The sequence below is a fragment of the Rhea pennata genome, chromosome 2 (assembly GCF_028389875.1).
Source record: "Rhea pennata isolate bPtePen1 chromosome 2, bPtePen1.pri, whole genome shotgun sequence".
NCBI lineage: Eukaryota > Metazoa > Chordata > Aves > Rheiformes > Rheidae > Rhea > Rhea pennata.
In genome coordinates, this window is record NC_084664.1 from 48,673,956 (window position 1) to 48,795,851 (window position 121,896).

A 121,896-nucleotide genomic window follows, 5' to 3' on the forward strand; every position below is an offset into this window, starting at 1 on the left:
TTTACTCTTCAGACTCACCTTAAATTGCAACAGAAAAAAAAAGTCGCAGCAACAGGGTGAGTTTAATGACAAATGAGCTAGTTTTGCGGGAAAAAAAAAAAAAAAAAAAAAAGGCAAAGTGTAAGGTGGTTTGCTTTCCACTGAAGCTGCATACAGAAAACAAACAGGGCCACGCTTCAGGTTACGCCGGGGAGGGACGCAGGACTCACCCGAGACCGTGGCTGCAGGGAAGTCAGTCGGGCTGTCAGTCCCGCAGCCGCACCGCTGCGCAGGGTGCTGTTCTTTGCACCGCTGGTTAAGGTTTGGGCTTTTTGTAGGCTGAGGTGGGTGTGGGCTCCAGGACCCTAGCCTAACTAAACCTGTGACAGCCTGTTTTCTCTGTGGTTTGCATGGTTTAGGTGTCTCAAACACAGATGGCAATCTTCTTTTTTTTTTCTTTCTTTTTCTTTTATTTTTCCTGGTAAGCTATTTCAAGAACAAAGGGAAGACCTCCTCTATTCGAATTTTTCTGCTCACGTGCATGGGCTGGCACAGGGCAAATCAGAAGCTGCAGGCATAGCTCTGCGGCTGCTGAACGCGATGATTTAATGCAGCTCGGCGGCAGTGCTCGCCCCACCAACGCCACGGCTCCAGCGGATGCGCCTGGAGCTACGGAGGCGGCTCTGCGTGTGCAGGATCTGGTGCAGGATGCGCGCCCTCCCTCCGCCACCAGTTGTGGCCACGAGCGCTTGCAGGTCAGCAGAGCTGCTCAGGTCTAGAGGCTGCTGTGGGCTTCAGCCCAGCACCGGCTGGGAGCCCTGGGCCGCCCTGAAGGCCCGTAACAAGGGCAGGAAATGCATGAGCAAACCTTGCTTACTTACTGGAGACTTACGGCACTGCAGCCTCCCTCCAGAAGCAGGCCTTGGCATTACCGTGCGGCTGTGTGATGCCCCAAAACACTAGGTGCCCTGCAAGCAGGAGCAAAGCAGAGTGCTGTTACTGATGCTGCTGTTGTGCTCCTAACGGTGGTTCTGCTGAGGATGTACAACCGCCAAAAAAAACCCAGTGGGTCCTTCCCCCCACAGCCAGCTCCAACTCTTGGTTCCAGTAGCATTTTGGTTCTGAAGGCTTAAATCTGACTGACCAGAGCCAGGTTACACCTTCTCTGTAGTTTAAGCAAAATCAAAGTTTGGCACTTGCAAGATAAAGCGCCAGAATACTGCTACAGAAATGGAGGAGAGAAAGGGCAGAACTGAAGCTAGTAACAGTAAGTGTTTGCTAGTGGTGCATCTCGTGACAACCAACTGGAAGAGTGTAGTAGGAAAAATCTTGAAGAGGAAAGCAATGAGAATTTATAATAAATATAGTAACTTGCACATTGTATGTCCTCTTCCTGGCAGGCTGACATGCAAATTGCAATGACTTAAATTCCCTTCTCTACAGGAAGTCAAAACACCATGTTTTTTTGTGTGAGTGCTGGATGCCATTCAGCTGTGACTGATGCTGGTTTGACTCAAATTTCAACAGAATTTCAAAATCACAGTTCAGGTCCAGTTCTGATTATCAAGAAAATAATGGTTCAGATTGGGTTTTGTGTTGGATTCGGCTATCATTTGGCAGGACACTTCAACACTGGTAGCACGAGACCATGGTTTCAGGGCTCAACGTAGCTGAGGGAAAGGAGGCAGAGTTGTCTCATACATCTTGCACATTCAACTGCAAAATCTGCTCTAAGATTTCTGCATACCTTTAATAATTACTTATCATTCTGAAACCCTTTCTGAAATGCATGCAGATTTGTATGAGGTATCTTTGCCTTGCAAAAGGTCTCTTAGGAGATGGACTATCCTTTTCTATCTTATCTCCAGAACTGCCTCCAGAGCATTTACACCTGATACGATACTACTGTCTGGTTCTTTTGTCACACGCTCGTTTCCTAGAAGAAAAGCACCAAGTGTAGGAAAGATGTTATTACTTTCTACTGTACCTCAGTTTCTTTCGGTAATATTGCGGGAATTTGCCAGCCTTCTGCAAAGCAGAGCTGGCGGTGGAGAGGGGATATGTACTTCTAGAAAAGGCTGAGGCTCTTTGAATGAGCATCTCCGTTGCTCATTCACTCCTGCTCCCCACAGCTAGCACAGGTTGGAGGTAGTGTGCAGGCCCCAGAGTGAGAGCTGGGCATGACTATCTGTGCAGGCAGATCTTTTCACTACAGCAAATATTCCCCAACTACTAGGGGAACCCCAAATATCCTCCACCTCTGACAGGTACCATCAATCCCCAAACTTTTTTTCACTGATTTATTCTCCATGTATTTTGTTGGAATGCAGCTGGCCCTGACATCTCCAGTCTGCTTTTGATGCTCTCTGGAAAAATAATGTATTTCTCCCTTGGGCGCTGTTCCAGAATAAAGAAACATCCCCAAGTAGGGGTGGGTGACACGCTCTCCAAGGCACCTCATCACGACTCATCCAGCCCTCCCGCCTGCTCCCCTGCAGCACAGAAGCCCTTCACAGAGGCTTGTCTGGCCACGGGCATCAGATGGCAACACAGAGCTTCCCAGGGAAGCGAGGAGCCTGGCCCTGAACAAATCTCCCTCCTGCTCCTCACTGAAGCACGCACTCTCAGCTCTGCAGGTTTTTCTCTGTGGCTCCATGAGCACCTCAATGCAGTCACCTAACAACGGCAGGAGAGAGGAAAAGCTGGCCAGGAAACCCTCCCTCTCACCACAGTGCTTTCACCCACATAATTTAGCCTCACATCTCTCACTCCCATGAATATGTTAAATCACATATGAAAAGTAGCAACACTTTTACAATAGGTTCCTCCCTGAACATGGTCGCACCAACCTCTGGCCATGCTCCAAAATGCTAAGAGCATGTTCTTTGGTGAGGAGCAGGAGAGAGATGTGCTCGGGACTGAGCTCCACGCTTCCCCAGAGAGCTAGCCTGCCAGAAAACTCCAGGTATTCCTAAATCTATCTTGCATTGTTATTTTCCATTTTTAAATGTTTTAGCCACTTTCTGTGCTCATTCCGTTTCCGAGTGAGGCAGTGATTTCCAAAAAAGGTTCTTCTACCAGTGTTACAATTGCAATTGATTTCAAAGCAAAGGGAAAAGATTACACTACTCTTTGCTGCAGCTCCTACAGATGCCAAGGGAAAATTCCATTTTGCTTTGGTTTAGAGAGTCAGAAGCCTCCTTATTAACTGCTCAGGGGCACAACCCCAGCTTCCTCAGGTCTGTGGAAACCCACTGTAATAAGGCAGGAGAGCGTGTTGAAGGAGCCAACTCTGGCTGGGCAAAGCAATTTCTGCTTTTACACTCTCTGCAGAGTAACCCTGGCCACTTCAACCATATCCAGACTCAGCTCTGGGATTAACTAGTTCCTCCAGGCTTTTGACAAAGCCTGACTACAAAAAATTAGCCATCTGCACAGAACGAGTAAAGCAAAGGGCAATGCTTTCTTGGTTATACTCGGCTGAGTTTGTAAGCCGGCACAGAGCTGGCCTTTCCAGGAAGAACGTCACCCACAGGAATCCCTCCATTTTCTCCTCCTTCTGAGATGGAGACCTTGTTCTTGGGTGCACAGGCCAGGGCAGGTACAGCAAACACTGGACTGGCTCCTTCTTCCCCTTTTGGAGGCACCAAGTGAACTCAGTGGAGCTAATAGCACATTCAGCACTTTTTTAGGATTTTTTTTTTTTTTTTTTTGAGCAAAAGCCTGGTGTACGGTCAGATCATGTGCCACCTGCTTCAGAGAGGAACCTTTCAACCTCCTTGCTCCAAGTACAAATATAATCTATAAAAATGAAGAACTTTCCCTGCAGGAGAAATAGGAGGTTGCTTACTTTACCTGATTCATCTCCCCAGAAAGCATCAGGGGCCGGTTGGAAAATTATTTTGAAACAACAGAAGATGTGAATTTGCAGGGGGGTTGTGTTTTTCTTCTGCCTGGCCTCCAGTTACTCTTCTTGAACTTCACCACTTTTTGAACCGTCAAAAGATGAATCTGTTTGGTGATACTTACACTCTCTGTGCTCTCAGGGTTTCAGTTCTCCCTGTCCTGCTGTGCACCAGGGTGAGCAACCCCTCATGGAGGGACGTCCCCCCGGGCTTGGACTCGCAGTGGAGAGAGGGTTCAGAAAGTGTCTCTGGTAGGAAGAGAACTAGGAAGGGGATTTCCATAAGTCAGGATTTGCCTTCATGCAAGACAAACTCTGCTTGAATGGTTCGTAGCGATCTCCCGCCAAGTATGTCCGAGTCCAGCAGTGGGAAGATCAAGCCCAGCAAAGAGGCCGGAGGGCTGTGCGTTTCCTGAGGACAGCTAATACCTAGGGCTCCTGTTAAGGGAAGTGTAGCTGTAAAAGCACACTTGCAGCACATGTCACTGTGGGCTAGCAAATCATTGCCCGCCAGCTGATCCGTGGTAATGATTCCTAATTCAGGTTTGCTTGGCGCTCAGTGTAAGGCACAGTAATTCAGAGTTAGGAGATCTAAAGTAACTGTGGCAGTGTAAGGGCATGTCCATGGACAAATCCTCTGATATAAATTATCGTGACATCCTGTGATACGCTATTTATTAGATGAGTGTCATTGATAACAATGGCATTTTTGCCCATATCAGTGGAAACAGAAACAAGATTACAGTGGGAACATTATAAATCTTCTTGACAAATTACTGCCTGCTAAATTGTTCCCTGTTTGCATCCATGCTTAATGCTGTCCACGGTTAATTAATTTCGAACCAAAACTAAGACTACAGTATGGTCAGCTCTTGGGATTCTAGCATGCATCATGCAATAACTTATGATTTCCCTCCAGTTCACGTAATTATGAAATTGAGTCTCTCCTTTCCTTACGAATATACTTCTTTCATGCTCACTAGGAGAACTTGAAAGTGTAAAACGTAGGTTTAACACAAGTGGGAAGAAAGAAATTAAAAGAAATTAAAAGAAATTACCATTTCTTATGCTTTTTTTAACATCAGGGTGTTTAATCTAACACACAATTTGCAGATGTTTTTTTGAACTCCTCATTTAGTCCATGTACTAACAGCAGAGATATACTCGTTTTGATGCACTAATCAGGTGCTGGAAATATTTTGCCAAAATAGAACAAAATCTAGGGTTACACCCTCTTCTGCGGCTGACCTAGAAGTTTCATTTTTTACAGTGAAAACTGCACTGTGCCTGCACTAAATCTGACCTAAAATATACTCCCTCTGGAATAAAAATACTTGTTTTCCCCTCCACAAGTAAAAGACAACATTAATCTGCTTCTCTCTGAGCAGGCTGTTTTTGCAGGTTTAACAATGCCTTATTTGGTCTGCTTTGGAGAGGATGCGACGGCGATTGGTTTGCCATCCTCTGTGAGGGAGATATTTGCAATCTGTGAGATCAATGTCCCATTGTATGTGACAAAATTATGTCATCTAGGAACAGTAAACATCTGCTCTATGGATTAAAGTACATGAGGCAAGTCATAGAAGTGTAGGACTGGAAAGAGGCAGAAAAAAACTCATCTCGGCTATTCTCTTATTCCCCCAAAGTGAGACAAGCCTACTCCTGGTGAGTGTTCTTCTATCTTGTTCTCCATTGACTAGAGCCTTATATATGAAAGCAGAGAAAAGATACTATGTAATACCGTTCCCATCCTGCATATTCCCAAACACTTGGGAGTTCCCAAAACCATGATTCTGTGGTGCTTTTCAGCGTTTCTCATTCCCCCAATAATGCAGCTTCAGTCAGATCACTTGCTTATGTTTACTATGCACTAAGGAACTGGCCTAGACCACAGAATCTAATCCTGGGATTTACTTTGCTCACCAAAATCCATAATTAATCCAAAGAATTAATTATGTCAAGAGAGAGCAAGAGTGAAAGAGATCTAATGAATAATGATTTGTATTAGGAATCTGGAGACCTGGATGCTATGCTGTCCGTTGCCCCTTTTATTTTCTGTTTGGTTTTAGGAAAGTCTCTTCTTTTTCATGTGCCTCAGCTGCCCCTGTAACGCAGGTAGTATACCTCTGCATCTGAGCACTGTGCTTCGCCCACAGCGCACATGCTCCAGTCCCAGAGCTGAAAACAGCAGTGACTTTGCAAGTGTTTCCTGGGATGTCCATACCAAGCAATAAAAAGGGCAGTGTTATTCCCGTCCTTCAGCTGGTGCTCAAAGTACTGAAAATGATCAAAAATGTTTGTGAGTTCAGGCACAATTTTTGAGATGTTTAAGACTTGCTTAGTTCTTTTTTAAGGGCACATTGTGTTTTTGCAAGCCTTGCTCCTCCAGCTCAATTGCAGGGGGAAGTGCATGCAGCATGTCTGTAAATCTGATTCCAGATACCACATGTTGGGTCTCTAGAAAACAAGGCATATGCAACCAGAAATCACCCGCAAACGCACTGGTTTGACATCCTCCCTAATGGTCACATGAGGTTGCTATGATAGACACCAGGGTAGACTCTCCTGATGACCGCTGAGGTACCCTGCTAACAAGATGTTGTTTCTCTCTCTGCAAGCCAGCATTCATTTCAAATTTTTACCCGAAATAAGGTAGGTACCTCCCCATCAGGGCTAGCTCAAGGCTTCACAATCGGCTGGGTGCTGCTGAGTGTTTTCTAACCAGGACGGAGGAGGAAACAACAGTAGCAGCAGGCTATCTTAGCACCACAATACCTTCCACTCCTTACCGGCACTGAGAAAATGTGCTAAGTCAAGGCTGCTCTGTGAAATGGAGGAAGAGAAAAGCACGTCCTCTTTCTGCTTGCTCTCTCAGGACGCTCTCTGCCTTGTCTGACACAACAACCTTGATGCAACCTGACACAAGTCAACCTTGGCACCTTCACCTGCCAGCTTCACATATTGCCCAACTCAGTCCCTCCTATGCACTGCATGAGGCAGAGTCCTGAGGGAGGAATAAATAGAGTACTTCATCCAACTTTGTTCTGAACTCAATCAGTACCTTTTTAAATAGAGTAAGTTGAAGATATGGAAAGCCATTTCAAAGCGTTACTCACAAAATGTCCAAACAAAACCCCATGGATAGTTCAGAATTGTATTTTCACACACACCAAAAAAAAAAAAAAATCGACAGTTAAGAAATGCACCCTGACTGACTCTTTCCCAGGGGAAGGTTTTGGTTTAATGTGAGCTTTACTCTGAGCACTGTCATAACATGCAAATATGCAAGAGTAGGTTTGTCTTTCCTCTACTGTGTATCAGATCTGGCCAGTGTCACTGTGTCACTGGAACCTAGTTTGTATGGTTGTTTTGTAGATAATGATGCAGATCTGGTCATATTTTTCAAAGCAAGGCTGTAGAGAGGCACTAATTTTGCAGACAGCTGTGCCATCTCCAGTTGTTGCTCACTGGCCCTCTCGCCTTGCCATGGTTTCACTTCTGGAAGAGCAGTCACTAATCCATTTCAGGCCAAGACAGTCAGTTTAGATTAAGCGGCCATTGCAGGTAATGTAAGCTATCTGACTTTTCCTGAAGCTAAAGATCACTTTTCCCCTTCTTTATCAATCACTCTTGCCATCCTTACACCATTATGGTTGCATGGAAATAATACCTGGGCTGGGGCTGTCAACAGACAGGTCTGCTATCATCCCCAACCTTCAATACTGTCACCAGAACACAATGTTTGCCTATTACTTTAAAGTTTCTAACGTCTTTATATTTGCTTTTTAACATAAAAACGTGGGACTCCTTGGCTGAGAACTAAGTTCAAGAAGCCACTTGATGACTCAATTCAGTTGTCAGCACTTTTCCTGACACTTAGTCAGAGCTGTATTCCTCTGCCCTTTTGACCCTTGAAGAAGTGTTCCTAGGAGTTCAGACCTCTATTATGTCAACAATATTTTTCAGACAAAGTCTGTCTGAAAAAGTAAGTCAGATCTCAGAGAAGTCCAATGTGCAGAGACATAGAAGAACACACATGGTCAGAGACAGCTTTGGAGGTGCCAAATGACACTACGGGACCAGCAAGAGGGATAAATATGGGTGAAATCTCAGTGATCTAACATATAAGTAAAGGCTACCTGTAACTTACTATACGCTCTAATACAAATTGATATTTGGTGTGTCAGAAAGTTGCTAGAGCTCTGTTTCGAGGAAAAATATTTTGGGGGGTGAGGCCCTAAAAAGGGGTGTAGGGTTAAAGCAGGAGAAGCATCTTCCCTCTGTCACCCTGGCCCTGGTATGTTACCATCAGCATAAGGAGCTTGTTATTCTGGGAAAGAGTCAAAAGAAACCTCTTTTTAGCAAAATAGCCACTCCACCACAGTGCTAGTGTTATCCTGGGTGAAGAGATAGGTGCAGTCCTCTTTAGGAGTTAAAAAGCATCACAAAACCACTCCTCTTAGCGGTACCTGGAAAACCTCGTGGAAGATGTGGTGGCAAACAAAACAGTCTGACTGGAAGCTTGTGATAGGATTTCCAAGGAAAGACCCAGCCCTGACTCACTGATCTTCATTTCACAGAAGTTTTATAAATGGGCTTTCAATCAGTACAAGACTGAGGTGGACGGAGAATGCCCCAGGCAACATTTAAGCTGGGAGGTATTTCCAGGAGAGAAAGCGTTTGGCCTATAAGAGAGAGCATCTAGCAGCAAAACAGGCACTGCAGTCGACAATATGCCAGGATGCTGTGGCTCACAGTATGTCTGTGCCTTCCCGCAGTCAAGAGTATGAATAACCAGAGTTACGCAGTGGTTTCTTGTTCACACTCCCAGCCATTTAAGATCATGAGGGAGGGAGGGACATCAAAATTCAGACTTGGGAGTTTTTTTCTGTCCTATACCTTAGAGCGGTTACTTTCACTGGACAGAGTACAGGCCTTTGGTTTTCCTTGGTGATAAGCCATTTAGCTTTCAAGCAAGGCTTTGGGAAGGGGCAGCAGGCAGAGTCTACCTGAAGGGGGCTTCATCCAAAATTTAATGTCCTTGTCAAACTGTAAATGATGAGCTACTCATTTTCTGAAGGGCCTCCTCTTAACACACTAGTGATTGAGTTTGGCAAGGAGCTCATAAAATCCTCTGGGAAAAGTTATCCTCTAGATTAGAAAATACGTAGAAATACAGACTGAAACCCGGGCTGTAGTTACCTGGTCAGGTAAGCCCATGCTTCCACACCCTTGCTGCTTGCTCCCACATCCATGCCACAGTTGCCTTCTTGTTCCTTTTTCAGAGAAGCTGACACTATAATCCAGATCATCAAAATAACCCATTATTTTTCTTTTTGTAATGTTACTTTTATGAAAGGTCATCACCTTTCCTTCTACCCACAGAAAGAAGTAATTGAAGCGCTTGGGAACTCCCAGATAAAAGGACTGAGCAGTATCGAGAGCAAAGTTTGATCCGTGGCTGCAAATGGCTGTAAGGGCCAACTCATTTTGCAATTCATCACAGGTTCTTCTATATCCTCCATCCGCTACAATAAGCCACACTGTGGTTACAAGATACAAAACTTGTGAAACTCTCTCTGTTAGGGGAGAGAGAGGAAGGAGGTGGGAGGAAGAACCCCATTAACAGACGAAGTGCTGCTTGCTCTGTTCACACCATCCCACAGAGTGCCAGTGTATAAAAATGACATTTTGCTTCATAACACAGAAATTTTCCTGAAAGTTTCTCTCCCAGAAGCACATTGAAAGGTGTGATCAGGGCCCAAAGAAATAGGCTTTGCTTTTTATGGTCCCCATAAATTTTGGAGGCAAGCAGTATGGCTTCCCAAGTACATCTATGTGTGTATCTACTTGTGTCCATAAACATTCTTTGGTGGGCAAAAATTAGCTTGCAAATTATAGAGGCAAACCAGAAAGCCAGGTGAGACTGGACTGAGAAGTGAACTCTCCTTAGGCTGTATACGTAGGCTTGTTGCCATTCTTTTTTAACATATTTAAGTCAGGCTAAAACGATATAGTAGGATTGCTTCCATCTAGGAGTAGAATCAAATTTGGCATCCTATGTCATCCCACCAAACTCACTATCGTGTCATGGGAGCAATCTGGCCCTGTATACCACAGATAATTGGGAAGAAGCTTCCAGCAGAAAGCCAGTGAGAAAATGAGCAATATTTTCACAGTACTAGAAATAAGTGGTACCATCTTTAGCAAGCAATACTTTCACAAAAGGCAAAGCTGTACTGAGCTCTGAAATAGAAAGAGAAATCTACCAAAGAAAACCTGCTGCTTCTCATCCAGATTGTTTCCCCCCCCCCCCAATAAGGAATTATGTGACTATAGAACTATATAGAAAGATTTAAGCCTGAATATGACTTGCAGTGGTGTCAGGCTAAATGCAATACTGCTGGTTAAGGCTGGAAAAAGGTTAGCAGATTGCCTCCACTTGGTTTACAAGAATAAATCATGTCTTCTGGGAGCTTTTCATCATTTGCATTGGCTGTGCCTGAGGCTGAATCAAATATGGAAACAAATACTTTTGAAAGAATGTACTGTGGGTATTTTTAGGCAAGTGATTAATTGGGGTGGGGGTTGCAGGTTTGGGTTTTCTTTTTTTTTTTTTTTTTCCAGGTTGTACTGCTCCACCAAATCTATTTACTGTCTTTTAAAAAGGAAGCTTAAGGTGGTGATGGGTTTTACAGGTCACATGACATTAGTGTGGCGTGTGGACCACACAGAGTGATCTATGCTGAGCAACTAGCTACCTCAGAGGCCTCTTGTCATGTCCTATTCCAGCCGATCCTAGTCCAGGAGGCCTCTGTGCACACTGACATTGGACAGAGCCAACCTCTGGCACGTGGACAGTGTTTCTGCCACCTGCATGCGAAATTAAGGGTGTCAGGAATGGCTCAGTTCAGGCTACATCTCCTAGCAATAGCTGACTGATACAGACACAACCTGTTGAAGATGCTGTGGGTGGGGGTAACGTAGATTTGATCTGAGTGGACTGTGTACTTTCAGCACAGAGACAGACAGGCACTATCCTGCTCCAGCCACTTTTTTACCAGACCCTCTGTCAGCTGGCTTTCTAGTGTTTGTAGCAGAAGAGCTGGTGCAACCCTTTCCCATATCCTCCCATCCCCAGGCTAAAGAAGGAATCTATCTATCCTACTACTGCCTGGTAAAACACAACTCCTGGGAGATTCTTAAGACTATGCCCTCCAGCTAAGTATTTTTACAGTATCAACAGAATACTGTAATTGTAAATAATATTCCCAGAGTTCACAGAAACATTCAGCCCTGCTCTGAATGTTTCTAAACTTCTCATCTCAGTAGCATTTTATAGCAAAGGGATCAGTGGGCAATTTTACATAGGAAAACCTTTTCCATTTATCAGCTTTAGATTTGCTGCCTCTGATTACATATAGTATCCCCATAGTTCTGTACTGTGAGTGCTTGGTTAATTTTTGTCTACCTTTTGTTATTTAATGTGCCCCTAATATGTTTCATTTATTATTCACTTATGTCTTTATCAAGTACTCTTGTTAAATCTCTCTTCATATGGAAGCACTATGAGTTATAATCACTTTTATTGCCCATGTTTGGATTTCTAATGAAATTTATTTGAGGTGGGCTGACCAAATCTGGATTAGATAGCCTACGCAATGATACACTCATGGTCTGTGTAGCAAAATAAAGGTATTCTCCCTGATGTTCTTTATTTCCTTTTAAATAGTATATGTGGTATTTCTTAGCAACTGTTCTACTTTGAGAAGATTATCTCAAGAATTTATACGAAAGTCAACAGCTTTTTCTGGAATAATTAAAGTTGATGTAGAATTATGTTGTTTACATTCTTTCTTCTGCTCCAGGTTATCCAGCAATCCTTTCTGAATTCTATCTCACATTATGTTGTCCAGCCACCAAGTTCTGCTTGTTTTTTTTTCTAAAATTACTCACATTCCTTTATGACAATGAGTAATGGAAGCAATTTCATGTTATGTGGAAGGCTTGCCCCTTTACTTTACACTCATTCTTCCTGGCCACTAATTAAAGTATTGATGTGTCAGAAATCTCCACTACCTTCTATACTGCAGTTGAAAACTTGAAACTTATACAAAAGTAGTTCAAGACTAATATTAGAAGAATTATCCTAAAAGCAAACAGAATACCACAGGCACCAAAGTGAGGAACAGACTTAGAATGATGAATTGGTATATATTATTGGTTATATGGGTCAGGCTTGTCCATCCCACGAACAGCACTAGTGAAAATGCACATAGCCTCATGCAAACCATCCACATCCTCACTATATACAAAATAGGTTGCCCCTTGGCAACACGTCTATCCCACACATCCTAAAGGCATGGCTGCAAGGTCCTCTGTCTTAACTCAACCCTTATGTAGCAGATGCATGCTGTGATTCTGCTACACAGTCCTGTAACAGCATGGCCATGTCCCGGCAGGGGCATTACCCACCTCCAAGGTTCAGGCTGCCTGCCTGCCAGCTGGCTAGCTCTTCTCCTTCCATGTCAGGCTGTGGGCACAAGATGCATCACCTTGCCTTCTGCTCTCCTTTCATTAGGTCATTATCATCTGACCAAGGGCCTGGACACATCTTCCTAGAGCCTGCAGGCTTGGTGCAGAATAGAGAAATGGATCATGAGAGTAAGAGAATGATTTAACTATGATGTGGATTTTTGTAGCCAACTGCAAGCCAACTTAAAAGTTGGAAAGTAAAAAGTGGAAAATAAAAATAAAGAAAATGTACAGAAGCTGAGAAAGGGAGTTTTAAACTGTGTTTATCTAAGAGCTCATCAGTACAAAAGCTTCTTTATCAGTGCACCTATTCTTTCTGTCCTTCTGAGACACTGGGCTCAGGCAGTTGCTTTTGCTGCACTCTCTGGGGGCACCTATTGCTGAAATAAACTTGCTGTTTCAGCCCAGAACTACAGAGATAACTATAGGAATTCCTTTGCAGCACAGAAAGGAAGCCAAACGTCCTGATTATATCAAAATTGTAATATACAAAGGTAGAAATCTCCATAGTAGCACTTTACTACTGATAAGCCATAAAATGCTTTGCATATACAAAGTGCTTTTGACCCAAGAATCTCAAAGCATTTTTATGAATTCAGTAAGCTTCCAAACAACACCTCTGTTGAGAATCTGAACATAATCATGCCTATTTTACAGAGAAAAAAACTAAGTTAATTTGTTCAAGCTGACACAGCAGACGATTAACAGATATATGAGTAAAGATTCCTCACTTTTGAATAGGTGTGTCAATAGCACATGGGAACAGAAACTCTGGTACTTTATGTAGTCTTGGGCAGGTTTTTATTCTGTCAGTATCTTAACTGCTTGATCATAAAACATTAAAAGTACAGTCACATCAGCGGACTAGTGAATTCATGATTATATGTATTTTAAAGATAAAACTACTGCAATAATCTCAAAGGGCACTCTGATGAATCTAGTAAATTTTACATGCAACTAACAAGAGTCAGTAAGAGGCATACTATAAGCAAATAGGTAGAGTATATAATATCTAATTTCTACTGTGTTTACAAAAAAAATATAAAACTTGTATGTTCTACTGCTTTGGTGAAAACACATTGTAAAAGGTATTGTCTAACATTATCACCTGTAAATAAAGCCCACTGAAGTGATTTTTAAAGCCTAAGTAAGAATCTGATCCTACTTCTTTTACATTTTTAAAAATGTTTTGAATAGTATTAACTTTTCACACTTCTGTCCACCTGCACATGTGCACATGTTGTTGCTGGAAAAATACTGTGTTTGCTTTATTATTGTATTTTACATCTGGTTTTAAAGATAAGTATCACTGTGATTTCTGTTTGCTGCTTTGGTTTTGTGTGTTTGCTTTATGGAACGCAATCTAAACTAACCTTAAGGAGTGTCCAGGTTTCAGTTTTATTAAGCACTAACCAAAATGCATGCATCTGTCCAGCAGTATAAACACTGTACAACTACAAAGTACTATGTGCAAAGATCTTTAACAGTTTCAGGTTCTTTCAAATACGTGCTATTAATCCACGGCTGTCTGAGCCAAGAATTCAATGTGGTATCTATCACAAGGTACTCCAGCGGGATCTCGTTCTTCATGCTGTTACAGAACAGTGAGTGAAATCGGAATACTATGCTACAGAATCAGAGATAATAGGTTTCAACAGGCTAACTTCAGTAATGTGAACCATATCAGATCGAGTGTAACCTGTTGTGCAATAATCTCAGTGCAGAATAGGGCTCTTAAACCAATCATCAAGGTCACAAAAACTCACCTGCTTACCTTTCTTAATACAATTTTAAGAGCCCCTCATTCATTTCACTCACTTCCATCCAGCTGCCAGCACTTCTCTCCCCAGTATGCCCTGCATGCTTGCACAGCTGATCTGGCGTTTGGCACAGCGGTTTTTGATACTAGTTAAGAGATGAAACAGAGAAGATAGAGGACAGATAGAGGTAGTGGCAAAGCAGTACGTGGCCAAAGGGACCAGCCACAGACAGGAGAGAAACTTGGTGACAGCTCAACCTTCTTGCTAACAACAGCCTCCTGTAGCCAGTGCCCAGTGAATGCTCTGCCCTCCTGGGCTGTGTGCTTTAACTGGGATGAAAATGCCGCTCCAGGAAGACCGAAATGATAACCATTTCTGCAAACCTCAGCACTGATTGTGCGTACAGGGCAAGACAAACTGCTCTGCCTCAGACCCACGTGTGACCCACACGTGCCAGGGACCAGGCTGCTGTTTTCCTCCATCCAGCGGCAATATGCCTAGGCCATGGGGTACCGGGACGCTGCTCTGCAGCAGAGAGCCCACAGGGTCTGCAGGGTCCATGAAGTCTTTCCACTGGGCCAGCCCCCTGGCCCACGTGTGCTGTGAGATAAATGGAGTAACCTTCACATAGTGCTCGCTGCGACAGTAGCCTTTAGGCAACTGGCAGCTTAAAGAAAGAAAAAAAGAAAAAAGAAAAAAAAGGGAAAAAACAAGAAAAAATGACACTGCAAAAAGGGGGGGGGGAGACCCCACTAACACCAGCACTCGCACAGCCTCCCACCCGTTCGCTCCGGCCACTGCCTGCCCCCATTTCCAACGAGGTGCACGAGCACCAGACCGAAACCAGACCGGACTCTGGCCAGAGCACGTTAAAGCCCCACAGGGGACGCCCGGCCCCGCGCCCAGGCGAGCGGCACGGCGGCGAGGTGCGCATGCGCGGCCGGGGAAGCCGTTGAAGGGGGCGAGTCCGTGCCGAGCGCCAGCTCGCGAGGGGAGGAGGAAGGGGGCAACGGCGGTTGCCCGGGGAAACGGCCGCTGCCGCTGGCCGAGGCGGAGGGGCGCACGGGGACGCGGCTGCGCAACGCCGAGGGGGAGACCGGCGCGAGGCACGTGAGCGCGCCCCCGCCAATAGGCGCGCGGCGAGGACGCTCGCGAGGCTTCGTTCTCTATGGCAACCGTCACCCCGTAATCGACCGTTAGCTCCTGCCGCCCCAGCTGTCCCCTCAGCACCGGCGAGGGGCCGCCATGGTGAGCAGTGGAGCTGCCCCCGGACCGGCAGTTCCTCCGGGCGGAGGGTGGCGTCTCTCCCTTCGCAGCCCTTGCTCCACACAGCGGGCCTCTTCAGCCAGGGGCGCAGGGTATCGGCTCTGGCGGCCGCCGTCTCGGGTGGAAACGGGCTCCTCACGCCGGCGGGGGACGGAGCCGCGCTGAGCAGCGCCCCAGTCCTGAGGAGGCCGTCTCTGTCTGTCGCCCCAGGGGCTGGGGCAGGGAGGGCAGCTCGACTAAGCCCTGTGAGGGAGCTGCGGCCCTTTGTCGTGCAGAGGCCGCTCGGAGTAGTTGTTGCTGCTCGCGGTTCTGGGCAGCTCGCTCACCCCTTTTGGGCTCTGCAGAGACTGGTGCTGTTTGGTGTTTTTGCAGGATGCGATGCCGCAGTTGCTTGATTGGAGATCAGCATAGCTGACCTAGAGATCACGAATGGGTTGGCTTGACTTTATTTATTTATTTGATTTAATTTGCCTTTGTAGCCATTTTCTGGCTTCTGAGGTTTCAGCACTGGTGTTAACGTATTTTTTTCTGACTGTAATGAATAGAAATTTTTCATCTAAAGAAAACCAAGCAACAACAGAACATAAATTGGGTTTCTCAGGTGATGTCATTTGCAAGTACTGGGACTTTGAGGGAGGTACCAGATTTGCGGGTGCATCATGAGAGTTAGTTTTATTAACGGCTGTTGCTCTTTCCTAGACTGCCTTTAATTTCCAAGCAGTCTGGATTTGTGCTCACATTGTCAGTACTATTCATCGAGGTAGTGCAGTATTGCATTTGTACTAGAGCTACACTAAGCAGTTGTATTGATAAGGATTAAGCAATCAGATTACTTGTTTTGACTGAGTTACTGTCTTGCTGCCTTCAGCATCGTCAGTGCTAGCTCAGTACATTGGAGTCAATAAAATAGACTTCACCTTTGGTTGCACCAGCTTTGTGCCCATTCCTGCATTGTGAAGATCCTACCTCTTTGTGACTGGTGCTATCTGCACTAGCAAGATTTAATCTAACATAATCTACCATGCAATACTCCTTCATCTGAAATGGAGACATACATGGAAGTGCTAATTAGCTAGATCTGAAAACAATTCTTTCTTAAATTGCCATAAAAATCTTTGTTTCTGGGCAATAGGCTGCTAAGAAATGAATTTGGATTATCAGGTAAGATTACCTGGGAAGTAAGTCTCAAGATTTTACATATAGGCTAAGAGAGAAACATAACTTATTTGCCTGTATATTTCTTTTAGTGCATCTTTAAAAGATAAATACATAGTTCAGCGGAGTTATACACATGTACATATAATACAAAGAAAACTTTATCCAAGAGCTTCCCCTCCCATACAGTCATTCTGATTCTGATTCTTTATAGCTTTTTCTCTTACCCCTGATTGTGTCTGCTCCTGATTTTTGTCTGACCTTTCTGAGGGTGTTGGTTATCTGAGGTTTTATTTTGAAGTCCTGGTACTTTTAAAGGGGTTATACTTAGGTGAGGTATGCAGGGGTTACACATGTGAAAATATGTTTGTTTTCTAACATACTAGTAAACTCAATAACCCGTTATAAAAGCAAGCATGAAAATAGTTGGAGGGGAAGTCTTTGCAATACTAATATTCCTTTTCACTTATTTCAGTGAATCTTTATGCTTATCTCCTTGTCCACAGGCAGAGCTAGGCCTTAATGAGCATCACCAGAATGAAGTGATCAACTATATGCGCTTTGCTCGTTCCAAGCGTGGCCTACGTCTAAAAACCGTGGATTCTTGCTTCCAGGACCTTAAGGACAGCAGGTGCCATGAAGAGGGTAGCATATTAAGCTAAAAATTGTAGGGAGGAAGAACTGAGCAAATTATGTTAGTGACAGTTGTAGGTTTAGTGCTTGATGGGGTGACTTTCTTCAGACAGTTTATGTATTCTTACTGAGGAAGAAAGACACAGTAATTTTTCTAGATGTTACTTGTCAAGCGCTTTAAAAACTAAGTTGTTTAAATCATTAGGAATTAGCATAGAAATAGACAGCATGACATTGATTTACGTCTTACTTATTATGTCTAAATTTGATACAAGACTCTAAATGGAAATTATATTTCTGTTTGTATTGTTTCCAAGATAAAATGTAAATGGATTAACAAAATTACTTGTGGCTTTGTCACCTAATAACTACTGATAGCAAACGGTTTTAGGAGGACATTGTTATTTGTAAGTGATACTTGGTGTAGTGAGGTCTCTTAAAACAATGCAGAATTGTTATCTTTATCATATATGACTCATGTTGACTTTTCTGTTTAGACTTGTTGAGGAGACCTTCACAGTTGACGAGGTGACAGACATGCTGGATGGACTGCAGACTGTTGTACACAGTGAGGTGGAATCAGAACTCATAAATACAGCTTACACCAATGTTTTACTTCTACGCCAGCTCTTTTCACAGGCTGAAAAATGGTACCTTAAGTTACAGACAGACATCTCTGAGTTGGAGAATCGGTAACATATATTGGACTATAGAGAACCTTTTTCAATAATAAGAAAGCTTCAGAATGTTGATTACTTATATTCTTAACCTTCTAAAGTTATTCTTTTCCTATTGTGTTGATAAATTAGTTTCAAATCTTCTGTCTATAAAGTAGTGAGATACTTTCAAATTTGTCGTGGAAAAATGTTTTATTTTTTAGTAGTATTTATAACTTGAATTAATCAGTTCAGAGCAAGGGATAGGATTTGATTAATAACCTTTTATTATATAAGTAGCGTATATTTAAATCAAAGACTCTAAATCTTACAATTTCAATATATATACCATACTACTGCATGACGTTGTCCATTGTATTTGCATGGAGTTTCATTTTATATGCAATAAGGAGCATAGCATGAGCCTGGTAGATGTGTTTCATGACACAGCTCGTTCAGTAAATGAATGTCTCCCTTTATTTTTCTCTTCAAGAGAATTGTTGGAACAGGTTGCTGAGTTTGAGAAGTCAGAATTTACATCTTCAAACAAGAAGGTAGAGTTTTATATTTAAAATATCATAATTAAATACCATATGGAGTCAGGAGTGATATTTAAAATAATTATGTAGTACTGTCTCTTTGTGTTTTAAGAGGAAAAAAGTATTTGTTCAGGGTAACTTTTAAAGATCTTCAAAAAGTAGAAGTTTACAGTTCAGCACCAAGGCCCACACTGAACTGCCATGGCTGTTTCTAGACTGGGGATTCTGCACACTCTAGACATACCTTTTAAGCCTGATCCCAAAGTCAGCCAGATCAGGGATGTATTGGAGCATCTGCTTCTGGGTTCCTTTACCTTTGAAACTGTGGTAAAACAGGCACAGACACATAGCCAGGCTTTGTCCCAGCATGAAGCTGAGAAGATCCCACAATACAGATATAGCTCTAGCTTATCCTGTATGATTAACATTTATGTTACAAAACAAATAAGATTCCATGTATATTTAATTAATATAGATAATATATGAGTACGTAAAAATTAAATTATCTTGAACTATGTACTTTTTTTTTTTTTTTTTTTACTTACAATCACTTAATTTTTCTTTCCTCTGACTCTTTTATCTTCTGGTAGTTGCAGCATCAGTGGTCTTTTATTACTTTGGTTTTTTTTTTATTTGTATGCAGTACTTCCATTTAATCTTTAGCTGAAAGTGATGTATGTAATGAAGCTGTATATAATTTAAAGGCCAAGCTACCACTAAAATTGAAATCAGAATAAAAGATCATTCATTTGCTTTCCAAAAAAAAGCAGAATTGACTGCCAATCGTTATTTTACAGCATAAAAGAATACATTTCTTTTTCTGAGCAATTTGTATCATTCTTTTTTTTTTTTTTTTCTTTTAACCTTTCATCACTTTAGCCCAGTGCAGATCTCATTAAGCCGAAACTGGCTCCACTAAATGAAGGTGGGTCAGAGCTGCTAAACAAGGTAAGAATTTGTTTTTTGATGCAGCTGTAGTTGATGACTATTTTCCATATTCAGCTGAACTGGAAAACTGTACAGTAATACTTGTATCTTTCTCTATTCAGCAGTCAGTGTAATATACAACATAATATAAAGTAAAATGCTACTAAATTAATAAATGTTCTAAAGTATCTTTTATTTATTGCTTGATTATGGCTTGATTATGGCTTCTAGCAGTTATTACAATATTAAACTTCCTTTTGCAAAGATATTTTGACTTCTGTAATTTTTTACTTTTCCATTTAATGATTAAAGTTAGTGAAAACTAGTATTTAGCTATGTTCTGTGAGATTGGACTTCCTACAGGGAAATAAATTAAAATATGTAACTGACTGAAATGATTAGAGTATCAGTGATTTTTCTGTTTTACTGGAAGTCAGTCTTATTAAATTCCATCTTTTGGGGGGGTTTGTAGCTTAAATTTCTCCTAAAGAAACAAAAACTTAAGAATGAACTTGAATTTTGGTAATTTTGGAAGTGCCTGATTTCCTACTTGTTAAAGATGTTCACAGCTGTAAAACATGCTCTAATACTTAATGTTAGCAATAATTTTTATTATGGATTGAACTTATTTGGCTATTTTAAAATGTTACACATCTTACAATGCGTTCATAAAGCATGAGGAATCAAGAAGTTATTCAACTAAGAATTAAATTTTTGGTCTTCCAGGCTGTATTGCCCAAGTGGCATGTTAAGAGCAGTGTCTCAGTCATAACTGTTGTTACCTTTTAAGATAACTAAAACATTTATATTCTATTTTGCTTACAGCTCAGTATATTTATTTCTTAAAAGTAAATTCAAAATCTGTTTCACAACAGTTTTAGTTAAATATGTGCATCTGATATTTGTTGGTCTCAAAAATAATTCAAAATCTAAATGGTAAATTTACTATGACTGATAAAACACGGTTATTTTCTGTGACATAGAACATTGTAAGTGGTGGCCTGATATTTCTTTTTTAAGTAGGGACTGTGAATAAATTATTATCCAGCTGTTGATTGAAAATAGAAGTGATAAACAGCAATGAGATTTGTATCTCTAACATGCAATTTTGTTATCATGAACCGTTATACTGCAAGATGATAACTTACTGACCTTGATTCAGTAAAATAAGTGTTAAATTTAAGTGAGAGGTCTTATAGATTACAGTATAACTGCTTATATGTATTTAAGGAGACTTAAATTCCTTGCTCTTTGAGGCAGAAGATGCAATAATTTTGATGCTAGATTTGTGAAGAAATCAGTATTTCTTATCAGCACAGCCATCTCTACAAGCATTTACAAGGATTCCTGCTTTCTTGAACTATTAGGCTTACTTTCTTACTTGAAATATTTGGAAAACTGAAAATAGAACAAGAGTATTTATGGGAAAACTATTTCTTGTTTATTTACCCAAAGGAAATTGCTAGACTTCAAGAAGAAAATGAAAAACTGAAGACCAGACTCAAGACAATAGAAACACAGGTAAATTCACTGTGAGCTTGGCTACTTAGTTATTTAAATATTAAAACTATTCAGATAAGAATACCATTGTTATTATAGCCATGTTTTCAATGAAAATACGCTCATGAGTTGTTTTTTTTCTTTTTTTTTCAGGCTACAACTGCACTAGATGAAAAGGTCAAACTAGAGAAGTCACTGAAAGATTTACAGATGATCCAGGGAGATCAAAAGGTAAATGTAATTGTCAGGGGTTTTCCCCCAGTAATTATCACTTCTGTGCCATAGTCTGTATAGTATGTTTCTTTCCTGGCAGATGTAAAGGTTCAGCTTAGTATGTCATGTTCCTGCCGACATTGTCGTGTTCCTGCTGGTCCGTTAGTCAGCAGATAGTATGTTAGTTTATTTTATGACTTACTTTGTGTCTTATAGACCGTGATAAGATACTATCAGAATGTATTATTCCAGAGTTCATGTTTTCAAGGGCAATATTTATTTTATATTAACAAACGTAAGTTTATGTTTCTTTCTTCCTCTTTGCTAATCAAACAGTATCTAATCTGTTTTTTATTGCAATAATAAAATGCTTATTTTTTTCCAGCATTTATCACATTTGCTTGATAAAGTCTTGCACAAGTCAGACTTGCTTCCTCTTGATTCAAATTTTAAAAACCTAAATGCATACACATATGTCCCGATCATATATTCCCAAACATCAGTTGTTTGCCACAAACATTAACAAGCATGAGTCAGATGACAAATGTTTAATTTTAAATAATTCTACACATATCAGTGTACTTTCAAAAATGGTTCACCAGGTTATTTTTACTACATAAAGTCCTTAATCTTTTCTGTAAATGTTGGATTCAGACACAATTACTTGTTGCTACAGAAAAAAAGCATTAAAAGCTAGTGCTGTGGTAGAGTGACATAGGCAAATCTGTTCACGTCACTTTGGTATTGTTTTTTTAGCCTGTACCTTCATTTTGTTAAATTTTCTCAAGTTTGTCCATATATGATGTTTTTTGTTTTAAATTTAAAATATTTTTGTTCAAATTTTTAGCAAAATTTGAACACTTAAATCCCATTGTTTTAAGAAATGGACTACTTTAATTCCAGCAGTATTCACAAATTTGAAGCAAGCGTTAAGATTCACTATTTCCACTTTGATTTTCATGTTTTAATCACAATTTCTTTTTATTTTGCTTTCTGACTGGGGGTTGATGGTATGTACTTAGCTTTCTTTTCTGATTTTGTCTAGTAACTTTCAAAATCTGTATTAAATACAGTATTATTTAGAAAGGAATTTATCGGTTATGGCAAATACCTTCTTTAATAATTTAAGGTTTAACAAAATAGATAAAGGTTTAATATTCATCGAATCATAGAATCAGTAAGGTTGGAAGGGACCTCTGGAGATCATCTAGTCCAACCTCCCTGCTCAGCAGGGTCACCTACAGCATGTTAGACAGGGTTGCATCCAGGTGGGCCTTGAAGATCTCCAGAGAAGGAGACTCCACAACCTCTCTGGGCAACCTGTGCCAGTGCTCCGTCACTCTCACAGTGAAGACATTCCTCCTCATATTCAGGTGGAACTTCCTGTGGTTCAGTTTTTGCCCATTGCTTCTTGTCCTTTCACATGAGACAACTGAAAAGAGTTTAGCCCCATCCCTTTGACACCCTCCCTTCAGGTACTTGTACACATTGATAAGATCTCCCCTCAGTCTTCTCTTCCCCAGGCTGAAGAGGCCCAGCTCTCGCAGCCGTTCCTCACACGGCAGATGCTCCAGCCCTCTGATCATCTTTGTAGCCCTACGCTGGGCTCTCTCCAGTAGCTCCATGTCTCTCTTGTGCTGTGGAGACCAGAACTGAACACAGTCCTTGAGATGAGGCCTCCCCAGGGCTGAGTAGAGGGGCAGGATCACCTCTCTCCACCTGCTGGCAACAGTCTTCCCATTTAAAGAGTTTTATTAAATCCTGGATTGTAGTGTTAGTAGTTTGAAAAAAATGGAACCAAATCTTGTCCTTCTTTTATGGTTAAACATGAATTGGCCTGATTAGCAGGGCTGCTGACTATTTGCAGCTTTCATGTTCTAATTTATTCTCTGTAATCTATCACCTTCCTCACCTACTCTTACTTTATGTATGGGCATATATACGTATTCAAAACCAGCTAGTAGATATTGTATTGAAATATACCACTTAATCACTAAGTATATTAATTGCTTGGATAACATTCTACATTTCTTTTAGATTTACTCCACATTTTTGTAAGATAGATGTTGATAAAAATCATATGAACCCAGCTGCACATTAAGCAGTAGTTTTCAAACTTCTGAGGCAAACAAATGGCTGCTAAACCACAACAATTTTTAAAGGAACAACTCTTATCTCAGCAATTTCTAGTTATTTTTCTTCATAGCATAAACATGGTTCCACAGAACAAATGTGGACCACAATTTGTGGGGAACTGCTCTGATAGATCACTTTAACTTGGAGATTTAGAATTATAATGTAGTTAACTTTTACAATGTCACAGTTCAGAATAGACAGTGATTTTTTTTCTGATCTAAAACAAGTAATACTCTGTCGTGATTTTCAGCAGCGCAGCTTTGGACTAGTTATCAAAATTCAAAATTAAGCTTTTCTTCTATGCAGGTACTATTATCAATTGTATTACTACACTCATCACCTCCCACACAAAAAATAAAGCAAAGTTTCCTTAGTTTTAGGCGTTTGTTCTTTTTAAGGTGCTGGTAGTTCAGCCTTATCCTGGGTCATTATACTTTTGAGAGTTGGATTTTTTTTTTTTTTTTTTTTTTTTTTGCGGAAAACCATAAGAGAGTTACATGAATATAATTCTATGCAGCCCAGGCCTGATGGCAAGAAGAGTTCAGGTTGTTTCCTCTCATAGTTATGGAAGTTGCCTCACAAGCAACTGTGTAGATGGTTTTTTGTCTCATCAGAAAACAGTACAACATCAGAGCATGACTGATAATATCAACTTAACGCTGTCATCCTTTCCCACAATATATTACACTAATGACTTTTAAAATAGTTGTGATAATGGCTTTAAAAGTGTAACATAGATATTATGATCTTAAACTGTAATTTACTATTTACATATGCTGAATAACTTATTGTGTTATGCTTCATTATGTTTCACCTAATTACTATAAAGAAGTGAAGAACAAGAACCTGGTATCTCAACTTGCCAGAAAAAATGCTCCAGACATTTTTGAAATGCATTTTAAAACAGTTTTTAAAGCTAGAAGTGTATTTTTTTCCAATATTCTGTAGTGTGTGGAATTTCCTAATTTAGTTAATTAAAGCACTTATCGATTGGGCTTTACAGGAATAGTGCAGGCATAACTCATAAAAATTAATGTGTACCCATTTTGTATGGACTTTTGCATTTGATATTTTAAATATTTCTTCTTTTGGAGGCTAATGTAAACCAGGATATAACTGAACTGGAAAATAAAGTGGCAGCTTTGAAATGTCAGTTTGAGAAGACCCTGAATGACTCTACTGCAAATCAAAAATCTTTGGAAGAGAACTTGGTGACAACAAAACATGACTTGCTTAAGGTTCAAGATCAACTATCCACAGCTGAAAAGGTCAGCTTTTTGTAATGTAGAGATGGGCTCCTTGCTCACTTTATAACTGATTAAGAATTTAACAAGCATGCACTGGAGTGCAAGGACCACAAGTTTACTAGGGTCACATTGGTGCCAGAATATTTTTATGTCAGTGGAAAAACATGGTTATATGTAAAATAGCAAATACACAGCTCACTGCATGAATATAACCATATGAATGCTTAAATATTGCCCATTCATATGTATATGTATACATATGTATAATTACAAGAATGCAAACTGTATTCCCAGTCTTCAGAAGATTTTTAGCCTGACTTCTTCAAAAAATAAAGCGTGTCTTTCTGTCTTTCTCTCCTGGTAATAACATTTTAATCTATTAGCTGACTTCAGCTAAATTTGAATAGGGAATAGTTAGAGACACCAGTGTTCTAAGGAGGAAAAAAGTCATTTTTAAAAAGCATATTACCCAGGTTTTAATACATAAGTAAATAATATTTTGATATTATTGCTGTGTAGGAATTAGAGAAGAAATTTCAGCAAACAGCTGCCTATCGCAACATGAAAGAGATCCTTATGAAGAAGAATGAGCAGATAAAGGATCTACGTAAAAAGCTTTCTAAGTAAGTGATGTTGTTCTGCTCCATCAGCTGTTCTGACTGTCCAAATAAGATGCACGATTTACTCCTGTTTTGTTTGTATGTGAAAGTATCTAAAACAGATTATAAATTTTCCTTAGAAAAAACGTCACTAAGATGTTTTGTGACTTTTGATAGGCCAGTCCTTTTAATGGATGCTAGGTGAGTAAGGCTGTGTGCAACAGCAGCTATTGCCTAGCAGATAATGAGAGTATGTAGTATCCTGAAAGGAAACACCGTATCCATGGTGTGGTAGTTAAGACTTCAAAAGAGTAAGAAGTACCCAGTAGGTAAACCTAAGCAGGGTTAGGCCTGTACTGAGTAATAAAGATACACCCTGGCCGTTGCATTAGGTGGAAGATTGTCGTTCTGTAAACGGCGAGTGATCTCTGGCAACGCTGATTCCTTAGACCTATGCCATCGAAGGGTGGAGGTGGAAATGCAAACTGCTCTTTAAACTTTTCTGACAGTATTTTGGGATCTGTGGGGGGGGCTCCTGTTCATTTGTTCATTCTACTGTTTTGTAAACTGGCCAGTTGTAAAAGGAGAAAATAATCTAAAAAATATACATATTTGTCTGTGCCCTAAGCCATATAGTGAATGTTGACACGAACATACCACAAACGGCAGTAATTCATTACTTGGGTTTTATATTTTCTTTAGAAACAAGCTGTCTTTTAGGTATTTTCTACTGTGTTTTGATTATCTCTTTTTATCCTCAGATATGAGCCAGAGGACTAAAATACAAAGAATGTCCGATTTGTCAGAAGCTGCCATAGAGAGAAAATGTAGACTTGGTGTTATTTTTCTAATATTTTTGTTTTGACTGGTTTACTTCCTGCTTTTAGTGCTTAAAATAACTTTTTATTAATACTGATAAGATGTTGAAACTTCTACCTTACTTTCTTCTAAACTTGTCATGAATATTAGTTTCTGTAGTAATGTCTTTAATTGTTAACTTTGCACATTCCCTGAGAAATAGCAAATAACAATTTATTGAAGAACTGATACAACTCTTTACAGAGAATGTCTATTTTTACTAAGAAAAGAGAAAAAGATAAAATAAGCATTAGTTTTTTCTTAGATGTCTCTGAGGTGAAAACTCCAGTTATTTCATTCACATAGCCATGACGTGTTGTTATCGCTGAGAATTACATCAGTGGAAGAAAAGAGCAGAAGGAAAAACACACTAATTCTGTAGTATTATTATTCACTTAAGTTGTCCGACCTCTCAGCAAAATTTGATCAGTAACATTTTGCTAGAGGCTGTTCTTGAGATAAGGAGGTAAAGATACTGTACAAGGGAAGTATCTGGCCCTCTTAAATAAATACATTAATTGCAGTTATGCTATTGCTCTGGAATTTATTTGAAACAAATTTGAACACTGGAATTCTGATTCTTCCCAATATTTTTAACGTTAAGATGACAATCTGAGAAAGCCTAAGTAAGTTGCTAATGAAGCAGCTTTCTCAGGAGATAAGTTATTTTAGATGTTTTCACCACCATTCTTATTGCAGCCTCACTGAAAAGAGGTTTTTTTCCTCACATCTTGTGCTTGAAATCCTCTGCCGTGGATTCATCTGGCAGCCTATTTATAGTGCTTTTTACTTGTTCATTTTTCCCCTGTTGATATGTATGTTGCATATTACTTCAAATAAAACCATTATGTTTTAAAAAATTTCATCTTTAAAGAGATGTTTCTTTATAGGTGCATTTTATATAGCTGTTTTTCTTATTCCTGTAGGAAATAGTGGCAGATCAATAAAGGATATTGCTAGAAATACAAACATGTGAATTATAAACTCATGCCAATGACCACACCATATCAACCAGCTGTAAACAAGCAGCCCAGTGATTGGGCTGGGAAAAGACTTGTGTATGTGCTGATGACTATGGAAACTGGCATCTACAACAGAAGGTGGTCTGTGGTGGTGTTGCTGCTTGGGAACGCTTTTGCTCACTTGCTCTCAAAAGGGCATAGCCATTAAAATTGTCATATTTTCTAAAGTCTTTGGTTGTGCTTTTCCCCCCATTAATTAAACAGGATTGGGTTGGATAAAGCCCTATGTCTGTAGTAATTTATTGCTGTCGCATGATAGAAGGGCTTTGTGGGATTATGTGCCCCACATGTGGCATTAAGTTAAATTTGTGAAAAAGAGTTGTTTTTGTTTTTTGTCTCTTTTGCAGTCAGTAAAATGTTAAGTTCTGAACACATGTACCAAAAAGGTTTCTGGCCTGTGTTTTGTCAGAGTCATTATGTTGATGTTATCGGGACTGCTTGTCTAGGTGAATGTTGCAAGTGTTTTTTGTTGTAATGAAACTCACTTTAAGAAGACCAGTTACAATAGTTAAAACATCAGGTGAACAGTTTTAAAAGAAGTAGAGAATCTCGTGATTTCTGCTATTTTTCTCTTTTATGACAAATCCTTGGCTGCTGACTTAGCTAGAATATTGAATCCCTGATAGGGGATCATCATCTGCTTAGACAGCATTTCCACAAGGAAGTGCACTTTGAACTTCAGTATATGCGTAGGTCTCAATAAAATAAGTTGGTCATAGAAAGTGTGGTTACAGACTTTATTATCTCATCAGATGTGTAAGGTAAGTCTTATAGAGAGCTCTAAAGTGTAAAACTGAAACACTGACTGCCTATTTTGCAGGTAGCTAGTGTGGAGAATAAGAGGCTAGTGTGATGCTCTCATTGGTTTGTATTGCTGAATGGGTACAGTAAATGTGTTTTGATGGAGCTTTTGATAGAAATACACCATCTCTTTGCCTCTCAAAAGAGACCTGTGGTGTTATACGAGAGCAATTCTCCTTTTATTGAAATAGGTACGATGTTTTGGAGATGGAGATTCTCCTGATGATGTGTGATGTTTTTAAAACTGCACTTCTCTCTCTGAATTCTAATACAGTATCTACTAGCCTTTGATCACTGGAAGTTTGTTACACTGCTCAAATAAGCACCATCCATTTCTCCACTTCACTATGAGGGTGACAGAGCACTGGCGCAGGTTGCCCAGAGAGGTTGTGGAGTCTCCTTCTCTGGAGACATTCAAGGCCCGCCTGGATGCAACCCTGTCTAACATGCTCTAGGTGACCCTGCTTGAGCAGGGAGGTTGGACTAGATGATCTCCAGAGGTCCCTTCCAACCTTACTGATTCTATGATTCGATGATTTCTTCCACTTGAGCTGTTAACTCCCTCGTTATGCTTGAAGGGAACAGAATTTCTCTATAACTGGCTGATCTGCAGGAATCAAATCTCTTTCAAGCTGTGTTTTCTTTTTACTTGCAAAGTGAAGCATATTTTCCTGCAGGAATGAAATCTAGGCAGCTCAGCTTCACTAGTATTGATTGTGACAGCCAAAAAAGCACCCCTTCGCTATAACAATTGGGTTCGGCAGTTCGTCGTTAATAGATAAGCCAGCAGTACTGCTACCTTCTTTATGAGACAATACATTCTCTAATGCTCTTTGACTGTTCAGTCTCTTTTTCTCTTATGAATAATAGCCTTTTTCTTTAAATGTCATAAAATGAATACCCAGTCTGTAACACTTAGACTGCAAGTGATCCTCTCTGATTTGGTAGACCTGTGTAAAGACAGCTGGAATTTGGGCATCTCCTATATACCTTGCCTTCTGGGGATATGCAGTCATACATCACGCACTTACATTCTGATCCAACCAAAAAGTTGTTGAGATTCCTCAGTTCATCTCTTTGCAGCTTCATTGAGGACAACTGTTGGTTTGTGTGAGACCAAATGCTGTCAAACACAGACAAAGTATTCTTACTGCCCCAGGAAACCACGTGAATCATCCTGTGGTGCCAGGTGGCTGAACTGATAAAGCTCAAAGTTCAGGCTGCTCTAGGAAGACAGGCCATTTAAAACTTACTAAGAACAAATTTAATATGATTTGAAGGTAAGTTTGCGTGCGAGCAGGTAAGAATTACTGCTATGAATATTTTTAACTGGCTTTGAGTAGAGAATGTGCCCACAAGGATCAACCTATGATTGTTAATTTTAACAATAGCGCAGTGAAAGCACTGGCCTGCAATTCCTGCCCTGTTCTGGGCACCTACACAATTCTCCCTAAAGGCCCTCTGATCTGCTCTCCTCCTCAAATATTCCAGGAAAAAAATCTACTTATCAAGTCTTATTATGTCCACACAGATGTATCTTGAAACATTCGGCAGCATTTTGGATAATATCTGAGATCCACTGTCCTGCGAATGAAGGTGGGTAGATGTCTGTCTTAGCAGTCTTAGTATCTTAATAGATTGATATCTATTGGTATCAAGATGATATCCCTTTTTTTGTAGGAACCAGTTAATAGTATCTCAACATATTTGTTACATGTAGACAATGGTTGGTGTTGAGTAGGCTGGTGCAATCTTTAACCAGGTGGAGACAGCTGCTAGGTGGATGAGAAAGAAGGCAGAGTAGCCTTGAGACTGCTTCTTTAGCTCATAAACAGGAGGTTATGGCAGGCAGCACGTGCAGGGCGTTAGTTCTCTGTTTAGCCCCATTTCAATCTACCACTAGCCCTGAAAGGAGAGCTCAGGGCTGACAGCTGCTGGTGAGCAAGAGAGCTGCCCAGGGACCTCCCCAAACTGCTGAGAGAGAAAGCCCGAACTGGCATCCATCAGCCAGCAGAGGAACCGACCGAACCGGCCGAGTAGCCTTTCACTTTTAGTTAAGTGCCACGTTGAGGTTCTTGCGTTTTACACAGGCTGGTTCTGTGGTCTGGGTGAAATGGGTGTGATTCTCTGAGCTGTATTGGTGCACCTCTGTGGAAGCAGTACCCTAAAAACCACTGCAGCCCAAAGATGGCTAGAGCTCTAATGCTTAAGAAAGGCAAGGCAAATGAAAAGAGAGAAAAAGGCTCTTTCCAGGCATGTTTTCTTAGGGATAAGGCCTCCCTAAGGATGCCTTATATTATTACTTAATAACTGGAGATTGAGGTAGTGCAGAACAGTTTAAGGGTCGTTAAGGGGCTGAATATAAGAGTTCAGAGTACAGCCCTCAAGGGCATCATCGACAGTTTGGAACTGAGCAGCACGTGGCAGCAATGAGCTAGAAGGAATAAATGTGTTCCTGTAATAACGGCTAATATCTGCTTAAAGGAGAAACTGTGATTTCCAACTACACATGGAGCAATCACCCTACAGCTGCCATGGCTCATGGGTTGTCTAAGGTCTGGAAATCTATCTGGATTCTCTCTGTCTCCTAAAGTAAGGAAATATGGAGCTTAAAGCAGTGACTGTGAACAGTAAATCCAGACAGAAAAACGCCACAGCACCTACTATCATATCAGGGGAGCTGCTACCTTGGGTGTATATCTGCTTTCCTTGACAGCTCCACTAAACATTTGTAGGGACTTTAAAGACACTTCCATCACTTCCCTTTGGCAATTCAACATGCCAACATTTCTGTCGGGAAGGCAGTGCCTCCAGGAATGGCAGTTGCTGAACACTAGAGCTGGCTCCTGCCAACACTTTGTCTCTCCCGCGTGCCAGGCTCATCAAGGAGAGCACACCACAAGAGCTCTTTCTAGAAGTAGGGAGCATAGCCCTAAATATTGGTAGCTTAATAAAGTCCAGGGTACCTAGCAGAATAATCTAGGAGTTGTCTAGACCAGTCATCCTCCACTGCTGCCTACTGCTTCTTACTCTCTTTTTTCCATCTCTTCCAGGGACCAAGCTCTTAAGCTTCTCTCCCACACTCCGGATGTAGCCGCCAACTTGTTGCTAGGACCTCAGACTCTCTGATGTGTTTTAAGTAGCTGGGAGATGTGCTGGCATCTTACTGTCCAGGTGTCAGGAGACGAGCAGAATTTTCAGTTGGTACCGTCACCCAAGTACTTCCAGTTTTACTTCAGTGAGAAATGGGATTCCCTGCTTCCCCTAGCCTAGCAAACCTGGCTAGGTTTGCGTAGAGCAGTCCTCGTCCTGTCCTGTCGTTCCCTGGCCTGCCATGGAAAAGATGAACCTCTAGTCTTTCCCACTGCTAGAGTTTGGTAGGTAAAGAGGGGGAGATTTTCTTCTTAATCCCCCTTTAAAATGACCAGCATAATGATGAAAGTCCTTGTGCCTGGAGACTTATCTTTGTCCCTTCACGTGAAGCCCAAGTCTTTACCCGATCTGAAAGAAGTAAAACTCTTAAAGAAGATGATACAAATCTTCAATTGCATCAGGAGCAGCACAGCTGAAGTGTGCAGGGGGTGAGGGGAGGGGGAAGTCTTCCAGCAGGGATCACTGAGTGTTAGATGTTTAAATACCCTTAAGTGAATTTAGAGCCCATCTCTGAAGGTGGATGACACCCAGATGACAGACGCTGTGCTAAGCACCTGTGTGCATGACTGCCTTTAAAAATGGACAGCAATTTATGATCCAGGTTGTTTGTAAGGCTGACATATATACAAGAGAGAGAGATTCTTTCCACTGTGTCTGAACTTCCTGCTCTAGCCTGACCTGCTCCAAGCTCACCACACCTCCTTGCCTACACAGTCTCCCCCAGTTCATTAGTAAACTAGTTTGAAATGTAGTGGGAAGGAGGTATAGAGGCAAAGAAATGTTTAACTTGATTACGTTCATCAGTAGGAGTAATCTATTCACACAGAAGCATGACCATTATCCCAACGGCTAGCTATTTTTAAGGCTCTCCTGTCTGTGACTTTTTAAATGCTATAAGCTACTTACTTATAACCATCATTTTTAATAAATCCCACAGGCAGTGATGGATATTTAACTTAATAATTTGCAAAAGTTTTCACGATGTGGGACAGCTAACAATATTGGTAGCTTCTCGATATGTATGTCCTTCAGGTTAATAGCATATGGCCTTAAACTTGGCATTGGATTTTTCCTTCCAGCAGAATTCAGGGTTCTCCAAGTGATGTATTTTCAAGGGTAGCCGGCATGTTGCAGTTCTGCTGGCAAAATGGGAATGGATGTGAGCTCCCTCAAAGCTGTACTATAGGGAGGTCTTGCTACCTGTGACGTTATTGAATGCGTATCTCCATTTCCAGCAGCACCAAAATGCTGCCTTGGAGACTGATTTCACATATACAAGATGCATAAAGCTCTAGCGTCACCTTTTCCAGCATGCAAAGCAGGGGCTACCTCTGTCCCGCTTTGTGACCTTGCTGCTATGCACGGCTGGTCAGCAAGTCACAGGTGCAGGCAGCTGTCTACACCCGCATGGTGGGATGGGCCGTTGCGTGGAGACGTGGGCCGTTGCGTGGAGAGCTTCTCAAGGAAGTTTAACCAGGAGTTGTTCTGCTGGTCTCAGCAGCGCTGCCCAACATATTCAGCAGTTCGGGCTTGTTTCTAAAGACCCTCTGGTGGTGGTGGGATCTCGCTCACGCATGCAGCTGGACATTTATCCCAGCCCTTCCCCGTGTCTGATGGGATGTTGGATGCTGGAGCAGCACACACAGTGCTGGCAGGGAGCAAATTGCTGGTGCTGGAGGTGTGAGACTGACAGCAACTGAGCAAGTCTCTCTCCCAGAAAGGATGTGAAAGGTGCCCACTCCTGCTCTAAGAGGAGCCATAGTTAGACAGAGGAAGGAAGCTGAGTCCTTGGACTCATTAAGTCCCTTTCTGTTGCTACAGACGCTGCTGGTGGCCTCCTTCCCTGAGAGACCTGTCTGAAGTGGTTGATGTCAAAATGTGCCTTGGCAAGGGCCCAAGCACACCGGGTTTGCATCCAGCTTTGACATCTCAGTGTGCCTTCAGACAGCCCAAAGGCCCTCTAGGCCCTTCTGCCTCCACACTGGGCTGCAGACAGCTTCCTGGTGGTCTTGGAATAGATTTGGTCTCTGAAACTTAAAAATACTTCAAAACAGCAACCCCTCAGACAGCTCGTCTGCAGAGCTAGGGGCTGAGCACGAAGGTAAGTAAGTGGACATGACTATTTGCAGCAAGGTGGGTCAGCCCTTGCTGAGCTCTGCGTGCATCTCGCACACGTACGCACTGCGTGGAGGGCTAAGGCTTCGGTCTCACATGCCTGGTGTTCCCAAAGGCTCAAACCCATGTGTTGGACTCAAGGCTGAAGCAGGCTGGGGATGTATATGGGTGACAGGGGCTGTTTTAAGGCCATTTGTGGAACGGGGGAGCATGGCTGTCACACAGAGTGTGTGTCAGGATGCCGGAGGACCGGCTTAGGGCAAGGGATGTTCAAAATACGTGTCAGCTCTGACAACCACTAACCCATTCCTAATGGTGGGGAAACCTCTTCTTTCTGTTACCAAGGCCGAGCTGATGCCTCATTCACAGAAATGCAAGTCCTAGAGGAGAGTGCCCTGTGGCGAAGGAATTTCTAATTTCCAAAACCTGTCGCCCTGGTGCTATCATCTCCTTCCAGCGTCAAGTCAGCGTGTGAGCAGAGGAAAAGCCCCAGTTCACATCCTTCCCAGAAATGCCAGTCAAAACCCAAGCAGCTACTCACCCACAGCACCAACTTTTACAGTCCTGTGCGTGCTCTCCTATAATCTATTTACCAGCATTCCTACTTCAGTATGTGCCTGTTAATAAGATTAGTAATTAAAAAGCTTGATAGGAATTGGCAAGCACACCTCCTCCTTTCCCTGCCCCGCGGGCCGGGTCGCTGCGGCGTCCGAGGCCGGGCTGGCAGCGGGGCCGGGCTGGCAGAGCACCTGCACGAGGGGAGGCAGGGAGGCTCTGCTGAAGTCCCGGCGCCCCAGCGCGACATGGAGAAACCCCGGCCGCTCTGGGACAATCCCTTGCAGTTCGTTTTCGCTTGCATTTCTTACGCCGTGGGGCTGGGAAACGTATGGAGGTTTCCGTACTTATGTCAGATGTACGGCGGAGGTAAGCGAGGTTTCTCGCGTCTCTCCAGGGAGGAGCGGTGCAAGCTTTCAACCCCGAAGCGCGTTGTCCGTGATAGCGCCGGGATCCGGGGCAGAGCGGGAGCTCGGACGCGGGTCTGCTTGTGGCGGGAGGAAAAAAATCCTTTATACTGTGCCGGCAAGAGGCATAAAATACACCCAGCTCTAGCTATACATCTCTCGTCCCTTATGCCGCTGTTTTATTCTGCGGACTTGAGTACATATTCAGAAGGGGAGATGTTTACGCTGATTTAATGGAAAGATCAGCCGTGGCCGTGCGAGCTGCTGCCGTGAATTTATGTATGATGTATGTCTTTTTTTTTTACACAAAACCTCCTCTTGGGAGGTGGCACCACGGCTGCAGCTCTGCCTTGGAGCTGGCTGAAACTCCTTAATCAGCTGGAGGGCCACAGCTAAAGCTCACAGGGAGCTTTGGATTGGGGATTAAATTGGTTTGGGCTCCAAATGTGCTCGTTGAAAGTCTACTTCTCGCCCAAACTAGGGAAAGGTGTATGGTTTCCACCACACAGCTGCCATGGCTGGTCTTCCTTAGACAGCAACAGTCGGTTAATTAGAAGGAAAAAAAAAAATCCCTTCTAGCACCCAGCTAACGAGCATCTTTTAAAGCACCCTTGCAAAGCGCTCCTCCGAGCCCGCTCCGCTTCGCCCTGCTGCTTACGCCGCCTCCGCGGGCCCGAGGCTGGACCAAGCGCGGCCGTCAGCCGCTGCCTCGGTTCCCTCCGGCCGGCTCGCGCCTTCGCCGCTTTCCGGGGGCAGGTGCACCCCGGGGTGGGGGGCGAGCACGGCTCGCTTGGCCCCTGCCAAGGACGCCGGCTGCTAGTTTGGTTTCAGACCGAGCCGGGAGCGGGGAGGGGAAACCCAGGGAATACAGCGGCTGCTGCCCCCCCCGCCCCGAGCGTCCGGCGGCTCCCGCGCCGCGCGGGAAGTTACCTAACGCGCTAGCAAAGGTGGCAGGTTAACGTGGGAGCAGGGAAACTAATTCCCCGACTAAACCGGATTATTTCTCGGCGCGGGTTTGCAGCCCTCAGGCTCGGTTCCCGCACGGGGCACATGCCCCCCCCCCCCCCCCAAAAAAAGAAAACCAGTGCGCCGAGCCCGCTGCGAGGAATGTTAATGCCGCTGCTTAAATCCTTTAAAAAAAAAAAAAAAAAAAAAGACTTACTTATTTACATAAACGTTGCTGGCTGGCAGTAAAGAGGGACCCATGCGAGCCCGTGCAAAACGCCGGCCGCCACGCGGTCCCCAGGCCATCCCCCCCTCCCTGCCTCGGCCTCTTTCTCCCATTTAAAGGTTTCGTCATTAAAATGTTTTGGCAAGCGGCTGGTTACCCTTTAACAGCTCTGGCGCCACCGAGTGTGACCAGGAACCAACCACCCCCTCTGGCTCCATCCCCATCCCCGTCCCCATCCCACTGGGGCCGGGAGACCGAGAGGGGCCGGCACCCCCCCCCCCAACCGGTGCTGGTGCCGGGCAGTGCTGCAGGCTCGTCCTCCCGGCTCTCGCTCGCAGGAGGCTTCCTCATCCCCTACTTCATCATGCTGGTGGTGGAGGGGATGCCGCTGCTCTACCTGGAGCTGGCCGTGGGGCAGCGCATGCGGCGGGGCAGCATCGGCGCCTGGAAGACGATTAGTCCCTACCTCTGCGGGGTCGGTACGTCCGAAGCGCCGGCGGCGGGAGGACTGGGAGGGTGGGTTTGCGCCCTGCTGTGCCCCATCATCTGAGCTATGGGACTATGAATTGCCCTCCCCAACCATCTCCAATTTGCTTGCACCCTTGATTATTTTATTATTTATTTATTATTAACTGAATATTCAACATTAGGGGCAGGATCATGGCATGCTTGGGGCGGGGGGGGGGGGGGGGTGGCCGGGGCTGTCCTAGCCGCCCCATCAGGATGAGCCACAGCCTCTCTCCTTGCCCACAGGCATTGCCAGCGTCGTGGTGTCCTTCTTCCTCTCCATGTACTACAACGTCATCAACGCCTGGGCCTTCTGGTACCTCTTCCACTCCTTCCAGGTGGGTGGGTGGTCGGCAGTCCTGGGGAGAGGGTTGACCCTGGGGGAGAGGGTCGACTGTCCCAGCAGGGAGGGTTCATCCCGGGGAAGAAGGTTGTCCCAGGGGAAGAGGGTCGGCCCCAGGGGAGAGGGTCGGCCCGGGGCCAGGCGCCGTGCCACGTGGCTAAGGAAGCTGCCTTGGCCTTGGTTCCCCACACCGGGCTGCGCCAGGACCCCCTGCCGTGGGCCAGCTGCCCGCTGAACGGCAACCGCACGGGCTACGAGGCCGAGTGCACGCGGACGACGCCCACGCAGTACTTCTGGTACCGGACGACCCTCAACATCGCGCCGTCGCTGGAGGTCAGCGGCGGGCTGCAGTGGGAGCAGGCGCTGTGCCTGATACTGGCCTGGCTCCTGGTCTACCTCTGCATCCTGCGCGGCACCCAGGCCACCGGCAAGGTGAGCCGGCCGGCGGGGGCGGGCAGCGGGGAGGCGCCGGGGGGCTCGCGAAAGCCGCCGCGGGCGCTCGCGCGGCCGCTCTGCGTCTCCGGCACCCGCGCGCCTTCCTGCAGGTCGTCTACGTGACCGCGTCCCTGCCCTACTGCGTCATGCTCATCTACCTAATAAGAGGATTAACGCTCCACGGGGCCGTGAACGGGCTCGTGTACATGTTTACGCCAAAGGTATGGGAAAAAACGCGGCCAAAGCACGGCGGGTCCCCGGGGCAAACGGCAGCGACGCTTTCGGGCTCAGCTTCGGCGGCCGGCGTGGCCTCACGGGGCGGCTTTCGCAGCTCGAGCAGCTGGCGAACCCCAAAGCGTGGATCAGCGCCGCGACGCAGATCTTCTTCTCGCTGGGCCTGGGCTTCGGCAGCCTCATCGCCTTCGCCAGCTACAACGACCCGAGCAACAACTGCGAGCGGCACGCCGTCGTCGTCTCGCTCATCAACAGCACCACGTCCGTCTTCGCCAGCATCGTGACCTTCTCCATCTACGGCTTCAAGGCGACGTTTAACTACGAAAGCTGCATAAACAAGTGAGAGATGGGATGTAACTCGCGGGCTTTGGGGTGTTTTTCGGCGGCGGGGTTTTTTCCTTTTCTTTTTTTGCATGCTGACCCCCCCGCCCTCGCCTTTCGCCAGGGTGATCCTGCTGCTGACGAACGCGTTCGACCTGGAGGAAGGCTCCCTGACGGCGGAGAACCTCGGCGCGGCGCAGGGCCACCTGGCTGCCGCCTGGCCGGCCGAGTACGCGGCGCTGCTGCCGCGGCTGCGCAACTGCAGCCTGGAAGAGGAGCTGGACACGGTGAGCGGCCGCCCGCCCGCCGGCTCGCGCGGTGGCCCTCGCCGCGCGAGCCGTAACGCTCTCCCCCTCGCCTCCGCCCTCCCCGCTGGCAGGCCGTCCAGGGCACGGGACTAGCGTTTATCGTCTACTCCGAAGCCATCAAGAACATGGAGGTGCCGCAGCTGTACTCGGTGCTCTACTTCGCCATGCTGCTCATGCTGGGCATCGGGAGCATGCTGGGCAACACGGCCGCCATCCTCACGCCGCTGACCGACAGCCGCTTCATCGCCGCCCGCTTGCCCAAGGAGGCCATCTCGGGTGAGCACGCGCCGCCGGGCGGAGAAAAGCGTGCAAAAAAAAAAAAAAAAAACAAAAAAAAAAAAAAAACCCAAAAAAAGAGCACGTCGAGCCTCTGGGCTCAGCAGCCGGAGAACGGGGCTCGCCGCGGACGGGCAGGCGCGCGGCGCCAGCACGGAGCCAGCGGGAGTCTCACTATCGGTTCAGTCTTTATTTTAGGCTGAATTGAGAATTCAGTCTCCGTACGGCGAGGTTTTACACGCGCTGCTCTATCCACGCAGGCATCGTGTGCTTGATTAACTGCATCATCGGCCTGACCTTCACCTTGGAGGCTGGAAATTACTGGTTTGACATTTTCAACGACTACGCAGCCACCCTCTCGCTGCTGCTCATCGTGCTGGTCGAAACCGTTGCCGTGTGTTACGTTTACGGGATACGGAGGTAAAAGCGTGGAAGCGCCTTGCTTCACAGCGCCCCTGTAAGCAGGGTAGAGGGGATGCGGGCGCAGGCCAAGGCGGACAGCGCCGGGAGTAACACCACCACCGCGGAGGAAAGTTTTCTCCTGTGCTATCGCTGTCCTGTCATAAGCCCCGCGATCTTCTCACTCGATCTCAGCTCGTGGCGAGCCGGTTTTTCAGACGATACCTCTTTCTGCTCACTTCTCTCCTGGTCAAAGATGCTCTCTGCCTGCATTATTTAACTCTATCGGTGGTTGTAAAGTAACTCAGAGCAAGGTACTGATTGAACACACAGGGCTGTTCTCAAAAATACATTTTTTTTTAACAGATTTGAGAAAGATCTTCACAAAATGATTGGACACAAGCCAAGCTGGTATTGGAAAATTATGTGGGCTTTTGCTAGTCCTTTGCTAATTATCAGCCTATTTATATTTTACGTCACCGACTATATCCTCACAGGAACACTGCAGTACCAAGCATGGGATGCCACACAGGTAAAACAGCATTTCCCCCCCCCCTTAAAACTTTCACAAAACCCTGCAAGGACACAGATGGTTCCTTCCTAACTCCATCGTTCTAGTAAACTGTCTTTTCAAAGTTTGCAGCTGGAACAAGTGTCATTTCTTAATTCTGTGGCACTGTAGAACAGGGAAAACCTGACCTTGTTGCAACGGCACAATAGTTCAATAAAATGGACTAAAGTTCTTATAAATTGATGTCTTCAAGTATCTTCAAACAAAAAAAAAAAGTTATTAGTGTTGATTGAAAATTAAGATACCGTCTTAAAAATACCCTTTAACCAAAAGCGTTTACTTTCAAACACTAGTATTTTGAATAAAGTCAGAGATGTTTTAACACACTGGAACTGCTGCTGGAATACAGTGAGCTGTTTTCATGAACCACTTGTTTTCAAAACTTCCAGCTACATTTTTCTTCATGGCCAAAATAATTTTGTTAAAGTGCTGACCTGCTTATTTTTTTGCAGAGGAATTACTACCGGATAAATAATCACTAGTTTCATAACCCTTAGTGGAAATACTTCTTGCATGTAGAAAAAAAAAAAGAATAAGTGCACTGTTTGCCTGTCATCACTAATCTGGGTGCCTGTAAAGGGCCTGGCTTGTTGACTGGGTAACAGCAGGAGCCCACCGGTTCCAGGAAAGGAATGGAAAGACCTTACAGGGAGGTCAGTGCTGAGCCATCTCATTAAGGAAAGACAGGCAAGCCAAAAACCTGTCCCCTTGAAAGAGGCCAGAACTTCAGGGGAAAAAAAATCCCCCCATTTGCATCGTGTGAAGTTACCTATAGCGAGGTACTCTGTCAGCAAGAACAGAGCTGCTGTAGCAAAACTCACGCCAGCGAGGTTGGACTGAGGGAATCCTTTAAGAACAGTTGTGAGCTGCTCCAGCCCACGAAGCACAACTGCTTCTCACCTGCTTTTTAAACGTGCACATGGAGCTTTGCTAGAGCCCGGCCTGACTGCAAAACCCGAAGCTCCGGCGCTTCAGGCCAGCCAGGTTCAGCAGGCTCACGCGAACTCGCCCACGCTAACGGCCTCCTCTCTCGCTTGCAGGGGCAGCTGGTGACCAAGGATTACCCGAGCCATGCCCTGGCCGTGATCGGGCTGCTTGTGGCGGCATCCACCATGTGCATCCCCCTGGGGGCTCTGCTAACTTTTATCAGGAGGAAGCTGAAGAGGAAAAACCTTTCAACAGTCGCGTGAAGGCAGATCGCTGGACTCGAAGACCTGTCCCGCAGGACCAGTGACTGGCCGCTTCTGGAAGACCACAGCAACCTGTATTTGTAGCAGCTGTTCACACAGATTGGAGAACCTCGGGTGCTATATTTACCAAAGTGCTCTTAGGAGGTCCCACAACAGTTCAGAAAAAAAAGAAATAGAAAAATAAGCTCTTCTGTAGGAGATGAAGGTTTAAGATGGCCTCTGTAAGAGGAAAAAAAAAAAAAAAAAAACTAGAACAGCCGCTCACAAAATGCTGCTTAGCACAGATTAACCAGCATATTGGCTAACTGCGTAACATTTAGTTTTTCTTTGCCAGTCTGTAGCACTGCCTATGCGGAAATACAAGCAACAACCCAAGCGTGTTCTGTCACTGAAGCATGGATATCCTCACCATCCAAAAAAGCCAAATTTGACAAGCATGCTATTTGAAATGACAGTTGTATTTAATCTGCTGAAGTTTTATATTGCATAGTAGTAACTCCTTTTCTACAAAAGGAAAATCAGTGGGAAGGTATCTAAAAGAGATAATACAGCCACTATGGCTCCTTTTGTTATTTGTGCCCAGCAAAACAGTTTTATATAAGCTGCAGAAATTATTTGCAAAAGAAGTAAACATCCAATTGTGCTGTACTCTGCTGTTCTTCATTTTTTTCTAGGGATGCACTTTACACTCGAAAATACCTGTGATATAGCTTCTTTACAAGCCATGCCCAAACAAGTCATACATGCCATATAACCAGCTTTAGCAAAGTTTCCCTCCAAGGATGTTTTTATTTTTAACAGATGCAACAGTTCAGCAGTTCTATAGGACTGATTAATTTCCCTGTGTGAATGTTTTATAAAGAAAATAACATGGTAAGATTTTGAGCATCATGTAATAGAAAACAATAAAATTCTATCTAAGAACTTTAAAGAGGTCACTCTGAAAAACAACATTGAAGACACATTCACAGGATACTAGTTCTTAATACAGTGTCCTAATTATGTAATTAGGAAATGGCAGTAGCCTTATAAAATAGGAATTAATTTCAAACAAACATTACAGCACACCAACGCAAGTATCCCAGCTTGGGGCAAAGAGCAACAGAGTTTTACAGCGCATGGGGGTGGGTAGGATCTTGACAGGAGTATTCAACACCAATAAGACAGGCTTAGCCTGCAACAGCCTCTAGGAATAAAACATGCCTTCCCCTCCAGCTTAACTAACAAAAGAAAGACAACTTTTTCACATTTCAGTTTATTAAAAATGGACACTGTAAACAAGACCTGTACAAAAACTATTCAAAATTGCCCAGAATTTGGTAACAGTTGTGGTGAGAAGTTATCGTCTTGGACCTCCTCTTCCTCTTCCACGACCTCTGCCTCTCCCACGGCCTCGGCCACGGCCTCTTCCAGCAACTGCACAAATAAAACAGAGAGGATGAATCAAGTAAGACATAGAAGCATCTAAATTTTGACTAAAGCATTCTGTATCAAGCATAAACAACTTCACGTCTCATCACATGCAAGCACTAAGTCAGATATAAAATATGGTAATTCTCAGTATACTTCAGACAGTATTTTCATATTTTGTATTAGATTTTTCAGCATACAAATTCCACGGACTAGTTTACATTTGGCTTCATTCCAGATGACAAGTGGATATAATGGCACAGGTGACTGTTTCCAAGCAGTATGATAGTTTGACAGGGCACTGATTCCCCTTTTCTTTCTTTTGATAAAACCGAGTTTTTCAGAAAAATAGAAACAGAATATGCAAGGCATTCCCACAGCATTTGATTTACTGTTTATCACAAGATAACAGATTTATTACCACAGCTCATATTCTGGATTTTTTTTAGCACACTGGAAAAGGGAGATGCCCATTTTAATATGCTAAGATGTTCAAGTGCACTATCTTTTATTTACCCATGTGAAATGGCTGCGTTTCTAAAGGATCCCAGCACCAAACAACTCGTCCTGTTTTCAACAATGCCTCTGCCAATTTTCTAAGTGATTATCAGGCCAACATCTGGGCTCTGTGCTCCTTGTTTTTAAATACTACTATTTCACAGCACAGTGAAAGACAGATAGAAGCACAGAATAACTTAGGTTGCAAGGGACTGCTGGAGCTCATATGCTCCGTATGATGATAAAGTTTCATTTTACCCCATTTTTCTAAGGAAGTAAGTCATGATCATTCAGGTTGCCAGGTCCTTCTAGAAACTTTGGAAATTATCGTCTGATTTCAAACAAGTTTGTCAGTGTAGGGCTCACAAAGTTATAAGACGCTTAGGATTCTGTGGAAGTGGGTGCCTGGATAAGAGACACAAGCTAGCGCCCTAAGAAAAGGGCCATGACAATTACTCTGTTCCATTTGACAGCGTTCAGGTTAGAAACACAGTAAAGACAGGAAGGAGCAGAGAGACAGGAGGACAAAAGTCTGTAAGAATCAAGACTTCATTTGTTTTGCCAACTACAGACTGACGCTTTGTAAAACAGACTGAAGTATCAAAGCCTGACTAAATGATTACAGCATCCACGTGCACCATTAGAAAAACGTGTTCACCGAGAAGCCCCAGCACACTCGGCCCCAGTGCGCAATGCCACACACCTCTCAGCCAGCATTCCTGCCTCCCTTCAACACTTTCATTTGCCGAGAACAGATCATACACCAAAACTTTTGATGCCCAAAGCATTTACAGATTAAGGTAAAGTGCAATGCAATACAGCTGGAGTCTGAGAACGCTTCAGCACAGTCAAGGTGCAAGAAGCACGGTTCAGAAGAAAGCAATCCAACCACGTTCCGATTTCGCCATGTGGTCGGTTTATTTTCAATGGGTGTGAGAGGAGCAAAACCCTTCTAGGAGCTTCATGCTCGCTCTCCATAAAGACTGTAGCCACAAGAATTTGCACTTTGGAAAGTATAGACTTGAGGGTGCTGCATACCATTTCAACACTACGTCTGACCAAATTATAACATATACATGGGTCAAAGACTGCAGATCTAAATCCAAATACTCAAACACCAATTACAGAACAAATGAGAAGACATTATTTTAGAGCATAATTAGTTTTCACTTAACAACATTATTTTAAAAATACCAAAATTTGTGTGCTAAAACACACCCCTACAGATTTTCTGGGATTTATTTAAGTTCTAATACTGTGGACTAAAACTGAAGTATTCTCTGCATTATTATGCTTGTAAGGAAAGGTTTTTTGCTCAACAGCCTTGTGAGAAAAATTAAATACAATTCCCAGGAAGACTACCACATACAGTGGAACACTGGAAAACTACTCATAGGAATACAGTGTAGACTTGCTGCAATTCTAAATTCCATCAAATTCAGGTCTCCTGCAGTTTATTTTATCCACTACCAAGCAATATTTTAGCTAAATATCCCGTACTGTTCAAGAGGCCATTTTGTACTTTCTTATTAATCTATAAGAAGTTCCCCATAAGAAGTAGAGAAATATAGCACACATTTTGAGAAGAGGAAATGCAAGTCTTTTCAGTGTCACCTCTGAAAATGTGATAGGTTAAGACTTCTTCAAGCTTAGAAACATTTGCATTTTTTACACAGACATATGATGAGCTATATACATCATTTCACACAAAAGGAAATTCTACAGATTCTAAGAAGGCAGGCAAGGCAGACTTCGCAATATCAGTATCAAACAAATACAAAAGAATTAGCTGCCAAATGTAGAAATTAAGATATTCTAATCAGACATTTTACAGGATGACTGCAAAGTCAAAGTACTAAAATGCACATGCTGACCCCAAACCAACCAAAATCACTGTTGTGCAGCACAAAACAAAGAAAGTGGACTGGGAAGTCAAAAACTAACCTGCTTCTCTTTTCTTGGATTTGACTTTTGGTTCAACATCCACTAGCAAGGTATCCAGAGGCAAACTGTCTGGCAGAATGAAGTAGCGAATGTTATTCCCTCGAATACTCAGGGTCTCCAGCTGCACAGGCTCTCTGTTCTTCAGCGTCATTTTCACTGCTTTGAGATGCGTGTTCATACTGACATCGACTCCTGAAACAATAAAAGTCAGGGATTTCAGGGATGAAGGCATATGGGATGGGATTTTTAGTGTATTCAAAGCGTGTCTACAAACAACTCTGAGGTAAAAGCAAGTACTGTCTGATTTCACAAATGTGGAAAGACAAACAGAAAGACAACTGTTTCACCAAGGCAATAACATAAATAGTAGACCAGAATGAGAAACACTGTGCTGTGCTTATGCCTTTAAATGGTGTTTCATACTTTCATGAATTCAGTCTACTCACCAAAGGAGCTTAGCAGAGCTCTGAAGTTCACAGCAAATGCATCTGTGACATCCAAGTATTTCTTCTATTCCCCTCCACCCAATTCTAGATTTTACTTAAAGAAAACAGTTCTCTGACATCTGTAATCCACCTGATCCATCCCCTTATTTGCATAAGGTATGTGTAACACAAATCTTGCCCCTTTCAGTGTGCCTGCTCTGGCCAGCTGATACACCAGGAGGACCAGGAGATTTTGCAGATGTTACAGCAAATAACAACATGGCTCATGCACCAGTGTAAAAGGAAGAGCATCACTTTAGAAATACGGGTTTCATTCCAAGTTTTTACAAATTCTTAGCAGGACACAAGGCTTTGCTCAGTAACTTGGCCTGCAAGACCACCAAAGTCAGCAGGAGACATTGTTTGCTTCCCAGTTAGTTGTGTTCAGTAGAGCATGCTGCAATCAGATACCAGGGTGGTGCACTCAGGTGCTAACCAAAGCTGATGGATCTGGCTGCAGAATAATGCCACGTTCAACAGTTTTTAACCCAGCCAAATCTCAGCAAGTTGCTACTGGCCAAAAATGAACCCCAGCAATTGCCAGGAATACAGCTCTGCCAAGTTTGAATTTTGCTACAAACAATGTCAGGGCAGAACAGCTTCTAAAAGCAGTCTGGGGTAGAGGGAGGAAAGGAGACCAAGTTCATCAACTTATCCACAAGGACTTGCTTTATTAACAGCAGTATACCTCATATATATATTGATTGTCCCTGAAGTAATCCTAACATGAATACGCTTTCCATAATGTCAGAGACTGGTATTGCTCAGAGAAAACAAAATAGTCCACATATTTTTAATTATATGAGAAGCTGATATTGATAATGAACCATGAAGGCTTACTCCATAACTTTCAGTGATATAAAGGAGCATGCCCATTTTATGAATTATGCGCCTCCGTAGATGTTAACGCTCAGAAATGTAGATCCTTACATGATAAACCTCTGACAACAGCTGCAAACCAGATTCTTGACACCAGGATTCCTTTTTGCCCTGTATCCCTCATCAAGCTATATGCTTTCAAATCAGTTTCATGAAATTAAAGCTTATGTAAGGACACATTCCTATATAAAGTCACCTTAAACAAAGATACACTCAAATGAAATATCTCTCTTTTAGAATAAAATCATCTAGAGCCTACTTGAACTGATTTAAGACTATGTGAACATTTAGCATTTGCCATTTATCTGTCTCCCACAGACACAAGAAAATCCTCTGCAGGTGGCTCTACTATAGTTCTTACGTGACTAAGGCTTACAACAATTTTAGAAATCAAAATCAGATGTACTGAAACATCTTACAGAGATTTAATTACATACCACTGCCATCTTGATATAGTGGTCAGAATAGCATACCAACACTATCATGTTGCTAAAATTCTAAGAGTAGATCACGCTTTCTTCAGATACGCTAACAAAAGAGTTTGCAAAAGTTTACTTCATTTTTTCCTAAGCTTGTTTGTAAACAAAGCCCAAGAGACCACCAGACTCAGAGGCTCCCACTAAGTACTACAACCAATCCACTGTCTCCCAGCAGTGTCTTATGAACAGAAAGTGTATTACAAAATGCATCAACAGCGTAAGTTTGATCACGGGTGAAGTGGCCTCACTGCTAGACCAAAGATGACGGATGCCTGCAAACAGCTGGCTGGTCAAAGCTCTTCACTGTATTTTTAGTAGCTCCTGCAAATGTCCAGGCTCTTCTGCAAAAAAACACACCTGATGCTTACAAGAGGATACAAGCTAGAAGGACCATTATCTGCTTCTATCAGAGAAAGTCCCCACAACAGAAAGTACAAAATAGAAAAGCTCAAACCAAACCACAAATGCCTATTATCAGCAGAAAAGGAACAGCCCGTAGGTTGCCACCAATCGTCTTTACCACCGCGCCATACCTGTGATAGTTCCGTGCACCTGTGTCCCGTTCTTCAGTTCAATGGTCACAGTCTCATGACTGAGTTTCATTAGAAACCTAGAAATTAAAAAGGCGTGTTTTGTTGTTGCTGCTGTTCCCACAGAAAGCCTGAGCACGTGCTATCAAAGAACACCCTCCATTAGAGGGAACCGACGCACCTAATGCCCGCGCCTCTGGCGCTCACAAAGAAACCGCCTCGAGATCTCGCGTTTAATTAACGCCTTGCCCGGGAGCAAGGTCGCACACACCCACGCACACTCACACGCATTCACGCACGCACACACCCGGGCCCGGATCCCACCGGATCGCCGGCAGCGGCGGGGGCGGCCGTAACGCCCCAGCCCGCACCCCCCTCTCCTCGCGCCGCAGCAGGAAGCGGTTCCCGGCCCCGCAGAGCGGAAGCGCGGGCCGGGCCCGCCGGCCGCCCCCGCCCCGCACGGGCCTTCCTCAGCGCGCCCCGCTCTCGGCGCGGCCCAACGGCCGGCGGGGGGAGGGGCGCCGCCAGGCGGCCGTTAGCGCGGGGGCGGCGCGAGCGCGGCTTCCTCCCCGCCGCCGCCGCCAGGCCCGGCCGCCTCCATCCGCCTCCATCCGCTCACCTGACGAGCTTCATGGCGGCGGGAGGCAGGGGCGGCGGCGGGAGGCCGGGAGCGGCGGCGGCCCCGGGGCAGAGGCGGGCGCGGCGGAGGCCTCCTGCGAGCAGCCCGCGCCGCCGCTGGCGCCAGGAAGCGGCAGCCGCCGAGTGGAATGAATGGGCGGAAGCGGCCGCGCAGGCGCCGGAAGGGGCGGCCCCGCCCCCCGGCGGGGCGGCGCGTGCGCAGTGCGGGGCAGGGCGCGGCGCGGCCGCGCTTGAAAATCGTGTGTGTGGGGGGGGAAGGGTAAGTGCCCCCCCCCTCCCCCCACACACACACCCCGGCCTCCCCCTTCCAGTTTCTTTAAAAATACCACCGCCACCCCCCCAGGTTTAATGAGAGGGAGAGGAAAAGAAACAATACACAGGAGAGTACTGTTAATTTGGAAAAAAAGCAAATTAAAAAAAAAAAAAAAACTTCAAGTAGCAGTAGATTCACAAACACACACCACTGAATTTAATTTCCTTCTACCACGTCCAATCCAACGTGTAATGGAGCTGTAGAACTCCCTACACTTGCCTTATGTTTCAGGCAACTACTTCAAATATTTTTCCCCCAAGATGGTCCCCAGTAAAGCTGCTCTAAACATTGTCTTTTTGCAGAGAAGGAGACTAAGTTTAAAAAGGAGAGGAAAAAAAAAAAAAAACAAAACCCACAAGTTTTTTAAACTAATGGCTTCTGGTACTGTTGTACCAGTATAAAAATTTTATTAGCAATCATTGTGTATGAATGCGCACACCCAGTCATCTAAATTTTAAATAGGATCAAGCTCCACTAAGTATTAGACTACACTATTTCTTCAGTAATTCAGAAAGAGCCTGCTCAAAACCTCTCCAAGGAGAGAAGTGCAGGTCTCAAGAATTTTACAGTTTCTGACAAGCCCCACGGGGCTCGTCTAACACTGCAACACATGAACAACCCCCGCCCCCAAAGAAAAAAAAAGAAAGAAAAAAAACACAGAAAACCTACCCCACACATCCAAAATTAGTCTTATAAGGGAAGAGAAAGCCTTGAAAAGTGAGAAGTGAGGCTTGCAATTAATCCTAGGAAAGAAATCCACCCACAACAGTTCTCAGGGACTTAAGATACAGAATTGGCAAGGAAGAACAGAAGATGATGCTAACAAAAACGCTTGGTGTTCGATGCAAGATCATCAATATTTAAGCACTGAAACAGCAGGATCTTTACGTTTTGTTGCAGTTCATAGCATGTAAGCACCTTTTGGGTGAGAAATGGTTCTGTTTTTAGGAACAACTTGGAAAAAGTCCACTCCAAAGCACTAAATGCAACTGACAGTATATAGAAAAGTTGGATATTTTATTGTCATTTATGAGTACACTGTTTGTGATTTTAGAAATACAGACTCTTTGCAAAGCACTGAAATACAGACGCCCTCCACCTTTGCAAACCTACATCATTCTATGTCTTACAACATATTTATACCAGCAATTCAAGTTTGGTCTTTGTTGTAACAAGTTCTTCACCGAAGATGCGAGTATCTAGCTATGGGCTACAAGACAGTTGAACCAAGTTTCAAATGCCACCTGCCAGTGAGCCATAAACACCCAGTGCTTTTAGATATTTAGTCTTGATGTTCTTATACTTTATATCCACTATGGTGTTCATGTCTGAAAATTTTAAGTTAGAGGATTTTCCAGTTAACTGTTTCAACTGGTCTTTCCATTGCAGCATCTAAAAGCAAACAGATACTTCGCAATTACTAGTGCTTATGAACAGATTACATTTAAACAAAACCGAGAGAGGCCTCCAGAAACATTCAAGGTTAAAACGAACAGTTAACAATTGCAAAAATCTGTACATATTTTCAGTCATAACACAATGAAACACTGCAGTAGTGTTTTGTGTTTTAGCTTCAATAGTGACAACTGTGCTAGCCCTAGTATTCTACATGTTCCTCCCCTCTCCCCATTTAAATTTTATGATTGCAATCTGAATATACAGCTGTACTTACAGGAAATATTAAACAATGCACAGCGCCTTAAGCAAATTTCATGTCTGGTTTTGAACAAACCATATAAAATAAGTGACAAAATAGTTTAAAATTGGTCCTTGATTAGGATTACTTATTTTTATACAGCTTGGAAGCACTAAGTTTAAAGACACACATTTACTGTTAACCAGCACAAATTATTCTGTAGCGTAGTTTTGTTTTGTTTTTTTTTTTTAAACGAGTGTGCTACAACATCATGCATGAAAGGCAAGCTGTTGCTCCCAAGTGCAAACATGAATTTAGTCTAACACTTTCTACTCAGGTTATTACTCCTTCTTCCATAAATTATTCCAACATAACCCCCCAAAAAATATATATATAAGCAGCTGACTAGAAAAACAATGAAGTTCATCTTTTTATCTTGTGACAGTTTTTAAAACAGTGGTATACTTTGGACCGTTAGCATAGGGAAGGTTCAAAAAACACTGCAAAGGAGTTCACATTCTTTGATTTCATTTACATCTTTAGAAAGAAGATTCTATATTTTAACTCGCTACCTAATGACTCATCATCTAAAGACCGCAGTATTGAAACAGTGCAAGACATTTGTAACTTCAGAAGCATCCAAATACACTGTCCTTTCACCCCAAAAATTAGTAGAATATTGCACCAGTCCTAGATAAGACAGGATGCAAAACTCATTTTAGAAGAGAAGCATTAGGATTCAACAATCCTTTATATTTAGTGAAGAAAACAAATATGCACAAAGGACTCCTTAACATGGATTTAATTACAACAAATGTAATCCTGCTGTAAATCTAAGAACAAGTTATTGGTATGAAGCCATATTTGCTTAAGAACATGATTAGACCCCTCCTTTATTAACACTTCAACATCTGGGTACGTTGACACTTGAGCAGAATCAGAGCTCTCTCCTGTCAAGCCAGGGATCAAAAGTTTAGCTGAATATACCCAGGTGGACTGTGAACTTTTCCAGCCCATTTATAACATTCTAGATATCACAAAGCTGACTTATCTTTGAATTATCTTGGTAAGGGTGGAGCCTCCGCCGCTAATGCAATATTCCAAAGACCATTGCAACCAAGACTAGAATCAGATCCCAGCTGAAAGCTACCAAAGATGATGATTTACTTTCTCCCCGTGCTGCCAAGGATGAACATTAAAAAGACCACTATTAGGTGTGGAAAGCAGGTCAGTAGAGACTCCAGGTGTGACTTGAGGAATCCTCTGTACCAAGCCGCTTTCCACACACACAAATTCAGTCCATCTTCTCTTTCTGGACCAATTTGGGTGCATCTACAAAATCCTTGCCATTGTAGAGGATGATAGCAAAAGTTCCAAAGCTTGCACTTCCCCAGAATAGCACACAGGCCAGTGTCTCAGTCCAGGTATCACCTGTTAAGAGTTTTTATAAACACTTCAGTTCATTATGTCTCACTATCAATGACAGTATTTTAGAACAGCAGAGTAGTCCAAGCCCTCCCACAGAAATCTGTGGAAGCTGAAAGCATTTCCACAGATACTAGGGGTTTTCGTATACTATTTTATAACTCCTTTCATAGAAGTTGACAAGCCGCAGCTATTTGTTCTTAAGGTAGCATTCTGCTGTTTGCCACAGACCCCCAGAAAAAATTTAAACACACAGCTACAGAGGTCACAGAGTCAAGTACTCCATTGGCACTCATGTTATAAAACTCAAGGAAAAGGCAAAAGGCAAGAACTTCAAGATTTGCAACTCTACTTTAGATTAAGGGGGACATCTCTCAGACCAAGGCTATGCCTACACCTGACTATCTGTATTGCCTTTCTGCCCAGAATTAGGGAGGCATTTGTAAAGGGATTCATCCAGCCTACAGTAAATCCAGATGTCCAACTCAGGTGCAACTGACTCAGTGTTTGGGCAATTAAATCACACCTAAGTGCCTTCTACTAAAGTTTTTGCTCTATTTTTTATAGTGCCTCTTTTTTCCACATTAATGATTTGGTATTGGCCCTCAGTCTCCAAAGCGATGCTCAGAAACATTTGCCTGTTTCTCAGTCACACTAAAATATATACTACATTGTTTTAGTAAATCACTGTTAGAAACTAACAAAAAGCCCAACATACAAGTAGGCTAATTTTGTGAAGTTACACTGAATAGTGACTTACCAGCCATTAGCAAACAAATAATGCACATAGAGAAAGCAACCACCATAATAATAGGCAACTGAGGAAAGAAAAAAAAAAGAATTACACGCTATAATAGAACACACATTACTTAATATCCTTTCAGATTGGTGATACTGCAAAGCTATTTACTTTTCTTGCAATAAGATTGCTTCAATTATTGATGAAGCACAAGTGTAAAATTTTTGAATAGCTCTAAAATTTGTAAAGATGCATTCAGTAATAAGTTCTGAATTAAAATATTATTTTCTACTGTATTAGAAGATGGACAAACTTTTTATATGAATACTTGAACCAACAATTAAATCTAAAATCTCCGCCCCATTTTACCATGCATGATATACATGGGGGAGGATGGCAAAAAAAAATTAAAATTTCTTTATGTTACAGTCTACGCTTCTGTATGAAGTCTGAGATGAGATCTTCACAAGCTTCTTCTACTAGTCACCATCAATGACTGTTTCCTTCTGCAGAATTCCTCCCTTTCCGCTTGATGAAGCAGATTTAAAAAAAAGCAAGCAGTTTTTCAATACCTCAGGACACTCCATTTTCTGTCAAGGGAACAGTCTGGGTTTAGTCCTATAAGCAGGTATCATAGAAACATAACCAGATTATAGGGACACTTCATTACTAAACAGACAATTTCTACTTAGTCTTACTGAAATGAGTGACTAAAAGGTTACATCTGTGTCTCCAAGTATAAATCAAAGCTCCATACTTACAGCTAAAAACTTCCAATCTTTCTTGACATGTAGAGGACTAGCAGGTTCTACTTCATCCACTGAATAATTACCAAGAAAGAGATCAATAGCATCCTGGGAAAAAAAAAAAAAAAAAAAAAAAAAAAGCAAGAACTACAATGCACAGTGTTTATTAAATATATTTCCCTATAATTAAAAGCCCAACTTACTTGTCTAAATCCATCAGAAAAGTTATTTTTGTAGTAACGTATTAATGAGTTCCAGCCATCCATAATTAAGCCCCACTGAGTTCTCTTCCCAGTTCTGTAAGAAATTGAGAAATATTTAATATAATTACAAATTCAAGAAGGGAATTTCAGATTTACAAAACTTTCATTGTTTAAAAGGATACTAAGTTTAATGCATACCTGCATGAAAATACAATTATTCAGTGCTGCCATACAGACTTATCACAAGTTATCTGAAGTTAAAATTACACTTCTCTTTCCCACAACACAAATGTATCTTGAATAGGCCACACCTTCCTGATTTTTTTTAAAAGTGAATAATAATGCTCTTCTGCAGATTTTAATCTCACATTTTACCAGCTGAACTGTTGCAAAACTAACATTCTGAACCCCAAATAGATCTGTTCAGATATGAAGACTTAAAGAAATCCCCAAACATGTACAAAAACCCAGAAAGCCTTTACAGGAAGGGTCTGACTTGCCTTGTGTAATCTGTCTTTAAGGCACCAGTTCCAGCATATTGTTTGGCACAAGCATTAGCATTATCAGCCCATGCTGTGAACAGGAAAGTGTTAAGAAAAGATTAAGAGAGTTATGTACTCCATTTCAAAAAACAAAAGAAAAAAAAATACCCACACTGTTTATAGAGTTCAAACAGCCTACCATTTTTGTAGATTTTCTCAAAGTCTGCTTGCTCTTCAATTCTCTGTCCAACATGGAGAACACCTAGTCTCTAAAACAGAGAGCATATTGCAGCTCATTAGAAAGTCATTAGAAAAATTAATATTTGCTTTCAAGAAAAGTTACATTCATTGAACTAGAATCCGGCCAAAGGATTTCAAGACTGTGTACTACAGGAACTCAAGTATGCAAGCTCTTATTGAGGTGTTAAATTATATTTCAATTTAAAATAGAAAGCCTCCATCCTCTTACATGTTCCTAACCAAACAGGAACCAATACTGACCTGAAGCTGGGCTTGAAGAGATCGGCGTGCTAACAAGCTCTGAATCACGTTAGTTCGATCAAGGCAGTCCATACAATTGCTACGGAATATTCCTTCCTGCTGAGTCACAATTTTACCATCGGAATCAACTAGAAAATAACTAACACATACAATCCATTTAAGTGTTTATAGATAACAATCCATCTAAAGTGCACATTTGCTCACGTACATTCTCTAGCAGCCAGAAGATGCAATTCTCTTGAGTGCATGATGAGTTATTTGCCACGTCCTTGAACTGTGATGCCTCCCTAAATTCTCTCTATATCACTCTTTTCCTCAAAGGCACTGAAAAGCAGCATCAGGATTGAATGTTTAGTTATCTCTATCTTTAGCTATTTAGATAGTTCAGTTTGACTAGCTGGCTACGTGTCACTACGAAGAAAGGCAGCTTCTCCTGCAACTCCAACGACATTTATATTTTTCAGCTCCACAGTTAAGATCAGAGTGTAACAGCAGAGGTAACTAGATATATATACCTGGTCACCAGCTTCGGTCCAGTCACCTCTCTATATAGTCACAGAAGTTGTTAGTCATGTTTCCTTCAGAAAGGCATTCAAATCTTGTTATATGAACATCTGGAGGAAACAGATATTCCCTCAACCCTTGCAACTGCACATGCTCATCACCTCCATCTTTTTAAATCAGCTAAACCAGATATTTCTGCAGCAATACTAAAAACAGCTCACATTTTAAATACTGAGTTGCATGCAAATATTCCAACATCTGAGCTAGTAAAACCAATAGGGAGATCACATTATTAGCTGATTACACAAATGGGACAGAACTGTACTGTCCTTCTACCACAGCATCAAACTTAAGAGTTCCAATGGCCTAAAGACTTAGAGATCATACTCTTTCTAGAATAAATTATTCTGTTATATAGTTGCAAAGTGAATTTGATCTAGCACATTATCCACTGTCATTGGATAGCTTTTTAAGATAAAAACATCAGGCTAAGTCATATCATACTAGATCAAGAACTCAAGGGCCTTACAGTATATGCACTTTGATAAAACTTAACAGGACCTAGTCTCATTCTTGAGAAATGAGTTTTGTTAAACCATGTTTTGTGGTTAAATGATGAAAGGAGACAATAACAGCAACAGAATCTCGATTCTCTCCTCTCAAATTTTGCCTAGAGCTGATTAGGACAACACGTAGCTGACAAATGGAAATTTCTGCTTAATAACTTAGCTTATGTGACCAATCTCCTATAATTCCTCTAACATAAATAAATTTAAATTAAAAAAAAAAAAAAAAAAAAAAAAGAAAGAAAACCAGCAAGCCAGCTATCCTTTCTGCCAGATCTTTTATATCTGGATTCAATCTTTAGCAAATAAAGCTATTTAACTGCCTCAGGGCTGAAGAGCCATTTTCAGACTTTCCTGCTCTTATTTAAATAATGGCCACACTAGACAAAATAAGGGAAGGCATAGCCAACTTAATCTTGAAAAGGAACCTTTGTTTTTGTATCTTGTTTTGAGAAATCTAATTTTCATGTCAAGAAAACTTGGTTCTGTTGTAAGCTTACAATGACAGTAAACAAATGAGATTGAATGAATGCCGAGATCTAAGAATAAAGGATCCTTGCCATACAGGAAACCTAACTACTTAGGCCTCCTTCTTTGAAGTTCTCAAAAATCATTTCATTTTTTCTGTTTTTGGGGCTCCTTTTGGTGGTCAGGGAGACTGCATTCACTATTCACAAGTAGCAAAGACCAAGAAGTGCTCAAAACAACTCACTCACAGGACTACGCAAAAAACTTAAGTTGATACAGACATTTAGTCTACTTTTAATATGACTAAAAATAAACATGAGAATTATGTTCTCTGTGGATTATTTATGTCAGCAAGGACTAGCAACTACCGCTAGTGCTAAGGTTTGGCACCACAAATGAGCATTAGAGACCTAAGAGTGTTTGGCACCACTTTGCAGAACAGTTTACTGCTATGAACATATGGAATTAACTCTTGGATGAAGAACAATCACCTAAAGAGACATGCAATTTTTATAACCCGTTATATGCACGCTTACTCCTTCATCTAATTTTTTTTACCAAAAGATACAAAGTCCGTTCTTGAGTCGCAACACGGAGTTGCTATGATTCTTGGAGCCATTTTGTTATGGCATGAAAAGGGCTCTACATTGCAAGGTTAGAGATCTGGTGACCAATATTAACAAGAGTTCATAAATATGCAAGTGCTAAGGTATATGAGTATTTATTTTGTGAAAACTGAGGGTCTGTTTCAGTGCGTTTTAACTCAAAACAAGAGAAGTTATAAGAAAGCAGTCTCATTTTAATAGTACAGAACTACCTGAGAGCTACTGAGCATCGACCATCTTACCTAAATTCATCTTGCTGCTCTGCCAATTGATCCATCAAAATTTGAAGTCGATCCCACCTCATTCGACTGCACTCTTTATGGAAGTCAAATGCTATATATCTATTCAGAGAGAAGCATCTTTTAAAATTATAGACATATTGCAGTGAAGATCAAAACAAAAAACAAACAAAAAGACGGACCCCAGGGAAGATCAGGCAGTGACGGAATTTTCTTCAGAGAAGGCTTCCAGCAGGTATCAGTGGGTTTTCTCAGTGCTTTGTAATTTTCCTGAGATTGTGCACTTAGTGTGCCTGGTGACAGCTTTCACATTTCTTTACAAGATGCCACTAGTCTTGGGAAACAGCCATTCAGTTCTAAGTTATTCATTCTAAGTTCTGACTAATACTGTTTTCCACCAGAAAAGCAGGGGCAGGGACCCACATCCAGTTTCATTGCTGCTTTTTCACCAGTATTCTTCCACCCTCCCCTTCTCTGAGTTTGTATCTTGGACGTGTCAGTTCTCTTTCAAGGAGACTCAGTTGTTAAAATGCAACACTTTTCTGGCATGCAGCGTAACTCCATTCAATGGCTCTCCAGAAAACTGAGATAAGTTCTATTTGAACAGCTAAACTACTGCGCCATAAGACAATCCAACAGCTACTGACAGGGAACAAGATTTTAGCAGCCAATTCACTTCTGGTAAAAGCAGCTTTAGATGAATGGTGTCTGATTCAGCTTTTGTAAATATACATGCTCTGCAATTCACAGCAAATAAAGTTCCTGCCCTGGAGTATTTATAACCCAAAACTTATTTGCCAAGCTCTGAAAACTATTTGTTTGAGGAAAGGTAGCATATTTACACTGAAGACCCAAGTAAGTTATTTAGCCTGGCAGATAAACATCAAAATTAACACACTCCACCCCACAAAAACAACAAAAAAGGATTTTGGCAGCACTAGCAGAAGCATCAGTCTCATTTTAGCACATACAGAGCAGTAAGGGTAGGACTGTTGACCTCATATGTCTGAGGACAAAATACCACCATACAGCGGACTCAAGGAAAAGACAAAGAGAGAAGAATCTGTGGAAGCTGAACCCTCCCTATGGAAATCAGGCAAAGCATGCACAGGCTGGTTTTAAATTGTGTACTACACCCAAGATTCCCATGAAGAGATAGAGCGGGGAATGCACTTGAGAGAAATTCTCTCCTTGCTTAGTTACTCTGAAGTCCACTCCTCTGAAGTCCCCTGAATTTAAATTACATGCTTCCCTCCATCTCCAATAGAGTTGCACACACTTAGCACTCCCTTACTGAGTCAACAATGAAATCAGCCTCTTCTACCAGAAGGTAGTTCTATGAGGCCCAATTTCTTTCCAAAATAGAGGGCTACCATGGTTTTCACAGCATTCTGTTATTCCAAAATTACATGGCATCCTCATGACCCTTGACATCCTTGACATTTATTAGGCCTGGCTCTTGTCTTTGCCCCATATTCTCTTCACAGGCTTACTTTTGTTTAGAATGGAAACTCTGAGGTAGGGGCACATGCAGGTTACTTCATAAAGCATTCTGAAACAAATCAGGTATTTGTTCAAGGCCCCAAAGCACTGTGAGGGGTTTTTGTGGGTCTCAGCAGCAACACCCAACTTTTAACAAAGGAATGTATCATTTCACTTCACACACACACACACCTGACCATGCCATTTGCCATACTGTTCACCATTTTTGCAAATGTTTGCTCAAGAGGCTTCTCTGAACCCTTTTGGTTCACCTGCGAGGAAAAAAAAAAAAAAAAAGATAGTATTACTTGCAAGCCTGCATGAAAGAACAGCAGCTTTCAAGAAAAACATATGAAAGCATACCAAGTTAACAATCATTTGCTTTCCATAACTAATTATTTGCGAGTCAAAATGTCTTTGGAAACCATCCATCTAGAAAAAGAAAAAAAAAGTGATGACATTTACACTACTATTAAGACTGCAATTTATGCAAAAAAGTCTCTGTAATCATCCTTTTAATGAAATAGCACAGGCACTTTTATAGCCAAGAAAGTGTTTGTTGTTCTTTACTGTGCTAATACATTTCTATTTTTATCTTATGGTCCATTCAGCTCTCCTTAAACATCTACACGTGCTGAATATCGTACAGCTACAGAAACTACTACAAACAAGAAGCAGAGAAACCACTCATTCATACCTGGATCCCCCCTGCCAAATCTGAATTCATGTCTCAAACAGTAGTAACAAGAAGCTTTTGTATTTCTTAACAATAAAACTCAGTTTAGTACTGCTAACTTTTATTCTTGAGATTAGATTTTCACTCCTTCATATCCACATGAGCTCATAAATATATTAAATCTCCAAAATGCAATCAACAGTCACATACATGATTTACAGATTTGCTGATCTGTGGCTTTGGCTTATACTTGAGGTTTGGTCTTTGAGACCAGAAAAAAGGAATTGATCCACGGGTCTGCAAGAGAATGGGAACAGTTTAAAGACAGTAAGTTTTACAAACAGTACTTGCCAATTAAAAAATAAAACATGCTCATTTAGTTGGTATGCTCCCTTTTTGAATACACTCTGATTAAATGCAGCTCAGCACAGCATTGCAACGTAAGACAGCCAGCCAACCAACCAAAAACTGGAGCCAGTCAGCAGTCCATTTTACTGATCTTACCTGAACAAATGATGCTTTGCTTCCCTTGTAATGCACAATTTGTTCTGTTTCAACAAAGTTAGCTGCATGTCCTTCTGAATCAATACCTAAGTAGGTAAAAGAGAAGGAAAAAAAAAGAAAGAAAAAAAAAAACTCATTACCCAGCTCACAGACTGGCCACAGAATAGGATGTCAACAAAAGGCTTTCCATCCCTCCTTTTCATATATTCAAAGAAAGCAAGAAAATACCATAGAGCTGTCAGAAGACAGTAAATTAAACAAGACTTTGGCAGAAGTTTATTATGATCTGCACCAAATTTAATTTGCTGAAGAAGCACAGTTTTGCACAGCAAAGGCTATGAATTCAAGAACATTTTGATATAGTCCTAGAAATTGAGTAGTTTCAATGCAAAATAAAACAAGTGTTTTGACACTGAAGTATCTGCATTTCAGCAGCAATGGTGCTGAAGGAACATAACAATATTGTCAAAAGCATGCACGTTGGGGCTAACACACACACACAAAAAGTCAAATCATTTCCTTGTTCAGTTCTCAACCCAAAACAATTTGTGGAAGCATCTTCTCTGTTTCCCCTACCCCCAGGCCTAGTAAAGGTCATAACTGAATTTACTACTGGTCCAACAGCGCTGTTAAGACATTTGCGAGCAACTCCAATTAAAATTGTGAAGCAATACAAATGCCAGCCAAACTTTTCACCTCTCTCTAGAGGGAATAAATAAGAATCAGTTTAATGCATACCAGAACATGCTTCAGTTCATCATACAGGTTCCTAGTATTTTCTCTGAAGCAAGGACCTCTTGACACAAACTACTGTTGCAAGTATTTTTTGTTGAAATCATTATACCAGCAACTCCTCTTAAGTCACACACGTAGATGGAATTTGCATTATTAAAACAAACAATTTGCTATCTTACCTCTCACATAGTAACGTACACCAGCTCTGAAACAGCTTCTTCTAGAAACAAGCAGCCAGTCAAAACACTTTCCATTAATAGAACAAGAGTGCATAGTGATAACTGATGAATAATATGCTAAGGAAAAAACCCAAACTTTTCTTAGTTTAAAATATATTTTTATATATATAAAAAAAATAAAGAGGGGGTAAAAACCCAAAGAAACAAAGGACTACATTCAAAAAAAATGTAAACATTTACCACATCAATACAGTTAAAACAAAGTAACTTAATATTAGGATCAGTATATGCAACACAAGACAATGTACAGTCACTGTCACTGACTGCAAAAACAAAGTTGCTACAATTTTGACAAAACAGGACTCTACAGAATATTAATCTGGCTTCACAGCCCTATGCATATCTTTAAAAGCACTGGTTTCTGAAGTCCTATGCATATCTTTAAAAGGACCTTAAACTACCTTAGTGGCTTCTTGCCCCCCACTGCTTTTTATAAAGATTACTTTTTTTTTTTCTTCCCTCTAGACTTTGAGGACTGAATAGCTCATGCTCTTGAAATTTCACTCTTAAGAGCAACATACATCACATTTATAGATTCCAGGACTAGTAGTAATGCAGACTGAGTTTCAAATCCTTACTCTGAAGTCCAGAATATGCACAAAGCTGGTTCGGGACCTCTGAGTGCTTTCTTTGCTTCCTCAAGGCCTATTATTTGCTTATCTCAAAACACAAACATCTCATATATGCTCCTAAAAGGAATCTCTAATTTCTGTAGATCAAGTTCAGCCTCGGTGTATGCAGCTTCCTTAGAAGACTCCAGTGGTAGTTTTTATTCAAGAGTGCTTTTCTGCTCAAACTAGATACTCAAAGTGGTAGATACACCATATTCATTGACTAAATTTAGTCAATGAACAAACAGAAGTCATTAACAACTATTTTCATTTTTTTTTAATCCTGTTCTGTCCTGCATAAAATTGCCTTAAACAAAAAAGACATTTCTCAAGAATAAACTTCTTCAGATAGTGACAAAGGATGAAAGTCTATAAATCTAACAGTGACACGAAAGCATCTCCCTTGTGAGCCTGGGGAAGAGAAGACTGAGGGGGGGGATCTCATCCATGTGTACAAGTACCTGAAGGGAGGGTGTCAAGGGGACAGGGACAAACTCTTTTCAGTTGTCCCGTGTGACAGGACAAGAGGCAATGGGCAGAAATTGAAGCGCAGGCAGTTCCGCCTGACTGTGAGGGGGAATTTCTTCCCTGTGAGTGACGGAGCTCTGGCACAGGTTGCCCAGAGAGGTTGTGGAGTCTCCCTCTCTGGGGATACTCAAGGCCTGCCTGGATGCAGGCCTGTCTAACATGCTCTAGGTGACCCTGCTTGTTGGACTAGCTGATCTCCAGAGGTCCCTTCCAACCTTACCCAGCCTGTGATTCTAAAGTGACTCAAAACACTAACCCACAACTTTCAAATAAGCACAAGACTGAAATGAGTAATTCTCAAAGCTGCAGTACTGGCATATTACACTCTGTTCTATTCTTTGAGAAGCCAAGATACTTACTGCTCTATGGTTGGTAAAAGCAAACAAAATACATTTTCTTTAGATTTTCCTGTAAAATGTGCCACTTTAGATTCTGCATTTTCTGTCAAGGATTCAAAATAACATAAAGCTGCTAAGCTACACATGCAAGCATCTGAGCTATGTTAAAGACCCCACTGACAGCATACATGGAGCATCCCGACTCTTCCTGTATTTGTACCACTGTTTTTGAATAATCCCCCCAAACTAAGAATTTAGGGAAAGAAAAAAATATATTACCTCTACATAATCCAAAGTATTCTCAGTACTCTTTAAGCAGAGGATTCTAACTTATGGATTGAAAAGAATCATAAGGGATTCTTCTGCTTTCCTGGAAAATTACTGTCAAGACCCACACCCTTTAACCTAAAACACTTGCATAGCCAATAATTTCCTGTAAGAAAGGTTACTGCTAAACTTAGCTGCTTAGCAGCATTCTCTCCAACCTACAATCTCAGAGCAGTTTCCTGGAGAATATTTAAGAATAAGATAGATTTTGTAGCAAGACAATACTTTTTGGTTTCCTCCTATGTCAAGGAAGAAAGGGAGAAGAGATGAGATCTTCATTTTGGAATCAATCACCAGAACCTCAAGCTCACTAGATTAAGGAAGAAAAATGGAAGAAAGGAAAGCTTCCAAAAAAACATCTAAACAATTGTAAATATTAGTTTCTTCACCCCTGAGCATTTAGCTCTTCAAGACTGTGTCTGTAATCTCTCTAACTTAAATGGCAGCTTGCTATTGACTATTTTCCACACATACAAAAAAAACCAGACTTTAAAAACACAGAAGTGTTAAACCTAGCTTAGTCTTTAACTGGTCATTCAAAAAAGCCCATTATTTCTCATCACTGCAAGACCAAGACCCCAGTCCAGATAGTTGAACTAAATATATTTAGGCTTAAAAAAAAAGGGGAGGAAAAAAAAAAAGAGAGTTTGATTTTATTGAAATAGCTGCCAGTGGCACTACTGCAGTGCTGCTTAGGGCTCTTCAGCTCTAGCAGCTCCATTACTAGAAATCCACTCTCAGATTTTTTGTGAATCTAAGGCACTTAGTATTTGAATTACAGCAGCTCATACACTACTCATACTAATTATTTATGTAGTGAAATTAGGACAGGAGAAAGGTGTTAACTGCAGTCTGCCAATTGCTTATTGCAACCCACCTAGCCGCCTCCCTGCAAGACTTGCAGAGGCAGGATAAGGATTGGTTTGTTTTGACAGTTCCCTTTTCCCATTTTTCCTTGCTTCTCCACCTACTCTCACCACGCTTGCCTTTATATGAAATCCCAGGAAGGACTGGAGGTCTGCCAGCAGTAACAGCCCTACCAGAACAACTGGTCTGGTCTGCACACCTTGCCTTTACTGTACACCATACCTGAGCAGCCTTTGCGATGCAACAGCCAGGAGGAGTGCTGCACTTTGTCCAGTCTCAGTAACCCCTTTTCATACTCCACATTCAGGAGCACCTTGGACTGACTTTTGCTCAACCACTGCACAAAATACAATGTTTCCAGGGAGCATTAGACCTACTGACAAGCACACACCCCTTCTCAAAATTAAGCTCATGAATGCTTTGATAAAAAGGCTGTTACTCAAAGTGAAGTGTTGGTGTAGCAAAAGCAACTTGCTAGAAGTGTCTGAAGAGTCTTCATCAAGACTCCTCATCTTTCTATGCAGATAGATGCAACGGGAACATCCACAAGCACCCCTTCAACCCTTAACTATTCTCCCTTACTTTAAATCCAAAGCCCTGATGATAATTGTTTGAGTTATTTACTTAGTGGTTAGTTAATACAGTCTACTTTATCCATTTAGAAATTAGAAAGTGCTAACTGAGGGTACCCTTATAGAAAGGAGAAAAAAAAAATAAAGCTGATGTAAGTGTTTGCCATATTCATATTTGCCTTTATCCTCTTGAAAGACAACTATGCATATCATGTCTGTAAGATTAGACAAATTTAGGTTTAAGAGTAGAAAAGCATTCAAATGAATTAACATGAAACGTTCATAGCTCACTTGCATGTTTTTCCTGTATGTGAACAAACTACAGCCTAACTCTGATATTTTCTATGTCATAGTTGCCAATATAATTTACTCTCATTAGCAAGCTTTTTTTTAAATCTTAGACTCCAAATTCAGCACTGAGCTTTATAACAAAAGGATACATCCATGCATCACTGGTGTAGCAAACCTATGGATCTGAAACAAAGACATAGAACACCATAATTAAAACATTAAACACCGGTAGCCAACGAAAAGATACATAACCTAATTATGTCTGGGATTTGTCTGGGAGTTTTGGGATAGTTTATATATTTGATATCCTTCTTTGTTTGAGATGCAGTAATTCTTTATTTGAGAAAAAAGTTCACAACAAAACCAGAGTAGTATATGTAACCCTTTGGGGGCGGGGGGGGGGGAAGAGAGAGAGAGAGAAAAGGGAAAGGAAGGGGAATAGTGGAAGTCTGTTATCATTAAGTGACCTTGGCAAAAAAGGCTGCTTTGTCCTGAACAAAGCATTTATTCTTCTATAAACATATTAGTTATAAACCAGGACACACTGAAAAACCTTTTCATATGAATTCATTGCATCATCAACAGTACAATATAAGCTGAGATAACAGTTAGCAACACAAGTCTTGAGTAGAAAGAATTCTGTGCAAATAATCCTTGAAATGCTTATTCTACAGTTTCTACCATCCTGCCACATCTAACAACTTGTTTTTTCAATACAGCTTAAAAATAAGATTTTCCAATACTGAAAGTCAGAAATTCCAAATGTGTTTATCTACAACTGTTACTGTAGTAAGCTACCTTCAGTCAATATTAGATCAGGCTTTCCCTCATATATCAGTTATCTCCCTTTTCAGTTTCTGAATTTTGCCTCCTACTACTCTTTTTACTAACCAGCCACACTTGACTATCTTTACTCTTCCTACCACTGGTTCTCTATCTCCTCAGCACAGTTTGTGCAGCACCATCCAAACCAGCTACTCAGCCAGCCCCAAGGCTTCCTTCCTCCCCTCAAAGGAGGCACAACAGCCCTGTTAATTCATATCATCACATGAAAAAAAAAAAAAAAAAATCTACAATCCAGCATTTTGGAACATCACTACCTAATGTAAAAGCACGTCTCCTCAGGTTACTGAGATAAATACAAATTGTGTATTATTCACTTGGATAAACAGGCAGTACTGATAAAGAGAAAAAGGTTGCTGTAGTGAAGACCACTTAAAGTTTAACATGCCTCTAAAGTCTCTGGTAGGAAGCAGCTTAAACCAGCCTGGCCATTGACATGCTATACTTCTGGCTCATCATCATGCATTTTGAATTCACTCTGTCCAGCAAATATGAGCAAATATTCTACTAGCATTATTTCAAATAAACCAAAAGAATCTAAAATGTCAGTCTTGCTCTTAATAGTCAGCTCCACAACCTAGTCACCAAATTGATTTTAAACTGCATTCATGAAGAAAGATGATTTGAAGCTATTAAGAAATGACAAACTGAACTCTGCAAATACTTGGGATAAACAAGTAATTGAACTCAAAAAAGCTTGAGAAGCATGCAGTATAACTTTCCCTTGAGTTAATATCTCTCAGCATGGTATCAGCACAGTACCTTCAAATGCAGACACCTGCAAAGAGTCAGCCTTACTATATACTACTGTGGACACTGGTGTCTAGTTGGAAGTTAGAAAGCTGTGACACTGAACCATTTCAACTTACGCATACATTATTTTGCTAATCTAGAAGACAAATAACTGAGCTATGCTAGATTCTGGCTGCCTGAAATAAGATTCAAAATCATAGGAGAGTGTTGTATGCTTTTAGTACCAAGTGCATCCACTGTGTATCAGTATAAGCATTGCACAGATATTACCTCTGGTTGAGCAGCAAATTCTCTAAGAAGATGACCGTTCCACACAAACCGTGGATCTGCCTGTAAGAAAGGAGGGTGAAGGAAAAAAAAAAAAAAAAAAAAAAAGAGAGAGAGAGAGAGAGACAGACATGCTCTTAGAGGCTTGTAGCTCCATTTAATTCAACATAAAGATACACAAAACCTATGTACTAACACAAGTTTAGATGAAAGGGTACTCTATCTCAAAGTACATCTGCTCGTCAGAATCATTCGTATAGTCTCAAACAGAAAGCTAAAAAAATTAAGTTAATAAAAGAAAAAACAGGATGATTCCTTCAAAGATTAGAGGGGGCTGCTTGACCTCTGACACACTAAGCCATTAACAATTTAGCTGCAATATCAGCAGAACATTCAAGTGTCTGTCCTAAGTAAACAAGGCTTGACTAGATCAAAAATTGCAAGAATGATAGCAAGCTAACATTCCTAAAATAGGTAGAAGGTATAAACACAAAAGGGTTTTGTAAGTAATAAACAATTAAGAACTCAAAGTTGAATATTCATAGTTAAAGAGGGAAAAAAAAGTTTAACAGAAATATAAGCCATCCTCTTCAACTTTGCATATTTCCTATTCCCAATTCACCTTAAAAAGGTCTTGAGCAAGGATCTAAGCACATTCCAAAGAGCTACCAGCTTAGTCACAAAGTGACGATTCCTGCAGAGTGCAATGATGCCACCTCTCCATAGCTTTCAATCTCATGACATGAGGCAGGAAGACAACGCATTCACTCTGAGGAGGAGGTTAATTCAAGCTCAGCGCTGGAGTGTTCCTAAGTCTAAGAGCAAACAGCAAGTACAACTGTCTGCTAGAAGTCAATCATATACTAGATCTTGTAATACCACACCCCCCCCCCAAAAAAAAAAAGAAAGAAAGAAAGAAAGAAAGAAAGAAACATGGAATAGAGCTGCTTGTCATATGGATGAGCCTATGCTAACAGAAATACAAACTTTTCTGCCTCCTGTCCTGAGGAGCGCTTGTTACCTCGGATAATGGATTGTCCTAAAACAGCTTTTAGACCAATTAGGCCAGTCTGTTTACATCCTTCTTTGTAGGCAAATCATACTGCAAGTAGGATTTGAAGTACTACAAGAACCTCATGTGACACCTTAATACACTTATATTAGCACTGTTTCCTTCTACCATTCCAATTAATAGCAAACTACAGAACAAATTTATCTTGTTTCAGTGGAGATAACAAAAGGTTGATGGTAATTTTGGGTATGCCATTATACTGCTACTACAGGAGAATGAAGTTACATTAAAATGATTCCAGATAAAACCATTGATTTACTTAATGAACCTCCTTTTTATTACACTTTGCCTTTCAAACAACACTTTGAAGTGCCACAATTTTTAGGCAAACCAATCCTTCTCTTTCAGCAACTGCTCTCCTCAGCAATAGTACTGCAAGAAACATGTTTGGTAACGCAAATTAACCCCCCAACATAAACTAAAAAAACCCCAAACCACAAACAAAACAATAACTAAAAAAAGCCCTTAGAAGAAACATCGCACTGCATCTCCAGTTTAGTCAGTCTCACCAATGAAGAGTCTTGCGACTTCACTCTCACCTTGTTTGCAAAGGAACAAAGAGCACCGTTCACTTCCAGAGTTTCAATATTTCAGTGTCTAGGCAGTTCAAACCTTGTTGACATTGCAACATTCAGTAATTTACTGGGACAAGGATTCTGAAGCTCCAAAGCTTAAGAGAAAGGTTTTTTTTAAAGCTGAATTTGAGTTTGGCTGTGTGGTTCTGTTGTCCAAGAAAGTAGTATTATAGATTCATACATCAAACATAAGGAACAAGCACAGTTTAGAATGCAATGTTTGAGGGCCAAAAACCATAAACCCACAGTTTTGTTCCATGTCATTTTTAAAGAGAATATGGACAAACTCAAGAGACTTACTCCACCTCAAGGAAAAGCATGTCACGCCTAAATTTTGGGGGGAGGGGAAGATGAGGGCAAGGGGTTTCTCTCCAGTTCTTGCTGCAATTGGAAGTGTTGAATATTCAAGTCAAAACTTTTTTCCTTCACCTTCAATTAAAGCAGACCTTTCAGAAAGGCATTCTGATCTTCCTGATCTGAAATTTGCAATCACTTCTAAACACATTTCTAAAATTTGTCGTTGCTAATAAGCTATGAAACTGAGGCAGGGCGGGCTAATACATTCGGACTCTGCCCTAAAGCGTTAGGGATTGTGAACCGCAGCACTGAATAAATTTCTGTGCTGGAGCATTACTAACTAGCTAGTTCTAACCTTATTCTAAGCACATAAGGAAGCAAACTCGAACACTAACTTGACTCAATCTACTTTGCACTCTTGTGTGGTTGCTTCCGATAAGGTGACCTTATATGGTCACCTTTTTCCTCCCCAGAGGACTGCCTCACTACAATTGGATTGACAAGACCACAAAGATAGTACAGTTACACAGTTCAGAAACACAATGCTACTTTTATTAAAATGATTTGCATCTAAGCAACAAGTTAAGTTAGTGAAATGGATTTACATTTTGTGATTAAAACAGCAAACCCATTTTTAGTTTAATAGAGGACCATGAACTCTTTAACACCGTTTGCAACAATTTAATATACTAACTGTAAAAAGTAGGTTTAAGGTAAAGTGCACTAGGAGCACAACTTCCAGCAATATCATTCAAAACCTTGTATGGAGCTTCCTTTCATTTGTGATCATTTGTTTTGACACTATATAAACACCAGCTGCACAAACTAAGCTTGTACCACACTGAACTGAATGACAGTGAGTTAGACAAGGACAAAGAGCAAAATGAAATCCTTACCCTCTCTAGGAGGCTCATTTCCTGGAACTCTGGGCTGGTGTTGGCTAACCGTTGCAGCGTGTGTGTTAGGTCGTATGTTGTTGAGAAGTAAAATCCATCCACACTCAAGACATGACTAATCATGGATAAAAATGCCTTATTGTCCTGCAACTGTTGGGAAGAAAGGGTGAGGGAGAAAGAGCATTTATTAATGTCAAATTATCTTATTCTTAAAAGCTACATCACTTTAAAAAGTAGAGGCTCTGAACACTGCTAGTGCTCTAGTAGCACATGAGAGCATCCAGAGACTAAGGAGAGCAAGAGCCTGCAGTTTTGATACCAGTGCACTGGTAACTTGTGACTACCATACCATAACTTCTGGCTACTACGCTAGAAGAGAGGTCATCAAGTATGGTAGACAGGAGAAGACAGTACCCTGAGATATTTACCTTAGAGATTAAACTAATACATCCACTGAGATTAAATTGACATTAGTGACTTCCCAGCAAAAAGGAAGCCACCATTCTTCATGAAAGCCATTCAGTCAAAGAAAAAAAAAAAAGAAAGGATAAAACTTACTGTGAGGATTATGTCAATAACTAGTAAGTGTTCTGGTTTATGTTTTGATTAACCTCATTCTTTTCCTGAAAGACCATCAGATTTGGCTTTAGCTTCACTTTTCAGAAACCTCTGCCTGCCCTGTATCAATCTATAACATACTTGTTTTAGAAAACATTTAATCCTTTTCCTCTCACTTAAAATTCAATTTGTCCCTGCTTGGTAAGCATAGAATACAACAATTCCACAAACTAAGCAAGACAGATAACTAAACAGCAAAACAGCTCATTATAGGGGCTATCAGAACAGTAAAGCCATGAGAAAAACTAACAGGAAGAGGGGTGGTGAATTTGTGGACTGGCTCACAAGACTGCTCTGTTACAGACTATGCAAAAGGCAATACTAGAACATCTCTGAAGTACATTAGGCAAGCAAGGCCTTGCTTAAGGCCCTCAGATGATACCAGACTTCAGGACAAGAGCAGAGATGCAGCAAGACAGTCTCCTCCCTCCCTCACTGCACCATCTTAAAGAGGGAAGTATACAACATGTACTTCAAATTCAGTGTGGTCAATATTCTAAGTTGCACAATATTAACCTGTTATCTTGAATGATGCAACTTTTTACCCATTTATACTTGAATATCATGTCAATTATGGTAGTGTGAACAAATCAGAGAGGAAAGTATAGTTAACAAAAGAATTAATAAAAGATTAACAAAAGAAACCAGAGAAGCAGTCGAGTGAGATCTCCCCACCTTGCAAATCAATCCGCTCTTACCTGAATATCAGTTAAATGCAGCATGGTCTTTTTGTAGGAGATGATGTCAAAGTCTGTTGCTTTCCAGATCACATGACTGAAGATCTCACCTACTTTTTTCTTTTTTGTTATTACAATGAGATATGTCCCTGTAAAACAGAAAGATTAGAGTTAAAAAAAATACACATATACAAATGTATATATATACACACACACACACGTATTAAAAAAGTAGCCTAAAACCACCCCAGAAAACTCAAACTGATAAGAAACAGAGGTTTCTTCAAGTTCCACTCCCCATGGATTTTAAATGAAAACAGGTTGAAGGAAAACAGGTTGCTTAAATGCACAGGAGAAAACAGTATCAACACATAGGACTTTTAGTTTTTTACAGCAATGATATTTCTGTTTCTTTTCCAGCCCCTGATGCTAAGCCACTCACATCTCTATGTGCTCACAGACCATGAACTACCAATAAACACCAAATTTCAGAAAAATACAGTGTCAGGAAAAGGTGTCAGCTGCTACTACTTCAGAGCAGAGACAGTCTAAAGTCTTCATGGTTGAAAATATATAAAGAGGCCAGTGACTTTGGTCTCAGTTCAGATGGTACAGAGTAAGTCAGCAATATACACAAGAAAGTATGCTTCAGAATCCAAAAGTCCTATTCATCCCAGTCCTACTCCTAGAGCAGGAGAGTGTATTTGTTTTTAAATAATTTAGGAAGGGAAGTTTGTTGTCTAAGAACCCAGGACAATAGGCATTAGTTTAGCTGTGGCAGTGCCTACTCACCCATTTCAAACATCACTATGAGATATTTAAAAAGTAGACAGCTTCTTCTTATCTTATCCTGTAACCCCCTAGAAGTTAGGAATTGTTCTGATTTGTCTTTTTTTATTTTCAAGTGTTGAATTTCCTGCATATTGGGAGAAAAGTTCTAACACAGCCATTATTTAAACAGCTGTATCCACTAGTCTATCGTCCTGTTTCTCCCAGCCATTTGTGCACCAACACTATTGATTTGAGGTCAAACCTCAAAAAACAATACTTTACTGTTGCATTAAAATCCTGCAGCTATGATGAACATAGTTAAAGAATAAGCAGATAAAGTTCTTCGCATGCATTTGAAATACATTCTTTAAAACCTAGCAAGCTGACAATTAACTCTACCTTTGAATAGCTGCAGGCTTAAGAGGGCCATGAATATCCATGATTAACTACGCTTTGATACCTCCATCCTGTAGCAACCACAAGGAAAGCCCATAAAATGATCATACCAAACAAAATGCAATCTCAGATACCTTGTAAAGACTACTTTTGGTTTTAAGGGCTCTTTAGCAATGTGATATGTCTAAGTATTTTTAAAGAGCAGTTTTGTTTTCCTTACCTGCCACCAACCGGATTGTTCCCAAAACACCATATATAGGCTTTGTAACAGCTGAAGGGGGAATATCTTTCTTAACTAAAAAGCAGGAGAAAAGACAAAAAGAAGCATCAGAATGTTTCTTTCATGGCTACATCACAAAACTATCACACTGAGTCGGTCGAAGCTTCTTGGTCAAACCCCAAGTTTTGCTGGCATCAGATTTTGGAAGTAGTCTACGAGAAATTCAAAGCCTGACTGGGGGCAGAGGGAGTAGGAAACATGAAGCACTCTGACTCAATTTCTTATCTTGTTTAACCAAAACAATCTTCCCATAGAATAAATCCAAGCTCATTTACATGATAGTCTGGCAGAGGGACTTTCAGTAATGCATTCTCCTGTCAGCATCCAGAAGCTTTTTGTTTTGAAATAGAGGACAATAAGCACAATAAATCACAAATGCCTGGATCTCCCACTTTTGCTTGCTTCTTCTTAGTCTCAGTCTAATTCTGTTCCAATAACCCAAGCTTGCATCTCTGCAAAGCTACCGACCACAGTATAGACATAGTAAAGAATACAATATTCCAAACATACTGAGAGATCCAAACAGTGTCCAACAACCAATTGCAAGTGCTAACATGTTAAATCTTCTTCTATCTACAGATTTCTAGAGTAGTATAAGGGAAACTAATGACAAATTTAAAAACACAGTTGGGCATCTTCCCCAACTCTTAGTTAGGTTCAGAGAAAGATGGGCTCGACTTTTCCTTTGCTTCAAACACTTCTGTAAAGATACAGAGTTGCCAACCATGTACATTGATCTAGCAGCTGCAAGTTTATCTGATGAAACAGATGGAAACAGATGGTGGCCTAACAGGAGCCTGGGGATAGCCATCCTTAGTTTTGAAGGATCAACTTTGAAGAAGAAATTGAAATACTATATCACAACACCAATAGCAATGCGATGAGCACACTGTTCTTGCATGAGGTACAGAACAGGGCTAATAGGTCTTTTTATATCAAGTTTGCTAGTTTCTAAATAGACAGAAGTACTACAGTAATGCTAAGGTACAACCTCCTGAAATATCAAGAAGGAATTCATCCTTGCCTTAGTTTCAAGTCATCATAAGTTCTTTGGCTTTTTAGAATGCACTGAATTCTTTAAAAAGACCTATTAAATAAAAATTTAAAAACTTTGAAGACTTCAGTGCCAGCATGATTAGAACTACTTGCAGTGACTTTCCACTCAAATTGGCAACACAGAGCTAACAACTGACAGCAGAGATTTTTGCTGTTGATGTTTTAAGGCTTTATGCAAATTCATGTTTCAGCACTAAAAAAAACACAAGAACAACAAAACCCCCACAGCATTGAGACAAGTCAGCAAAAGCTGCAGAAGCCCAGGGATCAACATTTCCCACAACTGACCTTGGACTTGCAGCATCAATCCCAACTAGTTTGGGAAAATCAGTTTTTACTGTAGCGATAGAGATATCAAAAACAGGCAAGCATAATTCCTCTTGTTACCCACAACATCAATTTTACAGTGAAAAGGCGTTACAAATAAGAAGTTCTTTGCCACATGAAATACAAAGCACTATTTTAAAAACAAACAGCAATTCAAGATAAGTTATCTTAATACCAATTCAAGCTTCTGAAGATCTTCTGGGACTGCCTGGAGCAGAACAGCAGACCAAAGGACTAAAGAGGCCTATCTTGAGAAGTACTGGTGAGGAGAGTACCTGTAAGAGTGACTTCAGTGGAGACTCTATCAATAGCAAGCACATCATCAGCTCCATCATCACAAGCTTCCACATAGAATTTCTCCGGCGTTACATGCCTTTAACAGAATGGATAGGAAAGAAAGGAATTTGTTTAGCAGCACTGTTACTTTGGATTTATTGCTTTGTATTTAGGCTCTTCACCACCTGTAGATAAAGTAATCAATTTTAAACCTCATTTCAGCTACAAGAATGAATAAAATTCTCACCGGATTCCTACCCAAAGCCACTGATGCAAACAGTGCATAAGAGAACCAACAGAGCTGTAATCAGTTATTGCAAAATCCATGGCTTCTTTAATGATCCTAGTCCTTGTTTAGAATCCTGGAATAAAAACACTTGGCATATAGACTAGTTCCTTTAAAATAAGAGCTACTTAATGATGCAGTGAAGTGTACTAGTCCACTGTGTTAATTCATGTAAACTTAGAACATGACACTTCAGAAATTCAATAATCCCAAACCAATTTTTTCTTTTAAAAAAAGTCAATGCTGTAACACATCCGAAGATAAGAATCACATTCCAGATGCAAGTTTAGAAAAAAAGGCATTCAAAGTGATGAGAATACCAGTTTCACTTTAGAGAGTGTTCTAAGCACTAAAAATCCACCAGAAATGACTCGTAGGAAAAAATACAAGACAGTTAAAGTCACAAACAAGTTTATTGAAACATACTTCTCAACATCACCATTCCCCAGAATTGTTAGGTAGGTCTGTCCACATCTCATACATTATACTAACACTGACATCTTGTTCAGACTTCATACCAATCTTTCTTCAGAAAAGTTGTATGCAGCACAACATTAACTGTAAAATAAAATAGTTTTCAGAAGTGTTCTTAAAAAAAAAAGTGTCATGTGAGATACTAGCAAGAATCTGGACAACCACAATCTTGCAAGAATGGTTGCAAGAATCTGTGCAACCACACTATTGTTATGCAGAACTGGCCTGTTACTGTACATATAAAATGCTAAACAAAAACCCTAAATATTCTTGAACTAATGTTCTCAACTATCCAGAAGTTCTCCTCACTTTAAGGCTTGACTAGACCAGGGGTCAGGTAACAACACTTTTAGACATGTTATTCTGGAAAATTTTCTACAGGACAGTAGATCTTTTTAGGCTCCTTCTCCTTACATAGATCTTGCATTTTTAAAGCACTTTTGTATTTCTCTCTAATTCAGCTCGCTGAAGTAGAATCAGAGTTTATGTCAGAAGGAACCTCTGAAAGAGATCTGAAAGACCTCTTTCAACAGATCTATTCTTTCTTCCTCTTCTCCCTCCCCACCCTCAAAAGAAGAGCCAACTTCAAAGCTAAATCCATCTTGACAGTTAAATCATGTTTCTCCAGGCAAGTTTTGACCTTCCTGAAGGATGGGGATTTTACAACCTCTCCAGGCAACTAGAGAAGAGCCAGAAGACCAACTGTTTAACTGGAGAAAAGAAAAAACAAACAAACAAAAAAACCCTGTAGAGCCATCTATGAAGTATCTGAGGAACAATTATCCAACTTGTTTATAGGAAAATGAGTCTACCTGTTCTAAAAAGAACAATACATACCAAGAGTATGTGCCTTGTATAGAGTTCTTCTAGGTGCTTCATACATATACATGAAAGTCCACATTAAAGAGTTCATTATCTTTTAAACTAAAAACATTGGAGTAGGAATCACAAACATTCAGTTCCTTAAATACTGAAATATGGATTACAAACCCATAATTCTCCTACTTCACTCCTACTGCATCTTGTTTTGGTAAACTGCAGAAATCAAGGTGCCAGTCTAAGAAGTTGAAGGAATTTAAACAAGTACTTCTAAGTTGAAACCATAATGAAAAGCTGTCTAAATACCACCTCACAACATATCAAGCTGAAAAGACCCAAATCTTGCAAAAGAGTTAAGTTCTTGCTCAGAAGAAAGGAACAGTGCTCTTCAAAGATCTTAATAGAAAGATGCTTCACTTAGCCCTTGCTTCATTTGTTTAAATACCCCAAAAAAATCTAAAATAAGTTTTAGTTGAGGATGAGGCCAAGAATGAGGAGATTAAAGCTGATTTACACACTTATGAATTACAAAACTAAGCTGGTAGTCTCATTTTAGTTGAGATACCCCTTTCAGTCTTAAATTCTCTTTAGGTTGATCACCTCCTATTTCTCTTTCAAGAACGAAACTGAACACTCCACACAAGAATGCTGTTTTTCATGGATTCCTCTCAGAGCCGAGTATGCACGCCTGTCACAAGTACAACACATGCTTATTTTATTCACCTGCGAGAAAGATATCAAACTGCTGAAAGAGGGATCATTCACAGCAATCAGGAATTTGTGGTCAAAATGATTCTGTTCTTTTAATGAAATGGGGAACAGATGAAAGTCTAAATGCTAGATTATATCAAAACACACTTGAGCTTTCTAGAAGCCTATACTCTTTTGAAATCGGTTCTCGTATCAAACTATACTCAACTTTTGTATTTCATATTCAAACCTGCATTCTCCTCAGCTACACTATCACTGCTGCCTACAACCAGCCAAACACCCAGAACTCTCACCAGTGATACCATGCTTCCATCACAGCTTAACAGCACATAAAAGCTGCACAAAATTTGAATTCCTCTCATTTAGGGATATTAAAGAAATAGATCACCATTATCATGGGCTATTTCTCAGTGTTGCTGAAGAGCATCAAAACAAGGTATTTGACATCAATAGCATAACTCATTATACTCAAGAAAAGGAAAGGCATTAGAAGCACCACAATCAGCAAATTTTTCTGAAAAAAATCATGTTTCATGTAATACTAAAGGTGACTTGTATCTCATTAAAAAAAAAAAATCTCCACTTTAGAAACCTGTGCAGATTTTTGCCAAGAGACAAAGCAACTCATTCAGTAGATTTAGTTCTTACAGTTCAAGTGGAGGAGCAAGTATCTGCAAGTGATTTAAAGAAGACCTAGAAGGAAATGAAGGCACAGTTAGACATCTGTCATTAGTTTGAACTAATATATATACACATACATATAAATCTTTAAAATAAGTTCTTTTTCATTATTTCAGCTATTCTGACTATTTCAGAAGCAGTCAAAAGGAGAACCTATATGAAAAGAGTGCACAGAGGCTACAATTAGAAAGTGCTTTCAGCAGTCTTGCCTTTAAGAGGTAAAAAGAATATTCAGCAAAATTGCTGCTACGCTTTTTGGTTTATTACTCCAGTTCAAGCGCTACTTCTCTTATGAAATCACTCTGGGCATTGACATACGTGAGTACATCTAGGGCTGTAACAAGACAGGAAAAAACTAAATGGCTCCACTGAAGTTACAGTCCCCACACTTTCCAAACGTTAGCCAAGCACTGCTCTGCAACATAAACTTCTAGATGCAGGAGGTATTTCTACTGCCCAGCTGAGAGACCACTCTACACCAGCATGCAGAGGCAGGGGGGGAGGGAAGGGTGGGAGAGAGCATCTATGATCACTTAGAAACTGAACACAAGAGTTAACTATGTATCTCTTACTTCTGTAGTAATTTTCCTGGGTTCCAAGTACCGCTTTGGATACAAGACTTTTCTAGTGGTTTTTAGTGAACACAGCATGTCTGTATAACGTAGGTCTTGTGTCAACAGCACTTTGTCCCCAAAACCTTCTGGAAGTTCCTACTAAAATAAAGACACTTTTAAATTAAAGAAGGAAGCTTCACAGCTTTTGCATTTGATTTTCTTAGTAGCTATCTGTACTACAAAAGCTTCCCTATCCTTCATCATGAAATTCAGGTTTTTCTATATTCCTATCCTCCAGTAAGAGTGAACACAGAAGTCATCCTATCTCAAAACTCTTGTGTGGTAATTTAAGGGTTTTTTTTTAAATAAAAATGCATGTTTTTTTTTTGTTGTTTTTTTTTTTTTTTTTTTTTTACTAGCGGCTTTCATGGCTCTCTTTTTAAATTATTAAATGTGATAACTTTCTGGTTTGATTAATAACTCAATTCAGAGGACCTTTTTACCAAAAAAGGAAAAGGCTGATTCCTGACACAACTGAAAACCAAGACAGACAAACACTGCTTGCTTAGACCAAATATAAAATCAGCTTCATTTAAAGTTATGCAAGATACTCTTTTTAGTTTATGTATTTGTTTTGAAGTTTCACCTTTTTTAGTTATGCACATTATGAAGATAAATCAGAACTGCATCCCACGCTTCAATTAGGCTGACCTTACCAAAAAAAAAAAAAATCCTATTTTCAAATACAGCATGAAAGCAAACCCATCATGCTCTAATAGCAACTAAAGATAGCGCTTCACTCAATATCACTTAAGGCTTCTAGACCTCAACAGCCAAACCTTACTTCAGTAATCGATTCTTTCACCATAAATACTTAACATTACTCTAATGCAGGAAACTCTTAGATGTCAGCCTCTAAATACTGTAATAAAAAAAAACACATACTGTACTGCACAGCAATGCATTTGCAGAACTCAAGACATCAAAGTGGTCGAGTGAGATATAGGAAATATGTTATTATATGTACACAGCCCCAACTGTGTGTTAGGTAACAGCACTAACAGCAAGTTTCAGTGCACCAGAGATTCCAGATTTTCTAGGTGAGCAGGTGCTCTAGTTTTAGATCTACAATAAATATTACTCCTTGGGCAGAAAGAGCTCAAGGAACTGGAATATTTCCCATGGAGTAATAGTTATTGTAGGGAGGAAAAAGGGATTATAATCCCAGGTTAAATACAATAAGAAGTATAATGGAAATATTTTTTAAAGAGACTAAAGTATACCTTATTAATAAATATTTCCAGTTATACTTTACTCATATAAGATGGCAAATGATTTACTACATAAATTGTGCCCTCCTCAGCCAAAAGGCCTGACTTCGTCATGACAGGCACTTAGATTAAGTAGAAAAAAAAGATGCATTGCAAGTCTTTCTAGAAATATTGCCCAAACCCAGAGACCTTCGTGTATATATATAAAAAAGACAAACACACACAGCACTTTTAAACCTGACAGCCAGAAGGCAGTGTGTTTACATCTAATAGCTACTAATGACTGATCTGTACTTTCTCAGAACGTGTAAGTGTAACAATAGGAGATAGGAGTTAAATTTCAAACGCAGCTAGTGTCAAAAGCTCACATGATAGTCAGAAGGCTATGGTATCAGCAAGCATAAGGTCTTCAGCACTCAAGCAAGAAGAAAAAAATAATTTCTAGTCAGCAAAACAACAATCAAGTTTGTCAAAGCTGTCTGCAGAACAGAGAATCAGTTTTCATGGATTAACTGGAGTGGTTAGTTTCATTACCATCTACTAGCTCATTAACTATTTGCAATAGTGACAGAAGTTTTAGTTAGTTACCTTTCTTAGGTAGCTTCAGAAAGAAAGTACAATAGTGACTTAGACAACAAAACTAAGCATAGCAGTTCACAGGTTAATAATTTTCTTCAGTGTTGGTATAACACAAGAAATTACAATGGTAGCATAGATGCTAGGCACTAGTATTTTTATTGGTATCATTTGAGCTTGACTGATGACACTGTCATCAAAATGCAAAGATTTTGCATCACTATTTTTGATAATATGAAACACAGCAAGACGTTTCATTCAGAGCCAGAACCTACAGTTGTATACAGAAGGAGATCCTGGAGAACAGAACTAAAAATCAGTGAAGCTCCAGTCAGGGCCACTGGATCGTCTAGAACAGGCGCAGTTAAAAATCTGACCTTTTCATAGCTGAGAAGAAATCAGTTAAAACAAAACAAAAAACTATTACCACTAAAACTCTGAATTGAAGTGTGGCCTAGATTTCTCTAAAGACCATTCTGCCTTGACCTTGCCAAACTAGTAAGTTTTAACTCATCAACCAAGTTACAGTCCTATCTTAAGATGTTTGGTAGGAAGTCTGCAGGCATTACCACAACTTTTTGCAGTAACAGAAAAAGAAAACTCTGAACAGAAAACAACTTTATTTTCAAGTTTATCAAGAGCTTTATATTAAATTATTCTTAACACAACCTTGTTCTAGAAAGGTCAAAGCCTACTTTTCAGCTAAGATTAAAGTTTAACTGAGTCAATTCTTTACTACCCTGTATCTAAAAGGGAGTTCTTTTATCTTAAAAAAAAGAATCTGTAAGGGCTGCATATTGCTTACTACAAGTCACACAACCACTATGCTCTCACAACTCACCTTTTTTCCTCTCTGCAGGCAAAAAGATCACAAGTTCAGCTTAAAGAAAGACAGACATGGTTTAAGTGACAAGAAAAAAAAATGTTCTGCCAAATAAGCAAGAATCTCTCAGTCACCACTGATTATCTTTAGTAGTACTCAGTTACCTCCAATGTCTGTGTACCCTTACACAACTACTAATCAAAATAAGGAAAGAAGCCCAATGACTGTTAAATAGATAACAGCATTACAGCAAACTGTTTATACAAATATCTAAAGAGAAATCTGTGTTTGCTCTGAATCCAAAACCAAGTGTCAAATGAAATTTAACACAGCACTAGTTACAGTCAAATCAGGCTTAAAAACCACTCTCAGATGCTTCTGCCTCAAAATGGCATCAGTAAGTCAATTACAGTTTCACGCTAGTATTTGGAGGTGAAAAACACAGGAACACCTTCAGGACATGCAAGGACATTTCACCTTTGCATTAAAATAACTATGAACAACATGAAGAACTTCATGCTTAGAGTAATCTTTTTTTGCAGGAGTTCAAACCATCTACTGTGAGGGCTTACAAGAGAAATGTCTTTTCAGTTTTAACCTAGTATTGTTTTGGTTATGTAATTTCTTTTGCTGTATAAAATGCACCAAGCAATATCTGGGATATGCAAGTTCAAAGAATTCAGTTCTCTTCCAAAACCTTGTTTTTATTAAAAAAAAAAAAAAAAAAAAAAAAAAGTTAGAAGAGGGACATGCTAGGCACTATGCAAGAGAGTCCCACAAGTTATTTACATTAATGAAATCTGAGCAACTGGCATCAAAATTACTACAAAACACTGTTAGGCAAAGATCCTTAAAAGCCTTCTGCTGGCAAGTAGCACTGCAACATACAAAGCAGTTTTCAAAGCTTTACTCTAAGCATCACTACTTGATTTTCTAAGAAAGCTAGCTATAAAAAGCCCAAACGGAGCCGAGGGTTCCCCCCTCCCCCGCAGAGCGCCACTTCCTCTTCCCAGACACAGCGGTTACATCAAGACTTTGAGGGCAGAGAAGCCAACGCTGCAGCAACACAACTCTCCCGCCCGGACGCGGCCGGCAGCGCGGAGAAACTGCGCCCATTTTGTACGCGCAAAAATGGAAACCGAGGCAGACGCGGCAGAAGCGCTCCTAGCCGGACCCACGCCGCAAGACGAAAGCGTGGACGGGGTCGGAACTGCACCCACCCACCCACCCGCTGCCGCCGGGCCGGTACCGAGAGGCGCCGCTCCAACGGCCGCCGCCTCCCCTCAGGCCGAGCCGGCAGCGGCAGGTGACAGAGCCGCCCCCTTCCCCCCCCCCTTCCCCGTGGGTCACTCACAGCTTGAGGCTCGCGTAGGCCGCCGCTGCCGCCGCTCCTGCCGCCGCCGCGGCCGCCATCTGTCCCCCTGCGGCTGCCTCCAGCCGCCGCCGGCGCCGCCGCCGCTCCGCGTCTCTCTCGCCCGCTCCGACCCGGCCGCTCCCCCCCCTGCCGGACTGACGCGCCCCCCTGGTCCGGCCTCGAGAGACGGCACCCCGCACAGGACAAACCTCCTCGAGCACATGAAGCGCGAGCGATCGCGACAAGGCCGGGCACCGCCTATAGAGGAGGGGGAAAGGGCCTGGGCTGACTTACCGGCTCCGCCATTGGCTGGGCGCCCGCGCTCGGACCCCGCCCCCAAGGCGCCGCGGAGCACCAGGGCGCGGCGCAACCCGGCCCGGGAGGGGAGGGGACTTCAAACGAAGCCGAAGGGGATTGGCCAGCGCGGAGAGGGGAGGGGAGAAAGGAGGGGCGGTAAGCCCCGCCCCCAAAGGACCTGCCTGACGGGAGAGTTGGCGGGGAGCTTCGAGCAGACGTTGGATTGGCCGCCCTCTAACTGGCCCCGCCTCCGGCCCCGCCTCCAGCCCCGCCCCCGCACGAGTGCGCGGCGGCCAGAGAGAGGCAGTAAAGAGAATGCGGGAAAAGAACGATTCTCGAGCAGGGCCAGTGGCGCAATGGATAACGCGTCTGACTACGGATCAGAAGATTCTAGGTTCGACTCCTGGCTGGCTCGGCCGCTCACTTTTTCCTTTCCTTCCCTCTCGCTTCCAGAGTCCAACTCAATAGCGTTGCCTGTATCTCCTTCAGCATCCCCCGCGACCTGGCAGCACCTTCCACACCCTTTTCACACTCACAGTCCACCCTGCCGCCATGCCCTCTGCACCAGCCTCCCTCACAACGGGGTCCATCAGGGCAAAAGCCTCAAGAGGCCGCTCCGATCCCGAGGGTTGCAGAGGACTGCACGAGCTTGCGCTCTTCTCCCACTGCACCCCAGTTACTGGGTTCCTTTTGAGGTCCTTCAGGGTACGCTGGGGGTTTCTGCTGGTGACAACCACAGAATTTCATGAGACGGATGGATTCAAGGACTAGCCACAACTGCCCCAAATTTTCCCCAGGCTCACCTGCCAGGCCATGATGTGCACTGCTCTCCACAGCTGTGAGCAGCCGGGGAAGGGGCTGCTGCAGCAGAACTCATCTCTACCCATGCCTGAGTGGCCCCAGCACCCTGCTGCTGCCCCATCCTGCTCCCATCCTTGGCGTGGGCAGGCAGGTGCTGAGGGGTGGGAGCAGCCCCCCTTCCTGGCCCCACAGACCTGGTTTCACCCCATCTTTCTGCAAGCCCAGATCTCTCTCCAGATATCTCTCCCCAATTTTTTGCAGTTTATTGCGTCCTTGGCACCATCCCACCCTGAGCTTGGCTGCCTGGGGAGAGGAGTGCTGGCCTCTGCCAGCTCATGCCTTTGGCTTGTTCCAGTTTGCTCCATAGGACATAGGGAAGAAAAAGAGATGCTCATTACCCATCACTCTTCCCCTGTTCGTCCCCACCACACTGGGACTGGAGCAACAGGAACTGAGCAGCTATTTCTATCCTCTGCTGAAGATTCAAGTGCTAACCGCCCTCCTAGGGCAGATGCTGGACAAGGCAAACTGGCTGGCAGCTCAGTATTGCAGCACTTGTGCTTGCAGCCAGCATTGCATAACAAAAGGTACAGAGATTTTGCAAAGGCTTCAGGGCAGGGCTTAAACAAAATTTTTGACCTGAACGAGGGGGGGCGTGGAACAGCTCTAAAGTGCAATTAAAGGTAATCCTGTAGAGAGTTTTTTGCTTCATTTGAGTTGGTAACTTGGTGGTTCATGCTGCTGTGGTGCTGCTCAGCCAATCCCACCGGCAGTGCCCAGAAAATGTCCCCGTACAACATCGTCCCCCTGCTGACATCGCTGCCCCGGGGCCCTCGGCAGCAGGTCTGAGGCACTGCTGCTGGGGGCTTGCCTGCACCTCCGGGAAGGCTGTGTCCCAAGGGCGGTAAGGATGCTGCGGATGCCTGAAGTAGTAATCATCACTGCTTGACGAAAGACTTTACACTCGGAGCTGCTTTTCTGTATTGTCTTTAATCATAGCAATCACAACAGGCCAGGCGCGTTGCCGTCGCTGCAGGCCATCACTCTTTATAAATATTTAACAGCACAGGAGAAAAGAGGGTTGAATTCACATGTGGCTAAGGTTTGTTACACTTCTAAAAAATTCTAAAATACTCTCTTCTGGAGTCGAGTTTTCAAGGGAACAACAACGAATTAGTACCATTGAGTATTGCTAGCCAGGCTCTGGGGGGGCTGTCTGGATGCAGGAAGCCACAGCTGGCGGGTGCGTGCGCGCCCGAGTGGCCCGGCAGCGCAGACCTGCTGCGCTGGGCACAAGGATCAGGGTCGGCACCGCTTGCAAACGGCAGCCTGGTTATCCGTTCACCCGGGCGCTGGCACTGCGGGCGACACCGGCGCTGCGGGGCACCTGTATTGCCTGCCTTCGCATGACTCCACCTTACGTGTATTCACGTGGGCGTAATTCCTTCCCGCCCTTCGTCCTGCCTTAGCAGGCCAAAGTGAACGAACTTCTGGCTGCCCTGTAAGCAAGCAGGGCGAGGGGGTTTATGAACTTCTGGCTGCCTTGTAAGCAAGCAGGGTGAGGGGGTTTATTGCTGAAGAACCCTAAATTTGCTTCGCTTCAGAAACAGTGAGTGGCTCTGGGGTGGGTCTCACCGCAGGAAGAGGTTGACCCTATTGGCTTCATGAAGCAGACACATACCACTGTAGAGCTAGAACCGACGAGCAGCAAGATGCAGGAACAGAAAAGAAAAATAAACTCATTGCTCTGCAATGAGAGAAGCAAAATCCCTCTGGTCTTCACTCAGTGACTCGGTCCTAAAGCAAACGGAGAAGAGACATGTATTTGACCATATCTCTTCCCAAGCCACCAGTGCTGACTTCAGAGAGGTTTCACAACCACAGAGCCAGACCACTGTCAGCCAGGGTGGACTTTTTCTCACTTTCATTCACCAAATACATCTAAAACTACTTTGTGTCAGCACAGTAGCATCTCAGTGGCAGAGAAAGCAGCTCAGGCACATGCAGCATGTGCCACACATCTACAGTTACCTGCCCTCTTTGCCCTAAAACCACTGTATTTTTTTAAACTGTATCATTGCTTCCCTATGTACCCCCAGTGTTTTAGCGTGTAAATTTTTTTGTTGAACAAGAAGTCATCAGCCTGTTTTAGTGATGATTTCATGGCAACTATTACACTACAGCAGATTTATCCACAAATATATCTTGTCTGTAATAAAACCAACTCTGATCTTGATCCAGCACTGACTTATGCACATATTTACTTTTGTCTATGTGCACAGCTCTATTGGCTTCAATGGGCTACTCATGCACTTCAAGTGAAGTGCAGAGGGTCCTTCATGTGATTTTCTTAGCAACAGGAGCAATGTAAAACTGCCACTAAATCAACCAACAGCAGGCTATTATTCAGGTAATGTGGAGTATCAGGTCAATATGTTTAAGCAAAGATGTATGTGAAAATTTTCTATAAGCAAGAACCCAATTTTGCTGTTGCTGAAACTAGAAAGTGACAAAATTTCCAGCGAAGTGTTGAATTGCAAAACAGGGACTAAATTTGTTAAATTAAGAAGAAAGAGACTCCAATTCTCCCCCAGTGCTGTGAACTCATTGGAGAGGCAGAGGTCTCACCAGCTATTAGAAACAGAGCCAAAAGGCAGTAAATACTGAAATTGAATACTGATGTCAAATATTTGCCTGATGCTAAAAATCAGCACAAGGAAAAAGGATAGGAAAATATTTACTCTCTTTCTTGACAGCTAAAGAGACCCCTGTCATTCAAACAGCTAACCCAAAACACACAAACTCTTACCAGTTTAGCTTCTCCCTTTCAAGTCTGTCGTAACTAACCTGATGAAACTCCAGTTTCCAGACCCAGGAGCTATTCACTTTGTTAAAAAAAAAAAAAATTAAACACTGAAAGACTGGGAGAACATTTTAAAAGCGCCCAAATGACTGAGACGCTGAAGAGCCGTAAGACCCTTGGCTCATCAAACACTCCTCCCCTAGGTGTTTTTAAAAGCTACTCTCTGTGTTTAACATCAAAGCAGTTTTGTGAAAACATTTTGACCCCAGTCACTTCATATACTTGAAAATACACAAAAATATCTGCTTCTTGTATAGCTGGAGTTTCTTCTTGCTTTTAAGCAAAAATCTCTATCGAAATGAGCTCCCATATTCTAAGCAATAGAAATTTAACAGCACGATCTGAGCCAAAAATATCTATTAAAATCTGGTTCCTAAAAGCAAGCTTCAGGAAAATCATTTCAGTAACTATTTGCACATGAGTTACTAATTACCACCACAGTGGGACTTCTAAGCATCCCTTACCCTAAAACAACTCAAATGAGGAAGCTGGTTTAGGAATTAAAGACTAGACTAACTTTCCAGAGCTGCTGGCAGTTTTTTCATATCTCAATAAATAAAAGACTACAAGGTTCATGTGAATAGCAGAAAGCAACCTATATAAACCAGATGATGGGTAGAATTTGACACACGTTTTCTGAAATTCTTCTGTAGAAGTGCCTTTAAACTGGAACTGTTCTGAATTGACCAGTTAAGCCTTCTTCTTACTCTCTGGCCAAAATGAGCACAGCAGAAAGCCCAGCGAAGTCTCTGAAGCCGAACATGAGAAGGGCTGGCTCTGGCTTGACACTTCACAGCGCAGGGAAGCGGGAGCGGGCTCACTCGCAGCCTTGCACATTCCCCTTCATAGTCACCTCTGCATTTGTCAGGGAGTAAGTCAGTTAGGGACAGAAAACAGACATCAGATATTAAAGCAGATGAGAAGCCACCTTCTGCAAAGGACAAGAATAATTGAGTTAATTGAGTTTAAATTAATTCAAACTCCCAAAGATAAAAGCTGGCAAGGCAACATATAGGTGAACAAAGCAGTATATGCTTTTGCTTCAAAACCGTGAACTCAGACACTCCATTTTCAAGCACTCCACACTGTCATTTCTCGCTCTTCATAACTATACCAAAAGGAGAGCATTCGTACTTAATAATTTATCCAGGACATCAAAACCAAAAGTAGGACAGCCTTTCATTTCCTCAGTGCTAGGGAATACAGGATGGCTGATGGGAGTAATAAGACACCGTGTGAAAACACAGGCCAAATTTTCCATTCATTCAAAGGAGTCTCCTGCAAGACAGCTCTGAGCAAACTGGCCAGTTGAGGCTTTCCACAAAGGAAGAATTTCAGCTTCCCACTCCTCTTTCCTGCTTATTTGGGTGGGGGGAGTCTCTAAGACTGAGTAGTTTAAACCCCCAATGTTTAAAGCTGGTATCTAGAGATTAAGCAGTGCTGTACTCGGATGCCACCGGAATGTTTTCCATGTGTAATCGTAAACTATTAGCAGTAGAGCATTTCTCCTTTAGCCCTGTTGTTGATCCTACATCAGACGTCGCCCTAAAGCAATGGAGATCTTCTGTCTTAAAAGAGTATCAGTCCTGTTAGTGTTTTCCGATATTCCCCAAATGAAGGCCAGAACACATGTTCATACAGGGTGCTCTCAAAAGAGCTAGCAAAAGCTTTAGCCACATAGTAGCCCACCTCTCAAGGACACAGCAACCCACTAAGCCTGGTGTTTCAGGCTCACTTCCAGAAGCCACTTTCATATTTTACTCAGGTGCCGTCTTTGCTGACAAAGAAAGTTCATTGAGGAACCAAGAACTAGCTGAATTATTTACTAGGTAACATTCAGCTGGTGTTATTTCCCACAGCAGTACTTGAGACAGTCCTAAGATCACAATCAGGTCTTCAACCCCTCTTGGGCCTAGCTGCAGATGCAGGAGACGAGCGTGAGGTCCTCACTCACGTGGCAGGCTGAGATGAGTGAGCTCAGCACCTTGCACAACCGGTCTTGTGTATTTTGTTACACCTGACTCACGTTGCCTAGATATAGCAGCCATTACATGCTGTATCAGCTCCCATCCTTTTGCTATTCATCATATGGAGGCCCAATTAAAGGCTACAGGGAGTGCACACATTTAGGGTCAATTCTACTGCCCCTGACGTCGTGAGTAAAATCCTCCATAGCTACACATGCCTCAGAGCCCTGTATACTGCAGGATATTCCCCTCCGTGTGACTGTTAACTCTTGTTCCTCAGGAGTGTTTCACGAGGTTGCAAGTCACAGGTAGAAGCGGCATTTCAGAGCCGAGCTACACCACAGTCAAGTTTTGCCCATTTGGCCTCATGCCAGCGTTGCCATCTCGAAAAGCAGCAGAAACAGGGGCAGAGGCGCTCACAGATGGAGGCGGCAGCTGATCATCTGCTGACCCGACCAAACTGCACGCCAAAACCACTGAACTTAGGAGTCCTGAGCAGTTTTAGGCCAAAGCAGGGTGCTCGCATTTCAGTCCCGACAAGCTGATGCAGACATGCAGAAGGGTGCTGGCAGGCCACTGCCCTCTCCCATTCGAAAGCAGATGCTTGTGCCTCCGTTCACGCCTTAGCATAACAGCTTGTCCCGCACAGAAGAGAGAGCTGTGACATTTATTCGTGCCACAAGAGACAGTCTGCTTGCTGCACCTCGCACTTGCAGTAAGGAGAGGGCAAAAGGTTTGCTGAGGTGGCTGGAAATCCCGTTAGTTTGGCAAGGAAAAGGCAAGCTACTGTTTATTGGGTCAAAATGCCTTATCACAACAGATGTAAAAAATAAGGCTGAGTCTGAGCCGCATTCCAGCCGAGAGAGGCTGAAGCAATCCACAAGGGCACGCTTTGTGAGACGTCTCTATCCTGTAACGGGTGCCAAGTGAAAAAAAAAAGAGAGAGAGTATAGAGAAGTACTGCCCATACTGGTCTTTAACCATGCGTCAGACTTTACTACTTCACAGTAAATAACATCGCAAGTCTATCATTTAGCCCCAAAGGACTGTTTTGAGAATTAAAAGTACTCCAGGTGAGTACCAAAATCCGTAAGATGGAATTTGACCACATGGTATGAAGTTCAGTCATGTCTCCAGCTACATTCATAATACGGGGAAAGAAGTTTAGTTGAACCATGGTGGGTACTCACATTATGCTCATTTCTGGTGTGTAAATGCCACTGCTCAACTAATTTACTGTAGTTCCCTCACTAAAAAGATCTTCAAGAACATTATTCAGTCCATTATCCATCAGAACTGAACTGAAATTCTTGGCATGGACACAAGAGCATTTTAACTATTTTTCCAGAAAATATGTGCTGAAAAGAGTAGGTAAGACCTCATATTGCATCTGAGACTTTAAAATAAGAGCTTTTTCTTAAACAAAAACTTGGTACCTGCATAAGAGGGTCTGCATACCATTGGTACAGAGCAAGAACTGCAGGTACATCTACCACATATGTAACACACTGCGGGAGCAGATTTCTCTGACTGTAAAGCAAGGGGCTTCGAAGTGGGATATAATCTGCCTTTCTGCTTTCCTCAACAGAACAGAAGGGCCAAACTCCCCAACCCTTTGCTCAGATAAGCTGTTACTGTTCACATGAGCAAATCTGTTTAAACCGATGACTGGACTCATTTGAGTACGGGTGGTGGGGCTGGGCTCTAAGTCCCTGTATAAAAAGCCTTCATGATGATCTCGAGTTTGTTCCCAGAACTCTAAATAAGCACTGTTACGAAATGGCTTTTGCTGGAAACACTCTGGAAAGGAGTGGCCAGGCTGGGGATTGAGTTATGGGGATAAACTGGGAAAAGCGCAGGCAAATGTCTGTGTGCAGAGAGCTTTTTTCCCAAAGTGATTCTGCAAGCAACAACAAGAATGAATTTCCCCAGTGTTTACACTTCTAGCATCCAGGCCTTTCCAAATGTAATCCACTATTTAGACTTCAATACAGCAGACAGGCCCCTGCATATCATGCTGACACACAAGCCCAGGCCCAGAGTCACCACAGTAGCTTAGCCTAGCTTGTTCCATTTTTTTGTTCTGTTTGAAATGGGAGATCAGCCTCCAGCAGCCAGTCAGCATGCCCGGTTTTTGCTTGGAGAGTTGGTGCCTTTTAAAGCCAGGCTGGTATCAAAGTTCTGTGAATTAAGCAGAAGGCCCAAACAGGCTATTTTGAACAGAGCTCTTTCTTTTCTTTTCCTAAAGAATTAAAGAGAGAGAGAGAGATTGCCTAAGAATTGGTATTAATAAGTTGATTTCCTGGGGGGAATTTGATGAAAGGTGCTTGTTGGAAAACACTTAGACTGAAGGAATGTTCCCAGCAGGCAGGCAGGCCAGCCTCTGGCTTTTTAATTGTGAATAGCATGATCTGAGTTCATAGACATGACAGCAAGTTGTGCTTTTACTGAAGAATCTTTCAAAATGAACCAAAAGGAACCTCCAGAGAGCAGAGAAAGGCACGTAAGAGTAAACTGATCATTCTGGATAACATGCCACATTCTTGGTCAAGTAGGCATAGTTTGATACAGCTGGAACTCAAAAGCATATAAACTCTGAGAATCCAGCAAAAAGCTCTTCTATCCTTTTACAGGTAAACTGTTGATTGGAGGAAAAACATGCACAAGAAATCAACTGAAGTGGAGGAGAGGGAGATCATGTAACAAGTCTTCTGTCCAGACTTTCAGAAATTGGCCATGCTGGCTAGTAGTGATGCTGGTACCGAGCTGCTGGGGTTGTGCCGTCCTCTATGTGTTTCAGATGACAGGAGTGACAAAGCAAATGTTCATCTAGTGGGTAACAGCGATGTCCGTCTTCATCATTGAGTTCCATTCCACAGTCCTGCAAAGAGAGGCCACATGAATTATTAGAATATGGCTTTACCTTCCAGCGTCATCTGAGGTCTGGTTCCCAGGAGGATGATTCTGTGACAAGGAGAGAAGACACCTAGCCAACAGCTCTTTCCTAGTAAGTCCTGAGTGCTTGTACTTGTCATGAGAAGGAAAGCATCTGTCATAGACATTTTGAAAGGCAGCCTTGTATGAATTTGTTTTAAGTAGTTTTCATTAGTAAGTATCATGGTGAGTTGCATTCCCATGTATTTTAAATGTGTTCGTGTTTTACTTTCAGGTAGAGTTCACCACTTCATATTAAATTAATTGCACTTGAAATTGGCCTGTTGAGGCGAGCACAACAATGGAAGACATCTATTTATTTTAACTTACAGGACAGAAATATGAAGGCTCTCTGGAAAACCCTGCATAGAGACCAACTGAATGCTTAAAAGTTGGTATTTCTTGGGATTTTTTTCTGCAGACATAACCTTCCCCTTCTCCTGCCCACACATAAGTTTCCATTAGAGTGAAGGAAAGTTACGCCAGATGGGATCAGTCATCACCTTAGCATTTTTCAACAATCTGACTTGGAAATCAGATACATTAATGTGATCTGGAGCTCAAGGTTTCTAAAAGGTGGCAATAGAACCTTATTAATTCACCACATTTCTTTCATTAACAAACAAACTGCCAAGTTTTAAAAGCAGTAACTAATTTTTGCCCATAATGTTACGGACAGTAAATGAAATCACACTTTAGACACCCTCTGGAAAAACCTTTTTCCTCAAACTGGAAATTTCTCAGGCATTGGTAACAGGCAGTAAGGATCTCATAATGCAAACTCTGAATTGCTCAGCTATTGCCATTGGGCACAAGAGGATTTACTTTCATTTCTAAAATAACACTAGTTATGGTTATTAAGTGCCCACTCCTTTAGAAAGCTGCTGACTTACCTCGCAGTGGTAACACTCCACATGGTAATCCTTGTCCATGGACACAACCCGAATAGTCTCATCAGACCCCTGTGAGCATGCAAGCACAAGAGAAATTACAAAGTCAGAGGATTACAGGAGGATCAGACTCTGTAGATTGCTTCCTGCAATAATATGAATGTAGAACAAATGCATTCGGGCTGCTGGCTGGAAACCACAAATAAATCCTGCCACCTGCAGTTATTTTTACAGTAAAGCTTCAACATCGATTGAGTGCAAACATCCTCTACAATTTAACATCAGAAATGTAAAATTCTCTCCAGCTGCATCTATCCCAGATTACTCATTAATGATTTGGTAATTTCAATACATAGATTTTTCAGAATTTTAAATTGCTTTTGCGAAAGATGCATCTCTTCCAAGTACTAAAATGAGCCAGTCACAGGGGGTCACAAAAGGTCACTCATGAGCTTTTATTGCCATGATGGAAAGGTATTCCAACATAATATTAAAAGCAGCACAATGGTACAGGAGATGAAGAAAAGTAGCCTGGTTCAGTGGGAATAAGCTGCATTACCGAGCAAAGGAAGGGTCACATGTCCAGGTCAGTATACAGCACTAGGCCAAAAGTTTGGAATCTGGAGGAAACTGTCATTTTTCCTCAACCACAAAGATATATGTCTTGACACAGGGCCAAGCAGGAAGAAGAGCAAGACCTTAGAAACAATGCTCCTCCCCCACAGGGAGTAAGAAATAAAAGGCTCTAACCTCAGAGGGCAGAATGGGAAGTCCACACGCTGCACATTTTGGAGCTAAAACTCTAGAAAAGCAATGAGAAATAGAAGGTAAGTTACAGATCAATGTTAAAGAAAAAGCTTGTACTTGGTGATAAAATGAAAAGCTGCATCTGTAAATAACTTATCTACAGGAAAACTTTTCATTCCCAAAACACAGTTTTTTTTTCAGGATTGATCAAACATCACCATATTTGTCTCAAATTAGTCATCTGGGTGTTACTTGAGGGGAAATAAAGGAACAGGGGCATACACACAGGGACAGATGGACTAAGGAAATCAGACTGAAAAAAACAGATTCTAGGGCTGCTTTGATGATTCTTAATTCACCAGTGCAATAGCATTCTATTTACAAATGAGTATTATATTTGATCCATGACTAATTGCTGTTTGCATATTCCTGTGAGTGACACAGAACTGACTACTAGTCAATAAGCCCAAAGCTTAATGAATAGGTCCTGCACCAGTCTTGAAAAGAGCTCTCTATGTCACTATAAACCTATAAAAGACCTGTTTTTCCGACATAATTAATACTTAGCATAGATTGTTAGTCAGGCAAAAATAGATTTTATATTGAAGTAGTCCCAGAAAAAGAAAATCACTGTAAAATTCTTGGCAGCTTGGCAACTAAGCAAAAATGACTTAGTGATTTAGAAGACAGAATAGAGAGAAACTGAGCAGGACTGTCCCTCCAAAAAACACATTAAAAGAATTGATTAACTGGTTCCCTGCACTGGGATAGGATCATGCTGAGAGAAAACAGTAATACTGTACTGTAAGCACTTAAGACTCCATAAGGTTTTTTAATATAAAAAGAAAAATATGGTATAATTGATACATATTATGTTACAAGGAAATGTGTATCCTTTCAGAACAATGCTGACACACAAATGGAATTAAAATTTTAGCACAATACAAAACAGGGAGTGCTTGAGCAACATTTCAATACTCTGCCTGCTCAGAAAATGGGGCAAGGAGCACAGCAAGCTAAATAGACACTCAACATGTACACAGCTCTAATATCTTAACTACCAGCTAGGAGTACAGCCCTGTTATTTTCCTGTGAAAAGCCGAAGTGATTTTTAAGTGGATTTATCGGTTGTTTAATTTAGAGCTGGATAAAAATTTTGCTTTGTATTCAGCAGTGATTTCTAATAGCATTCTTGGCTCTTTAGAAGTCTCAAAAGCAACTCATACTGATTTCAGAAGGGATTCACAATCTTTAGTTCAGAGTGGCCTAATTTCTTACCTCACTAAACACTTTACAAACACTATTTGACTATCTTAGTTTCCCTGTGAGGCCAGCGAACACTATCACCAATTTGCAGAAGGGGTATCTGAAGCCTGGGGATAAGATAAGATTTCTTCATAGTTACACAGGAAACTGATGGCATGGCAAGGAGAGACATCAGGAATTTCTAGGGTCTAGTGCCATCCTCAGACTTCTGGCTTCTTGTCCTGTCTCTGTTTTAATAATCCATACATTGTAATTATCTGAAACATTAAAGTAGAGGCTTGTTGATTGGATCCACTCTGCTGTTTATTTTGTCCTTACTTGTGGTAATCCCTGACACAGTAGATTTTGTTTTCAGCATCTACAGTGAATGGCACACCATCCAGACACTCGTTGCAGACCACACATCGGAAGCAGCCTGGATGATATGATTTCCCTAGAGCCTGCAGGATCTGCAATAAACCAAAAGACAGCAAAAGAATGCATGAAGGGGCATTAAAGGTGAAAATAATATACTCACAGTATTACATCAGACAGTGCTGCACAGTTGTCAGCAGTGCTGTGCCTTTTTTCAGGCACCTTGTCTAAAGAATGAGTTAACAGGGATACAAAGCACAGCTGAAATCAATCCACAACACCTGGTTCCAAAGAACAGGTTTTTTAGCATGGGTAAGACAACAATTTACAGAGACTCAGACAAGGTATTTAGCATTACAAAGGACAGAAGTGATGAAATTTAAGGGGGAAGCTAACAGGTGGAGATTACTTAGCATAATCAGAAAACAAGACATACCACACCAACAAGAAGAAATACATCTTTACGTTCTCCATGAGATGTTGAAACAAGTATTTTTGCTAGGTTTCCATAACTTCTTAGATTTCCAGGCACTTTGTGCTCAGTAGCCTGGCTTTCTAATTAACATAGACTACAGCAATTGTATTGAACTCAACAATTGTAATTCACTGCTAGCTTTGGACGAGCAAGTAACAGGTGGAATTACATGGCCTGTTAGCCTTGTGATCAGACTTCTGAGTATGGAATAACTTTTCCAATTTTAATGCTTTCTAGCATAACCAGGCAAGCTAAGATAATTAACAGTAAGCATTAGAAAACCTTGGATGGTGTGTGGTGAACTGATCACCTAGAAATTCATTACTTATTTGCCTCAGCCATAGTTCTACAACATCAACTCCACGATTATGAATTTGTCTCCCTCAGAATGAGTCACATCTGAATATTGCCTGATGCTGGAAAAAGGCCCAGATGACCCTTTGAGATGTGACCCACTCAGTGCAAACCTTGAACATGTACCTGTTGTAGGCTAATGAGAATTGCCTGCTTTAGCAGGACGTGCACAGATCTGTTGAGCAGTTTTCAAGGATTTGGACAGATCTGAGCTCAAATCACATACTCTGTGTCAAACCCATTCCCCAGAATATCAGTCCAGGGCCTGTCAGCACACACAAAAAGCAACAACAAGGCAGTAATTTCATTTATGAGCTACATGAGAACCCACACCTTGACTAGATGGAAGACAGGCTCAGCAATGGAGCACCACTGCCCCACAAGTAAGGAAGTACTGCAGAACCACTTTTGAGCAGGAAGTACAGTCAGAATTATGAATGTATGGTCCAGGGAATCCCAAGAGGGGAAGAAGGAGCTGAAGGCTCTGCTTTTCAGCTTGCACCAAAAACAGGAAGAGCAAGGGCTCTGTACCACACAGCTGGGTGCTAGCTTCACTTCCTTGCAAGGCTGAACAAGTGGCTTAGTGGATTTTCGTTCTCCCACCAATCTCACACTAGGCAGACTAACATGAAAACAGTTAGTATTCAATATTAATATATTTTGCTTTTGATGCATTCTTCTAAAAAGCTGGGGGAACTTTTTTTCCTAACACAATTATCACTTACCATGTCCATTATCAAGTGGCCACAAATGAAACACCTGTCAGCTGACTGCTGGAAGCCAGAATACTGCAAGGATAAGAAAGAATTGGCTTAAAATTTCACAAGGCTACTAAAACATAAGCAACAGCGCATTGTGGGGAATTACTTGTTTGGTCTTTTTCCTGTTCTCTTTGCACAAACAAGTGCAGTCCCAAATTTAAATACAATTAATTATATAAATAAGTATCATAAGCACACATGCAAATAAGGCATTTACTGGTAAGACTTGCATGTTTATTTGATCATATTAGTCTACAAGCCATGAACTTGTGTTTATCACGTATTTGTATATGTAGGCCTGAAAAGCCAAATTCTACCTTTAGTTACACTGTTATAGGTCTACTGAAACTTCTGAGGTTGGGGTACTGTCCCAGCTCTCATCTGGTTTGGCCTAGATCACCTTCTGGTTGCTGTTGCTAAGATCTAATGATGAGGAACTGACTGCCATGTATGCAGTACATCTCAGGCACAGCACATAATCTGTCCAATGTTTCAAATTCCATCTGAATGGTGGAAATACAAACTGGAAAAATGAAATACTTTAGATGTATTTAATGAGATGTTTCCATTTTCAGCCCGTGCAGAATATACTGGCAAGAAAAAGAAGATAATTGACTTCTCTCTGATATAAATCACTAGACCGCCTCTGTAAATGAGCAACTGTTTAAGTCTCAATGAAGTCTTAGTCTGCGAGAGCTCTGTGGGGGCTACACAGCATTTTGCAATTTTTGTAAAATCAGGGTAGTTACGAGTTTCTCCACTGGCAAAGGAGAGGATTGAGGGGTTGCTCCACACTCAGGTTCAATCACAAAAAACCCACTGAGGGCAATGGAAAGAAATCCACAAAGGTGCTCAAGCAAAAAGAAGTAACTGGAAAGAGAAATTCACTCGATCTTCTCTAGCCATTCATCATGCTCTTACTTCCATGGCATTTCTACAGAGATTCATTTTGAAGGAGCCACCACACATGGTTACAATTTCAAGTACAAGCTCTGTACTGCAAAACCATGGCTTCTCACTGTGCTATTTCCACTACCACATGTGGGCAGCCACCAGATCACAGAGCCAGCCAACTTTCCAAGTCTGATATGTTGGTTAACAGAGGATATGAAGAGCCAGGGAATTGTCCTAGAAGCACGTGAAACATGGGCAAAGCTGTGGGAGCCATGCTGTCAAAGGCACAAGGGTCAGCTGTGTGCTCACCAGGAAATCTTCTTCGCAGAACACCTTTCCATTGACAAAATAAAAGGCTTTTCCTCTCAGCTTCCGACCTAAGGAAAAAAACACAAGGAGAAGAAAAAGGTCAGTAAAGAGTAGGAAAAAAAATGAGCAAAAACTGGCTGCTGGAAATGCCTTAGGACACACATCACTTATCATGCAGCAAAACAGCATCACAAATAACTGAGGTGATTCACAACAAGGACATCAAAGCACCAGTCGGATGACTGAAGACCAGCATCCACCTCAAGCACAGGCCTTCCCAACTTCCAGCATGTTTTCTAACACAGACAGTCCTCAGTGACTGCTGAGGGCTGATTGCTGGATCCTAACAAGAGTCTCACCTCTGGGTAGCGAGGTGGTAGGCTGACATACCTGGATCACCTCCTAGCACATTTAGCACAGCATGAAATAACCTCACAAGAGCAGGCCCAGCAGTAACTGCAGGCATCCTGCTGAGCGAAGAAAAGATGTGCAGAGGATAATCCACACTAGCTCTTGTTGCTTAAAAATGTCATACTAGTGCTGTACCACTGAAAGGTGCTTTGCCTACTGCCAGCAGCTACCAGATGAGATATATAAGATATTATCATTCTTATTATCTGATACGTTTTGAGAAAAGCTTGGGGCTGGAGCACTGAACATGCTGTTCTCTGTTCTGCACCAGCACATTCATTATTGTGCCAACAAGGTTTAAAAGTCTGAATGTGCTTTGTGGGTTTTTTCAAATCAGTATGTCCTAACAAAGATAAGATGACACAAGAAACAGCTTTACATATGAGGAAGATTTATATTTATAATGGTCTTTGTATTTATGCCTCACATTTACTCTCCGTTTCCAGTTTGACGTAACTACTGCAACATGTGCTTACACTGTCTCTGCTTCTTCTAAACGTCCTTCTATCCTTCTGGAAAAAGGCTACGATTTGTTTATTTATAAAATAATGCTTCTACTGCTTCACAACCCACTTGCCCTGTTAAACCAAGGTTTTGAAACCACTGCCTAACACCGCAGTGGACGAACTGCTGTGCTCCACTAAGAAACCCCCAGGCACGTGCCCCGGGCTGGCCAGCAACGAGGGGCAGCACTGCAGTCCAGGCACAGCACCAGGACATGCCATGGGCTGGTCTCCGGGACCTGTCAGGGACCTTGGGAAGAAAGTCTGAACCTGGACACCCGACACTTGATACACTGCACATGGTAAATATTGTTTAAAAAAAAATTACCAGCAGTGCTGGATTATAAATAGGAAAGACACAAGTGACAGGTTTGCAGCTCACAGCTGGGTGTTTTATGGCATTTATCTACTTGGTAGCCTTCAACGAACAATCACGTTGGTTGGGAAGATTTAAGAAAAGGAAGAAGCCAAGTAAAGCCAATTCAGTAAGTGAAAATCTGTATCATCTCATGTGTACACCAGAGGGCACTCTCAGGCTAGATAACAACACATGCTGCTTCTTGGGGAAATGAAAGACTCCAAAGAAGCTCAAAAGTTTTAGCAGTAAATTCAGTCAGACAACATTTCACCACTAGTCCGTAAGGCTCAATCTAATTCTTACCCATCAGGGCAAGCAAAGAATGTGCTAGTATGTATTTCTTGAAAAATAAGCCCTGGTTTGTATACACATCAATTTCTTGGATAAGCTGTACATGTTACTCAGCTGAGCATTTACTGGACTACATATGAGTCAGAGCATCACTCTAGTGTGCTCCATTTCCCTTTTAATCTCCAGTGGGGATAACTGCATGACCGTTAGGTGACAGATGATCTAAATGCAGCAAGCTACCATGGCTAGACTGCAGCCCAGTCTTTTCAATAAGGTCAAATAGTTTCAGCTGGTCTGTCATCTGAAAACAGACATTGGTCTGGAGAAAAACATGAGAAACCAAAGCATCACAGTGTAGCAGCCCACTGCTTACTGCTCCTCAGCACATTTGACATACATTCTTGCATACAGACCCAGATTTCTATTTTGGATCCATGGAGAACTTGCCACAGCCACCTTCAAACCCAGCAGTAGGGACACCACACATATACACACCAGTGATATCACAGCAGGGTGAAGGATGCCCCAGCTCCATCACCCACCACCCGTCACTTACCATCACCCCAGCCCTCCTTCCCCCCCTCAACCTTGGCATGTCTCCATGGACGCTGGGAGCATCGTAACTGTGGGAGCATGGCACCTTCGGCCTCATGTCCCACCTACCAGTGCTACCAGCAGCCCTTTCAGGGCGTTCTCAGCGAGGTACAGATCCTGCCAGGCAAAAGTACCCAAGGAACAACGTACACCAGGGATACAGGTTTCCACTCTTTCACAAACCTAACCAAAGCACAACCAATGCGACAGGCAAGCAAGGGCTACACGATGGTCTTTCTGTACGCAGGCAGGCACCCCAGATAGCAGAAGAAAATGTAATTTGCCCTACGCACGTATTTTAGTGTTTGCCTCCAGGAGGATACGTGTTTTAGGCTAAACCATTCTGCCCTGATTTATCTCACACTGATATTCCATCAAGGTTACTGACATCAAAACACAGCCCTGAGCCCAAAATAATAATAATAATAAATCTAATCTCGGACTTGTTAGCTTTGTGGCCAAATAATCCAAGGTGCGTGTTCACACAATAAACCTTCCTGCCTTTCCATACAGATAAGCCTGATGTGCTGCAGCATTAGCGGGGAGCTCAGGTCTCTGGGGAGGGAAAGCGCGACTCCGGACAGGGGGATTTGCAAAGCCATTGTCGAGGTTACCACGAGGCCTGAGGCCGCAAGCAACAATCATGCAAATCTCCCACTGATTTATATGCAGCACTGGGATTTGGCGCTATTAAAAATGAAGAAATGAAACATCAAATTTTTATTTTAAGCTACAAGGTAACACGTGCTCTAGTTCAGTTAAATATCCAGCTGCTCAAGTGACTTTCCATCTCTATGCGATGTTCCTCCACAAAAATAAGCCAGCAACGGTGAGGAAAAAACACATGCACCATAAAAATTAGGACTTTTTTTTTTTCCCCAGACAAAGGCCCTGACCGGTGTGTGAGCAGTACCCGTGAGACCCCCCCCAGCCAGCAGAGGGGGTCAGGCTTGGAGGGTTGCCACCAAGCCATTTTTCTACAGTGACCAAAAGAACCACTTAAGAGGTGTCCTACACCAGGTATATTTTTAACCCCCTGACATTAGCAGGTCAAGATTGATTGCAACAGCCCTTCAGAAGACTGTCACAGCTAGCACTCTGTGCCTGGGGTTTTGCTGTAAGCTCCTTTAGCAGGAGGATAAACCCCTTTAAAAAAGGATTTATAATTTGGCTGTTGATTTCATGGGGGCACATGAAGAAGAGGTGCTAACACCAAGAATACTTCGAGGAGGGAAGGGGGGAATGATTTAATTATTTTCTTTAGGGAACAGGTGGTCATTTTGATTACTTTTAGCTCTACACCTCTCTGCGACTTTTTTTTCTTAAAGCATTTGGCAGAAACATAAAAGGAAATTTGTCAGAAAAATGAGTAACCCAGTGGCACTGCGGAAAAGCCCATGCAGCTGCTGAGGGAACAGAGCCCAGATCAGGGAATAGTGCCTGCAAACAAAGCAGATTTCTCTGTTTGCCCCTCTCAGCCTCTCCCTCCCCACACGTGGAAGGATTTCTTGAGGTAAGGAAACATCTCATCAAGCACATGGGAAACCAAGATACAGGAAAAGTTCACTTCCCCGTGGCTGAACTGGGGACTGTCCCAGTGGAGCTGGGGAACGGATGTTCTGGCTACGTCCACACCAGTAAAACAAACAAGGCTGGGATTGCTTCACAGCGCCGAGGAGAGCAGCGTGGCAATGGCTCGGGTCCCTCCCAGGACGGCGCAGCCTCGTCCGTACCGCCTACCGGAATCAGCTCCCGGCTTGCGTTATCTCCCAAACCAGGCACTGCCTGGGAGATGCTAGCCAGCACAGCAAAAACCGTGCGAGTAAATGAGGAACACGAATGTGTGCGGGACGGTGCCTGAGCCCCTGAGCCAGCCCCGCTTTGTTGGCTAGCGCCGAGGTAGCCACCGGCCCCTACTCCGCGGCCAACGCACCGGGCCGGCCTCTGACCCGCCAACTTGCGTTTGTGCGTGCAAAGGCGAGGCTCTGGGGACCAAAACGCGTGCTTATTTCCCAGGCTCATCAGAAACGGAGAGATCTAACAGCAGAAACCGGTGCTATTTACTTTTTACAAATTTGACCTCCACTTCTCAGAAAGCGACGTTTTTCTTTTCCAGTGTCACTAGCCAGCAGGTCCTGTGCTGGAAGCCACTAAGTAGTGAGAACTCTACACGCGCTTTAAATTAAACACGTCTCCCTCACAGTGACACTTCCGAGCCTGGGCCGCCCCGGCTGGCACAGATCTCGTCTGGGCACAGACACGCTGTCATAGCTTCACCAACGGAAAGCATCGGGAACTCGGACTATATCTCAGGAATCCCAGATTGATCACTACTTAGTTCAAACATGCATCACTGAGGTGACTGCAGAGATGACACCCTTTGATAAATCTAGGAATACTAATGAATGACTTGCCACTTTCAGGACTGACTGCTCTAACATGTCTTAAAATGCTAACTCCTGACCATATTTTACTTTCCCTTCACTCTGAACTTAGCTAATCTCTTATCTGCAAAAATTCAGACAATTAAAATTCTTTGGCATTTCCACCCTATCATCTTCACTTGCTGTTACAAGATTTCATGCTCCTTTCCCTGACAGGAGGTTTGATCCTCGTGCTTTTATGTACTGCTCATCCTTAACACGTCTGTCTAATCCATTTAGCTGTGGGACCTTCAGGATGACCTGAAGGTCATTTAAGCACCAAATTCAGAATATTTCAAGCTCAGTCAGTAGTGCCTTTGTGCTAAAATAAACGCACTTTGCCTAGCAGCTGATAATAGGCATACCACCATGCTGCGCTCCCAGGATGCTGCTGCTTTTGTCTGTATCATTTTCTCAAATGACAGCTCTCTTCTTTTGAAGTTTATATTGGAGAGAAGTTTACTAGGCACTTGCAATAGCTCAAGGAGAATGCTGGCAGCTCTGTCATTTACTTGCTGGGGAGCTGGACCAAACTTGCTCTTTTGAAGTTGTTTCTGCATTATTTACTAAAAGGAGAATGAGGCCACAAGGCCATGTTCAAAGGCAGGAGGTTACTCTCAATGCATATCACTGTGCAGGGCCATCTTCAGATCACAGCGCCCCATGGGGATGTACGACCAGGAGCTCTGCTTTGCCTCGGGGCTTGCGTGGACCCTACCTCACCTACCTAAGCGCCACAGACTTCCCTGGGGTATCTGCACAGCAGATGGGCCAGAAGTACTGCACGTAGGCAGCTGCTTCTGCCATCCCTTTTGGGCTGAGAATCCTGGGCATTAAAAAAAAAAAACAAAAAAAAAACAAAAACAACAACAAAAAAAAAACCATCAGTTCTTAGAGTAGTATCACAGCTATAAGATGAATCTGGACATGTGATTACTAATGACAGATTAAATATATACATATATATATATATGTATGTATTTCAGCTTCTGGAGTCAGGGGGATAACCTTCTCACATGGTCAGGAGACAACAGGCTGGAAACACCAACCTGCTAGGCACTAAGGATCAAATAAAGCTCCTCCTCAATGCTGGATGGCTCCACCTCAAGCTGCAGTCTTTCCCCTATCTCTTATTCTCCCCATGTAAGGCTGTAAGGAGGTTCAGATCTGAGTTCGTTCACAGCCTGTAGGCACCACAGCAGATGCAGGTCCCAGAAACCTCAAACAACCCCCCCCCCACCCTGGTCACTATACAGAACTCCCTGCTGCTTACCATTCAGCAGGACTTGAGACCAACCAGTCCTCAGCTGGCAAATGCCTTTTTGGAACATACTGACTTCACTGACCCACAGTACAGGGACCTGTTGTGCAAAGCAGCCCAAGCACAGCATCAGAGGACTCTAATTGATTTCTGGTTTCTGTCCCATTTCTGCTGTTCACCGTCGAAGGCTGGATGCAGCAGAGAATCTGATGCAGAAATGTTAACATTTCCAACCACTCTTAAACTAGGGCTGCATCAAAGAGTCACTTAGGTGTCTGAACATATCCCAAATCAGGTATATTCAGACTCTGATTAACAGGCAGATACGTCAGTTCAGATCAAAGTCTTGGTGAAACAATGGCAGAAGGATAGGGTATCTCTTAAAAGCAACTGCTCTAAGATACAGCAACTTCATTAACATGTGAATTGCTCAGTCTCTGTCACTTGGCTATAGCAGTTTTATTGTACAATTGCAAAATACCCTCCAGAGTCTCACAAAACATTCAAGGCAGTAAAAACAAAGCTCTGTGAAAGAGATCTGAGGCCAGAAAGCCCAAAGCAAGCTCTAGCTGCACCGCACATGCTACAAATGGCCAGCCGTGCTGAATAGCAAAGCAAACCACAGCTGAGGGCAGAAAGGGCTCTAAAAAGGGAACATTACAAACTCACAGGAGGCCACACCACTAAGCAACATCTCTCCTGTGCCCTGATCCCAGAAAGACTCTTGCTTTCAGGGGAAATGGGAGGTGGAGGTAAGCTTTGCTTCCCGCAAAGTGGTCTCTGCAAAATGCAGCCAGATAAGGCAAGCATAGGGAAAGTTTGAAGTTGTAATTGGAGGAGGTTGGGAAAAGGAAAACTTCAAAGCATTCCCATATTTTTTGCTGTTGCTGCCTTCCTCACAAAGAGCAGCAGAAACAAACTTTCCAAAGTGGTTAAAAATACTGCTTCTGACCCTGGCCTTAGAACTAGCTTTGAATAGAAACTACGTGAGAGATCAATTTTTAAATTTCTTCTGCTGTGGAAAGCCTCAGTGTGTCTCAAGCTAATCCCTAGAAAATTATTCATAGATATCACTTGAAAACTTTGTCAGGAAACTCCTACAATTCTTACAGCAGAATTTATCTTAAAAAAAGAAGCATTGTGAAGATCACATTAAAAAACAAACAGACCAGAAAGACTGGGTATATAGCCCCTACAGATTACAACTTTTGTTCTCATTTTGACCCGATTCTTGCGCAGCACAAAACCCATGTGCAACTGATACAATGCGTCAATACAAAACACCAGGCGTATGCATAACCCCTCACTGCTCCTGCTACCTACCACGGCAGATTTGCACCCTTCCAGCACGGATATCTACTGAGGATGCTCGGACTGTGCCAAAGCTCCTTCATCCCAGATCCCAAAGCAACCTCAAACCTGTCTTTTCCTGCCTGGCCAGGAGAGGAACAAGTAGCATCATCCTACAATGAAAGCTGCCCTGCTCTGGTGTTTTTCCACGCACAGCAACCACTTCCTGTGGCAAAGAGCGGGGATTTCTCACCAGCAAGCTGAGCGACCAAAGACAAAAAGTAAGAACAAGGCAGCAATTTAGATGGGAGCTGAAACATCCACAGATGCTTTCCTTGTCTCCAAACTGTCTGTAATGCCAGGCATGTCTGAATCTTTACTGAGATTGCTTTTGCCGAAAATACATTGTTTATTACACAGACTCTCGCATGTTAATTTTATTAAAGTGATGCTGTAGTATGATTATTAGCTAATATTCAACACTGCCCACTTTGAAGAGCTGTACATTTCTCACACGTGCAGATCAACTTAGTGGTTTTATATTCAGAGTTTGCACGAGCCAATTACAAGAAATGTGAATTCTGTCACCACTAGCTATTTTTTGCATTGAAGATAATGGCAACATACCTGTGCCTAACAGGTTGCTGAGGGGAAATTCAGTGGACAAAGCTATCTGTCCTTCTGTCTGGAATTAAGCTGCACTTGCATAATAAGGTAACCTTCTGCCATAGTGTAATTTAGCAGTGTCAACAACGACCATGGCCTTGTTTTTCTATGGGTTATCTACCAATATGGGGCATGCTTATACAACATAATTAGCCCAGAGTCACCGAAAGCTGCAGAGCTGCAAGTAGCTATGCTTTATAATCACAGCAGCAAGGCTAATTAGCCCAGCCAGAGGGCCATGCTCACAGTTATACTGCTTCGTACCTTACCTACCTTGTTTAGTAAATGACACCTGATGCCTCTAAACACCACTAGCTTGTGAAATGTAAAAAAAAAAAAAAAATAAAAATAAAATAAAATAAAATAAAAATCCTTAAGAGTAGCAAAACACAGCCAACTTGTGTTATTTCAAATCCTACCACTGGCCCCGCAGCCTGTTACCCTTACACAGACATTAAAATAAATGAGCTCTAGGGGGAAAAAAAAAGGGTAATGTAGACATATCAACAGCTGAATTCTGATATTTGGCAAGCACACAGGATTCCCACTTCTTTGCAATATAAAATCTAGTCCTTGTCTTGGATTTTCTGTTTCAGTTTAACATCTAAGCCTCCTTCATACCACCCTGCAACCAGTTCTTTCTCTCTGACTTCCTTCCTCGCCTACTGATTTCCTTCATAGTCATCTCTGACATGTTCCTTGCACTTTTTTGGCTTTCAGATTTCCTCCAAGGACCAAGTGATTCATGTACAAAAACCATATTCTCTAAAGTGCAGTGGCGGTACATCTGAAAAGGTTATTTCCCAGACAACCGACAGCAATCAGATACATGCCTGGCTGAGTGCTGGAGAAAAATGCTGAAAAGATACAGCTGGTTAGAAATACATCTATTGTAAGGTCTCCTTACTAGTGAGATAATAAATATCAACACCTTGAAATATCTGCATTTTTTTGTATTCTGAGGACACATCATAAACTAAATGAGCTCTGGTTATTTTTCAGAAAAATGAGAGTACTTGTGATTTCCTAGCAACCTAAAAGGTTAATGTGTAACAAACTATTTGTTAACTAAAAATGTTTGCCCATCAAACTGGGGAAAAAAAAAAAAAGAAGAAAAGAAAGCAAGATACCTTGAGTTTGCAGGAAAAGCTGTACGTTTTTGAGGGTTCTTTTTAAATTTACTTCCACAGGCAGATATTTTTACTGAAATGGCAGAAACAGCCCAAAGTCTCTTTTTTCCTCTCGCCCTCTACAAAAAGCTACCCTGTTTGCATGTCTGCTTTGTAACAAACAAGAAGATAAATGCCAAAGTAATAATTCTAAATCTGTTGTTTCGACTTCTATGCCAAAATTTCTCCATTGCATACCAGCGGCTCAGATAAAACAGTAAATTCTTCTTCCTGACAACTCAAGCCTGTACCATACACATAGCTCTGTTCAACAAATTGCTCTCGTCTATCATTTATCTCTGAATATATGTATCTCAGAAAACAAAGAATCTTGGAAATTTAGTTCCGTGAGGTATTGTTTCCCCCCGACTCCTTGGGTAGACCCTCTCAGCTTTCTGTATCTGGGAAACCAAAGCAGTATTTGGACGCAAATCCAACTACGAACAAAATTAGAAATCCTCACGAAAATGAAAATGGCAAGACAGCAGATAAAAATATCTGGAGGACAACATGCTTTACCTTAAAAGGTAATTTTGTATATTTTATTTATTGGAGTGCAGATATTCAGTGTTTGTTCCATGAGTGCAGAAATGTTAGGATTGAAATCACAAGAAACCTTGACTTCTCAAAGACAGTCTGTACTGGATGGTATCCAAGATGAACTCCTCTTGATCTTAAAAACACAGCTCAACTACTCACTTTTCAGAAAGAAGCCAGAGCCTCCACATATGCTGCTAAAAGACGTGCTTTGCAGCTGGGCAGACAACATCGTTCAGGGAAATGTTTGTTTTTCTGGCGGTTAAAAGTCTCCTCGTATTTACCCCAGTGGTATCATAGGACGGATCCCAGAAGGCCTGTAAAGAGGCACGTGCTCCCCGTGCTAATGACAGACCCGTGGGCACTGCATCTGCATTGTGGTCGATGTCCTGAAAGAGAGAAATAACCTAAACCTGCAAGGGGGCCGGTGGGGAGGGGGGATTCTTCTTAGGTATCCCCCACTACCTTAGGTGCCCTCCACTACCTCAGGGCAGAACCGTTCATACCATCCCAGACATCAGTTAAGCAGCTGAGATCCAGCCCGTTTAATCAGAAAGTCAACTCAGCTACGCCTTTACAAACACAGCAGACCCGGCTGCAAAGCACGCTGCTGGAAGGGAAAAACGCGAACACACGCCCTACTTCTCCTAAGCACCTTAAGAAAGCTTTAAATCACTGCAGACTGGACACAGGAAATTGCCCTTTTAAGTGAGGATTTCTTCCAAGTGGGATTTGCTGGCAGCCTTGCCATTCACGTATAGATGCGAGGAAAAACACACCTACGACGAGGGCCTCACTCCAGCGCCGCCTTCCTTCAGATACAAGGAAGTCCTGCAACACCAACACACACCTTCCTCTGCCTTTTACTTTTTACCAAGGAGGTAAAAAGTGCTTGTGTTCCTTAGCACAGTCAGGCCACTGCACAAATGGGAAGGACTTGAGCTTTCTTAAGTAGTTTCCTGTACATAATAAGCCAAATTATGCTCTCATTTATACTCCTGTAAGCCCAAGTGAAACTTGTGACTTGGCTCCAGGTTTACAGACAGTTTTCTGGGGGCAGCGCATGTAAGTCGGCCTCTCTGGAAGTCACCGGGAGCTTTGCCTTAAGATGTCACTGGGAGGAGACACGGGCCAATATTGAGCTTCTAAAACAGGTTGAAATGTAGGAATTACATTTACTGCTTAACAATGTAAAGTCCTTTTCTCGATTGTAATATAATTGGGAACAATTTGCAACAGATGCTGAAAAGCTGGTCTAAATGGCAAACCAACAAGTAAACAACAGTACTAACATTGCTGGACCGCAGTGATGGGTAGGGCTGGAAAGAGAACGGAACAGCGCTCCCAGAAACGTGCAACATCTGAAGCGCGTTTCCTTTTCTCTTGTACCAGCAAATCGCCTGGGAGTGGAGAGGGAAGGGGAGAAGTCATTTCCTCGATGTGCAGAGTATGGCCCTTTTTGTTATTGTTCGCTTGCCAGCGAGCGGACTGAAAAGGAAAGAAGCAAACACATCCTTGAAGGTACCATATGCTTATTCTGAGCAATTAGAAGAGATGCTCTGGGAGGAGAGGAAGGAAAACCAAAATTCAATATCCCCCAGCAGGGCTCTACTGAAACCCACTGCAACACGGCCACTAAGAGGAAAAAAAAGCCAGACTGGCCCTGAGCCCTGGGAAATGCGGGACACACGCAGCAGCTTGTCAGCAGCACCTTGCCTCCTGCTCTTGCCCACTTCAGAGCCCAGTTAAGTGGGGAGGTCGTACGTTGTAGCATCGCTGCCAGCACATGTTCCCTGAGAAACGGGTTGGCTTAATGCTTCAGATCTGCTAACTGGCTCTCCTCCACTTGCTCTGCAAGATGTCAGCATTCAACTTCCCAGCAGAGCCTTTGGCATCACGACTTTTCTCTCTTTTACTGCGACCCACCTTCCAACAGCCTGTACCTTTGGGGACAGCAATGAACCAGGACCCACATCTGCGTAAAAGGATAAAATCATTCCTCTTCCACAGAGGGGACATCACCAAGTGTCACTCCTGGCAGCAAGATCTGTGTATGCACACGCATGCCTGAATGACCCGCTACAGCCACGATCCCCTCCTGGTGTAGGAAGTGTCCTGGCACTGTTCGAGGAAGGCACAACCCCAGCAAGGCTCGGGCCAGCCCATGCACACCGCACAGCACACACACCACAAACTACTGCCCCAGAGCGACTGGGAGAACTGGCCACAGTGAGGGTAAGGCAAAGCCAGCTATGTGTGCGCCTCACTGCAAACGAGTGGATTTTGGGAAATCTGTTTCTCTCTGGTTTGCTGACAGTAGTTGTGTTTTCTACCACAATGTTCCAGGGCATTGAGAAAAAGTAAGATTTCTGTCCACCCCCCGCAGCACACAAATTGCCTATATATATTGTATGTTCAATACATGTAAAATAGTAGATTTAGATTGATGGCTTTCCTTTCCTTTTTCCTCTCTCATAATGAAATACAATATTTTCTATCATTACTCCATTTTTTAACCAGCAGCATTCCCTTTGAAATCCTTTGCCCTAGCACATCTCCAGAGAGTCTTCAGTTACTACCCAGGTAACAAGGAAAATCAGCTTCACCTTGTTAAACTAACCTTTGAGTATGGCTAAACTAAGCTTCTTTCCCTTTTTCCAGTTTCATCTAAAACACAAACTATTTTGTCTTGGAAAACTTTGGAAAGGGTTGCCTTTTAGAATAAGCAGCTAATAGAATAAGCTGCTGTTTCAGTTCTCACCAACCCCCTTCACTAGAAAAGGGATTAAGTTGTCTCTTAACCAAACACATATAAACATAAATGGAAGTAAATACTTATACCTCTGTAGTGTTGGTCTCTAAATAAAGAAGGTAAAGCCAGTTCTAAAATCTACACATTTATTTCTAAAGCATCAATTGCACAGTGGTAATTTTAGAAATTTAAGGCAGCTTGAACTTGCTGTTGAATTATTTTTAACAGAAGGTTGGTGTGAAAGGGTAATTTGGAGGCTTCCTGAACACAAAGGGTAAAAAAGTTGCTGAAGTAAAGCCCTGGGATGGAGCCACAAATTCTCACTGTGGGAAAAGATCTCAAATTAATTTAAAAGAGACAAAAGAGCAAACTGCTGACTTCTGAGCCTCTAGGAAATTGCCATCACCTGCAAACACTTCTTTTCTTTCAGTTTTCCTGTCTTCAATCAGATGACAGGGAAGTGCTCTACTGAAAACATAGGTTAGGGAAGGCAGTCATTGTTGGACGGTTGGGAAGCAAGCAGAGTTCAAGGTTCAAGTATCATTAAATAGCACACACACCTTTCTATATTTGTTCCAACTTTACAGCTCCAAATAAAACATTCCCTCGCAGTCCTGACAAGTTTACAATTCTGAACACAACACAGGAAAAAAAAAGTTCATCTTGGGAAAACCAAACTGATATAAACAAATCACCAGATGGATTATTATTCTTGCTGCTGCCATGTATATATATATATAGCTACACTTCTACAAATATGCTACTAGCCCCAGAGTAAACATAACAGAATACAAAAAACACTGTGTTACAAATACAGCCAGGAGTGGCATCAAGAGACTTGGGTGCTCATCCTAGCTCCATCACAGACTTCCTTTAAAAGCCGCTTAGGAGAATTCATACACTGAAGCACACTATAAGCTCCAGCAAGCTTCAGACTATGTCTTCGGTATGAAAAGCAGTGTGGAGTTTCACCAGGCTTGTTTAACTACTTAGTAGGGTTTGTAGGCAAATTTTGCAGAGCTTGCCATCCCTGCTCCTATTCTGATACCACTAGCAAAATAACCAACTGAAAGGAAGCAGGCAGAGACAAGCTGTTGGTCTCCCCGTGGCTCAGAAAGCCGCTTAGGAGAATTCATACACTGAAGCACACTATAAGCTCCAGCAAGCTTCAGACTATGTCTTGGGTATGAAAAGCAGTGTGGAGTTTCACCAGGCTTGTTTAACTACTTAGTAGGGTTTGTTGGCAAATTTTGCAGAGCTTGCCATCCCTGCTCCTATTCTGATACCACTAGCAAAATAACCAACTGAAAGGAAGCAGGCAGAGACAAGCTGTTGGTCTCCCCGTGGCTCAGTTTCTCTTGTCTGTGCAGCTTAAAAAACAAAAAGCAAGATGTGTCACGTGGCTCATTCATGCTAGTAAATGCTTTGACAAGAAGTCCTCAGAAGGACAAAGCTATTACAGCTGGTAAAAATCACGTATGAAGTAAAAACACAGTGACGAAAAACTATAGGGCTTCAAGGGCAGCAAGGTGAGGAGTGTGGGTGCCACATGAGCAATGTCTATAAATAAAAACTATTGTCGTTCTTCCTTTCACCACGCTCTCATTTTTGGCACCCAGCGGGACAGTCAGCCATTTCAGTGACCGATAGTTTTTGCCAGGCACTTTCTTTGGAGATAGTGTCACAGAGATATAGATTGGAGCCTCCCACACATACCACATGCTGCACATACAACAGGACCATGCTGGAGACATGCAGCAGGATCAACCTTGCTTGTGCCAGCTAGAAAACAGGCATTTGGTCCGAGCTGCTGGTCCAGACTCCCTTTGAGGGGAAGGAGCTACATTCTAAACCCAATGTCTAAGGCAGGCAGATGAACCGCTCTCTCTGGACAGGCTCTCAGGCCAGACAGCACACTAGACTGGGCAGAAACTTTTTAGGCTAAACTAGCTGAGCTGGCTGCCACCCCACAGCGACTTAGCTGAGACAGGAGAAATGAAAGCAAGAGAAAAACTGTCTCCCCTTACAAAAGGTTGCATCTTACTTTCACAGAGCTGCTGCCACACACATCTGGCAAGCCCACAGAGACAAGCAAGGTATTCATAGTGGTGTCTCTCTTTTGGATTCACAGATTGCAAGGGCTTTAAAGTCTGACTTGCCAAATAACAAAAAATAAATCTAAAAACCAGTTATAGCATATTTACTGTCACTTTAAAAAAATACTCTCATAAATAAGGAAATGTGGCTATACTGAGACACAAAGGAATGAAAATAACTGTCCTCCATACCAGAAAGCTGAAGGCAGACATAATCCAAAATATCTTTTCTACATGCCTTGCAAGAATCTATTCAAAAACAAAGAGTGAACACCACCACAAAGACATACAGCTGAAACAAACTCCATCTGGCACATAATTGAATAACCGCTTTTTTTTTTCAAAATCAGAAGAATGTCGATCCAGAAGAATTTGCCACAGCTCTACTCAAACATGGCAGCAAAGGCAAGCTGGGCAAGGCAGTACTTACTGCAGGCTCCGCAGGTGAAACAGCCATCGTGGTAGAGATTGCCCATTGCCTGGCAAGCCTGGTTGGCTCCATACACACCTTTGTTGCACTTCACACAGGTTCCTAGAAGGGACAAGATACAACAGAGGTCAGCAGTGGGGTTTAGCAACACAGCTGGTTCATGCAGAGGGAGAGGTGAGCTGGTGGCATGAGTAATCACACCTGCAACTCAGATTGAATTTAGGACCGGACAATCCAATGTAGGCACAAGATGCAGATGACATCAGAACTGATGCTAACAGCAGACCTTCATAGCAAAATCCTTTTGCAAATAAAGTGACTAGAGCAACAACAGGCTCAGAGCCTTATTTGGCTACAATTACATCCCCTTCTTTCTCCTGTACATTTCCGAAACATTCATACACATTCAGAAATACTCAATGACCCTTGCAGAAGCCTGAGTGGTAGCAGGCGGTGTTCAGGGCTTTTCCTCTGACTTAATGCATAATATAAGTTTGTTGGTGGCAACCAACAAGAGGAAAATACAATTCTTTACATAGTCCCTTTAAATCTTTTTGTATTTCAGACTCTTGAGCCTTCTGCTAAAAGCTCCAAATTTCTAAAAATTTCTTACTAAACTAAAAGGGGATTGACTATGTGAAAAATCTACCTCTCTTCTTTCTCCTAACCCATGTCAGAAAAAGACAGCTTTAACACAAATACTACCTACAGATAAAGTATCCTGTTCCAGATATTCTCCTAGATCCTTGCAGGATAACGAATGAAATAAATCTGTTTTAAAGAGCACGTATTTGCTGGCAGCAGCAGTGCAAGCTAACATGGATCTGGTTCTCAGATAGCCCATGGGATGAAGGAGGCCCAGGGCAGGCCCGTGTGGATCAACTTTTTGAGTCAGGATGGATGCAATCGTAAATGCAGCTCAGAGCTGCAGCAGCCACCCTACAGCCCTTTCACTCCGCCAGGGAAACACAACATGCAGATGGGACTCTCTTACTCGGGAGTGGTGGGGAAATGTTTGCCAAATGCGGTGGCCAGGGTGGGGACAGGGGTGAAATAAGCCATAAATAAATAAATAAATTTCCCACATGGCAAAATAAGCCAGGCCCTTTCCAAGGCTGTCGTGACCTCCTCTCCTTCTGGAGAAAGCTCAGGCTGCAGATAGCTGAAGGGCACAGCAGCCAAACAAGCTGGCAGCTCTGCACCTCACCAGGAAAGATACCGCCACGTCCTCTGCACCAGCCACCCCAGCAACGTGGGGGGAGGGGGTGTGTGACTCCCGGTCATCCACTGTCAGGGAGGAGAAAATCATTGCTATTGTGTTCTTCAGTGGCTTGAGAGCTGGCACCCACCTCACTGTGCTCAGACCACACAGAGGAGAGGCAGCGAGGGCTGCCAGAAACCACCACTGGTGGCTGGGCCGAGGAAGTCCCTGTCCAAGTAAAAGGACAGGGCAAGCTAGTCTATTTACCTAGAGCATTACCATGTGATTGTGACAGACCAGTTTTAAAGCCCTTTAATCACCCTTTAACTATCTCTAAATTAGCTACTGACATTTGCTTTAATCCGTGTTTACTTCAGCTGTCTCTATTTTACCCAAAATGGGCAGCACGAAGGGCAGATACAAAGATTGCCTTCTCTCCCTGTTGCACAGCAAACTTTTGGATGTAACTTCACCTCCTGGTCTCTTCTTCCACTGCTGGTCAGTCTGATTTACTCTGACTACTTGGAGTACAGGGATTGTCAGTCACATCTCACTTGTACTGGCCCAACACAAGGGAGAGACTGATCGGACTAGAGATCCTTGGTCATGCTGTGGTTAACAAAACTTCACTTCTTTTGGGGTACTGCAAGCTCCAAAGTAATCAGAAAGGTTTGGTCCATGTCAGGAGAAAAAACAAGACAGCATGGAAAAGTAACTCTCCATTCTGGCAGAACCATGCTGGCAATCAAAGTTTGAGAACGATTTCCTCCTGTAGCAGATACCTGTGATAGTTTTCACACTGCAGTGATAAAAATGCTCAAGACCCATTTATGGTAGCATGTAGATGGTTGCTGAAAAGCAGACACTTAATTTTCCCAGTGCAGACATGCCTTTCTTTAGTGCAGCTGTATATGTGCGTTCAACCAGAACACTGAAAACTGTCACTAATGTGGCTCCAAGCTCCACTCCACTGAGAGCCAGAGCCCAAACTGACAAAAACCTGAAGGGAAGGCTGAAAAGAAATAAGCAGTCTATTTTGTCCAAAACAGACCTGAACTGACATATGAGCTTGGCTGCAGGCCCACCCCAACATGCAGATTGGCACAAAGTTTGCAAAACTAGCTGGTTCTTCTCTGATCAAGCAGATTCTACTCAGTTATTTACTGAAACAAACATCTGAAGAAAGCAAATGCATTCAAGAATTAAAGATAAGTTACGCAGGCATTTCAAAAAAAAAGTGAAGGCGGAAAAATATGTTTTTTCAAATACATGTTTTCTCTCACAAATGTGTACATTCTGCTCCAGCCCAATATATTTTGCAATCATCTGACACAAAAACTACAGGCTGGCTTGTAAAATTGCCTATCCACTGCAACAATGCACAGTGGAAAGTTCTGAGAGCAGAAAAACTGCAGATTTTGCCGCTTAAAATCTTCTTTCCATGGCATTCCCAAGGCTTTCCACAGAAACTATGTATTTATTGTACTAAAGTGCCTACATTTTCCCCTTCTTCATGCCAACAAGCAGCTGCTCCAGAAAATCACCAGCGCGTTCCAATTTCCTCCTTTCCAGAAAGCACCCGGCCGAGTGACGATACTGAATATGTATGAGTAGTAACATGAATTAAGAGGCAGAAGGCACAACCACCGAAGCCTGCATGCCTTCTCCTTCATGTCATTGGCACGTCTCCGCAAAAGGGGCAGTAACCCAGCAGAGCGCTGGCACACAACGTACCCCAGCAGCAAGTCCGTTTTTTGCAAAAGTCTGACTCCAGCCAAAACAAGAGCAAGAAAAGAGAAGGAGCCTCTCTGCCCTCCCTCTCAGAAAAACTCATCAAATGCCAGTTGACCCATCCTGGGAGGAATATTAAAATGCCACTGGGATTCAAGCACCTGGAGCGTCAGACACTGCGCAGTAAACGGGAAGAGCTCAGCAGCTGACGACAGCCGTTGAGGTGTCCTGGTGCAGGCAGACCGGGCCAGCATCCCCGTCCGGCACCGAAGCCGCTGCCTGATGGCTGCAAACGTGCTGGCAGGCATCAAAACCCGCTTTAAAAATCCTGTAATGTGAAGCCTACAGAGAGCAGAAATTACCTCTGCCTATCCTCTATCTAGCCTGGAAAAATCCTTCATTCAGGCTTTGGAGGGTAGGGACTGTCCACTTGTTTCCCCCCAAGGGGCTATTCCTGCTGGATGCTGCAGGAGCTACCCTAAAGGCTCCCTCAGCTCTCAGAGCCATAATAATCCTTTCCTAAACCTCCAGACCCACCTACCGACCCATCATTCCTTCTCCTTTCCTTTATCTCACAGTATATGTCCTATTCCATTTCCTGCATAACCCTTTTATTTATTTCTTTAAAAATTTCAGCCTCTAAAATAGGGAAAATAGAAAGAGTCATATAATGAAAAGGCTTTTAAAATAAATTGATGTTGTCCATAAAGATGCAATACATCAATTGCTTCACTACGCATTAGCCAACCACACTATAAATATTTTAAAATGTCTTATGGCAAGGTTTTAAATGACAAGTTGACAAATGAAAAATGGTGTTGGGACAAGTCTCTGCACAGTTTGTTGTATTTTTTCTTCCATCTGCTAAATCTTACTTAAAAGTCAATTAAACCTTGCTAGTAATTGGCATTATTCTAGAAAGTCTTTGCTTCTTCCAATTTTAATACTCCTCAGTATTATTGGCAACACACTTGAGCCTTCAGTTCTGACTCTTAGCCCACCCCAGCCTGAAAGTGGAAAAAAGGTGATTTTTATTGATTTTTCCCTCTACTTTCTTCAGCTCTCTTCCTGCTGCCACAATGATCCTGTTCTTTCAGTTCAGCCTATGCACAGAAAAAGAAATACTTGTTGCAGATGCCAGTCAGTTGCCGAGCTCAGCAACGTCTGTGCTACGCCAACCTGATCAAAGGCAGACCAGCAAAAGCAATATCCAACCCCAGTCCATTTCAAAACTGTATTTATGCCCTGCTCCATGTCAACTCTAACTACTATTTTCTGAAACAGTGCTGAGCATGCTTTTTACTAGCCAGTGAGTTAAAATGTCATCAACATCAATACAGCTGTACATGCCACTGATGCCAGTCGGCAGCTCTGGGTAATTTTCTTGGCGTAGTGTAACTTTTAGTAAAAACTTCTATCCTTGGCTTGCAGTAGATGAATTCTGAATATGCATGCCTTAGCCAGCTGCCCAGTTCCTGCAGTTGGTTGCTTTGTCGCACAAAACAAGTGCTTACAAGAGCCAACTTGAGCATATACCTCATCTAAAAATAAGGCCTTTAAACTTGCATAGTCTATTAAAATGTGGGAAGACACGTAAGGTTTCTCTTTCATCCACATTATGACAAGCCTGAAAAAAACACGCACGCGCAGCATTGGTAAATTCACACTTGAGCGCACTGGCAGAATGGCAGCCAGATTTGGAAAGGAAAGGGATGTAAACTGCTGATTTCAGTTCCATTTCTGCTGGTAGGGCAGCTCGGCCCTGGACAACAAAGAAACCTCTGTTCATTTAGCATCATGTGGCATCATGTGAAAAGCAACTGCCCAAGTTACATCTGAGCTTCTGAACAATAGGACCTTAGGGGCACAGCTGGCCTGAAAACATGCCTTGTAAGCTGTGTCCAAACTCTTATCATACTGGGTTTCATCACTGCAGATCACAGGAAGCACTGCCACCAGAAATAGCCTCAGCTCACGAGATCAAACAGGCCAGAAGCAGCACTTTGAGCGCTGTCAGAATTGAAATCTAATCCATCCTTCAATCTGAAATGTCAGTCCCACCTTGAAAGTCCAACAGCTGGATTTATATTTGCCACAGATTCAAAGGCTCCAAAGACAATATTTCTCCTCAATGTTGTTTTTCACATTCACTGGAAGGGCTTATTTACTTACTGTATTGCTAGGATTTTAATGCAAAGAATGCTGAACAACAGCATTTTCTAGGACTGGCTGGAATGATTTCCTTCTACACACCAAACAAAGACAACAGTTTCTTCATTACCCTCTTCTTAGCAGAGTCTAGAAGAGCCGAACTTTCCTACACATGCTCCTGGTTGGGTTTCCTAAGACCCACTTAAGTTTAGAGAACCAAGCGTGATGGAATGAGTATTACCATTGCAAGGACAGGCCACATTTCCTTGTTACCTCAATCCAGTCCTTGAGAAGACAAATGCACTGGCAAGGTAAAGGGTAGAGTCTGGTGGTATGTGTCTGCACACACAGCTAAGCCAGAGATATCCCTTAGAAGAATAAATCTATCCCACTCCTTTTATGAAAGGCACACATTCCTGTAGTAAGTTTGATTCTTCTTCAACAGATGTAACTGCAATAGCTTTTACAATTACCTTCCAGCCTCAAATACAGAGGGGTCAAAACCTTTCAAAATCATAAGGATTGACCCTAAAGAACACCCAGTTGCATGTGGAAGAAACCGCCACAGTCTTTGCATGTAAATATCTCCACTATCACCTTTCCTATCTGCCCAGACATGCACACAGCTAATCTAGAAGTACACCCTGCTCCCTCTGAGCTCTAACCCAGCTCTTCTCTTGCCTTGCTCCCATTTCATGCTCTGACAAGGAAGATATGCATGAAGCTACTCTTGAAGACCTATTCCATAAGAATCCAGTCCTCAAAAAAACTGTCCACTTAAAATGACTTCATCATGTCATAATTAACATGTCTAGTTATTTTGGTTTTGCTTCACACTTTCCATAAAACTTGATGCAATGTGGCTTGATGTGGCTCATCTTAAAAAAAAAAAAAAAAATCACCTCTACATTAAACTCTGAATTCAGCGTGGCAGGGATGACCCCTTCCTACATACTTTGTATCTTGGTGAACTGTTGCTCATTACCCTGCAATCACACTCCCAAACAGTTGATTTTAAGTAGATCTGGATGCCTGTGTGAACATCGAGTGCCCGGAAAACATGGCAGTCTGGCTTCCAGTCATCATTCAATCTCATCACTCATATCAACCTCATATCATGACTCAGTGATAGCAGAGATGTGCAGGTACTTCTCTGCCCAAAGAATTAAGAGTCAATACGTGCAATTTTTCTGGACTGTTTTTTGTGTGAAACATTCTTGACCCCTCAACTTTGCTGCACTGCAGACAGTCATGTACACAGTGCCAGAGAAATGTAAAATGCCATCAGGTTTACGTCAGTGACATTTTAAGTACCTTATAATGATAAAAGAGATTATATTAACTCCAGTGCAAAATGAGTCAGGTTCCTTCTTACTTTCAGTCTCCATTGCAAAAGTCTTCTCCCTAAAAGACCTATTGATCCTCTGCCTGCACTCCTTTCTTTTTCTCTCCTTTTACAGTGGATTTTTTTCTTAACTTGCAAATCCAGCTGAGCTTCCAAGAGCCCCAAAGGGAAGAGAGGCACAGATTGCTTTAATCTTAAAGAGTAATATCCCAGACAAATATTTACTTGCTTACTTCCTTGCGGTGAGATAAGCTTTGCATTCCGTACACACTCATGTGCTGCGATCCTCCCAGCTTTCCCCACTCCACCATGACTTCCCTCTCCCTGCACACAGGTCTCCTTCCAGCTGCTGCATTCTCCCGAACAACAGGCAGAGAACAACGTGTTCACTTGTTCCCGATGGAAAAGATGCTGTTAGAGAACAAGCCTCAGAAAAAAAAATCTAATTTCGACCAGAAAATTCTCCACTCCGCAGTCCTGAAATTATTCTTTGGTGCATGGTCATCAGTAGGGTTTGGTAGAGTTTGCAAGCACATATAGCCTTAAAGTTAAATCTACTGCTGTTTCAACAGTGGTAACACGGTCACTTCCCTATGCGTAAGACTGAAAAAGTGCCACCGGCCTTCAAGCTAATTATACCCAGTCATATGTGCTAGCGTTCCTTGTCTCCACTGGGGTTAAATGTTCCACCTGCAGTTCTGCTCCTGTGAAGGGGGAAAGAAATCAGCAAACTTTTTGAGATCTTCCCTGTTTTGACTGCTAGGAAGTATTTCAGCTGCAAAACAAGATGCCTAGGGCCTTCCTAAGATATGTGCAGTTTATCAGCTCTACTCTAAGTATAAATGAAGGAAGCCAGAATTTAACACCTAACAAATATTTATAACACAAAACACATCTATGAAAATTGTTTTCAAAAGCTCCTGGTAACAGTGTAGTTTATCAGGCTGAAATTTCCATCTGTCTGTATGGAAGAAGCACTAGTAAAAACAGGATTCTGTATGTTACACCTGAAAAAGTTTCCATCTGTGCCTGCAGACCAAGGAATTGTTCTACAAAAGTGAATGGTAAATTTCTATAGCCCTCACTACCTCACAGTTAGGCCTGCATGGGCATGAGCCGCATTCCTGTATCAGGTTACTTCTATGCAGCCCAGGCTGACACTCAATTTAGTGTGCACCTGCTTAATTCTCACCTAAAAAACTAGTCCTTCGGTAGTCCTTGGGATGTCACCACTTCATCTAACTGGAAACATTTGCTTTGCCCTGGGTGGTGCTGGTGTAGGACTAACAACTCCCCCAGACACTCCTATTTAATTAATCTTCCCAATCACCGCATGGAAATTAAGGCTGGTACATCCAAAAGAGCATAAGCAATTCAGGCAGCCATGGAAAAATCAGTGGGATTCAGATACCTCATTCCTGGATGTTCCCTGGAAACTGTACACCATAAACCTGAATACAATCAAAGCTGGTTTCCAGAGGCACCTCCCAGGGATTTGGGGCCCTTTCTCTGCTGCTTTGGGAAAACGCCTCTTCAGAAAGTGATTTAAGAATTTCCCTCTCCAAGCATAAAAACCTGGGTAGTACCTGAGACTCACTATGTCTGCCTCCAAAAGCTCACATAAATCAAGACAGCACTTCAAAAGCATTCTTGCCCAGATTCCTTTAGATACACATGTAGGTTTGATTTATCCCATATTGCTCACACACATGCCGTTATAATAAAAATGGAAAATTCTTGGCTTTGTTTGCTTCTTTCCTTTCACTTATCATACACATTTTGAGTAGACAAATGCATTGTGTACAGTAAGCTTGTGCTGACAAATAGCCAGACTGTCTGTTACTCTTTAACAGATCATCCTACCTATATTATGCTTAGTTTATCCTTTTTCAGGTTTTCATTTACAAACATTTGTTTTCACATAGTGAAGGAATAAACAGCTCCTTTACCGGGTCCAGAACTGTTCAGGATTAATATCTAGTCCAGAGACAGAATAAAAGAACAGATCTTACTAAGATAGATAGATCTACCTTAAAAAAAAAAAAACAAAACAAAACTATTTGTCACGAGAGCAGCACCCAAGATTAGGAGAGTTGAAAGCATTTTAGATAAAACAGTTTGGTCATTTACACTTCAATTCTAGTTTCACTTCCTGGCTCTGATGCACTACAAAGCTGTTGCATTAGAGTTCACAGAAACATGGGAGGAATATCTGGGAAAAAAAAAAAAAAAAAAAAAAAAAAAAAAAAAGTGATCCTTTTTATCGCTATTATATATATATATATAAAAAAGTCCATGTTGAAGTTTAGTAACTTGAAGGTATAGCTTAGTAACCACAGATGCAAAAGATCACCTTGGTCCTTTCTTCTTCCAAAGGAAGTAAATTTGAGTAACAGTGAAAAAATGAAAATAGAAGATAAAAAGAAGAAGAGAAGGGCACAGATTTAAAATACCTCTGTACTATCCCTTTCTTTTCCCTTGGTCAGCCACAGGGTGTCTGCTGAGTCTTCTTCCATAGAGCTGAGATTTTACCAAACTTTATTTCTTCCTTTATCATGATTGCATTTTTTTCATTTTTCACTCTCCTTGTCCTTCTTCACTCTTCTTCTTCCCCACTAATTGTTGCAAAGCACCTGTACTAAATACACATGGGTGTAAAACCTCCTGCCAGGAATATGTCAAAAGATCTCATGAGGAATAAGGCAGCCTCCATTTCTTCTCCCACCCCAAGTTTCTGATTCAGGTAATTTAGCAGGCTGACCAGCAAGACTTCAGGTTGCCAGAATTACTACTACTTCATTGCAGACTTCCTGAGAGATAAAGGAGAGATAAAGTGCTGCTACCACTTATTTTGTGACAAAAATGTAAAAATAATCTAACCACCAATTACATCCTGTCATGCACACTTTTTCCTAGGGACTGAATGGGGCTTATAGGGTTGAAGGGACTCCTGAAAGCTATCCAGCAGAGTAGAAGGCTGCCTATCACACAACAGTCAGATTTCAAACTCTCTCTCTCTCTCTCTCTCCAAACTCACGTTCCTAATCAGCTTCTTTTCAAATGAGTTCAGCATCTCTTGGGGTGAGGTTCTCTGAGTTCATTCAAGCTGCATGCTCCCTGCATGGTACATAAACCATCAAAACACATTCCCAAGCTGGAATAATCCAAGTAAAGCAACTTTTCAGGTCACTGTTCTGCAATAAGTAAAACCATAGCTGCCCTGTTACAAGGTTAAATTCAATCTCAAATATTAAGCTGAATAATCACAGCAAAGCCATCTGCAGGGGACTATCGTAACTATAGAGGTAGTCAGAAACACTTTTTTTATATGCAGTTTGCAACTAATTATTTAGAGTTCCCTTCAATTACATTAGTGAAGCATAATGTAAAGTTAAAGGCAGCAACATGCTTTCTAAGGGTCACTGGTGTATGTACAGACCACTGCTGCTTTACTCTGCAATCATCGTGGACAGGAAGCAAACAGACTATATGCCACGGGACTCACACAGTCTGAGATGCAAACTGATTCTCTGTATTAGGCTGAAGCTGAAGCTATTCTTGCTTCTACTTTTGTGACTACAGAGCTAAAATCATGAGGAAAATATACACTAGACCTGCTCCTGTCATTAGTTAAACTAACAGAATTCTCATCCTTCCTAGCAAAAGTAACACCAGGTTTCCCGTTTCCAGAGAAGTGAATGGCTGAACTATCTGCTCTGCTGTTACACTACAAAGTGGCCACAAGAGACAAGGGAAAGAAAACACCCCATTTGCCATTGACTTCTGTGATAGTAAATCAGTTTAAGCCAGCAGGGCATTTAATTTTCTTGTTCAGAAATCCTCCCATGTAAGCAGGCTCTTTTCATCACAAAATGCCAACATACCATCTGGTGGTCCGGATTACTTGTGGACCTGAGATTTGGTGTGAAGTGCATCTATTGCCTGTTTTCCAGAAGTACTCAGGATCTGCTCACCCACACAGAGTTGATGAGAACTGACTCTTGGTGGGAGACAGGAGGAGAGGGAAGAAAATCTCCATCAGTTTGAGAAAAGAACAACCTTTACATCCTCGGTCAACTTTTTTCAAGAAAATTCACAGCTGCCCATAGTCAGACCCTCAGAACCTACTTAAGCTGCAATTTCTATGCAAGTCACATAACCCTGGTCACCACAGCATTTTCATTACACCTGCTGCACGTGGAGCATGCCGCACATTCAATCATGATGGCCTCCGTGGCGTCTACTGTCAAGTGAAGTCCTCCACAGCTTCCCTTGAGCTGAACTGCGCTCTCCAGTCTGTAGGTCCTTATGTAGGGTTTGACACCATCCATTTCTTCAGCAGTCTAGAAAGCTATCTTTCTGTTCAGATATGGTCATGTTACAAACTTCTAAGAGACAGAGAATCATGAATATTGTTAAGAAAAGGTAAGTGCCTCCTTAAGGATAATTTCAGAAGATATTGTCTGTTCCAGCTTGTCCTCTGCACTTTCCTCCCTAATGCTGTCACACCACATTTGCTTTAAAATTTAAGAAGCTGGATTAAAAAAATATTTCATAGGAAAAAGAGCACCAATCCTCATGATAAGTAACAGTTAAATGAAAACACATGAGCAAGTGAAAAAGGGTAACCAAATAAAAGCACCAGGAAAAGGTAACCCTGACAGTGCAAACCCTGCAACACTTAGTCATGAACCATATTCATAACAACTTTTAATTTTGCCTTTCCGCAATTACACTTACCAAAGTAATCAGCCTTCGGACGAGCATCCATCTCCTGCTCCAGACGCTGGGTGAGTGCTTCTAATTTTAATTCAGCGGCAGACGGCCCTTGCTCCTGTGGTGGAAGGAGGGTCTGGCAGGGTAATTTTACTTTTGTTGCCCCAGAGTTTTCCTGGTGTCCGGAGTTGGATGGCAGAGCACTCAGGCCCTCTCTGAAAGGTGGCTTGGGAGCATCTGAAGTCATTGGGCCACGTGAAGCTGTGTTGGAGGTACTCTGCTCAGGGTTTGAGCTGCTGGTGCTGGGCCTGTGATTTTGCCCATGGGCAACAAAACGGCTGGCAGCGTTGGGATAAGCACTGGCTTGCTGATAGTCCAAGCCTGGGGGCCCAGGCACTGGAACCGAGCCAGGAGAGAAGGATGGAGGACCATCGTGGTACCACCGCTGGCCGCAGTCCCTGTTTTTGTCTGTGGCTGGGATATCCACTCCAGCACTTGGACCACGTGAGTCAGAGAGGCCCAAAAACTCCGTGGCAGGCGATGCAGATGAGGTTGAGAAGGATGATGACCGCTGCTGCGGAAGACCTGCTGGTGCTGCCTCTTCAAATCCAATAGAGGAGGATGGAGGGCTTCGCACGTGCGAGAAAGAGGAGGACCGCTGCCCTGCTGATTTGTGCTCTTGGCCCTGGCCACTCCTCTGGCCTTCGCTCCCGTTTTCCCAGCTTCTGCGGCCACTCTCTGAAGACTGGTGCTGATGCAGCTGGGGCTCGCCATGGGCTTTCGTAGGGCTCTGAAGCAGCTGATCGCTGGGATGGATGTTTGGCCGCCAATTCCCTGCAGCAGGTTTGGGCAGGGCAAACCCATCTAGATTCCCGTCCCAGCTCCGGAGTGCAGCCGGGCCTCCCGGGGCAGGGCAGCCCCCGAGAGCAGGAGGTGGGAAGGGCCTAGGGGTGGCCCCATGGCACCCATGTGCCCCCGGGATGCTATCCTCGCAGCTGTACCCACCTGGGTTTGGGGGCTGGCCAGGCAAAGCCACAGAGTGCGGGGGGCCAGCAGGGCTGGCCGTGGTGCAGGCCAGGGGCGGCTTGGCCACGCTGCCACCCGCCTGGGCCCGGCTGCCCTGCAGCCCACCCCAGGGCCCCGGCACACCCAGCCGCGGGGCACCAAAAGCAGCTCCGCCATTGAGGGAGCCCGAGGCGGCCACCAGCAGCTCCTCTTGCTGCTGCTGCTGCTGCTGCTGGAGGTGGATTTTGGCCATTTTAGTGGCAAAAACCCGCCTGGTCTCCTCAAATTCAGGGTTGTTCCCAGGGGCTCTGTCCACCCGAAAGAGACCATCTTTGGAGGCTTCGTACATGTTGAGATCTTCGATGAACTTACTGGCCTCCAGGCCCAGGTCGTCGTATTTATCCATCGCTGACCGGTCGCGTGTGCCTCCCCGCCTTACCCGAAATCCAGGCTGCCGCCTGGGCCAGGCGCTCGAGCTCACCACGGCATCCCCGCGAGCTCCTCGGCGAGGCGGCGTCGGGAGAAAGAGAGGCTCCAAAGGGGGAAAAAATAAAATAAAAATTAGAGGAAGAGAAAACAGCGGCTGCTGCGCGCCGTCGGGGCCGCGGCCGCCAGCGGCAGCGGCGGGAACTTCCCTCTCCGCTCGCCCGGCGGAGGCGGCTCCGCACGTGGCGCTGCGGCGGGCAGAGATGGCACCTGGCAGCGGGGCCGGGGCCGGGGCCGGGGCCGGGGCCGGGGCGGACTCACCGGGCGGTGTTCAGCGGCGGGGCGCCCCGCTCCGCGCCCGGCTGCGCCGTCCCACCGCGCCGCTCCGCGCCGTCCCAGGCGGCGGCGGGGCTGGGAGCGGAGGAGGGGGCGGCGGGGGCGGGGCCCGGCGGAGGCCCCGCCCCCTGCAACGTGGTGGCGGCGGCCCGCCGGGAGGCGCTGCGCCGCGCGGCGCGGGGCGGCCGTTGGCGCGGCCGTTGGCGCGGCCGTTAGGGCGGCCGTTGGCGCGGCCGTTAGGGCGGCCGTTAGGGCGGCCGTTAGCGCGGCCGTTGGCGCGGCGACTCCGCCCCCCCCCCCCCCCCGACCCGGAGCAGCCCCCGGTGCCGAGTTTGATCAAAGCCGGGCAGATAGGAAATAGGCCGCGTTAGGCTGCGGGAAGCGGTGCCGCAGAAGAGCTCATGTCTAGTCCCATAGCGCTGGGGCGGGGGGAGGGGAACACGTCCGTACAAAATAATCGTGT

The 121,896-nt window shown here is 42.7% G+C and overlaps 5 protein-coding genes and 1 non-coding gene across 10 annotated transcripts; 3 read left to right on the forward strand and 3 right to left on the reverse strand.

Moving 5' to 3' along the window:
- The first annotated feature begins 15,249 nt into the window (after positions 1–15,249).
- Positions 15,250–26,767, forward strand: LZTFL1 (leucine zipper transcription factor like 1). The gene is made up of 10 exons (XM_062567870.1): positions 15,250–15,426; positions 17,106–17,230; positions 17,730–17,924; positions 18,382–18,442; positions 19,307–19,375; positions 20,810–20,875; positions 21,008–21,085; positions 24,298–24,471; positions 24,970–25,073; positions 25,811–26,767. The coding sequence occupies exons 1-10, from the start codon at positions 15,424–15,426 to the stop codon at positions 25,827–25,829; spliced, it is 894 nt and encodes a 297-aa protein (XP_062423854.1). The 5' UTR covers positions 15,250–15,423; the 3' UTR covers positions 25,830–26,767.
- Positions 26,768–33,801: 7,034 nt separating this feature from the next.
- Positions 33,802–39,715, forward strand: SLC6A20 (solute carrier family 6 member 20). Its single transcript, XM_062567871.1, has 11 exons — positions 33,802–33,922; positions 35,470–35,610; positions 35,885–35,976; positions 36,186–36,413; positions 36,527–36,637; positions 36,748–36,989; positions 37,096–37,258; positions 37,351–37,555; positions 37,816–37,975; positions 38,321–38,486; positions 39,566–39,715. Exons 1-11 carry the CDS (start codon positions 33,802–33,804, stop codon positions 39,713–39,715), a joined length of 1,779 nt encoding a protein of 592 aa, XP_062423855.1.
- A 1,239-nt stretch (positions 39,716–40,954) lies between these two features.
- On the reverse strand, positions 40,955–46,722 carry SNRPD1 (small nuclear ribonucleoprotein D1 polypeptide). 4 transcript variants are annotated; one of them, XM_062567872.1, is made up of 4 exons: positions 46,560–46,722; positions 45,944–46,020; positions 43,568–43,759; positions 40,955–41,131 (listed from the first exon to the last, which is right to left on the reverse strand). In XM_062567872.1, exons 1-4 carry the CDS (start codon positions 46,571–46,573, stop codon positions 41,055–41,057), a joined length of 360 nt encoding a protein of 119 aa, XP_062423856.1. In that variant the 5' UTR covers positions 46,574–46,722; the 3' UTR covers positions 40,955–41,054. The 4 variants fall into 4 exon arrangements, with proteins under 4 accessions (XP_062423856.1, XP_062423859.1, XP_062423857.1 ...); XM_062567875.1 differs by lacking the exon at positions 46,560–46,722 and adding an exon at positions 46,312–46,429; XM_062567873.1 differs by lacking the exon at positions 46,560–46,722 and adding an exon at positions 46,248–46,322.
- A 1,168-nt stretch (positions 46,723–47,890) lies between these two features.
- On the reverse strand, positions 47,891–78,968 carry SACM1L (SAC1 like phosphatidylinositide phosphatase). Its single transcript, XM_062569444.1, has 20 exons — positions 78,830–78,968; positions 71,280–71,377; positions 69,562–69,636; positions 68,196–68,323; positions 66,880–67,029; positions 64,043–64,102; positions 62,326–62,359; positions 58,583–58,684; positions 57,669–57,754; positions 57,375–57,461; positions 56,852–56,920; positions 56,681–56,760; positions 55,010–55,108; positions 52,625–52,763; positions 52,323–52,392; positions 52,142–52,214; positions 51,642–51,735; positions 51,454–51,546; positions 50,714–50,771; positions 47,891–49,959 (listed from the first exon to the last, which is right to left on the reverse strand). Exons 1-20 carry the CDS (start codon positions 78,886–78,888, stop codon positions 49,823–49,825), a joined length of 1,791 nt encoding a protein of 596 aa, XP_062425428.1. The 5' UTR covers positions 78,889–78,968; the 3' UTR covers positions 47,891–49,822.
- Positions 78,969–79,468: 500 nt separating this feature from the next.
- On the forward strand, positions 79,469–79,541 carry TRNAR-ACG (transfer RNA arginine (anticodon ACG)). Its single transcript has one exon. It is a non-coding gene; the product is annotated as a tRNA-Arg (tRNA).
- Positions 79,542–80,898: 1,357 nt separating this feature from the next.
- On the reverse strand, positions 80,899–121,498 carry LIMD1 (LIM domain containing 1). 2 transcript variants are annotated; one of them, XM_062569445.1, is made up of 9 exons: positions 121,419–121,498; positions 119,691–121,203; positions 108,523–108,624; positions 93,742–93,809; positions 92,503–92,565; positions 90,913–91,043; positions 89,332–89,383; positions 88,585–88,653; positions 80,899–87,638 (listed from the first exon to the last, which is right to left on the reverse strand). In XM_062569445.1, the coding sequence occupies exons 2-9, from the start codon at positions 121,075–121,077 to the stop codon at positions 87,501–87,503; spliced, it is 2,010 nt and encodes a 669-aa protein (XP_062425429.1). In that variant the 5' UTR covers positions 121,078–121,203; positions 121,419–121,498; the 3' UTR covers positions 80,899–87,500. The 2 variants fall into 2 exon arrangements, with proteins under 2 accessions (XP_062425429.1, XP_062425431.1); XM_062569447.1 differs by lacking the exon at positions 121,419–121,498 and having other exon boundaries at positions 119,691–121,392.
- Between the last annotated feature and the right edge of the window lie 398 nt (positions 121,499–121,896).

Excerpts from the sequence above, each read along its gene's own strand:
- LZTFL1 (XM_062567870.1), top strand. Across the intron at positions 17,925-18,381 it reads ATCTCTGAGTTGGAGAATCG|AGAATTGTTGGAACAGGTTG; the intron begins GTAACATATATT and ends TTTCTCTTCAAG. Across the intron at positions 20,876-21,007 it reads TCAAGACAATAGAAACACAG|GCTACAACTGCACTAGATGA; the intron begins GTAAATTCACTG and ends TTTTTTTTTCAG.
- SLC6A20 (XM_062567871.1), top strand. The coding sequence starts at position 33,802 with ATGGAGAAACCCCGGCCGCTCTGGGACAATCCCTTGCAGTTCGTTTTC. Across the intron at positions 35,977-36,185 it reads ACCTCTTCCACTCCTTCCAG|GACCCCCTGCCGTGGGCCAG; the intron begins GTGGGTGGGTGG and ends GGGCTGCGCCAG. Across the intron at positions 37,976-38,320 it reads TACGTTTACGGGATACGGAG|ATTTGAGAAAGATCTTCACA; the intron begins GTAAAAGCGTGG and ends TTTTTTTAACAG.
- SNRPD1 (XM_062567872.1), bottom strand. Across the intron at positions 43,760-45,943 it reads GGTGCACGGAACTATCACAG|GAGTCGATGTCAGTATGAAC; the intron begins GTATGGCGCGGT and ends TTATTGTTTCAG. Across the intron at positions 41,132-43,567 it reads ATCCAAGAAAAGAGAAGCAG|TTGCTGGAAGAGGCCGTGGC; the intron begins GTTAGTTTTTGA and ends TTATTTGTGCAG.
- SACM1L (XM_062569444.1), bottom strand. The coding sequence starts at position 78,888 with ATGGCGGCCGCGGCGGCGGCAGGAGCGGCGGCAGCGGCGGCCTACGCG. Across the intron at positions 57,462-57,668 it reads GCAAAGCATCATTTGTTCAG|ACCCGTGGATCAATTCCTTT; the intron begins GTAAGATCAGTA and ends ATTCTCTTGCAG. Across the intron at positions 52,393-52,624 it reads CTCTTCAAGCCCAGCTTCAG|AGACTAGGTGTTCTCCATGT; the intron begins GTCAGTATTGGT and ends TCTCTGTTTTAG.
- LIMD1 (XM_062569445.1), bottom strand. The coding sequence starts at position 121,077 with ATGGATAAATACGACGACCTGGGCCTGGAGGCCAGTAAGTTCATCGAA. Across the intron at positions 89,384-90,912 it reads TGTGTCAGGGATTACCACAA|AGTTTTAGCTCCAAAATGTG; the intron begins GTAAGGACAAAA and ends TTGCTTTTCTAG. Across the intron at positions 88,654-89,331 it reads TTCCCATTCTGCCCTCTGAG|GGGTCTGATGAGACTATTCG; the intron begins GTTAGAGCCTTT and ends GCATGCTCACAG.